The 144,179-nt window shown below is 34.7% G+C and overlaps 1 pseudogene; it reads left to right on the plus strand.

Moving 5' to 3' along the window:
• Window positions 1-2,133: 2,133 nt before the first annotated feature.
• On the plus strand, window positions 2,134-113,992 carry LOC102531450 (flavin reductase (NADPH)-like; annotated as a pseudogene).
• The last annotated feature ends 30,187 nt before the right edge of the window (window positions 113,993-144,179 follow it).

A 144,179-nucleotide genomic window follows, 5' to 3' on the forward strand; every position in this document is an offset into this window, starting at 1 on the left:
TTTTCTTATCCATTCATCCATCAATGAACAGTTAGGTTGTTTCCATGCCTTGGCTATTATAAATAATGCTGCAATGAATATGAGAGTGCAGGTACCTTTTAGTTTAGTAATTTTATTTCCTTTAGCTATGTAACCAGAAGTGGAATTGTTGAATCATCTGATGGTTCTATTTTTAATTTTTTGAAGAATCTTCATACTGTTTTACATATTGACTGCACCGTAACATCCCCACCAACAGTGCACAAGGATTCTCTTTTCTCCACATCCTCATCAACACTCTTCTCTTGGCCTTTTTGATGACAGCCATTGTAGCAGGTGTGAGTTAATATCTCATTGTGGTTTTGATTTGCATTTTCCAGATAAGTAGTGATGTTGAACACCTTTTCATGTATCTATTGGCTATATTTTTTCTTTCAACATGATCTTATTTGTTGTTAATTTCATATATTTTTATGTTTTTTTGTTTTGTTTTGTTCTGCTTTGTTGTTGTTGCTTTAATGGAGGTACTGGGGATTGAACCAGGACCTTGTGCATGCTAAGCATGCACTCTACCACTAAGCTCTACCCATCCTTCTGTAGTTCTTTGGATAAGAATTATATATTCATTTGTGGACATTGCACCAAATATTTTCATAAGAGAACAAATGGGTTAGATTCAACAAACCCATTTAACAGATTGAGAATTTCATGTTTTGGTAAGATATAATTGAAAAATCACACAATAGTGTTAGTGAAAGTGGAATGCAAAGCTTCAATAGGAACAACAAAAATAAAATATACTATTCATAGAGTTCACAGGAAAAAAATCACAAACTTAATGTCTGAAAATATCTTGTCATCAATTTGCCTACCATTAGTTAGTTATAAATAACTCAATGCTGAACATATTGTGTGCAAACATCCTAAGGGGACCCACAGTGTGTCCTCCTCTACTTTGAATAAGGATGGATTCAATCTCAGCAGAAGATTGGTATGAGAGAGTCTCCTCCCAGCCTTGAAGAAGCAAACAGCCATGTTGTGCACTGCCCTTGGTGAGGACCATGTGACAGGGACCAGATGACATGGGGATAGTCTTCAGTCTACAGCCAGTAAGAACACAGGACCCCTAAACTTACAAACAAGGGAATGGATTCTGCAAAACAATTTGAATAAACTTGAAAGTGGATTTTTCTCCAGTTTATCCTCCAGCTGAGCTCACAGGTCAGCCACCACTTTGACTGCAACCTTTTGAGAGCCTGAGCGGAGGACTCAGCTAGGCTATATCTAGACTCCTGACCTAGGACCTCAGTTAATAAAAAAATGTAAGTTTTTTAAGTCATTAAATTTGTGGTAATGTATTATGCAAAATAAAAAAAATACACTTGGCCACCAACAGCCTAGTCATTTTCATTACTAAAATCACTCTGTAGTCACAAATTTAACCACTCCATCCTGATAAATTTACCTCTTGTATTTCTAGACAGTTCCTTCTGGTATGCCATCACCTACATTTCTTTAATTATATTAGAATATACAAACCATTGTTTCTAGTCCCTCTTAATTAACACCAAGCATCTTTAGCTTCTCCCTTCCCTCTCTGTTCTTTTGGTTACACAGCTAATCTTTATCCTCCTGTACTTCCCTCAACTTCCTTAAGCCATTCTCAGTTCATCATCCAGGGCTATTAAAACTCTAATTTTGGATGAACTGCTTACAAATGAACTCTTCTTATATTATTTTCCAATTTTTAAATATCAACTCTATCCATACAGGAGAACCGACAAAAAAAAAAGCTTGGGGCTATTTTTCTCACTTCACAGTTACTATCATATTTCACATCCAATACATCAGCAAAACCTGTGGATTTTGAAATATATCCAGAGGCAGTAAAAATTACTCTAGATACCTGTAGTTTTAAGTCTCAGTAAACGTCTGCTACAACATCAAGTCTCAGTCTGCTTTCCTCATCAAGTTTACCTAGAAAGTAGACAACAAACCACCTCCCTTCTCATCCCACAGGACTCAGCGGAAGAAAGGCCCCCCATCGTCTTAGATATATAAGGAAAGATTTAGAGGCTGAGCAGTAAGAGTTAACATTAAAACAAGGCACCAAACTGATGCACTGAATTTTGCTCACTCTCCTTAGTTGGAAAGATGAAGAGACGTTACTATGACAAGGGGACAGCAATCCCCACCCCCCAGCTGGCAGACAGTATATCTGTGGCTAATGAGGATCCATGTGCAGAAGTCATTGAAAGCAGGAAGCAGGAAAGGTGAGAGCAAATGAGCCCCAGGTTTCTGAGTGCTGCCAGCAACCATCTGGTACACGGCAGAGGAGGCAGCACTGTCTCTGAAGCAAGAAACCAGAAGATAAAAACCTCCCTGATTGCTCCCCACAGGCTGGATTCCCCTGTCTTCCTAATTGCTCTGCACTCCCCTGGGGAGGAGGGTTAGCTTTCTCTGTCTGTGTTCCTGGAAGAGAAAACACATGCGTGCCTGGACACACACACACAAACGTATGCATGAGCACTCACACAGAAACACACACAGGCACGCAAATCCAACCTACGTGGTTTACGAATCAAAAGTGACTTCATCACCGTCAAATCAATGTTCCGTTGATGTGAAATGTACAACTGGCATTCATGTGTTTCACCTACTTGTAATTAAAGTGGTTACAAAGTGTCAAAGGAGATTCTCCCATTTAGGAACAGCTGTGCCTGGAGAGTGATTCTTTTTTGTCTGTTCCTGTGTGGTCCAAGAAAATAGGATCCCAGGAGGTGAAGGGAAAATCACCATCCTGATTAAGGAATTAAAGGCAGCAGGAGTGATGAAGGATGTACTATCTCAATACAACAGTCCTGCGTGGCCAGGGGAAAGGGTGGTGAGACCTGGAGACTTACAGTGGAATTGCATCAGTGTTGGTTCCCATAGCCCCAGCTCTTCCAGACAAAGTGGCTACAAATGATTCGCTGCCAAGACTGATGACACATGATGTGTTGCTGTAGACATGACCAATGCCCCCACTCCTTTTTTTTTCTGTTCCACTGACACTTAAGAACCAATATTAACCCACATTCATTTGAAAAGGCCACCAATGTACATCTGCTGTGCTCCCCTAGGGGTGCTTGGGCTTCCCTGGTGTTCGCCACTGCTGAGGGTTCACGACATTTCCCAAAGCCTGGACCACCGAGTCCAAAGCTTTTACTGCGCAGATCAGATTCGGCTGGTGGCCAAGTCAGAAGCCTTGGCCTCAGTTCTGAATAAGTATTATCACATCTCCAATAAAAGAGGTGCTTGGTAAACCCTGGCACAAATCAGGTTCCTGATCACCAAGTACAGGTTTCTGGGAATATGTGAAAATTCCTCTGTTACGTCCTTGGCCATCCAGTACCTAAAGGAAGACAAGCAGTGTGTAAATTCTCTGAGAACTGGAGGCACCGTACGTCTCAGTTAGGCCTTTTACTTGGCTCTTTATAGCTATTACCTGGAAAGCAGAGTTTTTTGCTTGGGGCCTGAATCAACCAGCTGCAGTGGAAATTGACCCTCTGGTCAGGGCTCACTCTTTACCTTTGGGGTCCCACAACCCTGGTGCCCCCTGAGATCTACCTGGTTGATTGAAGCTTATGGCAAAGGTAGGCCACCTCCTTCCAGAGGCATCCCTTGGGGTGCTGTGCACATGGCTTCCCTCATCCCTCACACAGCTACCAGGCACATCCCTTCTGTAAAGCAGCTACTGGCCTGCTTCTGGTCTCTCACTGAAACTGAACGTTTGACCCATGAAGACCTTGTGACTCTCGGGCCTGATAGTGCTATTTTGGGATGGGTCAACTCTGACTAAAGGTTGCAAAGTGAGAAAGGCCCAACTTGTCAAATGACAATGCGAGTATAAATAAGCTGGTCCCAGTGTCATCCCAGTTCTGCACCACGGAGTTGCAGCTATCTGTATGAAAGAAATCAGATGTCACATTCTACTGCGTGACACAAAGTTGCTGGCTCCATGTAGGCCTTGACTGACACAGGCTTTCCTAAATGCTTGGCCCTGATTCTGGTTTGGCCAAGTTAAAATTGATAGTGGCTGTTCTGATTCTACTATTGGTCAACTGCGGAGTCAGCTGTGTAAAACTAAATTCAGACATGGTTATTTTGCTCACTAGTCAGAAGGAAAGGGAATTCTCGTAGCTCTGGCCCTACCCTTGAGAATCTGTATCATATTTTTACTGACTCTTGGACTATTGCCAGTGGCCTGGCTGACTGGTCTGCCACATTAAACACTATGGGCTGGCAGATTAAAGACACCCTGCTTGAGGCTACAAACTGTTAAACAAAATTGGAGCTACTGAGTGCACAGCCTGGATCACTCATATAGGTGCCCAGGTTGTATATGGAATGTATCTGTATCTATATGGGATGGGATAAATCCCATCCTCTGCTGAGAGTGACTGAAATCATGCTGCTTATCAGGTCTGTGCTGATCAGGTCGTGACTGCTGACACTTGGGTGCACATTGGACTGAACACAGTAGTGCAAGTCATGCAGGGAAGGAGTGCATGTGCTGATACAGAAGCCACCATTGCATTAAGAATTGTGGCTGCTGTCAGAGGTTGGCCCATTTGCGTCACTATGAAGGAAATCACATTACGTGAAGTGTAGCCCCTTCCTTTTCCTGGAAAATTGACCACATCAGACTTTTCACCCCTTCCTGGGGCTACTAATGGTGTCTCATCACTTGTGACACTTTTTCAGGTTATCTATTGTATTTCTTTCTTATTGTTGTATAATAAATTATGACAACTTAAAAAGTATACCCACTGATTAGTTCAAAGTTCTGTAGGTTATAAGTCTGGTTTAACGTGACTGGATTTGCCACTGGGGGCATTCCAAGGCCAAAATCAAGGTGTTGACAGCTGAACTCTGGCTGACACCTCTGGGGGAAAATTCACTTCCAATCATATTCTTGATACAACCCTTCCTTGAGGTTGGGAGCCTGAGGTCCCTGTTTCCTGGTTGTCTGTGAGTGGGAGACCACTCAGCTCCAAGAAGTCACCCACATTCCTTGACTCATGGCCCCTTCCAACTTCAAGCCAGCAATAGCATGTAAAATCCATCTCACATTTTGAATCTGTCTTCCTCTTTTGCCACCAATCAAAGACTCTGCTTTTAAAAGGATCCTGTGATTAGGTCAGACCCACCTAGAAAATATATGTATTTTAAGTTGAATGGTGGTGAACATAACATAACCTTGGAATAAAACTCTACTGAAAGTTCTAGGAATTATGTAGAAGAGGGAGCATGTGGGAAATCTTGAAAGTCACTTTAGAATTCTGCCTAGCAGAGCTGTTACTAGCCCAGTCCAATCAGCTTACTTTTAAAGGATCATTATGACACTTGAAAATAATCTGTGTATGTGTTCATCTTTCTAGACCGTCTAGAGTCTAACAATAAGGTTATCTTACTGCAAACATTAAACTAATAATTGAGACATTTGATGGATATTCCATGTTTCCTACTGTTAGGTAGTTAGATAAGTGGGGGCACCAGGCAGATAGGTGGAGGAGAGTGAGGATGGACTGCCTCTAGAATAAAGGAACTTTAATTTTTCTAAATGTGTGCCAGCAAGAAACCAGTTAGAACCCAGCAGCTACAACAGCTCGGAAGTGAGAAGGACTTGACGGGGCAGGACCCAGAGTTCATTGTAATATAACTAACATCACAGTTTAGAGTCCCCCATGGATTTTTCTGTGTACACTATAGGTAAGGACATGCACAAAGGGACTAAACATGACTAGGCATTCCAAGGCAAGAGCCGTCGATTAATCAAAAGACCACCTCTAAGTGAGGGTATAAGGAAAAGGGCAAAACAAAGGTCGCCACATTTTTATTCCCTTGGATCAGCCCACCTCCCTTTCTTGGGGGTGTACTTTTCCTTTTCTAAATACATCTTGTGAAATATTTCACTACACAAGGCACCGCTTCCTGACTGTAAGCTTATCTTTTGGGTATGACAAGATCTGGCATCTTTTCCTTTTTAGAGATAACACTATCATCTTTAGGCATCAGGGATTTTTCATTTGAAATGATCTTTTAAAAATTAAATAAAATTTGCAATAATTGAAAATAAAATAGTAATTGTCAGGGGATGAGAGGAAGGGTTTAATGTGGGATTATTATATGATGGGTATAGAGTTTCAGAGATAATAAAAAGGTTCTGGAGATGGATGGTGCTGAAGGATGCATAACAATGAGTTAACAGCTTTAGTGAACGCACTTATGCCAGTAAACTGAATTGTGCACTTAAAAACGATTAAAATGATAAATTTTATGTCTTGTATAATTTACCACAATAAAAAAAAAATCAACTCAAAAAGATTTCTGATTCTGTTTCTCTCACCTTTTCCTGGGTTACACCTTACTAAAGCAGTTTGGTTAATAAATGTGGCTTTTCCCACAAACAGATCACCTCTTGGCCACCCCCTGGGTAATGATTGGTATGAAAAGGTAGGTCCTATGGGATAGTATAGATAATGACCACTTGGCTGGGTACAGAAATTGAAATTAACATATTTTGAATTTTATAATTAAATATCAGAAAGTATGCATATGCTTAGATGTGTATATTTCATACATTTCATTCAGCAATTAAAGTTAACTAGATTTTTCATCATCCTCAAAATAGGGACAAAAATTCATGGCATGTTGCTAATTAGAAATTATTTAGAGAAATTGCTTCTTGAAGCATTCCACCATATAATCATAAACAAATCATAAGTCTCATCTGAAAAAATATATACATGATGGAGGGTATTCATCAAAAGTGAATTTATATATTTCCCATCTAAATATTCTTTTAGAAAGAATATATGGTATTTGATGTAATTCACATGCAAGGGCCTAATAACTGAGGTTCTTACAGATTATTTTTTGTTCCTAATGAGAATAAGTGATTTTATACATCCTTCAGAAGATCAGCTTTGTGTAAGTCCTATATTTAAGACTGTTTTTCTACATTAATCTATTTTGAGATTTATTTATTTATTTATTAAATTCATACCAAAAGGAAATACAGTGTACAGTTTAGTTCATAACACTCAAACAGAAATTCCATTCTGCTAACCTGGATATTTACAATTCTAAAGCCACAAACTGAATTTTTTTTTTACAATTAAAGTATTTAGCCAAAATTTGCCCGTGAATTGCATTTAAATTAAATTCTACGCACGCTGCTTGAAATAACACAACACCTCCCCAGCACAGTTGACTTTGAAATTTTACTTTGTCCTTTGGACAAACACCTGAAAATAATTGAAAGAGGTTTTAAAAAAATAAGATAATTTTATCTTTTCAAGTAATTGAAAGCCTGTGGAATATGATTAAAATCTGATTTGTAAAAATGATTCAGTTACAATTCAGTTACAATACCCAGTACCAAGTGAAATAATGTCACCTATTGCCTTTAATAGGAAAGTAACATAATTCATTTTTGATATATTAGCACAGTGATATTCATAGAGAGAAAGAAAAAGTTACTACACAGAAAATTCCTGATCCATGGCAATATCTTTAACGGTTAAAAAAAATGGTAAAAATCGCTTTCACATAAGTGATGGCGTTGGTTATTCAAAAGTTCTGAAAGGACAGAGGGAAGCAATTGTCAACATAAATGGAGAAGCTGGGACTTAAAGAAGTTGAATGATTTGTCAGTGGCTACACAGCTTTATGATTCTGTATCTTCAAGTGAAACTCATGTAACAGTGTTATTTCCAACGTTGCATGTAGACGCATACAATAATAATTTTAGTGACTTTCAGGTCAAACTGAAAATGATTCATGGTTGGAATCCTACTTGAAGAAATGAGTTAAGCAACAGCTGAACTTCAGCTCGATATTTTGGACATCGATAAATGACCATCGGCAAATGAAGTTGCTTCCTCATGATCACCCTTATCTCCCTATCACTCTAATCTCCCCTAATCCTCAGGGCAAATAATTTTTCCCTCAAGAGCTAAAAGTGAGGAAAAAATCTATTAATTTTTTTTTTGTAGGAGAGATATTGGCTAGCCTAAAAGAGAGAAAAAAAAGGATTTTTCTGCTTCCGCAGTGTTTAAGATTAGAGGAGAATTTTTATTTTTATTCTGAAGAGGAAAAAAGAAGGATATTTTCCTCAGTGACTCAATGTATTAGTATGGAATAATTTTTCAGAAGATAAATGATTAGTATGAGAAATTACTTTTTAAATGCAATGAATAGACTAAGAATCCTGTCTTTCAGTTCCAAAAGAAGGATAATTGGATGTTATATCTTTGCTTGAAAATTTACAATGAACTGTCCATCAAAAATGTGTTTGCCCTAAAAGCAATGGTAGTGATAACATCCCATACTCTTCTCCATCCTTACTCTGTGAGTAACATGGTTTTCCAGCCTGTATCAAAACTTCTTACCTCCTTAAATCCTTTTATCACTACACTGTGTGTTAGACAGAACAGTTACCCCTCTCTAAAGATATTCATGCCCTAATTTCTAGAATTTGTGAAATTACATGGCAAAAAGGACTTTGCAATGTGATTAAGTTTAGGATTTTGAGATGGGGAGATTTTTCTGTATCATCTTGGTGGGTTCAAGGTAATCACACATGTCCTTATAAGATGGAAGAGGGAGGCAGGAAAGTCAGAGGGTAAGTCAGAGAAGATGTGATAACTGAAGCAGGAGCAGGAGTGATGTAACTGCTGGAAAGGGGCCAAGAGTCATGGACTATGGTCAACCTGTAGAGGCTAGAAAAGGCAAAGAAGTGAGTTCTCTCCCAGAGTCTCCAGAAGGGACAGCACCGTGTGGAAACCTTGATTTTAATTCACTAAGCATCAGCTCAGACTTCTGACATTCAGAGCTGTAAGGTAACGTCCATTTCGATACATTTAAAGATAAATTTCTGTTGTTTTAAGCCACTACATTTGTGGTAACTTGTTATGGCAGCAATAGAAAACTAATATATGCTGTATTTAAATATTTTAAAATATATAAATTAAATTTAAAACAGCAATAAACTCATTATATGTTAATATAAATAATACGTTTTTGTGAAAATTACGTTTCCACAAAATAATGAGAAGAGTGTCATTATCTCATGCTTTTGCAAAACTTTCAATATTTGGTTTAATAAAAACAGCTGGGTTTTTATATCTGCTTACATTTACTCTGTAGTGATACATAAGTTTGATTGGCCTACGGGAAGAAAATCCACCCTATATACATATTTAGCTGGAAATGGAAATGCATTTGAATCCTGTACCAGAAACATTCCCCTGGGCAGGAGATGCAAATATAGAAATGCAAGATATTTATTGAAGGAGATGTCTGTGAAAGGTAAAAAGTAAAGAGGGCAAGATTAGCCTAGGAGAATTTTCAGACTGTGATACTGGTCTGACAGCCAAGAAAGGAGAAGGGGGAGGAAGAAGGATCTTGGAGGAAGATCACAGAAGTCAGTGTAGATTTTAAGAACTTTGGCTAAACAAATGAGGAGCACCAGAGTAAAGACTGACAATTAGTGGTGGTCCACCTCAGATAGAAATGGTCCAACTCCAGTACCCATGATGCTCAGTCATAGACAGGGAGCAGCTGGCACAAAGCAATGCCTAAGTCTGTTTGTTGTGGTGGATGTCAGAGGTATAGCATCTGAAGGCTCCTCAATAAAGGTGTTTTCCTGAGGATAGATCGCAGTGACATACCTCTATGACTATCCCACTGTCCTTTCCAGATGATTGTGGATAATTCCATGCTAAAACTCAACAAGTGGTAGTTTGTTTGTTTGTTTCTTTCTTTCTTTCTTTCTTAGATTCCACATATGAGTGATCTTATATGGTATTTTTCTTTCTTTTTCTGGCTTACTTCACTTAGAATGACATTCTCCAGTGACATCCATGTTGCTGCAAATGGCATTATGTTGTCATTTTTATGGCTGAATAGTATTCCATTGTATAAATATACCACAAAAATGCTCAATAGCACTAATTATCAGAGAAATGCAAATCAAAACTACAATGAGGTATCACCTCACACCAGTCAAAATGGCCATCATTCAAAAGTCCACAAATGATAAATGCTGGACAGGCTATGGAGAAAAGGAAACCCTCCGACACTGCTGGTGGGAATTCAGTTTGGTGCAGCCACTGTGGAAAACAGTATGGAGATTCCTCAAAAGACTAGGAATAGACTAGACTTACCATGTGACCCAGTAATCCCACTCCTGGGCATATATTCAGAAGGAACCTACTTCAAAAAGACACCTGCACCCCAGTGTTTACAGCAGCACTATTTACAATAGCCAAGACATGGAAACAGCCTAAATGACCATCAACAGATGACTAGATAAAGTAGTAGTTTCTTAAAGTTTAGTTGTGATATAGTATCTGAAACTCTATTGATTTTTTGATACTCTGTTACATTAAAATCTATTGGTCTATTCTTTCACTTTGAATGGAAATTTCACTCATGCCAGATTTTGTAACATCACATGCCAATCATTTAGAAAATGTTGGTTCACTGAATTATGCATATCTTACAAAAGTTGACATATTTTATTATAATATATATTTTAGAAGACCATAAATGTTAGTATCTCCATCAATCTCTTCAGAAAATTCTCAGTATTGAGAAGCTGTCAAAGTCATAGAGGTGAATATAAGCTTTTTAAAGTTTCTACTTTTAGGAATTTCATTAGACAATAAACTAATTGTATCTGGACAAACAAATTAACTATAAATACATGATAAAAAATGATTGTCATTGACAATGAATGCCATTAGTTATACTTTTCCTTAAAGTGACAGGTTCACTTCTTTTTTTTTTTTTTGAAAACTGTCTGCCAGATGCTGAGATCTGAATAATCACAGTTTGTCTGTCAGTTTTTTTTCAAGCAAAAATAGTATTTCATGAAAACAAACAAACAAACAAAAAATAGTTGCAATTGCAATTCAAACTCTCCTACAGGTGTGTTTTCTAGAGAAAGTTATGATACTGGTATATTTGTGACAGTTGAATTACACAGACTTCTAATAGTGCACACAGAATATCAAAAAGATGCCACTGTGAGATCAGTGCTTAATAAAATGATGGTTTTTTTCTGCTGCTTTATCAGGTACAGGCTTAGATGAAAGTTTTGTTTTTGTATGTTTGGGTACCTCAAGTGTGTGGTAGTGAGAAATTCACTATGACTATGAGTATGATTTGGTGCCATATTTTTTTAATTGATGTACAATAAATTACAATGTCTTTCTCTGGTGCACAGCACAATATCCCAGTCATGCATATACATACATATATTCGTTTTCATTTTTTTCCATTTGTGGTATCTAAAAAGAAAAACACTATGAATTCATCTACAAAACAGAAACAGACTCACAGACTTAGTAAACTATCTTATGGTTACTGGGGAAAGGGGGTGGGAGGGGAGAAATTTGGTGCCATATTTTGAACCTCCCTAAGGCACATAGTGTTATCCATCACTGCTTCTGAGACAGGAAGGGGACAGGGCACAGCCATTCAAGGAATGATACAGCAATTAACATCAAAATGGTGGAAGATTCAACCCCCTGTAGGCCTTGAGGCTCATGATGGTGGGAGATTTGACTTCTAGTAGATCTTGAGCTTCATTATATGCCTATTGTAATATATTAACATGATTAATAACATGCCCACAGGTGCCATAACAGTCCCCAGGCTAGCCACAAAAGGTCAAAAAATGGGCAATAGCCAACTTCCTGGGAATCCCAGTCCCTTCCCTGGACTAGTTAGACTGGTCCTTCCACTTATTAGCATATGAAACCACTAAGCCCATAAAAGCTGGCAACACTGCACCTCGCAGCTGCCACCCTCTCTCTCTCCCTCTTCAGAGATGGTCTGCACTCTGTCTATGGAGTGTGTACCTACTTTTACTCTAATCTGAGCACCCAACCCCCACACCTCATGGCCTTTCTCTTGCCTTTTAATGTATCTCTCTAAATAAATCTACATTTACTCAATTGTGGCTGGCTCTTGAATTCTTTCCTGTGTGAAGCCAAGGACCCACCCTTGGCGGGGCACATCCAAGGGGTTCAAACGAACCCTGGGACACAGTCTTCCTTAAGTCCCACATCCATTTTTCCTACATCACTTTTACAACTTAAGTGAAAAATTTTAATATAGTTTACAAGAGCAAGTAACTTCTTCATACTTTTCTTGAACCTTGTGGTCACCCTGAAAAAGTCTCAGGGATCCCTAAAGGTTCTGTGGACTCTACTTTGAAAATTAATTTCCCATGACCCATATTTATCAAATTCAATGTTGAATTGGCACTGAACACACAACCTAGGGCTGGTTTCCACCTATATGATACAGTCCCCTCACTTTCCCTCTGAATCAGAGAGAAAGGATTTACCAGTCCCCTTTCCTTTCTTTTGGAACTCCCTTTATGACATAGTCTCCTGTCCTTGTAATTTATGAATTAGATTAAAATTCCACAGTAGCTGAATTGGCCAATTTTCCTCTTGATATGTAAAGTTAAATTACCTGAAGTTATAAAACCTTTTTCTCTAGCACAGCCTGACTTTAATGACCATTGTGTTCTGTATGCGTGGACATTTTATTTTTGATGTCCAAAGCTGAGCATTCATCTTCTTTTATCCTCTTAATTCCTTTCATAAGAATCTGACTTTCCCTAAAGCAAACGTTGTCTCTGTCAGAATGGGATGAGATTACATGATAGTAAACCCAAATCAATAAGCACAATAATATATTTATAAATAATAGAATCTTGATCACACAAGCAAATCCTATGCCAGAGCACAGCAGATCACAGGTAATTCTTGCCTTAGTCCTTAGATGATTCCTTATGCTAAAGAAGTAGAGGTTTTTCATTCCTGCTTTCAGAGAACAATTTCCATCTTACCCCTTTACATTTCCTGCCTTTCTTGACTCAAACTTTTTTGTAAAGTGTCCCACTTTTGATTTCTGTGACATTATTACATGTAGCAACTACTTCGATGTTAACCTTTCCTTCCCTGTTCACCTTGCTATAAAGATTTCTTTACCCTTCCCTCCTCTAGGACAGTGTTTTAAAGTGAGGTAAGGTATGGAATATTTTTTCAGAGTATTCTGATGATCATTTTCGAAATATATATTCCAAGTTTTCGTCTCTCTCACTAGTCTTTTTACTTACAGGAATGGACACCAAGATTCCTAAGTTTAGATATTAAAATATTATTAAAGTTTTTTTTTGACATTCTGTAGCTGTATTCTCAAAGAGAAACACTTAAAGCAGAGCCCATGTTGATTTTTCTTTCCAAAGGGAAATTGTCCAACCACTCAAGAAGCATTTATATTTTAGTTTTCAGGCAAGCCCATTAAGTGTGGTGCCTTTTCCTTTTTAAAACAGATATTTTATGCCATCATTTTATAGTAAAATCTAATGGACTCTCGAAATATGGCTCAACTATTTACCTATGCTACCCACTCAATTTCTGGAGAATTTCATCAAGAATAGTCTGAGTGAATAGTTTAAAAGTGAAACTTTTATTGATTTTTCATTGGCTTTTGACTCTGTGAGCAGAAACTGTTTACCACCTAATCTATACTAACTCAATATAAAATGCTGGCTAATCATGTATGCTTCAGTCCTGAATTTTAATAACACTTCAAGATTTGGGGATAAGAGAACAAGTGATCTTCAACACTGATCCTGAAAAGTCAAATGAAAATTTTAGCAGAGAAAAGGGAGAGTTGTCAGATTCCTACCAATCAATTTATCTTCTGTCCATATTATTTTAAATCAATTTGATTCCATAAGCAAGTCCTTAGATTCATGAGCTGCAAGTCCTCTCAACTAAAACTGAATACCAGCTACAGTGCTGGAGAAGGAATGATAGCATTGTTTACTATAATAGCACAAAATGCATTATCTTTAAAATTATACCTCAAAATGTAGTCAGATCTGATCATCTCATACAGGAAGGTTTTCATTTGTTTACTTTTTTAGTTATCATGACACTCATTTTAAATAAATACATTTTAGGATCAGTAGAATTGACTAAGAAATTCTTTCTCAAATTTTCATATCTAAATATTGCAATATTGAAAATCTACTGCAGTGAAGGTACAGTGCTTATGACACATAGCAAGAAAGAAGTCCAAATGAACAAAAATTATTTTAGTTCTAGGCTACCATGTAAACTTTGTAGATTATATGAGTGTTTTCACTTTTATTAATGTGAATCATGACTTTTTTCTTGAAGAAAAATACTGACTGTAGTTATGTTTATATGGAGATAAGGAGTTACTTTGGAGTTGGCATTTATATGAAGATAAGGAAGTTCATAACCTAGTCAAGATCCCTTGCGAGAAACCTTATATTTAAGGGGCAACCCTCATACATACTCACATGCATACAACTTTGCATTGTAAGGTTTCTAAGTTATAGTTACAATCATTGAATAACAAAGAATTCCAGAAGGTGAAACTCCTGTTAAAGAATTAGTCTTAAACTGTCTGCTAAGCAGTTACCCAAAAACTCCTGTGAGAAATAATATTTAAAGTACTTAATACCTTGTAGTAGCCTATAATGAAAAAGAATATGAAAAGGAATATATATATATATATGTATGCATAAATGAATCACTATGCTGTAAGCCAGAAATTAACACAACACTGTAAATCTACTATACTTCAAATAAAAAAAAAACCGTAGAAAGACTATGATGGGACAATGTAAATAATTAATAATAAAGAAAATAATGAAAAAATGGCTTAGAAAAAGGCGTGCAACCCATCCAGAAACAAGGCAGCTATGAATTTGACAACTATATTGTCATGTATTAACTTAAATCCTCTCAGAAATTAAGTCTTTTGGGTTGCATTTAAACATCGTTACTTTAATTTTTATGAAAAGACACGGTAAATTTACAATGTTACATGTGTTTTAAAAAAATGTTCTTGGCATTTATAATATTATTTTCCTAACCACCACATGAAAAGTCAGTGTCATAAGTTAACCAAAAAGACCCACAATAAATAAAAACAGAAACATAAAACAATCTTTGGCAGCCTCACATTTTTACTGTGTTTATTTATAACGCTGGGAATTATATAATAAGAATAATAGCAATAGCAAACAGTTAAGAACTATTAAATATATGCCAGGTTGCAATTTATATACTTTATATTTTTTACAACAATTCTGTGGGCTAGGAATTCTGACAAGAGAAAACAGATTTTCAGATGAAGAAATTGTTTAAACAAATGGAAATTCCACTTTTATCACTAGAAAGAGCTGTGCTATATTTAAATTTAACTATGGTGGCCATTGATGCTTTATTACCTGAATATTTTATAATAATCAAAATATTACTTTCGCTATATGATAGGCACTGTTCGTAGTTCTCTGTATATATTAACTTTTTAAATTCTCACTATAAGTGATGGGACTTTATAAATGAGCAAAGAGCTGCCCAACTTGTCCAAGTCCTGCAGATACCCACTTTTAAAGCTGGGATTCAATCCCAGGCCACCAGTCTTGTGTCTTTTTGCCCTTAATCATTAAAAATATTGCCTTTATTATTTGTATTTTACTTTTTCTTCATATGGTATTTTTATTCATACTTTCCAAGGTCAAATTCCTAATTCATTTACTATTTACCTTTTCCTGTACATACTGTCCTTGGAATCCACTTCATACCTAAATTGCATTATGACTATATTACATCTAGATTTATTACCTATAATAGATGGTTAAATAGATGGATAGATAAGTTATTCTGTAAATTTTATAATACAGTGCGATATTTTTAAACCCACATTATACTCTGCTTCTAATTCATATATGTTTTATATATCCTCTAAGAATATAAACTTTGCTTGGTTAGAGGACAAATTACTTTTGTTTTTGTGTAAAAGATAGTCCCTTATATTCACCTAATAACGGGGCAATTGGTAAATTTAGCATATATGTGTAATGACACTCTATTAGTTTTTTTTCTAATTTAAGAAGTAGATAAACAAGATTATGCTGTGTAGCACAGGGAAATATACACAAGATCTTATGGTAGCTCACAGAGAAAAAAATGTGACAATGAATATATATATATTCATGTATAACTGAAAATTTGTGCTCTACACTGGAATTTAACACAACATTGTAAAATGATTATAAATCAATAAAAAATGTTAAAAAAAAAAAGAAGTGCAAGGTTGCAATTATTAAGGAAACCACTCTGTCAAATAGCATACCTTTTGTGACTGACAGAGTTGATAAGATATTAGAATGTTGATGTAAAATTTGGGAGTAAATAGATATTATCCAAGTCTGTCACTTTTTCACATTACTACATTGATTACAGTTTGTGAAACAGTGGAAGTTTGGAAAGAAAAACAAAGAAAATACTTTTTCTAATTCTCTTTTTAAAGGATTCACTGGAAAAAGGAAGAAAAAATTGAAATCTGTCTAATAGTGCAGTCATTTATAAAATTAGAAGAATCTTGCTGGCAGATGTTAGAAGACTTAAAAGTAGTAGGTAATTATAGATAAAGGAATTTGCTGTTAAAGAGAGTTAGCTGCACCTCTGCCTGGCTAGGCAATTAGATTTCAGGCTTTGGTCAGTTTAATTCTCCATTAGACATTTTGATAATGAACAGCTCACTTAATCATTGTTCTTCTGCACCCATACAATTTATCTGACTTCAAACAATATTGACTACTGGGAGAAAATGCCTTTGCTAATGACTGCTTGATAAAAATGAGATCATAGAAGTGCAAGATGTTAGACCTTTGGTTGTACTCCATTCATAACACCTAGTTGTTGAAACAAGCATATCTGCTTTTAAATCTTACACTATAAATTTAAATTATATGGTCTAATAGTAAACAAACTTATGGTTACTAGAGAGAAAGGGGTGGGAAGGGATAAATCGGGAGTTCGAGATCTGCAAATACTAACCACCATATATAAAACAGATAAAAATTTCTTCTGTATAGCACAGGGAACTATATTTCAATATCTTGTAGTAACTGATAATGAAAAAGAGTATGAAAATGAATATATGTATGTATATATCAGACTGAAACATTATGCTGTACACCAGAAATTGACACATTGTAACTGACTATACTTCAATAAAAAATAAGTAAACAATAAAATAAAATAAAACAAAATAAAATACACAGGCTAGGTGACAGCATTGAACAGAAGTGAGGAGTATTGCTTGTTCTCTGAATTCAGGTCTCCATATCTTATTATCCCACCACTAGGGATTATCATTTAATTTCTCAAATTTGATATTTACCTAGATACATGTCAAGATCATATCAGACTTTCATACCTTAACAAGTAACCTTTATCCTTTAAAAAAAAAAGAACATGATTCTGAAAGAAAAGTAAAAAATGAGGGATTCGTGTAAAAACTTTGTTGATTGCTAATTATTTCCTTTCAATTTTAAAATCCATTACAGATAGGTCAGGTAACAGCTGTTTAAGTACCACAGACTAGGATTCTTCTAGCAGTGCTTTAAGAATACAGAAAGTCTCATGTTTCTGTGGACCTTGTATTAATGGTATTTTATGTTTATTGCTTGAAATATGAAAACTACAGCATCCCTTGAGAAGTAGGCTCAATTATACTCTTCTATACTAACTAAAAATGAAACGTGGGTAGGAATACAACTAACTGAAGTAGTAGTTTATGCTTATTATTATTAACCATTGAGCATGTTGTGAGTTAATTCTCACAGCTACTTATATGGATACATGGCTACTGGTCATGACCTCTTCCCTCTGATGGACTATTCCATTATCAGTCCTTGCACAATATCTTCCATATACTTTATTCAGAGGATTCATTACATTTACTTATTTTCAATTCATGTGTGACTCCCTACTGCCAGAAAATAAAGCCCCAAGAGAGAGACCATGAAAAAATAATCTAATGGATGGTGTGGCATGTGGAAGCTGCAAAAGTCATCAATTAAATGAATAAACTAATTAATAATGTAAATACATGAATGTATTATTATATAGTTCATAGTAACTTGTCACAAGGTTCTTGTGAGAATTAATTGCGTTGTGTAAAGTGATTACTGGATGACTTGACATATGGGAAAGATTCAGAAACAGTTGTGTGCTATTCAAAAACATTGAAACATTGTCTTTTTATCTTTAAAGAAAGTACAACATACTTTCACTCTAGGAATATACAAAATGAAGATGAATTTTTAGAGCACATACTGCAGGAAATAATAATTTCTGAATAATTCCACATATTAAACTTATGTGAGTTAATCAATAAGCTGAAATAAATGGAATAGAACCAGGTGATCAGCCAAGTATGGTAGACTGGGCTTATATATGGCCAATGGAGATAGACTAGAAGAATAAAAGTGATATAGTTTTAGAATATAAATTGAGTGTATTAAAGACCTTAAAGCAATGATCTCAATATATCACACATTTTAAAACACTACTTTTATATATATCAATTTTCAAAAAGAAAACACTTTTCACAATTTCCAATTTTCATAGAAATATGCTATAAAATGAGTGAATGGGCAGATACAAATGAACTAAAATTATCCAAATGAGAAAACACCAGCTATACACTAATTAGGAAAATTTGTGTTGTTAGTGTCTAAAAATATTGTTTTGTATAAGATGTGTTTTTCTAAATCTTGTTTTGAGTTCCATTGAAATATGACTTAAGATTCTGAAAAGGTGGGAAAAAATCTATGTGTTTTTACAAAATTCTTGCACTCTAACGATAGATGATGAGTCTTCTTACTCAGTGATAAACTAGTGGCGTGTAGACACCATGAGTGAACATGGTGAACAGTCCTACATAAATTACCCAGAGCAGAGGAAATTAGAAAATGCAGTGGAGGGGTCTGGGCCATTATGGGTGAACTAAGAAGAATGAAACAAAAAAGCATAGGGCAGAGGGTGGGGAGCTGGCAATACAAAAGGCAGTTGGTATTTACCAAACTTTATTTCCCAATATGTTTGTAATCTCTTTGACTTTGAGTCTCTGCCAAATGCTTAATTTGTGTTAATTTAAAATATCAAGGTGCATTTTTTTCTCAGGAAACATCTTTAAAATGCTTAGAGAACTGTCAGGAGTGTATGAACGTCGTGAGCTGAAGGCACACCAGATTTGGACCAGGGTAGACCCAGAAGGCCCAGCATACTGTCCCTGTTTAGCATCTGCTGTCTGCATCATCTTCAGAAATCAAACCACCTCTCTAATGCTTGATATTTGTCATTTGTGAAATAATGATATTCATCCCTTTATCACAGGATTATTTTGGGATTAAATAATATGATGTGTAGCTCAAGAAATGTTTGTTTCTAAAGAATCATGTTAATTACTGATGAATATGCTAAGTCCACTATATCATTTCTTTTTTTTAATACATCATTTCTTCTTCTATCATATAAAGAAGTCAGTTCTTAAGCTTAAGACAACATCCTTTAAAAAGTTTGTTTTATCAAAAAAGTACGTGTGTTTCTTGAAATACAGATCATCATGCTTATATTTGAATCAATATTTCCTTGAGAGGGTAAAATTAAACCCAGTTTGTATCTATCTCATCACAGATTTCAGAGTAGAGGAATTTGCATTAATCATATTTAAATGTTTTGAATTTAAATAAAGGCTTATGCAAAGTCATGAGCTCAAGATTGCTTAAAATAAAATTTGATGATATTAATGTTTACTTCCCAGATATTTTGTGACACTGCTCTTCCAAGAACTCATATACCTTAAAATTTATTCACGCATATTTTCAACTCTACAGTTTACTTGAAGTGGGGATGCTAAATTATGTTATTTCCGTCCTAAGTGTTGCTCTGTGAAATGAATATGGTGCATAATTATGGAAATGACACTGGTAATTAGCTCAGAGTAGCAGCAGAGCCTACATAAGTTAATTTTTAATATATGGTTCAATTCAAAGAATGTTTTTAATAACACTTCCATATTTATTTCCTTATTCATTGTATTATATTTAAGTGGACAAAATGTACTTTAGAATCATTTAGTGACAGGTATGACTAATTTACTAATACTGAGAACAGATAAGCAAAGTCAAGAAAGCTACCTGAACTACCTTGATCCGTCAACACCTTCTGAAATGTTTCACTTTTCAGAAAATATTCAAAACTACTTGTGTATAATTGGCTTTATTAAGTAGTACGTTTTTATTTGGTGATTAACTCAGCACAAATCAGATAAAATTGAGTGTGGGCAAATGATATCAAAATATCTTAATCTAATAATTTAATGGTATTCTCTGGGGCAATTGTATTCCCCTTTACAAGGTTGTAATGTGCTTTTGCTCTTTCCTATTTTTTTTTTTTAAATCCGGTCATAGCAGAATTTATTTGCTAATTAGAACCAGCACAGTCTAATTAGTTTTCTTTAATACTTCTTTGCTGGGCTAATCATTGCTCTAGGATTAACAGACACAATTATAATAGAAGAGTATACATTTTGTATTTAAAATGTTTATATTTAAACTACAGAGTATTGATATTCAGCAAGTAAATAATAGTGTTCAAGTACATTTCTTAGATATTTATTAGTAGATTTCTCTGTAAGGAATTGATGAAAGAACAAAAATTTAATACTAAAAACTACCTTATATAAAATTACAAGTGCAAAAATCAGCATAATAGTTTTCACAAATTGTTTTAAACCACTATATCATTGGCAAATATTTACCAGATTTCTTGGATTATAACTTCTTCAAAAATAAAGGCATTTAACTGGCTCAGGTTTTTTATTTTTTATGTGAGTTCTATAATTAGTAAAGGTCTAGAGATTGACTTGAAAAAGTCCATGAAATCCCTGGAAATTATTTCCAAAACTGTATTGCAAGGTCCACACTTGGATTTTTCAAGATTTCATAGCTTTTCTAAGATTCTTAGAGAGTTTTATGATCTATAAATGGAAAGAACAATGAAATCTATCAGGTTGTTTTTAAATCTGAATATTTGTAACTATATGAAATTTTGTTTTAGGTGCATAACATATTTCACCCTTCTATTTTTATTCTAGACTAGCAATGCATTCGAATGAAAGAAATTAGTGGATTCTTGATTTGAAATGACACCCAAAGAAACTATTCGCAGAAATTTTCCATGTTGTCTTCTTTATAGGATGAGAAATCAATGCCAGGTTTTCCATCCTGTGAGTGTCGTGGAAGATAATACTGGCAGCAGCCAATATTTCTTACGAAATTATTCATTCACTTGGTGACATTTTTATACCAGTTAATACCAGTAGCCATAAAAGTTACACCATAAGGAGTAAGAAACATTTGAGCAAAACCCAGAAACTTTCTCCCCTCTCCCTCAAAATGTGTCTTTTCTCCTTCATTAGGAGAGTAACACAGTATAGAGGAGACATATTTACTTCAGTGTGAAGATTTCCTACTATTGGGCATCAAGATAAATTGTTATCATGTTAATCACTGGCAATCATTAAGGTTTCACAAATTATTTCTTATATTCAACCAATATTTTTTGGTAGCCTTAAAGTCTCAGCAACCTTAAACATAGTTATTACAAAGTTTAGATTTTCACTACAATCAGATTTTATGTAACTTTTTATTATTTACCAAGTGGTGATTAGATGTCTTAATAATTATATTTATACAACTTTCTATACAGATACGTTTAAAAATAAGAAAAATATTCTTTAACCATGGGTGCCAAGAGAAGTAGCACATGTAGTCACTGCCTTTTGCTGCATACAGATCAAAAATTATTTAGGTAGATTATCTATACTTATAAAATTAAAGAGAAATAAATAGTTATAAGTATTATTATAAGTCACAAACAGTTTAAGGGATTACGGTAAAATTGGTTCATCCTAAAGAGGCAGTAGACACGCACACACACATGGGAGAATGCCTGTAAGATGGGAGTTACGCTGCCACAAGCAAAGGAAATAACTGGAAGTCAGAGAGAAGCCTCAAGCTGATATGTCCCTAGTTCTTTCAGTCGGAGCATGGCCCTACCAACACGTTGATACAGACGTCTGGCCTCCAGAACTGTGAAACAGAATATTTCTATTGCTCTAAACCTCTCAGCTTATGGGACTTTGTTACAGTAGCCCTTACAAACTAATACATTGGTCTACCTACCAAAGCTTATTTTTTTCTTATTCTAAAAAGAAAAATATTTCTCCTACGTTTGAAAGTGTTGTGTAATATATAGCAATATACAAATGGAAACCATCACTATAATGCCAATTATCTAAAATGAATATGATACGTTCGAATTATGACAAGTAGTCTTGACATTTTTGACAAACTTAAAAAAGAAAATATTGCAATCACATTTATCTTCATGGTTTCCAAATTTATAATTTAAAGCAGTTTAATGGAAGCCATAAATCACATGGTGTCATGTTCAGAAGAGAGGCTTATATAGTGAGAAAAAATAACGATAAAGAAGAAACAACATTTTATTCATGTTTGTAATTGAATCATAGTTGTGTTCCTGTGATTATTAGACTGTTCTCAGGTATAACATTTTATGTGAAACCACTACTTAAGGTGAGCTGCCACATTATTGTTTTGTTTTTATTTTTACTGTAATTGACCTTGTATTTTAAAAAAATTACAAGGAGCAATTTCCAGCATATCTTATTTTACAAAAGTACTGCCTATATCAAACATTTTATATCACTATTAATTCCATTGAAGAGCTGTCTTTTTTTTTTTAAGGTGCTAATTTCAGCTGATGGGATACATGCCCTTAAAATAGAAAGTTTCCATTATTTATTCAAATGCCAGCAAATACAAATCAGTACCAGATATATTATAAATGAATGACCATCCTACACACACATTCACGTCCATGTATTAAGCAAATGTCACTGACATCAGGGTTCTTTATTAAGCATAATTACTTAACATATACTTAACCTAATATATTTAACATACTGAGAATAACATAGCATATAGATTGAAATATCAATAAACAATGAATGATGTGCTTTATTTTCAGTCAGTCTGATACCATTCTTTACAATGTGGTTGGGTTTTTTTTGTGTGTGTGAATGAGATTGGAGATTATTATTTCTAACACAAACCTTGAAATTTTACTGATCAAGGAAAAGACTTGCAGCAGTAGAAAATTAAGTAGGTGCTAGGTTCCAAGACTCTTTAAGAAATATTAGATTAAAGTAAAGGGTAAGGTTTCTTTACCCTGATCAATGACATGATTGAAAAAAATGGCCATGGGATATTTCAGTTCCTCCAAAAAGGTAAGGATATGGGATTTAAGTCCCCTGTCTGGTTTGTGGCTTGTTCTGACCATTAGAATGAATTGCAAGGAACTTTAAGCAAGTTCTTAACCTAGGCTTCCCAGAGCTTTCAAATCTCTCTCTTGTTGCTTTTAAAACCCATTTACCATGTGCAGATGCTTTAACTGGTCTGCTGGGTAATAAGCATCACAAGGGTAATCGTCATTGTCACCGAGCCAACTTCCACACGTGAGTGAGGCCACATGGGACAATTCACCGCCCGCCAGCCAATCTGTCAACCATCAGCAGACACATGGGTGAGCCAGCTCAGATCATTTGAATTTGGCCTAGGACAGATTGACACAATAGTAGCAGGAGTGTGATCTAAGTAAATAGCCATTGTTTTAAGCCAATCAGATATGGGCTGGTTAATGCCAGGAAAAGTTAACTCAAATGGAAATTGGTTCCTGGAAGTGGGATGCTGCTGTTAAAAAAAAAAAAGTGGCATTGCATTTGGGAGAAGGTGGCAGCTCCCCATTCTCTAACCTACTAACACAATTACCTACTTCACAGCTCTTTCAGCCTCTGATAACCATTGGCTTGCTCACAGCCTTTGCTAACAGTTCCCACTATGCTTTTCCAGCTCCTGCCTGCCCATGCTACATAGTAGTGAAAATAGACATGACCGAACTCTCATGTGTGATAACTTGGAATCTAAGAAAGGCATCCAGTGAATATCTGGATCTGAATAAGGAAATCACTGGATCAAATGTTGCAAGTAGCTATTTGGTTTTATTAACTGTGAATGATACACAACCACAAGAGAGGGACTAGATAAAAAAAGAACCCTTTGTTTGCAAGCTCTCTTACCAGTAGGTTGTAAATAATTCCTAAGTATACTTTTTGTTGTTAGTTTAGACTATTAAGAATCAGTACTCAGAAAAAAGAAAAAGAAAAAGTAAGTATGGTCTGAGACAACTTTCTGCACTTTAGGGATAGTTTAAACAGGCAAGTTGTAGGACAGGGTCAGAAATTCAGGGTCAGCCTTCCTGGAAGTGGGTGACAGGAATACATGTAATTTTGCTACACCTCTGGTGATATTTTTGTGTGTTAAATTTGGAGAACTTTTGCCAAAGGAGCTTTTAGAGTGGTAAAACTGCAACTCCCCTATAGTACTGTATCATTTTCTTCTGGCTCTTTCTTTTTAGTCTCACTCTTTTCTTTTCCCTTTTTCACTTCCTCATATGTTTTCCTTAAACTTCAACTTCCCTAATTCCCTCAAGTGGACTTGGAGTCTGTTTACATCATCCATGTAACAAAATACATGGACTTTGGCTTCCATAACTAATGTGTCTCAACTTAGTCCTGTCAGTTCACTGTCCAAAGACAAAGCACACTTTCCACAATCGACAAAGAGCTTTGGGAGTCGCACTGGGACACTGAGACTTCTCTGTTTCTGCCCAGGCTTCCCTTCTCCTACTGAACCATATTCTTTGCCTTTATTAGAGCCTCATATGAGTAATCACTGTAGAATTACAGCTGTCATTGCAATTGTGTCTGGTGTGATTGCTGCAAACTTACATACAAAAAGTTTGCTATTATGTTCTGACCGTTATATTTGTGTGTGGAGCACATAACTTGTCTTTTTCAGTTTATAGCTCCTTGGATGAAAAGGGGCCACATCCAAAGAGCCTTAGCCACTGCCAGACTCATCATTCAAATGTAAGGCATTAAAGAACGTTGACAAGAGCCTCCTGTTAGAATAATCTGAATATATCCTGTCTTCTCCATGCACAGGAAGAAATAACTCTGCCTCTAAACCTGCTCAGAGGATAACTGCATCAGATAAAGGGAGCTGAACTCCAAACTGTATCTCATGTCTCATCAGGAGTATGATTACTGTGAATCACGCTTTTGTGTCTCTCCAAAGGCATTAAGTTATCTGTATTTTTTACAGATAAAATTTCAATATATTTGGCTTGTTTAATAGATGCATTCCTGAAATATTGGATTTAAATAAGCTTTTGAAGGCTGCTTCAAAATGCATTAAAATATGTCATATGATCCAGCAATTCCACTACTGAGTATTATCTGAAGAAAATAAAACACTAACTTAGAAAGATATATGCGCCCTCATGTTCATACCCCCCTATTTATAATAGCAAAGATATGGAAACAATGTAAGTGCCTATCTTCCATGGATCAATGCATAAAGAAACTGTGATATACATACACATGTAAATAGATATATATATATAGAGAGAGATATATATAGAAATATTACTTGTCCATAAAAAAGAACAAAATCTTGTCATTTGTGACAACATGGATGGACCTAGAAGGCATTATGCTGAGTAAAATAAGTCAGACAGAGAAAGACAAACCAAACCCTCTATGATCTCTCTTATATGTGGAATCTAAAAACAAAAACAAACTCATAGATACAGAAAACAGATTGGTGGTTGTCAAATTTGTGCGGTGGAAGAAATGTGTGAAGGGAGCCGAAAGGTGGGAAAAAAAAAGGATTGAAACATGATAAAGGGTCAAGAAGGAACATAACTGTGCAGAGTGAGGTTGGAAGAGTGTAGCTTCACAAGGGAAAGGCAAGCCTTAGCGAAGAGTTCAGCTTCTGTGAGTGTATGAAGTTAGATTACAAGCCCCAGGAGCATAGAAACATAAAATGAAATAATATATTTTAAAGGATTATTTATTAATCAATTTGTACCTATTGGCTGGACATATTGATCAATACCATTTGGAAGCTAGGGTTTTACTCTATTAAGAAAAATTCTGTCTTTTCCTTCCTGGGTAATAAGCCCAATTTAAAAAATATTTTTAGCTTAATTAGTACAAGGAGATTAATCAAGATGCTATTTTGGAATCAGAATCAGGAAACCCTACCTTGGCCAAACTATAGGTTTGACATGAAGAGGTTAATGGAGGGACTTCTGGCAAACTCAACGTGCTGAAGGAAAACTATTTCTAAGTGCCAGATAAGACTTCAGAAGTGCATGTCCACATAAACCTTTAATCCAATACTTTTCTGCCATTCGTCAGGGAGGAAGGACAAGAAGATGAGGTACCTGTGAATCACTGGACAATGAAAGGTGATATCTTAGAGAACAGAAAAGATATTTTTAAAAGGTTAAAAACCTGAAGCATCAAATGCAGGGCCTAGATCAAAATTAAGAATGATGTTACAAAGGCAAATTTGAAATCAAGAAATTAGGGATTATGAGGGTCCAGAGACAACCATGATCTGCAAAGAGAAAAGATAATGCAAGCGTCGAAGTGTATCTGCACCTTAGTATTAATAGCTAGGGGATTGGATTTATCTCTTGTCACCTACTCATTCAGCTTTGTGATGTCACTAATCTTCTCAATAACCTTATCATGATTTTGATTAAAAGGGAGCACGTTTAAATATAGAAGAGATAATGGAGGCCATATTGCCAATACTGCTATTAATAAGCATTTAGCCATTCATTGTAATGGCATCTGAAACCCAGTGGGAAAGTCGTTGGGGTCCAAATTAAAAAATGTCTCCGTAATATTACATCAGATGTACTTGCACTTACTAGAGTATCAGGGTTCTGTGTTCTGGCTTAAATGCCTATGAAGGCTTCTAATAATGTGCTTGATTGGTTCACTGAATATTAAAATCAACCTATGTTAGGCAAGGTTAAAATGCCAGAGCTTTGGGAGGTGGGACCAAAATGGCAGAGAAGAGAGATCCTGAGATCACCTCCTTCCAAGGACATATCAGAACTACAACTACAAATAGAATGACTCTCTCTGAGAACAGCCTGAAGACCAGCAGAACAGTTTTTCTACACTTAAGGATGTAAAAACAACAAACAAACAAACAAACAAAAAACACCTTGAGATGAGTAGGAAGAGTATAGACACGGTCTAGATAAAACCCATACCCCCAGTGCAGTGACTCACAAGCAAAAGGGAATATCACAAATGCAGATGCCCTTAGAGGTCTCACATGGGGCACTCCAGCCCTAAGGACCTGCATGTGAAAGATAAGCCCCCATAACATCTGGCTTTGAAAACCTGCAGTGCTTACTCCCTGGATAGCCAGTGGAATGTAGGACAATTTCACTTTTCAAAGACTCAAGCAAAAACTCACTCTGAGTCGCAGTGAAAAGGCCACAGTGCAATTTGAAAAGCACCTGCAGGGGTGTAGTATAGCTCAGTGGTATAGCACAAGCTTAGCATTGCATGAGGTCCTGAGTTCCATCCACAGTACCTCTGTTTACATACATACATACATACATACATACATACATACATACATACATACATAAATCTTTTAAAGCACTTGGGTCATAATGTGAATGAAATGTTTTGACTAATTTTAGGGCCAGTGACAAAAGGGCAGGGATCTGTTGAAAGCACTGTTGGGCACCATTTTAAAAAATTCTCCCTCTACTTAGCTGGCCCAACACTGGTGAGTTCTATTCTTGACATCTGTCATCTACCTTTCTAGCACTACTTGCCCTCGCCCAGCCAGGTACCCCTCCAAAGTGGCTCCCTCCTGGTATGAACACAAATAAATGGAAAGATGTATTGTGCTCAAGGATTGAAGGATTCATATTGTTAAAATGTTAATACAACCCAAAACAATGTACCAATTCAATGCAATTCCTACCAAAACACCAAAAGCATTTTTCACAGGACTGGAACAAACAATCTTCAAGTTTGTGTGGAACCACAAAAAGACCCTGAATAGCCAAAGCAATCTTGAGAAGAAGAACACAACTGGAGATATCACACTTCATGACTTCAGCCTATACTACAAAGCTATAGTAATCAAAACACTATGGTACTGGCAAAAAACAGACACATGGATTAGTGGAACAGGGGTATGGGAGATGGGTGAAATTGGTGAATAGGATTAAGAGGTACAAATTTTCAATTATAAAATAAATAAGTCATGGAACGTAGCATGCAGAATCAGTAATATTGTAATAACTTTGGTGAAATATGGTAACTAAATTTACTGTGGTGATTATTTTGTAATGTATATAAATGTTGAATCACTGTCTTGTATACCTGAGACCAGTATGGTATATCAATTATACATAATAAAAAAAACTAATATCTAAATAAATAAGAGAAATAAACTTGTATTTGAAAGAAAGATGTCAGAAATTTGCCTAATGCAGAAACATGACTATGAAGACTTCAAAAAATAGAAATGTTGAAGTAAATGTATTTATGACTCACTTTTTCATTCTTTCCATACTGGGAGGGGATAGAGACACTCTCTTAACCAAAGCATGAAAAATACATTAGTAAGGAAATCCATGATTTCTTACAAATCTCAGAAATAGCTGGCAATGTGAGATCCTAACATTAAAAAGGGCAATCTGATGTACATGTTAGTAACAGTGCGCAGAAGAACAGAATTCTGATGCAGCACTCAACTGCCAGAGACAAGGTAGCGATTACAATGAGCACATAGATAAAGTGTACTCAGATGGATTTTACCTTCAGGATATTTGGCAGCAGGGAATTTATCATGGCATCCCTAGGACTGAAGTAGAAAGTCTACCATAGGTCTTATTTGTACTGCAAAACTGGGGGAACAAAACCCTACTGACATCAGGAATGAAAGATATTGGATATATTAAAAGTATAATGTTGAAATCTTACAAATGACTCTATGTCAATTAATTTCAAACACTTTAAGGAATTTTCAGAAAAAAATTAGAAAGTTATTAAAATCAATTTTAGAATACTTTATAAATTTAGGGTATAGGAGGGATCCCTAAGCAAAGCTTTTCTTAGAAGGACTTCTAATAGCCTATAGACACATGAAACTATTTCAGCTTAGAAACAAAAAAATGCAAAGAAACAATAGCAGATATACCTTTTGTTATGTATATGTATTATATACACACACATGTGTATATATAAAAGTATTCTACATATAAATGTATATTCTCTATATAAATATATATGATTTATATATAAATGTATATACACATTCTATATTTAAAGGTATATACACATAAACACATTGCACATACAGACTCATAAGAAAGTTACATTGTAAATAGTCAGTGTAGAGTAGTTAGGGAAGATTTAAATAAATACATTGTTTTAGCACTAAGGCCTTCATAACTAACAAGGGTAAAACTAATTAACAACAAAACTATAACATAGAAGATGGTGCCTATATCTTGAAACTTTGAATACCTCTGCTCTTCCTAAAAATATCGTAATAATTGGACACACATTTTATTGTCATCTCATATGCTTACTCAATTGAATAATTTCCATTTTACAAGTAAAGTTTCAGGTGTTAACAGGTCCTTTTCTGTTTGAAAATGCTGATTTTAATTACTCGGACTTCAGTTATGATCCAGAAGAGAGGAGAGGGCTAGGATATTTAAATATAATTGAAGATCTCTTTCCTTCATTTATTCCTTCTCTTAAGTTTAAATTTTTGCTTGATCAGTTTCCCTTATGAAGAACAAAACTGGCTTTTCTATGGAATAATATGACTCATGAATCTAAGTTGCATTTCACTATGTATATACCTAAATTTGATTAAGTAGGCGTGCAAATTTTGGCTGAACAACCATCATAGAATTGAATGGCTGCACAGAAATGAATTATATTTAATTATTTAATAATCGCTCATGAATTACCCATGAGTGAAACTTGAACTGAAAGTCACAACATAAAATATATTACAAACATTCTGCAGTTTGAATTATGGCTATGCACACATAATGCATAAAGTCTGAAAACTGGTCTACCATACATCTTCTAAGCTAATATTTAGAGTTCAGTCAAAGATACACTACTTATGAGTATAAGCTGTAAATGAAAAATAAAACTTGTATCAGTGTTAAACTATTGTCTACTTTATATATGTAAAATATATTCTTACCTAAATATGTTCAAATTAACCCAAAACAAAATTACCTAACTTTTGAAAGTTATTCATAACATATACAACAGAGATAAATAAAATTTCTGTTTATCTCAATAAAATAAAAATATTGATTTAGAAATAAAATTATATGCCACTTTTTAGAGGAGCTAAACAGAACTTCAATTAAGTGTACTTTTACATCTTTCTGTCTGGAAAATTTAACGAGCACCATGTACAGGTTGCCATTATACTTCATAAAATGAGGAAGTAGAAGTTTGATTATATTAAGTTATAGAATTATCATTAGTTTTATACAGTTGGAGAACTATAGATCTCAGTGAGTTTATGGATATTAATAAGATAACAAAGAAATTATTAGTATAGGATAGCTTCACTTTATATTTTCAGATGTATTGAAATGGAATAATCATAAGACAAATATTGTAAATGTATTTTAGAAAATTATACTTATTTACAGAATTTATAGGTCTATTTAGAAAGTGGTACACACTGCTACTCAAAATTGGCATGGAAGGGTTCCTAAAAAGGAAGAACTATAAACATATTTTTATAAGAAATTTAATTATCAAAAAGGAAGCATTAGAGAGAAAAATGAAGTTGGGTTTCTTCTCTTTCTTTTATTTTTAACAACATTGAAATGTGTTCTCTTCAGGACATACATAATTTTTCCAAGTATATAAATTACCATGTTTTATTTATCATAATAGATACTTACAGGTGTAGCATAAAGAGAATTTCCCCTTTTAACTTTTTAACTTATTTTTGACTCATTAGGACACATTATCTTTTTAATATTTCAGAGTTCATACAGAAATGGAAAAAACAACTTGATATAATGAGTTGTTTTATTTTTTTAAAGCCTGTCAGCTACATTAAGAAGGACCCATTTTTGCCTGTGTCTCACATTCAGGAAATAATTTGGTTCCTGCTCCTTTCATCCAGCATTGGCCAGAGAACTCCTAAGATGTCTTAATATACAAAAAGGATTTTCATGTTTGAACTCGAGGAATCCTTAACCCTCAAAATATGTATTCTAAACTGGTAACCCCATTGAATACTAGAGGAATAACAATTATGTGTAACTATGGTACATTATAACATAGCCTAAGAATCAGCTTCTCCTTCCCAATTCCAGATGTAAGTATCCAACGGAAAACTCCACACCTGTGTTTGGAGGTAAGATAGGATCTTACTCAGAACAGGTAAATAACTTGAACTAATACTTTCTACCCAACCCCCATTCTTACTCAACAGCTCCCTCCCTCCACTCTTCTTTATATATGACAAGTCTATCTTTCTGTGTTGGGACCAACCAACTATAATCATTCTTGAATCTCCTACACTGCATTCATTCCACAAAATAATCCTGTTGACTTTCTTTTTGGTTTATTCCAAAACCAGTCACTACAGAGAACTTACATTACTTCCACCAGGTCCCCAAGTGCTTATTTCTTTATCTGATTCTTAAACTAGTTTTTAATAACTTGTACTTTTGTTTGTGGTTTGCCCTTATATCTGTTCTTCATACAATGGAACAATCTTACTAAAATATATGTCAGATCATGCCACAGCTCTACTCAAAATCTTCTAATAATTTTGAATCTCACTCAAAGTAAATTTTGAGGCTCTTGTCATGTCTTTAAGGAATTTCATGAGCTAGAATTCGCTATCTGCCCAGCCTCCCTTGCTCACTACATTTCAGACACTCTGGCTTCTTTGTTATCCTTCACATCGAAAAAGCATGCTTCATCTTGTTGGATATTTTCAATTGCTCTTCCCTCACCTAGAATGTGCTCTCTCTAGATATTCACATGCTCAATCCCACACTTCTTTCAGAATCTACTCAAATGTCACAGTATTTCAGAAGTCTGCACTGACGACCCTGTAGAAAAGAAAAATACCTTTATCACCATCCTCATTATCTTTGTCTAATGTTAAAAGCACTGATCGCTAATGTAACGTAATTATGAGTTTTCTTACCACTTGACTTCTTTTGTCTAGAATGTAAGCCTCAATAGATCATAGGTTTGTCACTAACAGTGTCTTGTCCATAACAGGATCTCAAATATTATTAGTTGAATAAAGTAAATTTGGAGATATAAAGATAAATGCTACATGCTCCATGTTGACAACACAGCAACATAAAATTTAGGACAGAATTTTCCTTCCACTACTCCCCAATTTGATTATTCTAATCAATGAGCCAATGAACAAAATATACTTACAGAAATAACTGCAATTCACTCAATAATTTAATATTTTTAAGGATGTGTTTTTTGCTATGTTCCATGGAATAAATGCCGAGTAAGTAGACATTGCATTAGGCAAATACAATCTAAAGATATATTTCTTAGATAATTTCTATTCATTTATAAATGTTAGATAATTCAGAGTAGAGTGCTTCTATTCAGGAAAGCAATTATAATTTACCCTTAGGGTAAATTTATAAGAAAAGAAAACAATTTTTAAAGTACTTTAAATATTTCATCACTTCAAATGGAATAGAGTGGCTCAAATACAATTATGTATCTGTGTTCCTTCAATAAATTCCATCATAAAGAAGACAAAGTTAGGTATGAATCTACAATGATAAAACAAATCAGTAAGAAGAACAGAGATCAGAAAAAAGAAACAGAAAAGAAAATGAGTAATAACTGTCTTAATAAAATGGCATAAACAGAAAGCTAATGTTTGTATGGAAATGGTATGCCCAGACCACACAGAGCACTTATAGCAACAAAGACAACAATTTTCAAAAAAACAAGTATGTGCACAGCTGAAATTCAAACAGCAAAATGACCACTCTTCTCTGAAAATACTGAACCAGTTAACTAAATGTGAGGACATCAGGCATATTTGTTGGCTAATGTATTAAACAAAAAGGGAAGAATCAAGTGAAATTCTACACTATTGATCATGAAATCCCAGTACCATATCACAGCTCAAGTGTCAGATGCTGCCACCAAGCTTATTCATCTATTGGCAGATCACAATTAAGGTTTCGTCTTTGTGGAAAACCAACCAACTCAAGGGAAAAGACTTGCAGTTATTCTCAGTGAATAATCTGCCAATGAAAGAATTGAATTAACTCAGTCCATAGCAATGTCCACTGGTGGTTTACCACCTCGAATTACCAGCAGTTCTCGGTTATAGTACATAACTCTAAAATATAAGACTATCAAAAATCATCTGATACTTGAATAAAGCCTTCATAATAAAAGACAAAAGTCAAACAAACCAATGGACAAAATAATCTAGAAGAAAATGAATCAAAGTCAGGGGCAGAAGATGTCTGAAAACAAAGAGGGGAAAAAACAAAATCAATGAATGTACTAGAAGACGTGAAGTAAGATATTAAGTGCAATAAATAATAGCAAGAAGCTTATAACAACTTGCACTCATAAAACAAGAACTAGCTCTTGCAAACTGAAGCAATTAAAATAAGTTTTAATAGAATGTCCCAGAAAATAGAAAAACAATTAAGATTATAGAAAAGAGGCAGAAAGAGAGAGTGAGTGTGAAAGGGAGAGGCAGGTGGAAAGAGAACAGAAGAGGAAATGTGAGAATTATGGAGGATTCCAGGGTGTCTAGCAAAGTAAATTTCCATGAGACAATAGAAAGATACATATAATTTGGGCTGTTTTTATTTTTCTAACATAGGTGTGATACTTATTTTTTATTTTATTTGTAATTTATTAAAAAAACTTTACATTATTTTAAGGTTAGTTTTATGTACAGTTAGTACAAAATATTGGCTACATTCCCCGTGTTATACAATACATCTTTGACCTATCTTACACATGATAGTTTGTATCTCCGACTCCCCCACCCTTATATTTCCCCTCCATCCCTCCCCACTGGTAACCACTAGTTTGTTCTCTATATCTGTGAGACTGCTTCTTGTTTGTTATATTCACTAGTTTGTTGTATTTTTTAGATTATGCATATTGTGATATCATACAATATTGAAATTTCTCTGTGGTGTTTTTATTTATCAGCATGGGGTAAAGGAGTAGGGAATAAAACATCAGAACCTCTTTGAGGGGTCCAAGTGATCTAATGGGTTCCAAGGCAAAATATTTATAGAGGAAAAATATTTACACCCTGCTTAGATGCTTTGGTCAGTTTCCTGCAATATGACCTACTTTTAATAACATATTTAAATTGTCACAAGCCTGCTAAAGAAAGCAAAGAATTACTTTTTTACTGAGAAATAACAATTTGCTAATTTAATTTACTAAATTTATTTTACTAAGTAAAAATTTACTAAGAAATAAAGTTTGACTTGGCAATTTAAAAACAGCAATGTAAAAATGACAAACCTTCCTCCCCTCCCCACCAAAAAGGGCTGAAAGTGTAAAGTACATACTTATAACTTCTGTTATAATTTTAAGATACATATATATAATCTATAATAAATTCAACTTAAACATTTTAAAATGTAAACATGACAACTAGACACTTCAAAATGCTTCTGTTTTAAGTTTTCTGTCATTCTGTTGTCCCCATTTTATGAATTTTACTATTGGCTTGTTTTTTCTGATCTAAAGTAATACAATTAAATACAATTTAAAAATTAAAACTCTTCTATATCTTCATTGTTTTAAAAATTCTCTCTGAATAATGTGTTACACTTGTTAGAACACGGGGAGTCTCTTATTACAGTGTTTTCCCTCCTTTTCACCTTGTTTCTGCATAAGTTACAATCAGGAAAATTCTCTTTCAGTGTTTAATTAATGGTAAGTCTGTAATTAGTCAAAATCTCACAAGGAGTTTTGCTTTGGCGGAGACCGCTGTCTCCATAATTATGCAGTTTGTGCTTTACTCAGAAGCGCTTCATGCATGCATCCTAAAAGAGTGAAATCAAGCCCTCTTCCCTTCACCAGGTGCTCTTCATTGGCTTGGAGGTGTACATCCATCCCGGGAACATTTTCTGACTTTTCTGACTAAAGGAAATGCATTCAGAGAAGGTATTTTTTAACCTATAGCAAAGCAACTTAGACATTTCCAAAATAGCTTCTTTAAAATCTTTGAAATTATTTTGATCATTAAACAATACTGATTTTAGTGACTGTTGATAAATATCTCTATACTTATGCAATTATCAATCATTTATACAATTAATAGGTATTTGAGGTTGTATTGCTTCTATTCTGAATGATAATTACAAAAGCCAAGAAGAGACATAGATAACATAAAAGAGAATAGAAAGTTAGTGAGATGAAAAATTAATACTCATTGAGCAACTTTACTTGAGTATTTTAAGTATTTTATTGAATGCAGTGGAAGGAAGGAAATTTACACTTTGACAGTTAACGTTAGAAATTCATTCAAGAATATACTAAAAGGTGTAAAATATACAATTAAGCTGATTTGAAAGAACAATCGACTATCAACATGTCTAAAGTGAATAATCAGAGAACATTAGGGCAAACTGAATCTTAAACCCTTCTCTAGAGGGATTAGAAGACCCACTTCCTGTAACTTCATCCCTTTCCATATTTAGCACTTGCAGAAAATATCTAGCATTACGTGTTCACATCAAGTTTTCTATAAAGAGAAGCGGAAATATCAAGGAGTCGTTATGTAAAATAAATGAAGTGGATCTCAGATAATTTTTTAAAGAATTTTAAAAGTGTTTTATAATAAATTAGAGATAAGTAATAAAGAATAAATTTTAGCCATGGCAGCTTATAAATATGTTAAGGAAATCAACATACCGTTATAACCAGATTTACTGATTATCTTTTCCTATATATACTTAAATATAGTTAGTAATAAGTTATATTTGAAAACTTATAATAGACTTTCCATCAGTATTTAAAGATACTAATTGTTACCTATAAATATAAATATAGAATTTGAGACAATATTTTATTTTCAAACTTAGAGTGAATTGATTCTAAAACTTAGGTTTTATTAGGAAACTGTATCTATTATGAGAGTATCTGACAATTATGATAATTTATTGTTTGCCTTGACAGCTGAAGTCCCAATGCTATATCCAGATATAGATATATCTGAAACTAGATGATTCATATGTATATTTCTTTAATTCTCTATGTACTCCAAGATCATTATCAAGAACTCCATTTGTTATTGTACAAATTCAAATCCTGGCTTTGCATTCTTTATGGATAACAGAATTATAAGTAATAAAATTATCTACCAAGAGTGTTCTCATTTGGCATGCTCAGTACTTTATAGAGATTATATCTAAATCTCAAAACAACCATCAAAGATAATAATTATTCTGTCTACTTAAAATAAGAAAGTTAAATCTTGGATAGTTTATGTAACTTCCTAGATGTTAGTCATCTGATAATTGAAAAAGCCAGGATGTTAACACAAGATGTTAACTATTGATTTGGGGCTTTATCTTCACTAAATATATACTTTAATATATACTTGTGTTACAATGACATGGTAATTGTTACATGTCCCATGTGTTAAGTTAGCATAGGGTGCATAAAATTCTTGATTTTTTTTAGGTATGTGGCATATTTTCCAAATACGATTATGAATTATTGAATTATGTATTTGTACCTCTTTCATCCTTTATATGAAGCCAAATATCATTTCTTTTAAATGCTTAATTATTATCACAAAAGTAACTATATAACTATTAACAACTGTCTTCCGTGGACTGTATATTTATTGATACATTTAATTTTCAAAACACTCTTGGAGAGTAAGTGCTGTTGTTATCACTCATAGTTTATAGATGATGAAACACAAGGATGGAGATGCCAACTAAAGAATGTCACTGAAACTCACAGCTCTCAAGCTGTGCATTATTTGTCAGCAATTTTGGCACCCACAAAGGGGCTCAAGGCAGACTTCTCCCCTTCACCTGAACTCTGTGAGGGTCCAGACCCTTGGCACCAGCAAGGGCCCCTTGCACCCATCCTCTTTTCCACTGGCTCCAGATGAACTGGAGTGAGTCTCTCCTGATTCTCAGACCTCCTGATTATGGGTTGATGTTACTGAGTTTTATTTGGTGGTGGATAACAGGTACCTGATGGAGACATGCTGAATGACAAGGGGGAAAGACACCTCCCCAACCCCAGCTCAAACATATTGGGAAAATCCAGTTGAAAGACACTGAGATTTGCTCAGTTGAAAGATAGTAAGTGGTCTGGATTGAGTGATTAGGTAGGAGGCTGGCCTAATGTCTTTCCTCAACTAGGCTAAATGAAGAGTCTCAGAAAGTCACCCTCCAACTAGAACCCCAGCCAGATTTATGTATGTATGGAAACTGTACTTACAATTAAAAGAAATCTTGCTCTGAAGATGGCCAAGATGAGGCTCTTTTGACATTCCAAAACTGGCTTTTGTGCACACAGTTGGAGAAAGTAGCTTAGGAAAATATCTTTTTAGATTTCTGACCCTAAGAAAATAAGTCCTTCTCCAAAGAGCTCACACTTCTCAGCCTGTGTCTTCAGATGTAAATGTTCTACCAGGGCTCTCAGGAAATCTTGTTTTACTTTTATCTTCATATTCAATTCCTGAGATTGGGGGAAAAAAAAGAGGCGTTATTCCCACTGTTATTTATAACTAGTGAATTTTCTATTGTAATATATGATTTCTGACTGAGTATTAAAAATGGATCTATGAAATCTCTCCTTGTGTCTGTCTATACATCTCTGTGCATATTATAGATATAATATGTCTCTAACTCCAGACAGTGTATCAAGTTAATTTGTAAATGAGCTGTATTTAATTGGCATAAAGAAAACTAAGCACTTATATAAATTCTCAGAAATATGAAAGAAACTAACCCTAATGAATTTCAGGTTCATGTGATCTGGAAAATATTAAGTATTAAATTAATATGTTACATTAAAGTTAGTTTGTTGTTTAATTAATACAGACATGCCATTAAACTCACCAACATTTAGTATAACACTTTTATTGTATCTTGGTTTACTAGAAGTCAATTAAGTTTTTATTATTTCTGTTACAAATATTTTTCAGCAAAAAAATGACATGGTATGTTGAAATTTTATAGGTAAATTAAATGTGGTAAGAGTTCTTAGGTTAACTCTTTAGAAATAATTATATTCAGAAATATCCACTTAAAATTGTTTCCTCAGATATTTAGAACTTTAGAGTTCTGCTAAATTAAATTAAATTAAATAATGGAAGGTCACTGAATAGTGAGATCATTCCTCAGTAAAATAAGATCCTGGGACATTAATTACTGAATATAGGCTTTATTTCATAGAGCAATTAAAGATATTTAGGACTACTAATTAATATGTTTTGTGTCAGACTGAGACTCTTTCTCTAAGAAAGCACACGTTTTCAGAAATTATAAATAATATTTATAATCTTGCCTATATGCAAAAAGCTGGTATATAATTACTTACTTCTTGGTTTTTACTAGAAATTAAGTTTTTTAAGAGTTGAGAATTCTAGATTAAAATATGTAATTAAAACTACTAGGGCAAACACCTTTGTACGCAAGGAAAAATCTGAAGGTAAAAATGGAAGTTACAGAAGGTTGTGGAAAAGAAACTCTGTATGTGAATGGGATTAGCTAAGAATAGGAAAAATCTAATTCAGTACATGAAATTTAACATTAAAGATAAAATGGCACAAACCTTTTCTTAGAATATTAATCTGCTTTGATAATAGATTGTAAATTTTCCTTACCTTTTAACTAATCTGTTATAACTTTCTGTGTTTGTCTCTGAAATCTATTATTGTCACTTGGTTAGATGAATAAGATTGTTTCACATTGACCTATGATCCTATTTGACCAAGTGTTTTAAGACCTTTTGATATTTTTGACAAAATTCCTAAAGATGAAATTCTAAATGGATTTCTTTGACCTCAGGCTAACTTTGAGGTTTTCCAGAGGGCCTGTGGAACACCTCAAGAGATTTGTTTCCTCTCCTTATCAAAAAGAGATACTAAATCAATTAGGCTTACTTGGTATTCTAAATTACATGGGAAGCATTGTCAAATGAGTGATAAACCTTCTTAGGTTCTAGTGTATGGAAAAACTTTATAAATATAGATATTCTAGAAATTGTATAGAATTTTTAAAACTGTGTTCTGGTATAATGTTATCAGTCATAATTCTAGTTATTATCTTAAAATGCTGTATGTCATAGTAGTAACCAAGTTTACTTGTCAATTGTATTGTGATCAAATCTTTAACCATGCCTTTAAATATTTGATCATTTATAATAATTATTTTTGAACTTTGATGTTTTGCCAAAAAAATCTCTTAAGGTGTCCTAAGACTCACTTCCCAAATGGCTTCTTATTATTATGTTACATTATTACAAAGTTTAATAGAATTATTAAAAGGGCACTCTAAGTTTTGTTTCTGTAGCTTATCACAGTAATCTATCTTTGAATGAACATCAGGTGTCCCATGACCCACAACCTGGAGATTATGCATACTGGAAAAGACATCATTTAAAGAATTGTCTCCAACTTAGATGAAAAAGCCCTTATCAATTACTATTAAATACCTCATGCACAGGAAAACTGAAGGGAATTGACACTTGCATGTGTATTTTCCACTTAGAAGGATTCCTGGAACCCCACTGGTCTATAGAGAAGACTGCTGACCTCAAACTCACCTTAAAATGATGCTCAAACAATAGAGAAACAGTACCCACAACAGAATGAGAAGACGAGATCAGTAGACAGGTATCACAAAATGCCAGACCTAACTTGTATGATAATACATGTTTTCTTAACTTCTTAAACTTTTGCATGTGTTCAAATCATTTTTTCCCTATCATAAGCACAATCTTATGCAAAGTTTTACAATTAATCCAATAATTGGGCTTATGATCAGTTACCTACATCCAGTACTTTTGGCTTACGTTGGTGGATTCTGCCTCTCCAAGGCTCTAATTGTATGGCCCTTAGGAAATTTGTTTTAGAAGAAAGAAGTTATATTTCTGTTGAGGCAACTATTACTATTACTAGATGGGAGTCCCCTTACTTGGGCAAATAATCCTACTTGTTCTGACCATGGCCATAAATATACATTGTTCTTTAAGGTTACTCAAGCTCAGTCAGTACAGTGAGCTGAATCCGTGTCAAATACCATAATTCCCACTTATTAGGAGGAACCCTCATGCAATTATGGGAGAGATACATAAGGTTAACACCGGGCTATAGTCATTTAAGTTTAAGAGCCCCCTTATGTTGGGAACCATTGAACCATACTAAGGATAATCAGTTTAATAACACTAGGAAATTGGGCTGGGTGTCTTCAGAAAAATGTCAACATATAACTACCTTTAAGATAGTGATTCATGTGAGACTGACTGGATCAGATGACCTGGGGATATACTGGGCAACAATGAATGGAAGTTTTTGGCATAAATTCTTACTTATGACCCTATTAACGGTACTACTATATCACTAGGAAAATAGTATTCTGATTATTTTTCAAGAATGTGGTTTCTTGCATAACCAAATGTGTGACTGAGCCCCCAATAATGATGAAGTGACTTGAAATGATTGACCAAATACATAGTTCTGTATGAGATCAATGATTGTCATACTAGAACTCTAGATACTGAAAGAAGCAACAAGAAGGAATATTTTCCTGGATCATAACAGACTAGTAAGACACGTGGTCCAGTGACACCTGGCTACATCTAATAGGGCCAGGTCTTCTAATAGCACATTGAATGACTTATCAATAAAATCCTGGCCTGACCTACGAAGGAGGATTCCTAGCACCATAGGAGAAAATGGTCATGAAATGCCTTCTGAACCTTTGTTGAATTTATAACCATGAGGGGACACAGCCAACCAAAGAATGTCACTTGCCATCTGGCTCTACAAGGATCAAACCACTGCAGTTGTTGACCTTCAACACATGTTGAAAGGAATTCAGGGTGGAGATCAGGAATAATGCGTTCTGTGCTCTGGGAAAACTGTACGTCCCCTTATCCAAAATTACATATACACTGACTTCCCCTCTACCTCTTCAGAGTAGTTTTACAGAGCTGTCTGATAGGCTGTCTCCTGGCCTATGGTCCGAATAAGTTCCTAAATAAAACTGAAATTCACAACTCTCACGTTGTACATTTTAATGTCAGTTGACAGAGCTTGAATAAATTACCCAAGGTCATATACTTTGCAAGTAATAGGGTTGGGATTTAAATGCAGCTATTCTTGATACACACAGAAGAAAATACTTTTATGAAAGTGTTGCCGGGAAAGGGGGAATAAAAGTTATCTCAGTTCTTAGTCACCCTCAAAAAATAAATTCTTAATGAGAGACAAAAATCATGACATAAACAAGATTTATTAGTGAAGTAAAAAGGTAGTAAAATATAGTACACCCCCAAGAATTGGGAGCCAGCCAATCCAAGAGAGGAACAATGGCACCTCTCCTTTGTTTTTCCTGTTCCTATATCCTGACTTAGGGGGCGTTTTTGTGATTGAGTGATTGATTCACGACTCAGGTTCTATGAGTGCTCAGGCTGACTGATACAGCTCATGAGGCTTGTGCTCAGTCATGTCCACCTCTTTTACACATGTATTTACCCATGATGCACCTAGAGAAGCCTATGGGAGGGGGCTCAAACTGTAATGTTAATTACATTGTAATGAGCACTGGGTCAAGTTAAGCCAGGTCCTTCTGTCTATTGTGCAGCCACAGCTTTTAATCCTAGCTGGCTTCTTTCCTGGCCTTCATTTAGAAAAAGTAAAAGTTTTTGGAGCCCCTTATCCTGAGTGCAGGTGTACTGTTATTTTCTGGGTTGCTCCTTTCCCTTTCCTTTCCCCCTGCCCAGTACTCATTTCTATCTAACTGCCTAAGAAAGTAGTTAGTAACAGAACTAACATTGTGCATGAGTTTCTTTTATAGGAATATTTTAAATAAATACACTTTAGACATATGTTATATTCTTGGCCATAAACTCAAGAAAACAATGTCATACCCTCTCTAGTGTCCTCCATACTTATTAAATATATTTCTGCTTTAATATGTAAAGGAGATGGCTGAAATAGTGAATGAGTATAGGTCATGAAAATAGTCCTACAGGAAATAAAATAGACATTAGAAAATATAAAACAAACAAAAAAATATTTTAGTGTTAAGATCAATGGCACATAATGTAAAGAGTTGAAACTAAAGAAAAAAAAGAAAATTTAGATTAAATAGTCATTAAATATGTAAGATAAATGACAATTTCAAAAACTGTGGAACAGTGGAATGTCTTGAAGTACATAGCATGGTAAAAAACGTTTCAGTGGCAACTTTTTGGATTTAGTACAACTTTGGAAAATAAAAGTGGGCATGGTAAATAAATTACCTGAGTTACTAGAATTTAAACCAATGTGGGAAAAAAAAAGTTAGATCTTTGTGATAGCCAAATAATGGGGGTTAATATTTAAAATTCAAAGAGTGAAATTTATTAGCACTTGTAGGTTGTATTAACACAGAACTAAATGATGGCTAATTATAAAAATGCCTAAGTAATCTTTTTTCTTTGACGATGAATAGACTTGTACAGATGAGGCTGTGTGTTCTGCTGTAAATAAGCACACGCTGTCTGCAAAGCATTTCACCTGCTAATGTAGCATTAAGGATAAAAACCAAGGGCAGTTTATATTTTCAGGTTCTTGCTTCCTCTGTAGAAAGACAAAAGGGACCAGGCAGAGTTGCACATGTGGACAAATATAATTGAAAGACGGGTGTTTTAGGAAGTGCTACATATTCAGTGGGAGAGAGCAGGGGGCATGCTTTATACTTATTAGAGCAATTGGAGTAAAATTACTCATTTTAGAACTATTTTGAAACCTTACTTTGAGAATCATTTTGAGAACCATTGAGACGTTATTTGCAAGAGAAAGAAGAAATCACATGGTAAGAAAACATAAGAAAAGGAATGTAGGTGTTAAGTACCTATATTTTCTAAGCACTTCACAAGAAGTACTTCATTTGTATTCATTTAATCTGTCTTTACTTCATCTACACAAAACCCCCTAGATATCACTATTCTTTTTCTATATTTGTGGATAGTACAATTAGGAGCACTTTAAGATCAGACTGCCAGTATCATACTGTCAGGGTTTGACGTGATATAAAATAAGTTAAAAAAAAATCCTTTTCACTACAACACTCATATGGCATCAATCTTTACTAGTGTTCTGAAGTTTGAGAAAACAACATGAAAACTTGTATAGGATATTATCAATGTAACAGAGATGAATTTTAGAGGTCTAGAAGCTTTTTTTGGTCCTTATCTTCATGAAAAGCAAACTATAATTCTGTACTCAGAATGATAGGTTAGATGTGTTTGTGAAAGTAATAGGGAGATTTTGACAGTAATATTTGGGACTGATTATTGGGCGATAAGAAAGAAACTGCTAAAATATTCTGGGCCAGTGGTTCTCAATTTAGCACATATCGTAAGCATCTGGGGCTTAAGAATTTGCATTGTCTAACTAGCACCTGGGTGAACTGATATTGCTAGGCTAACGGCCTCACTTTAAGAACCACAGCTCCAGGTAACAGACACCTGCATCCAGAGAGACACAGGATGATAATACTCATCTGGACTTCCTACTGACTTGGAACTCGTTAGACAAAGGAATAGGATGTGGGTGATACTATCTTATCATTGATTATAACACAGTTAATTATATTAAAATTCTAACATTTTAATTCTGAAGTTAAGAATCTAATTTCCCATAAAGGATCTGAATTAATATATAAAAACTGCTTTAAATTCCTGAAAATATTAAGAAGAAAATAAATATACTACCCATCAGCAGAAAGAAATGTACTGTGTTTAAAACTGCATGTCACTGTTATGTAAAATGCCCTCATTCCTTCAGTGAAGGATAAAAATGGCATGCATAATTTAAAAAATAACTTAGTGGCTTGATTTTGAATATGCATTTTTATATTATTTGAATACATTCAGTACTTCTAAATAAAATGCATTTTCTCAATTGATTTTGTTGGATTATGTACAAAAATGCATTCAGTTACTTTGAAATATAGCTATACATTTTACTTCTGTATCTCATTAGACAGCTCTCTTAAATTTATACATTATAGGAAGAAATATGGGGCAGATGAGAGAAAGTTTTCCTTTATTTGTTTTGTTACATTTTCTATTTATTCAATAAAGAATGGATATGATTAATTATAGATTATTTAACAAAGTATCTTTAACAAATTAAAGCAATTCACTTTATCTATTGAGCATGATATAATACTTTCTTCAAAATTAGATCCTTTAAGTAATTTTAAGCAGCAAAATAACAGCATTTACTGTTTCACGTAAAATCAAGTGATATAATCTAATATAATCAAATGCTATCAAAACAGAAATTTCTTTAATTTTGAGAATGTTGAATGAATATTTAAAAGTGCATATTTCTAAAGAAATGATTGAACCTAAAACAGGCACATAACTGTAATTTTATATTGAGTTAAAAAATAGGAATATCTTTGCAATTATTGAGTTAAATGAAAAGGAATATTTTATTGTATTGAACCACAGTAAGTCTGTGTTTAAATACTTCTCTAAATAAAGTATTTCTAATGTATTAAATAGTTCACACTGTGGGAAAACAGGATGGGATTTAAAGAAGTAAATGTTGCTTTCTAATATGATTTTCTGAATAAATGGTTTAATCCTTAGAACGATGTTAGGACTGGGGATTTCCAGATGGAAAATACAATTCTGAATGTCAAGTTCATGGTATTCAAGCTCTTCTGCTTTAAATGTCAGGGCTGTTTGCCTGTATCAAGCACTGGACTGATAAAAGCAGTCAGGGAAATAGAAAAACAGAAATGGAATCAAATATGACATATGAAAGAGCAGAGCAGAGTACTGTGAAAACTCATGTCCTTCATTGAAAAAGAAACAGTACTTGAATTACATTTCTGAAAAGGGGTTAGGTTGTTTTTAAATTTTGTAATCATCATCATAAAATTATAAAATTGTAAAAAGAAAATTGACCTTTGCACAATCTGATTTAAGAGAACAAAATCGAATGATTTTTTTTCATTGTGTGATCAAAAGTTAAAAATAGAAGGAAGTGTACCCTCCCTTTTTGTAGGAAGTATACACACAAATAGTTTTTCTTTTTCACTAACAATGATTTTTCTTACTTGCCTTTTCTCCTCCTTTGAACATAAGAAATACTAACGCTTATTTTATCAAACCTTTATGCGATGAGAACTTGTTTGACATACTGATGATTGTCAACATATTTTTTTCCAGTGGAAAAAGAACAGAGAATGTTTATCCATTATATACCATCACTTCCAGTGGGATATAAATCTAAAATGATATAAATGCAACCTCTCAGTTCAAGAATTTTTATACACAATGTTTAGGTGTTTATGTTTTAGGTGTTGAATCACACAGTTGATTTTTAACATGTTTTGTTTTGGTTGCTGACAATATAACATGTGAAAACATACTGAAGTAAAAAAAAAAAAGAATGTGGTATAATATACTCTATGGACACATGGGATAAAAATCAGAAATAGGAACACTTTCATTTTTTTTAGAAGAGCATAAAATTTCAGCCATACTTCTCTATCCTTGCTATATCCCCTTATATAGAAAAAATGTATTCTTATCCTTGTTTTATATATAATGCCCTTGTATTGCACTTTGGTTTTATAGGGAAAATTATGCTTAATTAAAAAAAATCTCATTATAGTAGCTAGATAATAAAATTTGCTTAGTATAACTAATCTATTAATAATAATAATAAATCTCTTAAAATATTGCAAATTAAGTAAAAATTCCCTGGCTATTATAAGGTAAATAAAGGAAAGTTCAACTTGAATCTAGTATATCTTCAAGTTAGACAAGTTTCTTATTGCAAGGATAATTAGGTTTATTTATTTTTTAATTTTTTTAATGGAGGTAGTGAGGACTGAACTGGGGACCCAGTGCCTACCAAGCATGACATCTACTGCTGAGCTATACTTGCCCCTCCTTATCCTTTTTGATTGTTTTCTGTGGAAGGGATTAACGTATGTTCTTATGAGATGATTAAACAAATAGAAGTTCACCCCAAACTTTATTTCTTTAACTTTAATTATCTATATGGAAGTTGAGGGTTTAGTAAACTTACACTCTCTTGACCTTTTATCTCTCTTTCCTTCAAGTACGTGGTAGTATTATGAAATCTCCTATTGCTTACCTTTGAGTAATGTATTTAAAGCTTATTTAGTTTTCTCTGCTCTACAATTCCCTCCACTCAATAACAATAACTAGTTACTCCCCACAATGCAAATTTTTGGAGCTTCTTTGCTGTATGCTATTCTCATGCCAAGAACTCTTTCACACAACTTCCACTCACCTGGATTTTTGAACACTCATTTCTGTGTCTTCAACTCTGCAACCCCTTAAGATCTCTTGGAGTGAGAATGTGCTCCCTGACAGAAATCAGAGCATTTATAGGGCTTTCTTCATTTGTTTTCCCTTCCTCAGGGTTCATATTACTGTGCTTCAAACGTAATGACTGAAACTGTTGTTTCATATTTTGTCCAAATTCTCTTCTTTTAAGATGAAGGGTTACATCTAGTAATATGATGTTACTTCATCATGGTCAGACAAAAGTCTACATTGTTTTTTCAAAGTTTGGCACATAATTACATATAATTATAATGTATAACCAGGGTTAAGAATCACTCTATAAAGTAGAGTGCACTTTCTTTCAAAGTAGAGAAACTGTACTTAAAATAAGATACATATTAATTTTCTGTCTATTCCTTCAAATTCTAGCCAGTTTCATCTTACCTCAAAAGATAAAGGGTATTTTTAATTTTTTAAGCTAACCTTTTATTTCATTTATCTTTTCAGTTTCTTGCTTTTTGAAGTTCAGCTTTCACATCAGTAGTATTGACATTAACTAAGAGCACATTAAAAATCTAGATGTGCAGCCTCTCTCCCAGATCTGCTGAGTTGAGTCCTAATATTTACAAGATCTTTAGGTGAGTACCTTATAACCTGAGAAATCCTAAATAATATACACACTAAAAAATTGATGAAAAACAAATGAAGTTGATATATGAAGACTCAAGAAAGCTAATGAGACTTTTAAAAGACCATCTTAAGGGTGAATTATCTTATTTCCAGTTGTGTGCATCATGTATATGCAACTTCTTTTATATGACACACTTCTACATTATCTTCAAGAAAAATCTCCCACTAAAGTGGGAAAGTGGTGCTCAAAGTAAATGTCATATTGTGGAAAGTGAATTCTAGCTCTTGTATTTTATTTGTAATCCAGTTTCAGTGTATAGGTCAACAGCAACATGCTATCTTTTTCTTATATTAGTTTATTCTGTCATTTAGTTCCATTTAGTGTCTTGTTGTGTTAGAATTGTTAGAGTACACATAAACCAGTTCAAGGAAAGAATGGTCATTCTTTGGAAATAATTGACAGAACAATAAACCTTTTACTACTCTACTTTGCAGAAAGTCAAGACACATCAATAGTTGTGTCACTACTTCTGCAGTTCTAAAATTTATATGGAATGCTGTAAATGGATAGGTGGCTTATCACATTTCTTGAGAGAAAAGTAAAATACTTTTGAAAGATGAATATAAATATATTATTTATCAGTAAGGTAAATTTAGCAGTATTTGTTTTTCTGCTTAGTCTTTCCTTCAACTTAACAAATTAATAAGTGAGCATGTTATAAATATCTTCTGGGAGCCAGGCAATGTGCTGGGGGCTGCATAGAAAGATAAATAAGATGCCATTACTTTATCAAAAAGCTAAAAATTCAGGATCACATAAGGTATAAACACGAAAAAATTCAATGGGAAGTAAGGTAAGTGTCATTAAAGAATACATGTGGATGTAAGAGAGAGAAAGAGAGAGAGAGGGAGATAACATCATTAGCTTTGAAATCAAATGAAAATTCATGGAGAAAAGATAAAATGTGGTCAGTGCTAGTGATATCTGGTTGGAATTCCTGGTGGATAGTATCACATTAGGAAAATTCTGATGGAAGGAGACAGAAGTCGTTTACCTGGTTGATTATATAGGAAATTGGAGGAAAGAAATACTTAAAATGATAATTTGGGTGTGGCCAAGTATGGGAAGGGAGAATTTGTATGCAATGTGTTAGGCAGTCAATTTCACTTGTCAGATACCTTACTCTCAGTATCTCAGTATCATTTGTTGATGAGGTTTTCCTAAGTTTAATACTTAGTACTGACATGCTAAGGAGGGTGGCTTCTTCCAACAAGCTTTACAAAATGCTTTGTGCATCCAGTGTGAACCTAAGATTTACTCTCTCAGTATAGGGTGTTCAAAGACAGAACACTGGTTTTCCATCTGATAATATGCATGGTCAAGTGGTGTATCCTTTCTCAATGAGCTATATACTCTTCCTCACTGGGCAAAGAGAGTTGCTATGAACCTATCTCCATAATTGAAGTCTGGCCAAAAAACAAAACAAAAATTTTTGAATAAAAATATCGTTTTGCTCATACTGGACCCCTCAGATACTATAATGTTACATGTGTTATGCTTTACATTTCCAAATCCCTCTTTGAATTCTCAGTGCAGCAGGGCAGTGCCTGTTCCTGCTTAATCAGGTAGATTCTATATGGAGGGAAATGTAATTTAAGTTAGAGTGCTAAGATGGCACTGGGGATAAAAGTATTAGGCCCTAGTGATACAGAAATATTCATATTCTCAGAAAGCTCAACATAGAGGAAATACCATTTTCTCATGAGAAGAGGGTAGAAAAGGTACTCTATCCACAGCAAATTATAGCCTCCCCATGGTTAGTAGCTCTTGCCTTATTTCTGAATAACAAATTGTCCTGCATTGCATGCCTCTCCTCCAAATTTGTGGCTCTGCATTTTAATTTTGCTAAAATATAATTCCAAATAAGGAACAATACAAATAACACACCACAAAGTTACCAAGACAAATTCTTCTTAATAAACAGTAAAATTTTCATTTAATCCCCCATTGTGCTCTTGGCTTCACTTATTGCTTAGTCCAAAAACCCAACTTTATCTTGACATTTACTATCTGACTATTCCCTCTACCTATCCAAATAATCATTGCTGTTTAGACAAAGGCAACATCATACCCTGATGTGATGAACAGTGGTAGCAATTCTACTCCATTTCACCACGAGGGCAGAAAAGTTAGAGCAAAAGAACATTCTTTATCCACAGAATATCCCCATAAAGAAATTGAAGCCACAGACCATTGGAAAAAATGGGAAGTATTGGTTAAAAATTCAGATAGTTTGTTTGGCATCTGTAGGCTAGAATGGAAAGAAAAACAAGAAGAAAATATGTATGTATGGAAAGTATTTTCTTTACTGCAACAAGTATTTTCTGAGCACTTATTATATATAGACACTGGAAGGCACCCTTAAATCTAAAAGTTACCCTTGCCAACAAGTAGCTCAGGATTTAGCTGTTGAGAGAAGAAAAGGAAATAATTCATGAATAACCAATGAGGGACCAAATCAGGAAAAGAGAAAGGTATCAAGTAATAGTAAAATCTGACGGGAATCACAAGGAGGGAAGAAGGTTCTGGAATAATGCAAACTGATTCTTCCATAAATACATTTGAGGGCTCCTGCTAAATTGTCAACATTCTTTCCAGCAGCCTTGCAACCATAAAAATTATACAAGTGCAGCTCTGATTCTTAACATAAAAAGGAAAACTGCATTCATCCATGCAGGAAGAATATTTCAGAGAAGTAAAAAGAAGCTTCAAGTGGAGGCTAATAAGGGTATTTGAAACGTTCATAGGACATTGTTTTATCAGTTTTTAATTTTTCACTTTATTTCATTTGTCTCTAAATCAAGATAGTTTCCAATGTAAATTATTGGCCTGTTGTGAAGATCAAAATTAAAAATATAGTACAAGGTGCAAAGTGATGTCCAGATAGTATTAAAGTCATTCCTCTTTGCTGCTGAAACTATAAAGCCCTTAAAAATAAATTTAAACTAGAAAACTTAGAGTAGATTACTAATTCCATATGGAGTAAAATAGCTATGACATAATTTTGGTGCACCAGTTCATGAAATTGGGTCTTTTGATAATTTGATTGATGTAATTTTGTTCTCCATAGATTTATGATTTATAGCAAACTGACTTTAAAAATTATGAGATGCAACTGATTGATGTAATTAGACCATGAAAGTGAATGAAATCTTCTGACATATTAGGCAGTAACTCATTTAAATGAGGTGCCTAATTTGTTAGCTTCCAGAGTCAGATCAATTTTAGATAAGTAATTTATATCACTGAATTATATTCCAATTCATGAGGACAAAAATATTAAACACTGTACGGACTGTTGAGGGACTGCCAAAAAAGCATGATTTTAGTGCTGAGAAGGTTAAGTGTATAAATGTTTAATGACTTAAACCAACAAGCAAAGATTTTTAAATGCAATAAAAATAAATGATATAGTTGAAAGCAGTGACAATTGCTAATTTATGAACTATTAAAGCTTACCAGCTGGGCTAGGTACTGCCAGGTATGGTCTTCTAATGAAGGAAGTCTTTTGCAAGCCAGTAATATAGTTGTAATTTACCTCTAATAATGTATTCTAATAGAATTTGTACGAAGAATTTGAAATGCCATTTTCATTGGTAATGAAAGGAGTGCTGGTTTATAACTGAACTGCAGGGATCTATTTATACTCACTTAACTACTCACTGAGGCTTGAGTATGTATATGGATGGTATTTATGCAAAAATAAAAATATACTGGGTGAGAATGACTTGTCACTTAGTCAAGACACTGTTTCAAGGTGCACACAGTATAGTGCATGTTCCTCTCATTGTTCATCAAGAGAGAAGCTGGAATCCAATTTGGAATACTGCACCTTTTTCAGTTGGAATAAAGGTATTTGCAGCCTATGAAGTAAAGTAGCAATTGCAAATAGCTGCAAACTAGACCACTGGAGAGTAAGAGAAAACAAAGTAATAGTCTGAGTCTATGCCAAGAACTGCTAATCATACAATTTATCTCTTTAACCCACACAGACAGGGGTGAAGAGTCATTGTCATCTTTTGTTTGGAACAATAAACATTTACAAACGTGTAAATGTGCTACCATTTGAGATGTCTAAATTTCACATTTTTAATGTGTTTTACCATATTATTAGAAAGTGTATATCTTTTGTGAGTGATATATGAATTAAATGAATATTCTTTTAAACTAATTTAATATGTTTATGTGTCCATATCCATGTGTATTATTTTCTCATATTATCTGGAACCAACTGAACATTCAGTTTATATCCCAACTCTCATTCCTTTCTTTTGGACAGGATTTTCATCTATTTTAATATGCACTGTTATTTTCTAAACGTCAAACCCTTTTGTTCATGAGCAGGAAACAGTACAGCTTACAAAAAAGAGGCAACTTTTACCCAACAGCTGAATGAATCACCCAGGGCCAAGTCCAGAATACTTGCTTCCTAAGAAAATTATACTTAAGGGCATTTTATTTTTATATCTTTTAGCTAAAGTCAGATATTAGAGATTTCAAAGAATCACAGTAATCCAGAGAAAATGTTATAGGGTAGGTATATGAGAATACTGAATTTTTTTAAATAATTTTTTTCATTGAAGTATAGTTGATTTACAGTGTTGTGTTAGTTTATGGTATGCAGCATAGTGATTCAGTTATACACATATATATATTCTTTTTCATGTTCTTTTTCATTATAGGTTATTACTAAACATTGAATAGTTCCCTATGCTATGCAGTAGGACCTTGTTGTTTGCCTAATTTATATATAGTAATTTGCATCTCCTAATCACAAACTCCTGGTTTATCCCTCCCTCACCATTTCCCCTTTGGTAATCATAAGTTTGTTTCACCATAAGTGAGTTTGTTTCCGTTTTGTAAATAAGTTCATTTGTATCATTTTTTAGATTCAACATATAAGTGATATCATACAGTATTTGTCTTTCTTTCTCTGACTTTCCTCACTTCATATGATAATCTCATTCATGCTGCTGCAAATGGCATTATTCCATTCTGTTTTATGGCTGAGTAATATTCCACTCTGTGTATGTGTGTGTATATATATATATATATGTGTGTGTGTGTGTGTGTGTATATATATATTACATCTTCTTTATCCAATCATCTGTCTGTGGACATTCAGATTGCTTTCATGTCTTGCCTACTATAAATACTGTTGCTGCAAACATTGGGGTACCATAGGTAAATCAATGAAGTTAGAACATTCCCTCACATCATACACAAAAGTAAACTCAAAATGGCTTAAAAACTTAAACATAAGACAGGACACCATAAATCTCCTAGAAGAGAACATAGGCAAAACATTCTCATATAAATTGTAGCAATGTTTTCCTAGGTCAGTCTCCCAAGGCAGTAAAAATAAAAGCAAAAATAAACAAATGGGACCTAATCAAACTTACAAGCTCTTGCACAGCAAAGGAAACCATAAACAAATAAGACAACCTATGGATTGGCAGAAAATATCTGCAAATGATGCAACTGACAAGGGCTTAATTTCCAGAATATATAAACAGCTCATACAAGTCGATAACAACAACAACAAAACAATTCAAAAATGGGCAGCAATTCTCCGGTGAAGACATACAAATGGCCAATAGGCACATGAAAAAATGCTCAATATTGCTGTTATAAGGGAAATGCAAATCAAAACTGCAATGAGGTATTACTTCACACCAGTCAAATTGGCCATCATTCAAAAGTTCACAAACAATAAACCCCGGACGCACTATGGAGGAAAGAGAACCCTCCTACACTGTTGATGGAAATGTAGTTTGGTGCAGCCACAATGCAGAACAGTATGGAGATTCCTTAAAAAAAATTAAAAATAGACTTACCATATAATCCACATGATCCTGGGCATACACCATATGATATACCATATGGTATATTCCCAAAAGTGAGTAGCAGTCCCACTCTTAGTCATATATCCAGAGAAAACTCCAATTTGAAAAGAAAGTTTTATTGTTTTGTCTTCTTTTGTTTTAGATTTCAGAAAGTGGGGTGATAGGAAGAGTGAGATTGAAGTTTTAAAAAATCAGAAAACAATAGTTGTGTATGTTTTTAACAGGTACCATGAAAAGTCAGTTTAGCTGTCAGACTTATGCCAACATTGGTGCCAATAAGTGCTAAGATGATTTCTGACTCTGAAGTTTGTCTTTAGAGATATTTTGCTTTCTCTCTGTTGTATGTTTATTGAGTCGCACAGACACTCCATAAAACCGGGACATATCCACACAAAGAGGGGTCAAGGATTTTTGAAAGAAGTAAACGACAGAATTGTACTAGGTATCAGTTTTATAATAAAAAGTTATACCCATGTCAAACTGAGTTTTAAGGTCCTATGATTTAAACTCCTTTATGTGCAAATCATCATTTAAGTGGTTATAAAAACATAATATATATCTACGTCCACATCTCTCTATCCACCCTCCTTGGAGATCAAATACCTACTACTTTAGTTATCTCAATATCGTCCTAAGCCTTTGAAATATTCTGGCTTGCAACTACTAAATCTGATATTTCTAATTTTAGAAGTGACTGTTTCACAGTAAATTCCAAAAAGGAAATAAATTCCTGAATAGTACTCATTATTTATAGGAAATATCAGCTCCAATAATAGGATTATGTTGAAAACAAATTCTAATTTTACATAGTAACAGGCCACTAAATACAGAGCTGCAAAATGTGTATTTATGGGGATCATGATCTGTCAAGCACGAGATGACCTTGAAGACTTTTATCAGACTCCAACTGTCACCAGTCACCATACTGAGTCCTTCACATACGTTCTACATTTAATGTTTACAATCACATGAGGCTCCCCACTTTATAGAAGAAAACTGACACTCAGATTAACTAATTTACTTAAGGGCATCTGTCTAAAAGTGATAGAGCCAGTAATCTCACCAAGTCTGTGTAAATGCAAAACCTGTGCTCTTTTCACTCTCTTATAGTTTAGTGGTTTTATACTTTATTTCTGCAAATCCTATATAAATTTCTAACTGAAAACTAAAGCTCTAGAGGAGTGGATTTAACTGTACTGTAGTCAAAATGCTTTGAGACAAACATTCTGCCAAGATGAATTCTTTGAGACCTCATTTTCTTTCTTGATTTGGTCCACATATACCATTTCTCCTGATTAAAATACTCTACATCCCTTTACATCTAACTGAAGGTCTACCCCAGTTTGAACTTTTGATAAAGCCAATTCTTATATGAAAAATACAATCTTCCTTCACTGGGCTCTTTGCCCATAATTTATTATAGCGTCATGACACTGTGTTGATAATTATACATTTATAAGTGTGTTTTCTAAGGATCCTGAAAAGTAGGAACCCAACCTTGTTTGTCATTGTGTCCTTAACATTCAGTCGGTACCAAACAGAAGGATGAGTGAAAAAAGTGGATGAATCCCAAACCTAATGAACCAAGCTAAGGGAACTGTGAAGGGCAAGGGGTCCTTTCACAGTGGCTGTGCCTGAAGGGTTTAGGATGCAAAATCTTCAACTCTGGATTGTCCCACTAACAACTGCTATGAGCTGAAACCCAAACTAGCAAAAACATCCAACCGAAATGCTAGGAAAGTACGTGCAAGAAATAAAATCTGTCTATGGAATCTCATAGCCTCATCTTCAGGTACCACATTCTCTATCCAACTATGCTCCATCCTGCCCAAGTGGCCATTTTGTGATGTCCACATATTTACCACATCGAAACAACTTCTCCAGAAATGATCCAGTCAGTTCTCTTAATGGAGAAAATAAATGACTGATAGGCCCTTTTACTGCTATTTCCTTAAAGGGGTATTTAGATTTCACTAGGAAAGAAAGAAAAACATAAAAATAGGAAGAAACTTCTGTGGAGTTTCAGGCCTCAGAAAATTGAGTAAGAAGCTACAGACGGTGGCAAAGTAACGCTTCCAGTTCCCATCAAGTCACTCCAACTTTAAGAGTCAATTATACTTTTTGTTTAATGAGTCTTCCTTTTTTTTTTTTTTAATGTCCCTTCCCTCGTGTCAGGGTGTTCATGTCCACAGAAGAATTTAATCTATTTTCAGAAAACTATCTGATTAAAATTGCTTTAGATCAGTGGTCTTCAACTCTTGCTACACACATCAGAATCATGTGAGAACTTCTATCTCTCTCTCTCTCTCAACTGTCTATCATCTATCTATTTATTTCTTCACCAGAAAACCTTAATATTTCCCTCAGCTCAGTTAAATTTTAGACAGGCTTCTTCCTGAGTATAGGTCCTGATCTCACTTTGCTTAGAGCACTTTTAGGAAATGTATAATTGTAAATTCTTTCCGTGTCCCTTTGACATGCAAATCCCTTTAAAAGCCTCTTGACAGTTTTACAACTCAGGAGTGCCTTTCTCAAGGACCTGAAATGTAGTCATCAAGGAGGATGGTGTCCCTATGTCCCTGTATCAGAGGGAGGGTAGGAGTCTAAGTTTTGTGGGTGCCTTGCTCCAAGTTACAAAACTATCTTCTGTACGAATATATGAGAGAGTTTACTTTTTCTCTGGACAAGGTCAATGAGCAAACACAAGTGGCCTACAAATCTCCCCACTTTAGCTCTTAAAAATTCTCTTGACTTTCATTTCAGTGGGGTTGAATGCAATCTCTTTCCCCTCGTACAGTAGCTTTGAATAATGTTTTCCCTAACTGCTTAAATTTAGTGCAACTTAGCTTTTGACACAATTCATTTCTCTCCAGCTGCTCGGATCTTCTCAAATCTTGAATTCCACAGGTTTGGACTTGCTTATTTACCTGTTTTAAAAATCTCTACAGTTGATTCTGATATGTAACTTGGTTGGCCAACCATGCATTTATGTATTAACATAAATTCAAATCTGCTGGGTCAAGATATACTTGCCAGTCATGTTTTCTGAATATGGGATGAATGTAAGTGAGCCCTGATACGTATGAAATGCAGAAGTAGCAGCAAATAATTCTAAGTGATTATTGGGTGGAGACAAGTTAACATAACAACAATGGTGTCAAATACTATATGAAACAAGTATGTAATACTTTTTCTGACTTATTTTAGTCACCCACAAATCCCCCCAAAATAAACTAGATATGACAATTATATATGTCACATATTTCAAAGATTTTTCTGGAAAAAATAAAAAGGCAATGTGTAGTGGAAAGACTTGGCTCAGGCAGTTTGAGCCCAGCCACTACTTTGTCACCAGGCTATAAAGGCTTTGTGAAGACCAAATGACTAAAATGCTATTGAAAACTGTCAACTCTAAAGCCCTCTAGAAACATAGGTGTTGCTGGTGATGAATGATTGAAAGGATAACTAAATAATTTGATATTTTTGAAAAAGAAAATGTGCCCTATGCTTTAACTGTTGCTCATGTGTAAAAATACCAGCAAATAAGTGTAAGTGTACCAGGTCTGCCATTATGACCAATTAGCTAATTAGTAGGGTTTCTAATAGTATAAGTAAAGCCATTGAATGACACTTAATCAATGGAGAATTCTTTAGTACAATAAATGTCTTTGAACTTCTGTATAAGTCAGTTATAATCCAGGGGACTAACTACTGACAACTATTATGATATTAATATTGAAAATTTCAGTTAAAATTCATTAAAAGTGATCCTGTATTATGTGTCTGTGTACAATAAAACATCATAATGTAACACTGCAAAACACAATGAAACTGGTCGATAAGAATTAGTGTATCAATGGTTTAGCAGACAGAGAGAACAAAGTCAGAATACTGCTGTTTGTTACATAGTAGAGAACCATTACCTGCTAACAGATTTGTTTCTGCCATTATGACAAATTAAAGGAGATCACTACAAGCACAAAAGCATTAACATTCTGGCGTGGAGGTTTAGATGTAATTTGGTACATTGCCAAGCAGATTAATGTCTTGTTTGCCAAGTTTTGTATGTTATTCTGCCAATTGTGCCTCTTCTAATATAAAGAAGTTCTTGACATGGGGAAGAAAAATAAACCCAAATCAGAACAATTGTTAAGAAAATATAAGTGCTCATGTGAGTCTTGTGAATATCACTTAAAATTTGTTTCTTGCTATCTTCAATAATTTTATAAATACATATTAAACAATAAAAAGCCTGAATTGAAAACAAATTCTAGGCTCTAGATGATGTAAATCTTATTAAAAGGAATTAACTGCAAAACTTGTAGATATAATACCTCTTGAATTTAATTATATTTATTATGGTTAATTATTTCTATTTACAGCCAAACTTTTAAGAGGATAACATGAAATGGAAGGCTTATTACAGTGGCAAATCTGTAGCAATAAGGTGATTATGAGGAGAAGGATAGATTATTAAAGAAATTTGGCACTAGGAGTTTCAAAAAAATTCTTTTTCAGGCCAAGTGTGTAGCTGTTGCTTGGCATTTAAACTAATGACCCAAGTTGACTGGCTTTGAATCTGATTCAATAATATCTGGTCAGCATTCTCCTCTCCTGCCAATACAAGAAACAAAGCAATTCTCTAAAGAAGGAATAAAAAATGAACAAGTCATTTCCTCGGTCAAATACCGCATTATTGTCAGGTCTCCATGGTCAAAGTAAAGCAGACAGTTGATACAAAGCTCTGAAGGACAAAACAGATTTTCTAACAGCTCATGCCAGTGATGCAAGTGACAGTTCAATAGTAAAAGACATTGGGCTTCACAAACAGAATACATTTTTGCTATATACATAGTTACAGTAATAGTCGACCTCCTTCAAATGAACTAGGGTAGTACATCTTTCTACTTAACTGTAATAAGAAACGTTACTGGATGCAAAACTACTCTTTGTGTGAAAACATGGCAGAAGGAATATTATTTGATTTAGAAATATTCAGCATGTGAATACCACCAAGGAAACACACCTTGGGTATGTTACCCCAAGTCTGAACAATTCAAAGATCAATTTTATAACCCTTTAAGCTTCATATAACCTTTACAAAATTGCTACCTAGTACTCTTTCATTAGGGAACATCCTTGGAATTGGCATGGACAAGTGCAGGTCAAAATAAAATGTCTACATTGCATAGAAATGCTTAGAAATGAGAAATTTATTAAAAATTTTCGGTAGCTGGGAAAGCTTTGGGGGCCTCAGTTTCTTTATAAATAAAATAACATATATATAATATATTATTATATATATATATATAACATATATTATTATATATATATAATAGGCTCTGAATCCATGTCTAGGCCTAAATTTCCTCTAACACTTCACCATGTACCAGTTGTAGGCTCAGAATAAGTTTTTTTTTTAATTTTTGTTTTCCATTTTCATTCATATAGAGATAAAAAGTTGCAGAACAGAGGATGACATTTGTCTTGTAGGAGATTTGTAGGAATATCAGGACTTGACCTATGTGGATAGTTGCAAGAACAAAAGATTCCAACACCAAGAAGTTTGCAACCACCAACTACACCCTCTCCCCCTTTTAGTATTAAAGAAGCCTGAATTCTGACTTGGGTACATTTGAAATAGAATGTGTGTATGAGCCTGTGTGTTGAGCTGTAGATGCAACTGGAGACTTAACACTGTATTCTCTAAGTCAATGAATCTCTAATTTTTTAAAAAGAACTTTTAACAATCCCTTTAAAAATTAACTTATGTTTACTCCTTATTTAAAAAATTTTCCTTTATTATCCACTAGCTATCTAACTGTATACTATATTAAAATGATAAATTATGATTATCATGATCATTCATGTGTTCTAGATACAAAAACTCAGCATGAAAGACTAAATAAATACTTTCCTGTGGGCTTTTTTCATCTGTCTCCCAACAACCAAGCATAAACCAAAAGTAGACTTATCTAAAACAAAGTAACTAAATGGGGATTATATATATTCTTGGTTCTCTGTAAGTGCTTCTGAGTTAGTGATATTTTACAACGAATAAAAGCTCATCCACTAAGCCAACTTATGTAAGTATTATTATACCTGTAATATCACAAATGAGATATGCATTTTGTGATATGCTTTCTAGGTGGTGCATCTACTTCTCGTGGTTGCAGTAGTAACAAATCTAGGCAGACAAAAATAACCTGGATCTATTTTTAACGTCCTCTAGCAAATATGCTTTTAAAATGGATATGTAAGAAAAAATTACCCCTCATGAAACACCTTTCAGTTGCTGACAACCTACAGCCATTTTGCTCATTATATCTTAAGTCAAAGCTCTTCAAGACAACTCAAAGCATAGCAAAAAAAAAAAAAAAAAAAAGTCAGCAAGTTCTTAATCACTGAAAATATTCCATCTGTGAGAGCCTGGCCTGGACTGTAAGGATACAGTGTCAAGGTGCTGCTGAGACTGTAGTTGGGATTGTTTGGGAATGAAGAGAGAATCGAAGCTCCTGAGAAGATAAAATCTTTCCTTCTTATTGGCTTTCTCAAGGATCTTCTTGTTTTACTCCACTCCTCAAAGCAGACTATGGAAACTGGGCCTTTTGTAGTTCAATTATAACATTATTTTTCAGAAACAGGAACAGATTCTTGTTATCCTGGTTTCCAAGAAGAGAAAAGACATCCCAACTGTGATGATTCCTGGTAAGTGATGATAGTTAAAACCTCCATGTCCACAGGGTCTGCATAGGGAGATATAGATTTATACATAGATATATCTTCAAGCAGAGCTCACTCTCTTGGCAAGGATTTTAGGAAGAAATTTCAATAAAATTCTGAGGACATTGCATTATAGGAATAGCAAGCGAATCTAAATTTTAGTAGATTCTAATGCCAGTTAGATGCTGATAGAAAAGCTGTCCTCAAAAATATATCTTCCAACCCTTCTTTGTGCTCAGTAGATTCTTTTGATACTGAATGCAAAACCTCTCACAGTTCAGGCTATGAGATAACAAAATTAACTAAACATACTTTTTTTTAACTGACTTCTTAATTTAGGAAAATCTCTGGGCATTGATTATGTTAGCCTAAATATTAGGCTATTCTGATATTCAGGCTTTCTGTGAATAGAGACAGATATATATACATATATTTATGTTGAATCTGTAAGCATTTAGTTAGTCTTGCCTTAATGCATTGATCGGGAATTCCCATGTGATATTGAATCCATGAAATGAGGAAGGATAATGTTATCTTCTTCTTTGTCTTATTGAGAAAATGTTCTATCCTTACCATCAGAATAGTTGTTTTTCATTTGTTCCATCTGTTTTTTAGATATTTTATTTTATTTTTATGTCTTTTGGTAGCTTGAGCATTTTTATGATGCAATTGTATCTGTGCTATAGACTTATAATTTATACTCTTCAAAAGGATGCTTTTAATAATTTCCCTAAGGTTTAGAATATATTTTTTATTTAATCAGTGTCTTATCTTAAAATAATATTATACCCCTTGATACATAGTATAAACATCTTATAACGCTATATTCCCAATTCTTACCTCCTATGTGTTGTGCTAACTTTGTCTTATATTTTTCACTTCTACAAATGTTATGAACTGGCAGTAAATTGCTAATGATTTGGCTTTAGACATCTATCTTTAAGAGTGATTTAAACTAAACATTTTTTTATCTTTATTTATTTCACTTTCAGTGCCCTTCATGTCTTCATGTGGATCCAAGATTCTGTCTTGGTTTTATCCTGTCTTTTCATGAAAAACTTTTTTTTAAACATTCTTGTGCAGACACTTGCTAGTGACTCATTTTCTCAAATACTGTTCTTCCAGGGTAGTCTTAATTTCGCCTTCATTTTTGAAAAGATTTTTCCTAGAAATTCTCAATTGACAGTTCTGTTTTTCGCTTTTGTTTTTCCTTTTATCACTTTCAAGACATCATGCTAGGGTTTCACGGCTCCCATGATTTTTGATGAGAGGTCTACTTGTCATTATTTTCTTTGTTTGTCTATTTTTAATGTGTATTTTTCCCCAGTAGGCCTTCAGGATTCTCTGTTGGTCTTTTGTTTAGAGCAGATTGAATATGATATACCTAAGTGTGTTTTGTAGTTGCTGATGATAATCCTAGGTATTCTTAAGCCTATCTGATTTGTGAGTATTCTCTGTCCTTATTTCTGTAAAATTCCTAACCATTATATTTCAAATTTTTCCATCTCATTCTCTGGGATTCTAGGATTTCAACTACATGGATGTTAGGCTGTTTGATATTGTTCCACACTTACTAGGTGGTTGTTATTTTGGTTTTTATTTACTTTCTTTTTTCCTCATTCTGTTTCAACTTGGTAACTATCTATTGACTTCTTTAAACTTGACTGATCCTTTCTTAGGCTGGGTCAAACCAAGTAAGGAGTCACTGATGGCCTTCTTCTCCTCTGTTATTATGGTTTTTATTTTTGTGTTTCTGTTAGGTTCACTCCCGTAGCTTTTCTCTCTCTGCCAAAGTTGTCCCTCTGATCTTTCATGCTGCCCATCTTTTCCATTTGAGTCTTTAACATATTAGTCATTCCCTGTTAGTTCCAGAGTCTGTTTTGCATATGAGTAGTTGTGCTGATTATTTCATCTCTTGAAAGTGGATTTTCTTGCCTTTTAATATGTTTTGTCACTTATTTTTAAAACTGGACATCAGGTGTAGGAAAGAAGAGATTACGGTAAATAAATTTTGGGCTTAAAATGGGGGAATATCATTCCTCCATCAAGGCTTTTAGTGTGAGGGTTGGAGTTAGTCTAGTAAAGTATGTGGCTAGATTTTAGGTTTGCTGCTAGAATGGTCATCTTCAATGCAACATAGTTTAATGCCGTTTACCAGAAATTTACCAGAAACTTAGGGTATGGGTATACTTGCCAGAGAGTTTTTCTCAATCATTTCCATCTTCAGCTTTAGGTCTTTGCTTTGTTCTGCGCATTTGGGAGATTTGTCCATGCTCTTGTAACTCTAATGGTAGTATTGTACTCTTGTTAGAGCAGGTAGAGATATAAATATGAACAGAGAAAGGGGGCCTGGGCCAAAAACAATAAACCATACATCATGTAAACAACAGGGGTCCTTGGGCAGACAGAGAAGAGTAGGAACCTTGAGACTGATTAAAAACATATTCTGGGGTGACTAGTGTCCTGGAGGCAAGCAAAGAAAGGTGGGAAAAGGCAGGAATCCCCAGTGTCCAAAAGTAACTTTTGGCTCATTATGCCCTCATTACCATAAAATTATCCTTGCAGATTATAAGTACCCATCATGCACAGGTGCTGTCACACTTCCAATCCAGACTAAATAAGGACAAAACTCTCTCTTTCCCTTGGGAAGAGGAGCTGGGATGAAAATCAGGGAATAAGGCCCCAAACCATTCCCTTCCCAACGAATATTCCGCCCATTCATTTTTATACTTCTCTTGCTAAAGAAACAGCATAGTGGCTTATCTGGGCCTGCCTGCTGTCTCCTTGAGAGTTTACTATATCTATATTATCTATATTATTATTCATGACTTAATAAAACCCCACTTTACTTTCTTAACCTGTGTCTTGTCTCTGAATTTTTTCTACCATAAGATAAGAACGTAATCACTGAAAACACTCTTACCTGTGCTTTGGTGCTTGTTAGCTTAGAAGGAAGAGTGATTCTCTGTTGTTATAATTAAACCTCAGACTGAGGCAATGCACTATGATCCTTCTTAGCGGTCTTGAACCTTCCTGAGCTAAAGTTCGGGGCCCAGCAGGTATTCCTGATCCTCCCTCAGGGCTAAAAGTTTCTTTCATTTGTTTTTCTCAGTGACAGTGTGTTTTCACCACACTCCTAAGAGCAACAAGATAAGCTTTCTTTACTCTATCGATTAAGGATTTTGTTCCCTAGATACATGTCAAAAACTGAAAAATCTGAAATTATACCCTACTCAAAGCTAACAAGTTGCATTGCCTCACTTTCTGGGATGCTGACAGAAACTGTGAGTCCAGGGTCAAAGTCAAAAGACAACTTTATTCACAGCAGAGTAAACAGCATGAACTTCATGTCCACATTAATTCCCTTTGTTCCCTTTCCCCCAAGTTTCATGGGCAGCGTGGTGTTGGGGTAGGTGTCTTATGAAACCCCAAACCTAGGAAGCAATAGTTATTCATAACCAGCAGCAAGCAAAGCTTCCTAACCTTTATCTCAGTAGAAACTTTATCTTTGTTAAATGAACAGCAAACACATACACCTTCTGCTCATGATAGAGACACTATCTCTGTCTTCCAAGGCTGTTTGCTACACAGTCATTATTGAAAAAATAGTCCAGAAAAAAATGCTACCTGTGCCTTTACTTGCAAGATGTGTGAAAACAGAGAGGCTCGTGGAAAACACTTCCCCAGCAATGAAGACATGAAACAGAATGGTGTGGGCAAAACTGACTTTCTCTTCTCTGGCATCTCCTGTTCCCTTACCCCAAGAATCATGAAGAGAACTTCTGCAGGTATCTTGCCAAGGGAAATTTGTGTTCACAAAAGCCTGCAAAAAAGTACAGGCATCCTTTATATTTACAGCCTCCAGTCACTAGCCTACAATCTGCTTTCATCAATGTGTTAGCTATTCTTCTGAATTTTTCTTCTTGGTCTGTGTCTGATCATTTCAGTCCAAAGGAAGCAAATATTTACATCCAGTATCCCCCTTCAAGTGACTGTTTTTTTCCCTAGATTTCATGTTTGTTGGTTGCTCTGCAACCTTTGTTTCTTGATAAGCTCAAGAAAATTTGTGAACCTGCAGGTTTTATGGCTGTTTTGTCCAAATCATGCTAAAACAAGATTTTATTAGCTGCATCAAACAAAATAGATAACTAGGGTCCCATGGAAAAAAATCAAAATTTATTATACTTGTCATATGTGTTTCACCCATATAATGAATATAAAATCAAATAGTGTATCAATCATAGTTACGTAGAGTCACCAAGAGAGGCAGCATTATAATGTGAAGAGGAGTGCAGAGGGTCCTCAAAAAACTCAGCAAATTTCGTTTCTGGATATATATCTAGAAAAATTGAAAACACTAATTCAAAAAGATACATGCACCCAAGTGTTCATAGCAGCACTATTTGCAATAGTCAATAAATAGAAGCAAACCAAGTATCCTTCAACAGATGAATGAATAAATTGATGATAAATATTTATATGTATGTATACATATATACATATATATTATATATATAATGGAATATTGCTCACCATTAAAAAGAATGGAATTCTGCCATTTGCAGCAATGTGGATAGACCTAGACCTGTTATGTTTAGTGAAATAAATAAGACAGAGTAAGACAAATACTGTATTATACCACTTATATGGATATATACAGCAAAACAAAATGGACTCACAGGTATAGAAAACAAACTAGTGGCTACCAGTAGGCAGAGGAAAAGGGGAGGAGCAAGTTAGGGATATGGGATTAAGGGATACAAACTACTATATATAAAGTAGATAAGCAAGAAGCACAGGGAATTATTGCCATTATCTTATAATAACTTTCAGTGAAGTGTAATCTGTAAAAAATACTGCATCAATATGCTGTACACCTCAAACTAATTTAATATTGTAGATAAACTGTAGTTCAATTTTTAAAAATGGCCATTTTGTTTTTTGGGTTTTTTTTTTTTTTTAGATTTCACATATGAGCAATCTCGTATGGTATTTTTCTTTCTCTTTCTGGCTTACTTCACTCAGAATGACATTCTCCAGGAACATCCATGTTGCTGCAAATGGTGTTATGTTGTCAGTTTTTATGGCTGAATAGTATTCCATTGCATAAATATACCACCTCTTCTTTATCCAGTCGTCTATTGATGGACATTTAGGCTGTTTCCATGTCTTGGCTATTGTAAATAGTACTGCTATGAACATTGGGATGCAGGTGTCTTTTTGAAGTAGGGCTCCTTCTGGATATATGCCCAGGAGTGGGATTACTGGGTCATATGGTAAGTCTATTCCTAGGCTTTTGAGGAATCTCCATACTGTTTTCCACAGTGGCTGCACCAAACTGCATTCCCACCAGCAGTAAAGGAGGGTTCCCTTTTCTCCACAGCCTCTCCAGCATTTGTCATTTGTGGACTTTTGTATCATGGTCATCTGGCTGGTGTGAGGTGATACTTCATTGTAGTTTTGATTTGCATTTCTCTGATAATTAGTGATACTGAGCATTTTTTCATGTGCCTTTTGATCATTTGTATGTCTTCCCTGGAGAATTTCTTGTTTAGGTCTTCTGCCCATTTTTGGTTTGGGTTGTTTGTTCTTTTCTTATTATGTCATGTGAGCTGCTTATATATTCTGGAGATCAAGCCTTTGTCGGTTTCATCATTTGCAAAACTTTTCTCCCATTCCGTAGGTTGTCTTTTTGTTTTACTTGTGGTTTCCTTTGCTGTGCAGAAGCCTGTAAGTTTCATTAGGTCCCATTTGTTTATTCTTGCTTTTATTTTTATTGCTTGTGTAGACTGCCCTAGGAGAACTTTTTTGAGATGTACATCAGATAATGTTTTGCCTATATTTTCTTCTAGGAGGTTGATTGTATTTTGTCTTACATTTAAGTCTTTGATCCATTTTGAGTTTATTTTTGTGCACGGTGTAAGGGAGTGTTCTAGCTTCATTGATTTACATGCTGCTGTCCAGTTTTCCGAACACTATTTGCTGAAGAGACTGTCTTTATCCCATTGTATATTCTTGCCTCCTTTGTTGAAGATTAGTTGGCCAAAAGTTTGTGGATTAATTTCTGGGCTCTGGGCTCTCTATTCTGTTCCATTGGTCTATATGTCTGTTTTTGTACCAATACCATGCTGTCTTAATTACTGTAGCTCTATAGTATTGTGTGAAGTCTTGGAGAGGTATTCCTCCAGCCTCTTTCTTTCTCTTCAGTAATACTTTGGCAATTCTAGGTCTTTTGTGGTTCCATATACATTTTATTATGATTTGTTCTAGTTCTCTGAACTATGTCCTGGGTAAGTTGATATGGATTGCATTAAATGTGTAGATTTCCTTGGGTCGTTTGACCATTTTAATAATATTGATTCTTCCAATCCAGAAGCATGGAATATCTTTCCATTTTTTTAAGGCTTTTTGATTTCCTTCTCAATGGTTTACAGTTTTCTATGTATATTTCTTTCATCTCCTTGGTTAGATTTATTCCTATGTATTTTATTACTTTGGGTGCTATTTTAAAGGGGATTGTTTCTTTATTTTCTTTTTCTGTTAATTCATCATTAATGTAAACAAATGCAACTGATTTTTGACCTGCTACCTCGCTGAATTCTTTGATTAGTTCTAGTAGTTTATGTGTGAACCTTTTAGGGTTTTCTATATATAGTATCATGTCATTGGCATATAGTGATGACACTAAAAACTGCTATATATTTTAATATCCAATTATTGCTATTTTTCAGGAGCTTCTAAAATCTATCATCATACCTAGACATTATCCAACTGCTAACACTTCACTTTTTTTAATTGTTTAGTAGTCCGTCAGTAATAGTTGATTGGAACTCAGACTGCATTTTCTCATATGAACAGTGTATACTATGAAATTAAATGAACAAAAGTCTATTAATTCAGAGTTTTTTTCTCATCTAGTTAGTTGACTACCTCACATGCTGAAGATTTATACAGCTTTTTCCCTTCTCCATCTTCACTGCAGAGATTTCACAAAACCTCATTGTTTTCACAGTGAAAGAAAGCAGTGTTTGGGAGTCCAGCCAAAGGAATCAGACAAAACACAGGGCAGCATTTTGGTCCTCTGCCCACCAGGGACTGCTTGAGAAGTCTTAATTTTGCTTATAACAGTCCACGCTCAAGGTAGAAGGGGAACTGGAGAAAACCTGGGTAGAGGTGCTTTAAAATATATGTCAAATGTAGAATCGTCTTGTCGCATGGTCATGGACAAATAATTTAATGATTCATTGTATAACAAAGTGAAGTGGAAATGTACAGAGTAGAAAATGAATCCACATTAGCTTGTACTATTTGAATAGTAATAATTTTAAATACAGAAAATATGCTTACATAGAAATACTGTTTAAAAATATATCCACAGCCAAAGATGCAGATTCAGACCTATTGTTTTTGTTACACTTCTTTTCATCCTAGAAATGATTTTTTTTTATTTGCAGTAATCTATTTCCTAGACTTTTACAAGTAAAGTACTTTACAGGTCTTTGAATTGATTATCACATTTTTAAGAATGTGTCCAGTTGAAGTAGCAATTTAAAAGTATCTATTTTCCATTTCCTTAACTTTGATGGTAGCTATTTCCTATCTTAGAAATATACTTTTTAAATGCTTTATTTATTTTCTTTGTGAGTAGTTTGTAACATCTACTTTGAGGAACAAAGGAAAGGGAGCTTGTGATTTTCAGGGGATGATAAGGCACCATCATCACCAAAGAGGGCTTTGAGAAAAGAGGACCAGATTAAGATTTGCTAGACTTTTGTCACAGACTTGAAAGTCCTACAGACTTACATGAGGGACAAAGGTTATTCAGAGCAGCTGCACTCTTTTGCCACCAATGTTCATTGATCTGGAACATTTAAGAGCAGAAATTTAAAAATCAATATTGTTCTTCCCAACATTATAATGCTGTGTCTCTTTGTAACTATAAATAACTACGATAGATATACTGTTATATTTCATATTCCTTTATATGGGTATAAGATACATACAACAAAGATAATAAGTATTGATTTTTTTGTGGGACTTTAGGTAACTGTTTTGCTTGATATGAGTGATGAAAATCTTGTTTTAGTATAATTTGGACCATTCTAGGCATTTTAACTAACAATAAGTTATACTATCAATAACATCATTAGTACTGTTTTAATCAAGATTGATTTATTTCAAGAAATATTATTTGAATAGCTAACCAGATGCTCTGCTGGCCTGAACTGCAGATTCTAAGGCCATTTAGGTGAATCTGCATATGAGGTGTTCCTGGTGAGCATATAAACCAATAATAAAAGTACATTTTTTCCTGGTGCAAAGGAGGCACTTAATGATTTGTTTAATTCAGGTATGTATGTTTTGATAAAATAGATAGAAAATGCTATGGGGTTTAAGAGTTGAAATTCAACAACTTTTTTATGAAAAAGGAGTATTTGAGGTAAACTTTGAAAAATTAAGCAAAAGATGAGAGTCTAAACCAGGGTGTGGATAATGAGCATGGAAAATAAAAAAGGTGGATTAAAGTGGCAAGAGAAGTGATTAGACTTGAAGTGATCAAGGAAGCTGGAAACCAGGGTCATAGAAGACCTTCTAATGTGTATGATGAGTCCTCCAAAAATAGCGGTCAGGAACACGGTGAAGGCTAAAATCTTGAAAATAGAAACTGTACCTTATTCAATTCTTATTATTAGAATCTGGCAGTGTGACTAACACACTAATAATTCAAAAACTCTGGAAGGACAAATAGAAGGAAGGAAGGACAGAAGGAAGGAAACAAACTGTAGTTCCTTGTGACATTAAGCATTGGTTTGGCATAGAAAACACTAATGTTTCCTCTTGACAGGAATACTTGATGATAGAAATGACCTACATTGAGGAATGTGCAAAGAGACAGACATCAGAGTAATCAAGTTTCAGTTATTGAAATGAAGTAAAATAATGTACAGTGATAAAGTCTGAAGCATGGAGTGGTTAACTCTGTCTCTTTTCCAATTGAGCATTCATTCAGCAAAACTATCAGCTCCACCTGTCATAGCCTGGCAGTTTGATTTGAACCTGTGCTCAGCAAATTTTTAGGTCAGTCTTATTTTTGATGAGCAAAACAAATATTTAAACATTATAATACCCTAATTGACCCTAAATTGACATTACTGACTCAGCTAAAAATTCAACTTTTTGAAATAGAATATTAGGGAAGGTCCCATATAAGTTAGGGCAATGATTTAATTCCTTCATCATGTGCCTGTGAATTCTTTCCCAAATCCCAGGATGGCTTTATTATCAATTCACAGGTGCTACACCATTTGTTCTAAGAAGAATATTTGTAAGGTAAAGAAAATGCTTTGACATTTGGGTACTTTGACATTTACCATTGATATTAATGATGCTATAAAATTGCCATGCAGAATGCCATTTACCCATGGAGTGATGCTTATTAATTACAAATATTATGTAATCTGTTTTAGATGTAAAAGGTTATGTGTTCTTTTTATTTCACATTCTGATTAAATACAAATCTGCACAGAAGCAGAACCATTATAAACTCAAATGTGAACTTTAAATAGGATTTTAACCTCAGGGATTTGCATGTCAGAAAGAATTTAAAGCCATTGAGAGAATCAGGAATGAGATACTTTTTCTATAAGCAACAGCATTGCTTTTGTAAATCTTCTATCTCCCCATATATATTAAGGAAAAAATAAAGGTGAAAATATTCAGATTATGGACATATGGAGTTTTACGTGAATATGTGATTTAATTAAATGCAAATAGAAAAACAAAACTTTCTTATGGTGTAAGAATATGAATATTAAATGAGCCCCCTTTAAAGGAAACTAATTTGACGTGATGTATTTCAATAGAGACTGACAAAGGGGCTTCTGGTGCAAAAACGATTCTAGCTAGAATTGGATAGACCCTGAACATTTGGAAAATACTGCTCTATAGTACTTTACAGTTATGCAGTAAAAACTATTTTCTTATGTTCAGTTTCCTTTAATGTTCTATTTTTCTGCTTGCTATGAATTAGCATCCAAGATATATTTGTACTCAATGATTTGCTCACCTACAATAACATCTGTATTTACTTTGGGTTAGTAGTCCTCACTAATAACCCATGATAAGAGTTTCATTCATAGTGTTGAAAAAACAGCATCCTTCTATATATACTGTAAACCTGGGCTTGATTTTTGGAAGCACACAATGATTATATTTAAAAGTCTATATTTATTTTCCTATGTAGCAGCCAATATTTTTTTTATCTCCCTCCTGTTTTCTGTAAAATGGAGAGTAAAATGTGATTTGAAAGTTAATTTTGTTTTAGATCTTTCTGCTTCTGATATTATTAAAAACATAAAACTGCTTTGTTTTTATTTCTAATAAATATGACTTAATCTGAAATATTCTACATGCATAGAGTTGTAGAACAGTGGTCTGTAAAAGAAATTTAGAAATCATCCAGATATGATTATGTTTTAAGTAAAAGGAAAATGAAGCCCAAAAATGTTCATTGAAATTTTAAAGAAAATCTTTAATATTCACAATAACCAATGGGTTGACTGAAGAAGAATGACATGTGACCTATCTTTGGCATTATTTTTTATACTGATGAATTAAACATATACTATAGTGTTATTTACTAGTTTGATTTGATTTCTTTATCACCTATCAATATTGTTGGATTCCTTCTGTTTTTGTTAAAAGCAAAACATATATATGTAACTGCACAAATTACCTTATTTCACCAAGCAGAGGGAAAACTAGAATCAAAAGAATTTTTTCAAAAGTTAGGGCCACTCTCTTGAGCAACTGATAAAAAGTTTGAATTTTATTGAGAAAAAATGAGAAACTATTGAAATATTTTAAACAGAAAAGTGATATAATGTGAATTACATTTTTAAATGCTCACCAGGGCTATTGTGTAGAAGGTAAACTGTAGAAGTCCCTGGGGGTAGCAAGGATGCAGCTGGGAGGCTGTTGTAACACAGTGATGATGGTATTAGTAGTAGGGTGTTTAAGGGGGAGGGTATAGCTCAGTGGTAGAGCACATGTTTAGCATGCACGAGGTCCTGGGATCAATCCCTAGTAGGTCCGTTAAATAAAATAATAATCATAATAAATAAATAAACCTAATTACTCCCTCCCCCCCCAAAAAAATAGTGGGATGTTGACAGTATCAACAGAATAAACTTGTGTTTTGAAATGAACTGATAACTCTGCAGATAAATTACCCAGGCATTGTGATTCAGATATTTATAAACTAATTCTACGTTTTCCAAGGTTTCAAGTTAAAGAAGCCCATTAAGAAAAAATTCAACTAGAATGCTCCAAGAGACCAAAGTTTACCACTCTGACAGAAAAATAAAAAAGCAGGAACAATGTTTGATTGAATCTTCCAGACTTTAGACAACATTTATTGAATGATGTCCAAATGCGAATATCTCTTATTTAATATTTGATTTGTTTGTTTTGCTGTATTTGATTTTATCAGAGACCTATTAATGTAATTAAACATGGAAACTAGCCTGGAGTGGATAGACTAGAACAATCAGTCTTATTTTTAAAACAAATTTTATTGCATGATTTTTTTCTTTGGATTATTCATGTATGTAGAAATGGAAGAAGATGAACATAACAATTAATGAGCAACTAGTACATTACAAGGGATTTGTTATATATCAAACATGCTATCACAGTTCTCACAATAACCCCATGTCTCTTTGAGGATATCTCCATATTAAGATAAGAAAACTATGGATGGAATTCAGAGATTTAAGTAACTTGCTTTTAGTTTTCTCTGATAACAAATAGTAGAATCTATAGTCAAAGCCAGGTTAGCTTCCACTGGGAAGCCTCTTTTGAGTAATCTTAACTAATTAAACAAATTAACTTTCCAGCCATGGAAGCATTCTGCTGATACAGATAACCAGAAAAATATCATTTGATATTGTGTTCTTCATTAATTTTATACTCTTAGAAAGAACAAGTAACTAAATCGTTTGATTAAAAACAGCCATAATTATTGAATAAGACAATTCTTTTATATTGCATCTTAACCTCTATTCATGCAGCTTATAATATTAATTTATCCTTTCTTAGTTTATCCTATTCTGGATGATGTGTCAAGCTGAATGATTTCACCAAGCTGTTGATAACATTATGTGCCACCTTACACTTGGGAATGTACAATTGTCTACAATTTAATTATTGAGTTATCACACATTTTCCATGCACATGTTCATAACTTGAATCTATTGCCAATCATTTATTTTTCATTCTGAGATAGAAAAATTCTATTTCTACCATATGCCACTGAAATTATTTTTTCTTTTTGTTGGCCTTAGGATTACAGGAAGTTGTTTTTCTTGTTTGCCATTGTTTGCAAACACATTTGGAAGCAAGGCCATTTGTCATTTGTATAAGACATAAGAAAAGCCTTACTGGTTTGATAGCTCTCATCCTAGGAAACAATCATTCAAAATGATGGAGGGAAGCTAAAATTCACTTAAGCTTAGTTTCCTTGTTCCTAAATGATGTTCATTCAAATTTTTATTAAAGGCTTATATAACATTCAATTTAAGCCACATTAATCCACTGTGACAAGTTCTAGCCAAATGTTCCCCAAAATATAGCTTAATTTTTATCGGAGACAGCTTTCACCCTGTATTATAATTGTTGTAGGATGTTTTGATATCATGCAAATCATAACATCTCAAGTTTCAGCAATCTGACTTAAGAAGGTAATACACAAAACTGGAGTAGTTTTTAAGCAATCTGACTTCAGGAGCATATGCATAAATTAGACCAGGGTTTTTAACATTTGTCATCAATAAATTACTGCTTAATGATATATATTGCTTCAGGGTGACAAGAACTGTAAAGAACTGTTCTTCCTTTCTCTGTCTGCCTCCTTCTAGATACAAGTGAGATCATTAGCCCCTAAGCCCTTGATACAGAGACTAATGAAGCCACTGAATCATTTAATTTATAGCTTTTTCAGACAGTGCATGATCTCATCTAATCGTATCTGTTACATTCACTACTCTACTCAGGGTTTCTCTAGTTAGTCCTTTAATAAACTGTATCTGACTTGAAATTGACCTTATGAATTTAGCTGTTATATATTGTGGGTTCTGTCCTAAGAAAACTTGAGAATTTGGTGAGAAAGTGGGACTACACTGCTTCAGGTTAAATACCACAGTTCTTATCTTGCAGTAAAATAAAAGTTTCTTACCTAAAAGACAAATGGTCATCTCAAGATAAGATTAATATTAAATGAAAGTACTAGTATTTCTAATGGACTTTTAGAATTGTAGTTTATCAGAAATAAGTTAAACACAGCAGGCTATATTTGAGGGTGAAAACCACCAATGAAGGAATCTTTTCACTGTTTTAAAACTTGATGAGGAAGCTGTGGTCTGACTGGTTCCAATGTAATCTTATATTTGCCATATTAACCTCACAAGGATATTTATTGCCAGCTGTACTTGTCTCATGATAGTATATATGAGGAATATAACCCACTAAACTGAAAGCAGAAATAACTATTTAAAATTGATAATTGAGGGACTGAGACCAAGATGGTGGAGTAGAAGGACACTCGCAGCTCACCCTCTCCCACAAATGCACCAAGACCCACATCCATGGACCCACTCAGCCAACCAGAGCACCTGTCAAACCCCAACAGAACATCACTCTCTTCAAAAGACAAAGATGCCATGAATCTGGTAGGAGAAAAGGGAAAAAGAAAGAAGAAAAGGCAAAACAGTGTGGGACTGGTCCTGCGGGGAGGGAGCAGCAAAGGAGGACTGGTGCTCATTCTCTGGGTCTCCCCTCTCCAACTGAGAGGCCAGCAGGATGGAGGGGGAGCCTCCAAGGCTTGGATCTCTACAGAGCAGCCCTTGACTGACAGAACTAAGTTAAACAGGCACAGAGGGTCCCCGAGACACCCAGCCCGAGATGCGGACCAGCAGCTGGGGGCAGGGCCAGGCTGCACAAGCCAGTTGGGAATCAGGGGCGGCTGCACTGAGGTAGCCCCAGGGGACTTCAGGGGGCTGCACACCATGGCTGTGGGTGCACAGGGCAGAAAAACCTGGGCCCTCCATAAAACAACATGGTTGATGTGCCCTGGGGGGAAGGGTGCATACCCCTATCTCTGAAAACCCGCAGAAAGTTTTCGGGGGAAGAGAGGTGGGCTCAGGCACAGCCACCATATCCTCCGGCGCTTAGCTCCCAGGTGGGGGTGGGGGCTAAACCTGCATCCGCACTGAAAGGCTTAGCAGCCTCAAAGGCCAGACGGAGACTTGTCTACAGCCTGAGGCAGATAGGATCCATCCATCCTGTTCCCTCAGAGAACTTGCTCCACCAAGACAAACAAGGAGCTGGGTTTTGGCCCGGAGCAGGGACAAGGCTGTTCACCGGTCTTCCCCAAGCTCACCTGTGAAGCACCGACCCAAGGCAGAGCATGCAGCAGCACAGAGCACCAGAGCAACTAGCGCAGGGAGAGGGAGGGCAGACCCAAGCATTTTGGGCAAGAATGTAGTCCTTGACAGCGGTGCTGTGGGGGGTGCGACCCGCCCTCCTACCTGGCCAGTCTAAAACATCTGACTGCGGCATCGGGAGGAGCAGTGACCTGCCCGCCCACAGCAGAGGAGAGCTGCACCTGACCCAGTGTTGGGAGGAGGCGTGATCTGCTTGCCAACAGGTGCTGGGAGCAGCACAGAAGAGGGCGCCAATGGAGGGCCACTGGAAACAGCAAGCTGAGCTTCCAAAACTGGGCAAAGACAGAAAGATTTCACATTAAAAGCAAACAGACCCCAGGAGAACACCGACGCCCCCCACCCTTTTTTTTTTTAAATCGGTTTTTACCTGTTATATTTTCTATTATCTTCTTAATTTTTAATTCTTAATTCATTTTTATTTCTCTTGGGTTTTGATGTCCTATTATTGATTAAACACAGGTTTCAAATACATCTTTTCATCTTTTCCCCCTTTTTTAAAGGTTTTAAAAGGAAGTCTCAACATGATTGCTATTCTGCTTCAATTTGCTCTTCTATTATTCATTATACACTGTTTTCAAGCCTTTTTTTCTTCCTTCTTTTAAAATTCTTTCTCTCACTCTCTTATTTTTTCTTTTTTTCCTAAGTCTTATTCCTACATAGGCATTAGATAGATAAACTCCTTAAGGACCACAATAGATAACTGACACTCCATAAACCACAGTGCCAGAGAGGTATGAGCAAGATGAAGAAGCAGAGAAATCTTTCCCAATTAAAAGAACAAGAGAAATCCCCTGAAAGATCAATGAAATAGATATCAATAGCCTACTAGATCAAGATTTCAAAAAAGGAGTGATCAAAGTGCTGAAGGAATTAAGAGATAGTGTTTAGAGATATAAAATATGTCAAAAATGAAATTGAAGCTATAAAGAAGAGCCAAGTAGAATGGGTAAACTGATTGACTGAGATGAGGAATGATCTAAAAGCTGTGCAAACCTGACTAGATAAGGCAGAGGAACAAATTAGTGACCTAGAAGACAGGACAATAGAAAGCACCCAATCAGAAGAGCTACAAAAGAAACAAATAAAAAATAATGAAAATAGCATAACGGACCTATGGGATAATACAAAGTGTGTCAATCTTCGCATAAGAGGGGTCCCAGAAGGGGAAGAAAGATCAAAGGGGATTGAAAAGATTTTTGAAGAAATCATGACTGAAAACTTCCCAAACTTACAGAAGGAATCAGATATCCAAGTACAGGAAGCTCAGAGGGTCCCAAAAAGGAAGAACCCAAACAGACACACACCAAGACATATCAAAATCAAGATGGCCAGAGTCAAGGATAAAGAAATGATTCTAAAGGCAGCAAGAGAAAAGCAAAGAGTAAGTTGCAAGGGAACCCCCATAAGGCTCTCAGCTGATTTCTCTACACAAACACTACAGGCCAGAAGGGACTGACAAGATATATTCAAAGTCCTGAATGAAAAAAAGATGCAGCCTAGGATACTTTATCCAGCAAGGCTATCCTTTAGGATAGAAGGAGAGATAAAGACTTTCACAGAAAACAAAAAGCTGCAGGAGTTTAGCAACACTAAACCCATGCTAAAAGAAATATTGAAAGGACTGTTCTAAATAGAAAAGCAGCAGGATGCTACAGAAATAAGAAGCACACAAATGGAAAGATGATAACTCATGAATTACAAATAAAATAAACACGAAATTATAAAAGAAGACATACAAATCACTGAGAGTGGGAGAGGGAGGCAGGGAAATAAAGAATATTTTTTTCTTTCTTTTTTAATTTTTTTTTCTCAGTAGGATGGGTTTGAGATCATGTTACTATCAGTTTAATAAAAACACTTATAGTAATGGGCTAATAAATTTACGAAAAAGGGTAACCACAAGCCAAAAACTTACACGGGAGTCACAAAAATTAAATAAAATCGATGATAATACAAAGGCAAATTACCAAGCCACAAAAGGAAGAAGAAAGGAACAAAGAGGAAATAACAAATCAACTGCAAAGAGAAGTTCAAAATAGCAATAAACACATATCTATCATTAATTACTGTAAATGTTAATGGACTAAATGCTCCAGTCAAAAGACATACGGTGGCAGACTGGATAATAAAGCAAGAACCTTCAATATGCTGCATACAAGAGACCCACTTTAGGGAGAAGGACACATATAGATTGAGAGTGAAAGGATGGAAAAGGATATTCCATGCAAATGGAAAAGCCAAAAAAGCAGGTGTTGCAATACTGATTACAGACAAAATAGACTTTAAAACAAAGGCCACAAAGAAACACAAAGAAGGACATCTTATAATGATTAAAGGAATGATACAAGATGAGGATATTACACTCGTTAATATATATGCACCCAATATAGGAGCTCCTAAGTACAGAAAACAATTACTAACAGAGACAAAGGGGGATATTGATGGGAATACAATCATAGTTGGAGATTTTAACACGACATTAACATCACTAGACAGATCTTCCAACAGAAAATAAATAAGGGAACAGAGAAATTAAATAATACAATAGAAAAATTAGATTTGGTGGATATTTTCAGAGCATTACACCCCCCAAAAAGTAGGTATTCATTCTTTTGAAGTGCACATGGAACATTTTCTAAGATTGATCATGTACTTGGGCACAAAAGAAACCTCAACAATTTTAAGATAGAAATTATCTCAAGCATCTTTACTGACCACAATGCCATGAAATTAGAAATCAACAACAGAGAAACAAAGGAGAAAAAAAGGAAAGCATGGAGATTAAACAATATGTTATTGAAAAAACAATGGGTCAATGAGGAAATCAAAGCTGAAATTAAAAAATACCTTGAGACAAATGATAATGAAAGCACAACCACTCAAAATCTATGGGACACAGCAAAGGCGGTGCTAAGAGGGAGGTTTACAGTGATACAGGCCTTCGTCAAAATAGACGAACAATCCCAAATAAACAATTTAACCCACCAGCTAAATGAATTAGAAAAAGAAGAACAAAAAGCCCCAAAAGGCAGTAGAAGGAAGGAAATTATAAAGATGAGGGAGGAAATAAATACAATAGAGATTAACAAGACTATAGGGAAAAATCAACCTAACCAAAAGCTGGTTTTTTGAAAAAGTAAATAAAATCGACAAACTTCTGGCCAAACTCACAAAGAAAAAAAGAGAGAGCACAAATTAGCAAAATAAGACAGGAAAATTGAGAAATTACAACAAATAAAATAGAAATAGAGAATATCATATGAGAATATTATGAAAAACTATATGGAATCAAACTGGATAACCATGAATAGATGGACAAGTTTCTGGAAACATACTGTCCACTAAGACTGAATCAAGAGGACACTGATGACTTGAACATTCTGATCACTAGAAAGGAAATAGAAATAGCAATTAAAAACCTCCATACAAATAAAAGTCCAGGACCGGATGGCTTCACTGGGGAATTCTACCAAACATACAAAGAAGAACTCATACCAGTCCTTCTCAAACTCTTCCAGACGATTGAAAAGGAGGGAATACTCCCAAACTCATTCTATGAAGCCACCATCACCCTGAAACCAAAACCATGCAAAGACACTACAAAAAAAGAGAATTATAGGCCAATATCACTGATGAACATAGATGCAAAAATCCTCACCAAAATATTAGCAAATAGAATCCAACAACACATAAAAAAAGATTACACATCATGACCAAGTGGGGTTCTTCTCACGGACACAAAAGTGGTTTAACATATGCAAATCAATCAATGTAATACATCACAACAACAAGAGAAAGGACAAAAACCACATGATCATCTCAATCGATGCAGGAAAAGCATTTGATAAAATTCAACACCCATTTATGATAAAAATTCTGACCAAAGTGGGTATAGAGGGAACATATCTCAACATAATAAAAGCTATACATGACAAACCAACAGCCAGCATAGTACTCAATGGTGAAAAACTCAAAAGCTTCCCACTAAAATCTGGGACAAGACAAGGCTGCTCACTATCACCACTCCTATTCAACATAGTCCTGGAAGTCCTAGCCATAGCAATCAGGCAAGAGAGAAAAATAAAAGGGATCCAAATTGGAAAAGAAGAGGTGGAAGCATAACTATATGCCGATGACATGTTACTATATATAGAAAACCCTAAAAGGTCCACACAAAAGCTACTAGAGCTGATTGAAGAATTCAGCAAGGTAGTAGGTTACAAGATTAACATTCAAAAATCAGTTGCATTTCTTTACACTAACAATGAATCAACAGAAAAAGAAAGTAAAGAAACAACCCCCTTTAAAATAGCACCCAAAGTAATAAAATATCTGGGAATAAATCTAACCAAAGAGGTGAAAGAATTATACACCAAAAACTATAAACCATTGATGAAGGAAATTAAAGAAGACTTTAAAAAATGGAAAGGTATCCCATGCTCCTGGATTGGAAGAGTCAATATTGTTAAAATGGTCACACTGCCCAAGGCAATCTACAGATTTAATGCATTCCCTATCAAATGACCCAGGACATATTTCACAGAACTAGAACAAATCATAATAAAATTTATATGGAACCACAAAAGACCTATAAATGCCAAAGCATTACTGAAGAGAAAGAAAGAGGCTGGAGGAATACGTCTCCAAGACTTCACACAATACTATAGAGCTACAGTAATTAAGACAGCATGGTATTGGCACAAAAACAGACATATAGACCAATGGAACAGAATAGAGAGCCCAGAGCCCAGAAATGAATCCACAAACTTTTGGTCAACTAATCTTTGACAAAGGAGGCAAAATATACAATGGAATAAAGACAGTCTCTTCAGCAAAAGGTGTTGGAAAACTGGACAGCAGCATGCAAAACCATGAAGCTAGAACACTCCCTTACACCATACACCAAAATAAACTCAAGATGGATCAAAGACTTGAACATAAGACAAGCTACTTGATCAAAGACTTAAGCATAAGATAAGCTACAATAAACCTCCTAGAGGAAAACATAGGGAAAACATTATCTAACATACATCTCAAAAATTGTGTCCTAGAAGAAATAAAAGCAAGAATAAACAAATGGGACCTAATGAAACTTACAAGCTTCTACACAGCAAAGGAAACCAGAAGCAAAACAAGAAGAAAACCTGTGGAATGGGAGAAAATTTTTGCAAGTGAAACTGACAAAGGCTTGATCTCAAGAATATATAAGCAGCTCATATGACTCAATAAGAAAAAAATAAACAACCCAATCCAAAAATGGGCAGAAGACCTAAAGAAGAAATTCTCCAAGGAAGACATACAAATGATCAAAAGGCACATGAAAAAATGCTCAATATCACTAGTCATCAGAGAAATGCAAATCAAAACTACAATGAGGTATCACCTCTCACCAGTCAGAATGGCCATCATTCAAAAGTCCACAAATGACAAATGCTGGAGAGGCTGTGGAGAAAGGCAAACACGCCTACACTGCTGGTGGGAATGCAGTTTGGTGCAGCCACTATGGAAAACAGTATGGAGATTCCTCAAAAGACTAGGAATAGACTTAACTTATGACCCAGGAATCCCACTCCTGGGCATATATACAGAAGGAAACCTGCTTCAGGATGACACCAGCACCTCAATATTCATAGCAGCGCTATTTACAATCGCCAAAACATGGAAACAGCCTAAATGTCCATCAACAGGTGACTGGATAAAGATGGTGTGGTATATTTATGCAATGGTATACTACTCAGCCATAAAAACCTACAACATAATGCCATTTGAGCAACATGGATGCTCCTGGAGAATGTCATTCTAAGTGAAGTAAGCCAGAAAGAGAAAGAAAAATACCATAGGAGATTGCTCTTATGTGGAATCTAAAAAACAAAAACAAAAACTAAAACAACAACAACATAAACATGTAAATACAAAACAGAAATAGACTCATAGACATAGAATACAAAATTGTGGTTTGCCAAGGGGCGGAGGGTGGGAAGGGATAGACGGGATTTCAAAATTGTACAATAGATAAACAAGATTATACCGTATAGCACAGGGAAATATACACAAAATCTTATGGTAGCTCCCAGAGGAAAAAAATGTGACAATGAATATATATATATTCATGTATAACTGAAAAATTGTGCTAAACAATGGAATTTGACACAACATTGTAAAATGATTATAAATCAATAAAAATGTTTAAAAAATTTTATAGACAGCTCAACCAATGTTTGTCATAGATTTCTTGACTTGTCCAATTTAATAGTTCTACACAGAAATACAAATGAACATATACCAATGAAATTAATGGGGAATGTAAATGTAAATATTTTACCTTCTGAATTTATATTACTCTGGGATTTAGAATGCTTTCTAATATTTAGCTTTTTTATCTGCAATATATGAGTAAAGCTAACCAGCCAGCCATGACTGCTATAAAGACAATATAAGGCAATGATATGAAAGAAATTTACTAACAGTAAAGTAATATTCAATCAGTTAGTCAAAAGCAACATTTTTGACTGACTGTGGGCTAGTTGCTATGCTAGGAATTTCTGGACATACATTGATAAATTAACAAACAATTCTTGCCAACTGGGGCTAATGGTATACTAATGGAGACATATATAAACCAAAAATTTGTAATTACAACTTATGTTAAATTAGACGAAAGAAACAGATCCCATATATTGAATGGTTATTTTATGCCTCTCTTGAGAAAAATGACACAAAGATTGATACCTGGTAAAGGAGAAAGAGATAAACATATTGATATTCTAGGCAAAATGAACCACATGCACAAGATTCCCAGATGTAAAAAGAGGTTGGTGTGTATGAGATCTTAATAAAGGGACCAAATTAAGAAAGGCAGAGGTGGAGTAAAATGAAATTAGTTACATAGGTGGAACTCTATTTCACCAAAAGGACCTACAGTTAATGTTAATGATTTCAGAATTATCTTTAGGAGAATGTAAAGCCATGGAGATTGTGTGTTGTTGACTATTTTTAAGAGCAGTTTTAGATTCATAGCAAGAATGAGGGGAAGGTACAGAGATTTCCAGTATACATCCTTCCCTGACACATGCACAGCCTCCCCCGTTATCAACGTTCCCCAGCAGAGTGGTACTTTGCTGAACTCACATTGACACATCATACTCACTCAGAGACTACTGTTTATGTTACTGTTCACTCTTGATGTTGTACATTCCAAGGTTTGGATGAACTTATAATGATATGTATACATTGTTATGGTATCATACAGAGTATTTTCACTGCCTTAAAATCCTTTGTGCTTTTTCTATTCAGCTCTCCACTCTCTCAGATATCAGAAACCACTGCCTTTTTGCTGTCTCTATAGTTTTGCCTTTTCCAGAATGTTGTACAGTTGGAATCACATAATATGTAACCTTTTTAGATGGCTTCTTTCACTTAGCAATATGCATTTGAGTTACTGCTATGTCTTTTCACAGCTTGATTACTCTTTTTTCAGTACTGAATAATATTCTGTTGCCTAGGTGTACCACAGTTTATCTGTTCACTTACTGAAAGACATCTTCGTTGCTTCCAAGTTTTGGCAATTATGAATAAAGCTGCTATTAACATTCATGTGCAACTTTTGTGTGGATATAAGTTTCAACTCCTTTGGGTAATTACCACAAAGAATGATTGCTGAGTCATATGCTAAGAGTACGTTTAATTTTATAAGAAACAACCAAACTCTCTTCTAAAATGGCTGAAACATTTGCATTCTCACCAGCAATGAATGAGTTTCTGTTGCTCCACATCATTACTAGCATTTGGTTTTGTCAGTTTTCCAGGTTTTGGCCATTCTAATTGATATGTAGTGATCTTGTTGTTTTGATTTGCATTTCCCTGATGGCATATGACATGGAGCATCTTTTCACTTGCTTGTAGCCATCTGTATATCTTCTTTGATGAGGTGTATGTCAAGGTCCATTTATGATTCAGGCTGCTTTTTTATTGTGGGGTTTTAAGAGTTCTTTGTATATTTAGTATAACAGTTCTTTATCAAATATATCTTTTGCAAATATTTTTCCCAGTCTGTGGTTTTTCTTCTCATTCTCTTGGCATTGTCTCTTGCAGAGAAGAAAGTTTCAATTTTAATGAAGTGTAGTTTATCAGTTATGTGTTTCATGGCTCATGCCTTTTGTATTGTATCTGAAAAGTCATAGTCAGACCCAAGGGCATCTAGGTTTCCCTGTGTGATATCTTCCAGGAATTTTACCATAGAGATGTTTTAATTTGGAGTCCCATTATCAGATTTATGTTTATAAAGATCATATTGGCTACTGTGCAAGAATGCTTTGAGAACTACAAATGCGAATTCAAGGATACAAACAAGGACTTATTCCAACTACCCAGGCCAGAATTGATGACTTACACTAGGGTGATGACATTGGAGGCAAGGTTGTGTGTATTTACTATAAATGTAATAAGATGAGAGAAGTGGAAGTTTGTAATAATAAAATGAATGCCGATGACTAAGAAGAGTGGATCATTAACATTGACTTTTATTTTATTGACCTGGTTAATTCCACAGGTTATGAAAAGTTGTAGAGGAATAAACATAACTAAAAGTAAAAAAGGAAATCATGATATAGTGTATCACATTTCAGCTGATATTTTTGGACCTAAATGTGACTTAAATTTTCCAAAGCAAGTTTTATGTTTGGTGTCTTGTTTGGAAACAGTTTCTTATATATTGAGCACTGCTGCTGAATTACATTATGGATTTTCTTGGTACCTAAATTTATCAATGTGAAATCTTGCTGTACTCCAAATGTCACCTGGAAAAGAGAACTATGGAAGAGAGACCATAGTTGGAGCTTTGTGGAAGGGAAGTCAATGACTTGCCTCATGACATCTTTGAATTTTTACATATTTAAAAAACAAAAGCAGTGCTCAGAAAAATATATATAAATATTATATATGTGATATATCATATATATCATATTATATAAATAAAACATATATATATGATATGAGTAGAAAACAAAGCATTCAGAAATAATAAATAACCTGCCATATCTATAAAAATCACTAGCTACTCTAATTAAGAAAAAGAGAAATTAGAAATATATAAATATGGAATGAGGAGAAATATATATGATATACACATATAAGCACAAGAGGAATAAACCAGACCTATTTTGAGCAAACTGATGGTTTCTTTTTCTTCATGGTACCCATCATGTAACAAAATTTATCATTTTTTTTGTATTAGTACAATTTTCCTTGCACAACCACCTCCCAGGCTACATTTTAAGCTTCAGTTAACAAGGCCTCTAAGTACCTCATTCACTGTTATAACCTCTGCAACAAATCTAGTATCTGTTATACAATAGTTCTAACTTAAAATTTGTTGTATGAATCAAGTAACTAAATGTTAATGTATTGTTAGCTACTGAGTTATCAATCTGATTATAACATATGTAAGCACGTTCCTTGATACACACACACAGATTCAAAACACACACAAACATACTGTTTTATCTTTAATAACATACTTATTGATTGAGGAGTGAAATGATATTGTACCAGAGAATACAGAAAAACAATAGCATGCAGAAACATAGTACTAATGATTAATATGAAATTTGAAAGTAAAGGGTGTTAGAATAAAGCAAGAGCTCTCTCTTTTAATTCTCCACTGAAGAAAAAAAGCTGTTTCTCTAATATTTTAAAATAAAGGGGAAAGACTAATTATGATTAATTTATATTTTCTAGGAGTTTTAAGTGCCTGAAAAGTAATATATGGCAAAAAAAGTTAGTGTAAATTTTATCATGTTAGTCTGGTGCTCTTTCTCACATCCCACAAAAAACTCCTAAGTTATTTCAAGAAAGTCTGTTAATTAAATAATTTCTAAATGATAGTATCCAATTGAAGTAAACTTAAAACATGTGTGAAGAGTTTTATTGTAATTTTGAAATCATATATTTTGGTCTTCCATAAGATTTTTAAAAATTTTACTGAATTCATGCATTTTTTAAGGTTATATACCATCACTATATGAGGAAATATTATCTACACGGAGATAAACATATTACATTAGCAAGACAGTTTTAGTCACATGATTTTTATTGAAATAATTACCTCCTATGATAACTGACTTTTGTTTTAGACTTGTTGGCCTAAAACAAATAGACTGTCAGATATTTCTCTAGCAAAGATGGATTTTTTCAGGATCATCAGAGAATTGCAATTTGGGGTCTGCCACCATATCAAGCCACATGCAAACCCCCAGCTAAAATGGGGAGAACTATTTCCTAGAGGGGAAAAGGAAGTTGGGAGGGCTATAAGCAGAGTCCACAGCTTTTCATTGGCTGAGTTGTTACTGTCTCTCATTGGCTGAGTTTTTGCAAGGAAAGAAAAGGAAGTTGTTTGTCCTGTTGCTTTCTGCTATCTTCGTAGGTATTGAGAGGGCTCACTTCTGGTCTCCCAACTCTATGTAAGTGAGGTTTCTGTTAATTAACTTTTTACAAATTTCCAGAAATGAACAAGACTGATGGAGAAAGGCCTCCCAGCCCCAATGACATGGTGTGCTGGAAAGGGCACTGGCTTTACTGTTATAGGAACTTGGCTCTTTTAAAAACCAGCTTTATGAGACATCATCTAAAATATTATGAAGATTTGCAGGTTTATTGTGAAGTCAGTACACTTTCCCATGCGAGTGAAAGTGGCTAGCAAAACAAATAAAATACGTCTCCATGTTAATTTTCCTCCCTCTCCTCCTTTTTTATTTCTGTCCTTTTCTTTAAGTAACAGAATCATACTTATTAATAAGAAAATATCATTTTAGGTGCTTTTTCAGAGACTTACCATCAGACTGGTGTTCACCTTGTCCAGTTATAATGATGGCAATATTAGTGTTATTTAGAAAAGTTTGAAATTGATAGCATTATCACATAGACACAATACTCAGGTTTACCAGCCAGTGCCCAAAACAATAAAATCACATTTTTATTCATTCTGTGGGATTTAGACACTTGCTTACAGAATCCATGGTTATTTCTAAGACTCTCCCATGGTTAGGTTCATGGATCCTCAATGTGGATTTTTCAGTTTTCTGCTCCAAGCCCATCAGAAAATCACAATGTTACTTTCTTTTTTTGTTCTTACTGATTAATGATATAACTTGTTTATTGACTGAGAAATAATTCTAAGGAGAACATTTTTGGACAGTAATGTGATTATTAATAATACATATGGCAACATTTTGCAGCAGAATTCTGTGTCATTATTTTATTTGCTATGCTGACATATAAGGAAAGCTTTTGTGAAATTCTCAAAGCCCTTATCTCCCTGATTTCATGTAATGGTAAGTGACAGGATCCAATTAAACATATTTTTCTGATATTAAAGTGCTTGTTAAAACAAACAAGCAAACAAAAAGCCAAAACAAAATAAAATTAAAAAAACTAAAATTTCGAATTACATCAGAGGGTGTGAAAGGCTTCTCTACACTTCAGGGCACCAAGCCTTAGAAACTCGTTTCCAATGTGATTCAGAGAGTAAAGTGTGCTCAGAGAAGCACTACTAATTTATTCTAGAATGAAGAAAAAAGTTATAAAGTCAGTTATAGACAAAGGCAGACAGAAATACCCTCTTACGGAGAGGTGTTGGTAACTAATTTAAACCGTCAGTAAATACATGGACTCAAGATATGAGAAAGTGAACTCCAATGGCAAGATAGGAGAATAAATTCATGAGGCATACTCAAAAAGGTCAAAATTTGTAAAATATCAAGGTCTTTTGCATTTTGCATGCATATTTATGCTCACCTTGAAAAAATAAGCAAAGTCTTTTGGATTAGAAATAGGTTTGGACTGAGAATGGGTAAGAATAGCTGTGTTTATCATATTTTTTTATTTAGATGTATTCTTATATTTAAAACTTTTAAAAAGCCTTTTTATTTTGAAATTCCTCTGGCAGTGTTTTGTTTCTGCATAAAGGATTTTTGGAAAACAATTAGAAAATGCCTTGCTATGGAGTATTTCATTCACTTTTGTTGACTTTGGCAAGATTTAAAAATATAAGTACTTAGATTTATATTTATCCCAGAATGTATTACCAAGAGCTGTCAGTGTACATTGAAGTCTTTTAGCACGAAATACCTGCTAAAATAATGCCCAGACTTTATGCGTAGTCACACACAATATTGCTTGCAGTTTCAAAAATCCAAGCGCTTATCTTTAAAAGCCTGGCATCTGATTTTCTTTTAAATAATTCCTTAAAATTTCAGTTTCATTGTGTAAGCTATCATTTCTGCAATATTCATGGCTGCAGATCCTGAATTACAATTATCTGCTGATCCTGAATAAACCCATTTTTCTTGGAGATAAATCTGGAGGTCCATTTATTTAAAGTCAACATTACATGACATAGACATGATTGATTAAATCATATTGATTCAACCTCCAGCACCTCTCACCTCCTAGGAGGAGAAGGAGGGCGAGGAGGAAGAGGGGTGAGGAGGAGGGATGGTGGGAGTGAAAGGTCCAGTCCTCCAATCACATGGTTGGTACCCCTGTCAACTATCACCCATCTTTAGGTTAGGTCCAAAAGTCACCCTATTAACATAACAAAAACATTTTTAAGCTTTTACTACTTCGAAATTCCAAACATTTTATTAGGAATTCCATGCCAGAAAAGGGGACAAAAAACAAATATATATTTCTTATTGTAAATCACAATATCACATCCCTTAATGTACAGTCACAGTCAGGGAAAAAAATAAGTGCTCCTTTAACTGATCAGTCCAGCAATCATGCTTATTAGTTTGAAGGTCCTATACTGTCTTACAACATATTTGTTTTATGTATTTGTGCATAGTTCTATGTCTTTGTTTCTTCAATTTAGAATGTTCCCTTTATCACCTTCCAATCCAAACCTCCATGCTGGTCTGATGTAAAGAGACTTGGTGATAAAACTTGTAAGAAATGTGTAAGATCTCTATTTTTTATAAAAGTAAAATTCTGCTGAACAATATTCAAGAAATGTTAAATAAATTTGAAAAATTACACAAATGTTATTGCAGAAGACTCTATGTTTTAAATATGATATTAACTCTTAAGTACAAATTGTATGTTAAACAAAAAAAGGGTAAAAGGAAATATTTTGTATGTGGTAAACATATACATATTATTTCATTTGGAAAACAGAGTCAAAATATCCTTAACTAATAAAGAATAATGGTTGAAGGCAGGGATGGAGTTTTCTTATTAATAGAACTAAGACTAGACAGATGTATCAATAAAACAGAATAAAAGTCTATTCCAAACATAGGTAGAAATGTAGTAAGCACAGAGTTGTCATTTTTAATCAGTGAGGAAAATATGACAATTTCATAAGTGTGATTGAGACAACTGGATTATCATTAATGGGAAATGTTAATGTGAATTGCTACTTCATATATTTTACCAAAAAATAATCCCAGATTTATCAAATATTGAGATCTGGTAAATAAAGCAACAAAAGTACTAAAATAAAGCATAGATCAACTTTTGTCATAACGTTTTAAGGAAAGCATTTTCATTTATAATATGGAAAATAGAAAAGTAAATAATGATATATTTAACACACAACATTTTAAACACCTGTACAAAAAACTTAAACAGTGTTGAAAATAAAAGGGATAAAATATATTTGCAATGCAATTTCTACAGGAAAAATTTAATCTCTAATAAACTAAAAACTACAATAAATGAAATACACTGAAAGTCTCTTATCACACTGAAAAATGTTCAAAGTGATTAATCCTGAGGAGATTCAGGTTAACATAACAGATTTTTCTTCATTGACTATAGGATTTATTACAATTATAGAGATTACTTAGATTATATATATATATATATATATATATATATATATATATATATATGCGTATATGTATAATTATAAATATAGAGATTTGATCAAGATACAGAGAATGAACATTGTGCAATGATCTTGTAAATCAGTTCTAGTGCTCTACTGGATAGTTGTCAATATGTTATCAGTAAATTCAAACCCTTGATTCAGCAAATCTGCTTATGTTAGAAATGGTGAAGAAAAAAATATTATCATAAGGATAGTGACTCTTCTGTTTCCCACAAAAGTGAAAGTTTGGAAACAACTTTACATCATCAGAAAACTGGTTTAAAAAAATGAGTTATATGTACAATGGAATATGATGCAGCTACTAAAAATAAGATTGTGTACATGTAACTATTCAAATTAAAGTTACTTTTGAAAAATGCTACTGAGAGAAAAGGGCAGAAGAGAGAGCTTCATTATAAGAACAGTTCATTTACACACTATTCCACGTACATGTCACTGCAGTTTAACCTAAGCACAGAATTAGCTGACATACTGTCAGTGGTTATTTCTCTGTAGTAGAATTTTGCTGATTTTTGCTGTCTGCACTTGGCATCACAACTCCGTATCCCAGGACTATTTATGTAACTATTTTGTGCTTCAGATTTCTCATCTCTCACATTAAAATAATAATAAAACTTAGCTCATAGGATTGTTTTGAAAATTCAATAACAGAATCAATTTCAAAACCTGGTGCTGTAGCAAAGATTAAGACATGCAACCAAGCACTTAATTTACCCTCAATCAATATTAGCTCTGATACTTGACTTTTTTACACTGGGTGTATGTAATTTTCTAATATATAATTTTCTAATAATCAGAAAGCTATTTTATAAAAGTAAAATAAAATTGATTTAAAAATCTGAATAAACACAACAGAGACTCTGCTTAAAAATAATTAATTTTATGGAGCCTTTTCTGACCTCTTGGAGTATTTCCCTAACTCTGAACAAAGAATGAATCTCTTCTGTCTGAGATGGGGTATGGTAAACTGAACTTAGTAATTCTGACACATCCCTTATAAATCAAGCACTCTCATAAGCATTAACTGCTTTCTCTTATTTAATCTTCAAAGTAACTCTAAAAAGTGGGAGATACTGTTATTTTATAGATGAAGAATCACTTATATGCATATACATAGCTTCTAAGATTTTGAACCAGATCCTTTTGACTTCTGGGGCCAATTTTCCAAATTTTAGCACTTGAAAACATACTGGTCACACAGTGGGTTTTAAATATATGTTAAATATATGTTTAATGAATAACTAAATTGATTAACTATAAAAATTCCACCATAAAATCGAAGGGAGACTAGTCATGTAAGTATTTCTACCTTATTCCCCTAGATTCAGCTATGCCTGTCTTTTTGGCTTCTCTCTTTTGTGTGAACTTGACTACCATTAACTTATTAAAAGTGTCCAGAATGACATTATATGACATATTCTCTGTAGAGTCAAAGTAAGAAGAGTCTACAAAGAGCAATCAGAATGAAAAGGGTGAACTTTTCAAATCTGGTCCCCCACATAGCAAAACACACAGAATACATTGACTGTTTAGAGAGTTCAGGCCATCCAGAGGATACACTTGGGGAAGTAAAGACAAGGATTTATAGGTTAGGCTCACATTTAGGTCTGGAATCTGGAAAAAAAGTATAACTGAGTTGCTGCAGGTTTAACACATTCCTCAGCCACATAACAACCATATTCTACGTAACCATCTTTCAAACTATCTCATACTGTTCTTTACCTGTGCATATATTTCTATTTTTTCCCTCCTTTTGTTTTTCACATTTTTTACTTCCAATCACAGCCATTCTAGGTCCATGGACATTATATCTTTTCTAAGAAAGAAGAACAAAAATGAAGTAATTAGGATCATCTATTTGAGTAAGTTTCATTATTTTATGAGTTTTTCCCAAGTCCTCTTACTCAGGATTTAATTCTGGACTGTGTAATAGCACAGCAGATGTGGCAGGCTAATATTTAGATGAAATCAACCAGAGCCCATTTTTCTTAAAATTTCCTATTCTTTTCACACATTCTTCAAGAAGCTAATAGGCTTTATATTCATTATCTTAGGCAAGAAATGTGTTCATTCAGAAAAATGGTAGGAAGGAAGGAAGGAAGGAGGATAGGAAGGAAAGAAAGAAGGGAGGGAGGGAGAGAGGGAGGAAGGACAGGGAAAAATGAAGAGGGGAAAGGAAAGAGATGAACGGACAGGAATAATGAATGGGAGGAAGGCAGGAAATTAGAAATGAGTTTGGTGGATCTTTTAGGAGATTATGATAGACATTTAGTATCAGGAGAGATGAAAAGATTAGCACAACAAGATTAATGGGCTACATAAGATTTTTTAGTCCAGTTTCTTGGGCAAATTCTGTAAAAAGCAGCAAGCTACTCCATCTTCCCAAAAGAGAAATCTTTATATTCTTCATTTAGGCATAAGGTACAGTAGATTTCATTATCTTAGAATGACATTAAAGGAGCTGAGAGATCACTATACCCCAAAGCTATGTCCAAGAAGCAGCAAGGAAAGAACAGGAACTGGAAGAAGCCATGAGATACAAATGAAGGATCTCAAGGCTTTATTTTTGTGAACCAATGGCTTGAACTACAGGTACATTACTCCCCTCCCCATCCCTCTAGCCACTACCTTAACATAAGATAGGCTCAAAATAGATATGAAGTGATTTTTCTGACAATTAAAAGATGTTGTATATGTTGCAAAGTTGAGAATCTTGCCCACTTAACTTGGAAAAAAAAAAGAGATTTAGTGAGCTTAATAGACTCAGAAACAATCTCCATGTGCTGAGAAGTGCAGGACAGTGAATTGCTTTAGCTAATGATAACTTAGAGCCATGCAGGTGGGCTGGCCTTGGCTAGCAGAATCCTTCTTTAATAAAGGAGCTACTGCAAGTCAAAGAACTACTTGCAGATTAATCACATCTAGAGAGCTAACATAGTTTTAATAGTGAAAGAGCTCCAAAGTGGCCCAAGAAAAAAATAAAAACACATTTTTAATCATGAAAATTAAGAGTCACATTTTAGGATTATGTATTTGTTTTTATACTCAGTTTCATTAATCTCTGAAATGCTGTATGTCATACACAGATACCTTCAAATAACTAAATACATGGTTTACTTTAGGGAATTCATTGTGCTTTGAGTGCTCTGATTTTTTTTAACAATTTTTATTGATTTATAATCATTTTACAATGTTGTATGAAATTCCAGTGTGGAGCACAATTTTTCAGTTATACATGAACATATATATATATATATATATATATTCATTGTCACATTTTTTTCTCTGTGAGCTACCATAAGATCTTGTATATATTTCCCTGTGCTATACTGTATAATTTTGTTTATCTATTCTACAATTTTGAAATCCCAGTCTATCCCTTCCCATCCTCCGCCCATAAGGCATCCACAAGTTTGAATGGTCTGATTTTGACTAACTCTTAGAAATATCCTGGTGAAATCACCCAAATGTACATCTTAGATTCCAAACATTCTCTTTGTGGGGAAGTAGATCCTTAGTTTTTGTTTTGTTTTGTCTTTTTCAATTAAGAAGACAATCTGTCTTTGTAAAATGAAATCTATTTTTCCTTTTAAGGAACAAAATAATTCTCAAATTTCAAACTGTTGAAACTTTCTGCTGCAATTCCTGAACTAAATAACAATTTAGGAAAAGAATATTGTCATAGTTAACACATGAGAGAAATAATGTAAAAATTTGTTTCTTTAGAAAAATGAAATTTGTTTATGTGCTTGATGTCTTTCAGTTGTTTAAAAAGAAAAAACACTTTTTGAAAGGTACTTAATTCAATGGAAAGTATAAAATTCTGAAGATTTTTTTCAGTTTTATTGAGGTATAATTGACAAATAAAATTGTGAGATATTTGAAGTTCACAACAAGGTGATTTGATATATGGACACATTGTGAAAGTAAATCTTCCAGATTGATGTCAGTAAACAGTATGCTATACTCCCTTATGTTACATATAGTTTTCATATGTTACAATCACAAACTGAGATACATCTTTTTTTTTACATTTTTTATTGATTCATAATCATTTTACAGTGTTGTGTCAAATTCCAGTGTTCAGCACAATTTTTCACTCATTCATGGACATATACACACTCATTGTCACATTTTTTTCTCTGTGATTTATCATAACATTTTGTGTATATTTCCCTGTGCTATACAGTGTAATCTTGTTTATCTATTCTACAATTTTGAAATCCCAGTCTATTCCTTCCCACCCTCTACCCCTCCCCCCCGGTAACCACAAGTCTGTATTCTCTGTCCATGAGTCTATTTCTGTCCTGTATTTATGCTTTGTTTTTGTTTGTTTTTGTTTTTTAGATTCCACATATGAGTGATCTCATATGGTATTTTTCTTTCTCTTTCTGGCTTACTTCACTTAGAATGACATTCTCTAGGATCATCCATGTTGCTGCAAATGACATTATGTTGTCGGTTTTTATGGCTGAGTAGTATTCCATTGTATAAATATACCACTACTTCTTTATCCAGTCACCTGTTGATGGACATTTAGGTTGTTTCCATGTTTTGGCTATTGTAAATAGTGCTGCTATGAACATTGGGGTGCAGGTGTCATCCTGAAGTAGATTTCCTTCTGGGTACAAGCCCAGGAGTGGGATTCCTGGGTCATATGGTAAGTCTATTCCTAGTCTTTGAGGAATCGCCACACTGTTTTCCATAGTGGCTGCACCAAACTGCATTCCCACCAGCAGTGTAAGAGGGTTCCCCTTTCTCCACAGCCTCTCCAGCATTTGTCATTTTTGGATTTTTGAATGACGGCCATTCTGACTGGTGAGAGGTGACACCTCATTGTAGTTTTGATTTGCATTTCTCTGATAATTAGTGATATTGAACATTTTTTCATGTGATTTTGATCATTTGTATGTCTTCCTTGGAGAGTTGCTTGTTTAGGTCTTCTGCCCATTTTTGGATTGGGTTGTTTATTTTTTTATTATTGAGTCGTATGAGCTGCTTATATATTTTGGAGATCAAGCCTTTGTCGGTTTCACTTGCAAAAATTTTTTCCCATTCTGTAGGTTTTCTTCTTGTTTTATTTCTGGTTTCCTTTGCTCTGCAGAAGCTTGTAAGTTTCATTAGGTCCCATTTGTTTATTCTTGCTTTTATTTCTTCTAGGAGAAAATTTTTGAAATGTATGTCAGATAATGTTTTGCCTATGTTTTCCTCTAGGAGGTATATTGTATCTTGTCTTATGTTTAAGTCTTTAATCCATTTTGAGTTGATTTTTGTATATGGTGTAAGGGTGTGTTCTAGCTTCATTGTTTTACATGCTGCTGTCCAGGTTTCCCAACACCCATTTGCTGAAGAGACTGTCTTTATTCCATTGTATATTCTTGCCTCCTTTGTCGAAGATGAGTTGACCAAAAGTTTGTGGGTTCATTTCTGGGCTCTCTATTCTGTTCCATTGGTCTATATGTCTGTTTTGGTACCAATACCATGCTGTCTTGATGACTGTAGCTCTATAGTATTGTCTGAAGTCTGGGAGAGTTATTCCTCCAGCCTCTTTCTTTCTCTTCAGTAATGCTTTAGCAATTCTAGGTCTTTGATGGTTCCATATAAATTTTATTATGATTTGTTCTAGTTCTGTGAAATATGTCCTGGGTAATTGGATAGGGATTGCATGAAATCTGTAGATTGCCTTGGGCAGTGTGACCATTTTAACAATATTGATTCTTCCAATCCAAGAGCATGGGCTATCTTTCCATTTTTTAAAGTCTTCTTTAATTTCCTTCATCAATGGTTTATAGTTTTCTGTGTATAATTCTTTTGCCTCCTTGGTTAGATTTATTCCCAGATATTTTATTCCTTTGGGTGCTATTTTAAAGGGGATTGTTTCTTTACTTTCTTTTTCTGTTGATTTATCGTTAGTGTAAAGAAAGGCAACTGATTTTTGAACATTAATTTTGTAACCTGCTACCTTGCTGAATTCTTCAATCAGCTCTAGTAGCTTTTGTGTGGACTTTTTAGGGTTTTCTATATATAGTAACATGTCATCAGCATATAATGACACTTTTACCTCTTCTTTTCCAATTTGGATCCCTTTTATTTCTTTCTCTTGCCTGATTGCTGTGGCTAGGACTTCCAGGACTATATTGAATAGGAGTGGTGATAGTGGGCATCCTTGTCTTGTCCCAGATTTTAGTGGGAAGCTTTTGAGTTTTTCACCGTTGAGAACTATGCTGACTGTAGGTTTGTCATATATAGCTTTTATTATGTTGAGATATGTTCCCTCTGTAACCACTTTGGCGAGATTTTTTATCATAAATGGGTGTTGAATTTTATCAAATGCTTTTTCTGCATCGATTGAGATGATCATGTGGTTTTTGTCCTTTCTCTTGTTGATGTGATGTATTACATTGATTGATTTGCGTATGTTGAACCACCCTCGTGTCCCTGGGATGAACCCCACTTGGCACTTGGTCATGATGTATAATCTTTTTTATGTGTTGTTGGATTCTATTTGCTAAAATTTTGGTGAGGATTTTGGCGTCTATGTTCATCAGTGTTATTGGCCTATAATTCTCTTTTTTTGTAGTGTCTTTGCCTGGTTTTGGTATCAGGGTGATGGTGGCTTCATAGAATGAGTTTGGGAGTATTCCCTCTTTTCAAGCATCTGTAAGAGTTTGAGAAGGACTGGTATGAGTTCTTCTTTGTATGTTTGGTAGAATTCCCCGGTGAAGCCATCCGGTCCTGGACTTTTATTTGTAGGGAGGTTTTTAATTGCTATTTCTATTTCCTTTCTAGTGATTGGATTGTTCAAGTGTTCAGTTTCTTCTTGATTCAGTTTTGGTGGACAGTATGTTTCCAGAAACTTGTCCATCTCCTCTAGGTCATCCAGTTTGGTTCCATATCGTTTTTCATAATATTCTCGTATGATATTCTTTATTTCTATTTTGTTTGTTGTAATTTCTCCATTTTCCTTTCTTATTTTGCTAATTTGTGCTCTCTCTTTTTTCTTCTTTGTGAGTTTGGCCAGAGGTTTGTCGATTTTATTTACTTTTTCAAAAAACCAGCTTTTGGTTTGGTTGATTTTTTCTATGGTCTTGTTAATCTCTATTGTATTTAATTCCTCACTGATCTTTATTATTTCCTTCCTTCTGCTGCTTTTTGGGGCTTTTTGTTCTTCTTTTTCTAATTGATTCAGGTGGTGGGTTAACTTGTTTATTTGAGATTGTTCTTCTTTTTTGAGGAAGGCCTGTATCGCTATCAACTTCCCTCTTAGCACTGCCTTTGCTGTGTCCCATAGGTTTTGAGTGGTTGTGCTTTCATTATCATTTGTCTCAAGGTATTTTTTAATTTCAGCTTTGATTTCCTCATTGATCCATTGTTTTTTCAATAACATATTGTTTAATCTCCATGCTTTTCTTTTTTTCTCCTTTGTTTCTCTGTTGTTGATTTCCAGTTTCATGGCATTGTGGTCCATAACGATGCTTGAGATAATTTCTATCTTCTTAAATTTGTTGAGGTTTCTTTTGTGTCCAGGTACATGATCGATCCTGGAAAATGTTCCATGTGCACTTGAAAAGAATGTATATTCTAATTTTGGGGGGTGTAAAGCTCTGAAAATATCCACCAAATCTAGTTTTTCTATTGTAGTATTTAACTTCTCTGTTGCCTTGTTTATTTTCTGTCTGGAAGATCTGTCTAGTGATGTTAATGCAGTGTTAAAATCTCCAACTATGATTGTATTCCCATCAATATCCCCCTTTATCTCTGTTAGTAATTCTTGTATGTACTTAGGTGCTCCTATATTGGGTGCATATATATTAACGAGTGTAATACCTTCATCTTGTATCACTCCTTTAATCATTATCAAATGTCCTTCTTTATCTTTCTTTATGGCCTTTGTTTTAAAGTCTATTTTGTCTGAAATCAGTACTGCAACACCTGCTTTTTTGGCTTTTCCATTTGTATGGAATATCCTTTTCCATCCTTTCACTCTCAATCTATATGTGTCCTTCTCCCTAAAGTGGGTCTCTTGTATGCAGCATATTGAATGTTCTTGCTTTATTATCCAGTCTGCCACTCTATGTCTTTTGCTTGGAGCACTTAGTCCATTAACATTTACAGTAATTAATGATAGATGTGTGTTTATTGCCATTTTGAACTTATCTTTGCAGTTGAATTGGTATATCCTCTTTTTTCCTTTCTTCTTCCTTTTGTGGTTTGGTAATTTTCCTTTGTATTATCATGGATTTTATTTAATTTTTGTGACTCCCTTGTAAATTTTTGACTTGTGGTTACCCTTTTTTGTAAATCTATTAACCTATACCCATTTTTAATAAACTGATAATAACATGATCTCAAACCCATCCTACTGTTAAAAAATTTAAAAAAAGAAAGAAAAAAATTCTATATTTCCCTGCCTCCCTCTCCCACTCTCAGTGATTTGTATGTCTTCTTTTATAATTTCGTGTTTTCTTTATTTGTAATTCATGAGTTATCACCTTTCCAGTTGTACGTTTCTCATTTCTGTAGCATCCTGCTGCTTTTCTATTTAGAATAGCCCTTTCAATATTTCTTTTAGCATGGGTTTAGTGTTGCTAAACTCCTGCAGCTTTTTTTTTGTCTGTGAAACTCTTTATTTTTCCTTCTAATCTAAAGGATAGCCTTGCTGGATAAAGTATCCTAGGCTGCATCTTTTTTTCATTCAGGACTTTGAATATATCTTGTCAGTCCCTTCTGGCCTGTAGTGTTTGTGTAGAGAAATCAGCTGAGAGCCTTATGGGGGTTCCCTTGTAGTTCACTCTTTGCTTTTCTCTTGCTGCCTTTAGAATCATTTCTTTATCCTTGACTCTGACCATCTTGATTATGATATGTCTTGGTGTGGGTCTATTTGGGTTCTTCCTGTTTGGGACCCTCTGAGCTTCCTGTACTTGGATATCTGATTTCTTCTGTAAGTTTGGGAAGTTTTCAGTCATGATTTCTTCAAAAACCTTTTCAATCCCCTTTGATCCTTCTTCCCCTTCTGGGACCCCTATTATGCTAAGATTGGGACGCTTTATATTATCCCATAGGTCCCTTATGCTATTATCATTATTTTTTATTTGCTTATCTTGTAGTTCTTCTGAATGGGTGCTTTCTGTTGCCCTGTCTTCTAGATCACTAATTCGTTCCTCTGCATTAACTAGTCGGCTTTGCACAACTGTTAGATCATTCCTCATCTCTGTCAATGAGTTTTCCCATTTTGCTTGGCTCTTCTTTATAGCTTCAATTTCATTTTTGACATATTTTATTTCTCTAAGCATTATCTCTTTTAATTCCTTCAGCAATTTGATCACTCCTTTTTTGAAATCTTGATCTAGTAGGCTATCGATGTCTATTTCATTGAGCTTTCTTTCAGGGGATTCCTCTTGTTCTTTTAATTGGGAAAGGTTTCTCTGCTTCTTCATCTTGCTCATACCTCTCTGGCACTGTGGTTTATGAAGTATCAGTTGTCTATTTTGGATCTTAAGGAATTTATCTATCTAATGCCTATTTAGGAATAGAACTTAGGAAAAAAAAAGAAAAAAAGAGAAAAGAATAAGAGAGAGAGAGAAAGATTTTTAAAAGAAGGGAGAAAGAGGGTTTGAAAACAATGTTAATGAATAATAGAAGAGCGGGTTGAAGCAGAGTATTAATCGGGTGGAGACGTCCTTTTAAAACCTTTAAAAAAAAAAAGGGGGGGTTGGGGAGATGAATATATGTGTTTGAAGCCTGTGTCTAATCAATAACAGGACATCAAAACCCAAGAGAAATAGAAATGAATTAAGAAGTAAAAATTAAGAGAGTAATTGAAAATAGAACAGGTAAAAACAGATTAAAAAAAAACAAAACAAAAACAAAAATCAAAAAAACAAAAAAAGAAAACAAAACAAACAAAAAAAAAGTGGTTGTCGGTGTTCTCCTGGAGTGTGTGTGCTTTTAATGTGATGTCCTTCTGCCTTCGTCCTGTTTTGGAAGCTCAGCTTGTTTTCATAGGCCCTCCGTTGGTGCCCTCTTCTGTGCTACTCCCAGCACCTGTCGGCAAGCAGATCGCGCCTCCTTCTAACACGGGGTCAGATGCAGCTCTCCTCTGCTGCGGGCGGGCGGGTCACTGCCCCTCCGGATGCCGCAATCAGATGTTGCAGACTGGCCAGGCAGGAGGGCGGGTCATGCCCCCTCCCAGCACCTCGGTCAGGGGTTGTGTTCCTGCCCGATAGTCGGGGGGGCCGCTCTCCCCCTGCCTGCGCTGCCGGTAGCTCCACTGCTCTGTGTGGCTGCGCGCTCTGCGCCGGTGCTCCGCCCCTTTCGGCACTCCGCCCTGGTCGCGCTCCGCGGGTGGGCTCAGGGAAGACCGAGGGGCAGCCTCGTCCCTGCTCCGAGCCAAGACCCAGCTGCTTGTTTGTCTTTGTGGAGCAAGTTCTCTGGGAGATACATCTTAAGGTCAATGGCATCTTCTAATTGTTTTTGTCTAAGGCAGCAGTCATGAATTAGCTGTCAATGATTGCACACATTCTCAAAAGTGCTAGCACCAAGACTTACAAAGTAAATATCAGTGGCTTTGAGTAAAGTTGATGAAATTGAATCTCTGATTACAAGCAGCTAAGGCCCAACCATTTCCTGGCTTCCTTGGTCACTGAGGGGAGCTGTTGTATTGGCTGCCGTGTGCATCAGCCAGCCAGTGAATGGTAGATCCTTCAACTAGAATTTGGTTTTAAAAGCCACTATAAAGTATCTGTTCCACCAACTCACATATACAGTAATATCAACAGCACATATCTTTCCTTTGGGCCAGAATCAACTCTCATAAGTCTCCAAAAATATGTATGAAATGATAACTTTACTTATATAGGTCTCTACTTCATGCTAGCTGGGAATGAATGTATTTTATTTTCTCTGAGAGGAAAAAAGCTCATAAATTAGTTCATGGTTAGTAGGATGTATCTTTTGATATATTCACAGATAGCATTTATTATTATATTTCATGTTTAGACTATAATTTTATTTTAATGTGTTTTAATAAAATTGCTGTTGCAAGATATTTTTCTGTGGACAAGGCCTAATATGAAGGCTTGTGTAATGTGATATTCAATTTCTAGTGTATTTATTTCTGAGTCCCTTGGGGCTTCTAATTTCATTTCCTAAGACATAATTTTTTTCATCATATATGGATGTTTTATTTGATGCAGGAAAGTGCATTTTTACTATAGCTACTGTTTTCCCATTGGTGATCTTAGTCTAGTATTATGGAGCATTTGGTTGTTTTTGTCCCTCTGAGGAAATAAAGGAAGTACTCCATCTCTCAAGAAAACTCATAAATCTAATTCCTTTTAAAGTCAGCTCATCCTATAAATCTTTTCTAGTCTACAGCAATCCCCTACATTTTTCTTTCAGATTGATAACTACATACCCTCAACATAAGTGCAAAAAGAAATTGCATTGTGTACTTACAAAGGAAGTAAGTGTTTTTGAGATATTTAGTTCCGAAATTTATATTCACCTCATATTGTTCAATGAAATAAATGCCATGAGAAGTGGCATTTCTATCATTTCAAGCACACTCAGAGTGCTCTTATAAAGTCAAAATGGCTAAAGGAAGTGCTTTGTCCTCTTTGATTTTGCTAGAAGGATAATGCTTTAAACTGTTTTCTACCATCCTCATACTTAGGTTACATAACAGTTAAATAGATTGTAAAGGATACGAGTTGTAACAATCTCTATCAAGTCAAGCTTGTCACAAAGTAAACCCACACTTGGGGTTGGCTTGGGGTGGCTGTGACTCAGATGGACTCGTGATCCCAGGATAGTGACCTCAGCTCAACTCCTGTAGACACTTTCAATGGTAGTGTGCTGAAGGAATTTTTTTTTTTGCCTTTAGGCTTGTGAATCTGGATTTTTATTATAATAAAATGTAAAGAGATTATTGGGTCAGGAGGACCCTGATGGCTATCATCATTGTGTGAGGAAGGCTCTATAGATTATATGAAAGCATGGATAGTCACTTCTGGGATTCAAAGTTATTTGCAGTCACATGTGAAACATACTTTTTTTACTACTAGTGTTTTAAAAGATATCTGAAACCTATCCAAGAAGTAGGAGAGATTCTCAAAGATGTCTAAGAGAAGTTTGTATCAACGTCTATTTGAAACTAGTAAGAGAAGAATTCCCAGAACAAATAACTTACTCTCAGGTAAGACCCTGCAGCGTGATTTTTTGCCTTTAAAACTGAAATGGAAATCTTCGCTGAGCCTCCTGTTGATTTTCTTTCACTGAAACCTAAGAGGTAGAGACTATAATGCTTTTTACAATGTTAACCTGAAAATACATAATATTGCTTAAACCTTCCATTAATGTATTCTTGTATTATTGAATGAATGAATGAATGTGTGTGTATAATGCAATTAATCCAAATCTTTGGATCTTTTCTCCTCTATATTACATCCTATATAGTCTACTAAAATTATATTTATATGTCTATTTAAAATAAATTCCAAGATGTCTCTTAAATATAGGAACGGGTATGTCCGTTTTTGTATCATTAGCACTCGTTCATTGTGAATGTCAGACACTTCAAAAATGTTAATCAGAACTAATAAATTATATCCTATTATATTCTGTTTTGAAAAATTAAACTTTCAATAAAATGTCTGTTTTGTATTCTTTTTGCATGTAAAGTTTTAGGACAGAAAGCAGTTGAGTGATAATCAAATATTAAACAGTTTGAATAAAGATAGAAGTTTTAGAGGGTTACTGGAAAATTAGTTTGATATCTTCAATGCAGAACTGACTTCAGTGAAATTTTTAATTCCTTACAAAGAGAATTGAGGTGAATTTCAAACCTTAATGTGAGTTCAAGGCTTCCAGGTGGCCTCTGACTTTTTGTAAGGCACTTCCCGGAGCAAGAGTTTTTATCAAACCTATGTACTCTAGATAATAAAATTTCTATACAAAAATTTTTGCTAGATAATCTGACAACTAATATTTTAATTGATTTGTAGAATTTTTAAAAGTACATAAAGAAATAATCAATTAGGAATATCAAGAATATTTGAAGAACATGATTGCTGTGTAATGGGACAATTAGCCAGCAACAAGTAATGGCCAAAGGCCCTCTGAGTTTCTATGCTTTGTAAACTCCAAGGACCTGACTTTCACTGTCCATTGTTTTTTAACATTTTTTTATTGAGTTATAGTCATTTTACAGTGCTGTGTCAAATTCCAGTGTAGAGCACAATTTTTCAGTTATACATGAACATACATATATTCATTGTCACATTTTTTTTTTGCTGTGTGCTACCACAAGTTCTTGTATATATTTCCCTGTGCTATACAGTATAATCTTGTTTATCTATTCTACATATGCCTGTCAGTATCTACAAATTTTGAACCCCAAATCTGTCCCTTCCCACTCCACTCCCCCTTTGCAACCACAAGTTTGTATTCTATGTCTATGAGTATGTTTCTGTTTTGTATTTATGTTCATTTTTTGTTTTTTGATTCCACATATGAGCAATCTCATATGGTATTTTTTCTTTCTCTTTCTGGATTACTTCACTTAGAATGACATTCTCCAGGGACACCCATGTTGCTGCAAATGGCGTTATGTTGCCAGTTTTTATGGCTGAATAGCATTCCATTGTGTAAATATACCATCTCTTCTTTATCCAGTCATCTGTTGATGGACATATAGGCTGTTTCCATGTCTTGGCTATTGTAAATAGTGCTGCTATGAACATTGGGGGGCAAGTGTCTTTTTGAAGTAGGGTTCCTTCTGGATATATGCCCAGGAGAGGGATTCCTGGGTCATGTGGTAAGTCTATTCCTAGTCTTTTGAGGAACCTTCATATTGTTTTCCGCAGTGGCTGCACCAAACTGCATTCCCACCAGCAGTGTAGGAGGGTTCCCTTTTCACCACAGCCTCTCCAGCATTTGTCATTTGTGGATTTTTGAATGATGGCCATTCTGACTGGTATGAGGTGATACCTCATCATAGTTTTGATTTGCGTTTCTCTGATAATTAGTGATATTGAGCATTTTTTCATGTGCCTATTGGTTATTTGTATATCTTCCTTGGAGAATTGCTTGTTTAGGTCTTCTGCCCATTTTTGGATTGGGTTGTTTGCTTTTTTCTTATTAAGTCATATGAGCTGCTTATATATTCTGGAGATCAAGCCTTTGTTGGTTTCATCGTTTGCAAACATTTTCTCCCATTTTTTGTTTGGCTTATGGTTTCCTTTGCTGTGCAGAAGCTTGTAAGTTTAATTAGGTCCTATTTGTTTATTCTTGCTTTTATTTCTATTGCTTGGGTATACTGTCCTAGGAGAACATTTTTGAGATATATGTCAGATAATGTTTTGCATATATTTTCTTCTAGGAGGTTTATTGTATCTTGTCTTATGTTCAAGACTTTGATCCATTTTGAGTTTATTTTTGTGTATGGTATAAGCAAGTGTTCAAGCTTCATTGATTTCCATGCTGCTGTCCAGTTTTCCCAGCATCATTTGCTGAAGAGACTGTCTTGATTCCATTGTGTATTCTTGCCTCCTTTGTCAAAGATTAGTTGACCAAAAGTTTGTGGGTTCATTTATGGGCTCTCTATTTTGTTCCATTGGTCCATATGTCTGTTTTTGTACCAATACCATGCTGTCTTGATGATAGTAGCCCTATATTATTGCCTGAAGCCTTGGAGAGTTATTCCTCCAGCCTCTTTCATTTTCTTCAGTAATGCTTCGGCAATTCTAGGTTTTTTATGGTTCTAAGTAAGTTTTATTATGATTTGTTCTAGTTCTGTGAAATATGCCCTAAGTAATTTGATAAGAATTGCATTAAATCTGTAGACTGCCTTGAGCAGTGTGACCATCTTAACAATATTGATTCTCCCAATCCAGGAGCATGGGGTATCATTCCCTTTTTTTAAGTCTTCTTTAATTTCTTTCATCAGTGGTTTATAATTATTGGTGTATCATTCTTTCATCTCCTTGGTTAGATTTATTCCTAGGTATTTTATTACTTTGGGTGCTATTTTAAAGGGGACAGTTTCTTTGCTTTCTTTTCCTGTTGATTCATCATCAGTGTAAAGAAATGCAACTGATTTTTGTATGTTAATCTTGTAAGCTACTACTTTGCTGAATTCTTCGATCAGCTCTAGTAGTTTTTGTGTGGATCTTTTAGGGTTTTCTACATATAGTATCATGTCATCTGTTTATATTGTCACTTTTACCTCTTCTTTTGCAACTTGGATCCCTTTTATTTCTCTCTCTTGCCTGATTGCTGTGGCTAGGACATTCAAGACTATGCTGAATAGGAGTAGTGATAGTGGGCAGCCTTGTCTTGTCCCGGATTTTATGGGAAGCGTTTGAGTTTTTCACCATTGAGTACTACGCTGGCTGTAGGTTTATCATATATAGCTTTCATTATGTTGAGATATGTTCCTTCTCTAACCACTTAGTGAGAGTTTTTATCATAAATGGGTGTTGAATTTTAACAAATGCTTTTTCTGCATCTATTGAGATTATCATGTGGTTTTAGCAAGTATAACAAATATGTTGTGGTTGTCATATAATCTCACTATCAGAATCCATTGGGAAAAAAATATTTCCTTTTTCAGGAAAATCCAATGCTCTATTTCTTTTCTTTGGTTGATTATTCCCCTTTGAAAATTATTACCTAAACAATTATTATTCTTGATATAATATATTTTATACTTATTTTACTTTATGCATCAAAACTAAAAGGTCTTAATCTATAATTTGTAAAGATGATGAGATATATTCATCTGCACAGCACAGTCCATTTCTGTGTCAACTAACATACACTTTTGACATAATATAGAAAAATGGGTATGATTTGGCAATATAAAAGTTGATAATTAGAGAAATACTAGGGACTCGATATTCTGTTTATAAATTTAAAAAGTAAACATGTAATAAATAGATCTTATCTCAATGGTTATTGGGTATGACTTCTCTGGGAAGTTTAAAGTTATATTCTTCAAGTATTTTAGGAAGGGAAAGTCAGAAAGACCATGGTTCATTGTCCTTCAAAGGATGTGTATATTTTGTAATTTATTACTTTTTCTTTCTTCATCCCCACTTGTCACCCATGCAAGCAAAATTCTAACAAAATATCAGTTTGTATGTAAATATTTTTAAGTATTTCCACAAGAATGAGACCAGTCTTCTTTGCTTCCCTGATAGACACCTTGAATGTCATAAGGCAAATGGACAGCCACTTGGCCTTGTGAATAAAAAGAGTGTGCCATGTTCTCTTTATAGTTGAATATGAGGCCTGGGAACTGAACACAGAGTATCCTTGACTGCAATATCATTAAGATGAACTGAGGACTGGAGCATAAACCAGTAAAAATCCACATGCAAAACTTTCCAGATGTTGCTGGCAGGTTTTCCATATCATAGGGGTGGCTTGGGAAACTCTTGCATTGTTTTTTCTGATTGACTTTTCCATTAACTAACCATGTGATTAAACTTGCAGATATAGCTAAATGAGTCTCTTCCCTTCCTGGTGAAGTGAATGTTTTCATAACTAATTCCATAACTCAAAGAAGAAAATATAGTCCCAAATTCCTTAGCCCTATTTAAGTCAATAGAACATTTGCAAGAGACAAACAAGGTGGAGAGTGTTGGTGTATAGAAACATGTGATGACCTGCTATAATCTGTGTATTTGTACACCAACAGCAATGCTGTAACTATCACAGCAAACTGAACATCAAATCACAATCCATTTGGGGATTGATTTTCCATTGTCTATAATGAATTTGTTTAGGGAAAGCAATTTTTCTTCTATCAATATTTGACTTAATGTTATGTACACTTAGCTTCAGAGTGTACTTGAAAGGCATAGACATAATAAACACAAAGTAACAATAAAGTTCTATATGCAAGTAGGACAAATGGTAAATGTAACAAGCTCAGCTTTTCCCTTTCTTTACTCCTGTCTGGTTGGATTATGCACCTTTGAAATGTCAAACATCTAGGCTTCAAATTGCCTACTTGTCTTCAGCTAAACAAAAGTTTGTGCAAATATAGCTATATATCTTAGAAGAAAGATACCTTTAGACACTCAGCCAAAGAAGTCCAAGGCCTAACTAGTAACAGTACAATCATTATCATCATCATCAATAACTTAATTTGTTTTTAAATTATGTCAGTTGACAGAATGCATATTGGGGAAATCTACCTTTGGTCATAACTGAAAGAGAAAGACTGAAAAGTATTAGGAAATTTTCAACTTAAGGGTATCTTCTCTCCACCAAATCTCTTCTTAGATCTTGTCAAAATGACCTTCTCAACCAACTTTATCACAGATTACACAAGGATATATTAAAGATAATTACCTAAATGTTTATATGCATCGACAATGAACAAATGATACTTGTTCTTAGATGTAATTGTATGGATGCTTCAAAAAAGTAGTTAAATATAATGTATCCTCTTCACAATTATTTTTGGAAGAATTTTAAATATATATTCCCTCCTTATAATTATTGTAATTTTTATTTATTTTTTATAGTTATTGCAGTTCTAAAGTCATTCAGTTTTGGGTGTAGTACTGCTTCTATGATGGTTGCATTGGCAATTATTATGGCTTTTTAATTATTATGGTGTTTTAGTAACTATAATTATTCAAGAATGAGAATAATTATCATTATTAGTTTTATAATTAATGCACAATTGATCACATAATCCAACAAATCAAATGTTTTTAATTACTGAAGTAACGTTTTCAAACTTTTAATTAATCAAATTCTCTTCAGTATTTTAAATTAAAAACATGAGCCTAAAATTTCATTCTCCTAAATGTTCAAAAAACTTAAGTAACACAATGAGCACACAAATGAGCACCGTAATAGTTAAAATAATCTCTCTAAAGCTGGCACATTCAAACATGGATTTAATTAAATTCTTCCATTCAAGATTAGCTATTTACTTACTCAACAAAGGTGAGAAAATTTATGTCCACTCTGTTGAGATTTTAATATTATCACAGATTTGTAACAAGGATATGGCTCTAAGTGTGACTTGTTAAAATGACTTGACCATAATCAGTAATTATAGAAGTCACTCTACAAGGGATGCGCTTTGCCAGCTACACCAATGGAATAAATGTACCCCATGTTTCACATCTAGGGTCCCTTACCCTCAAAGTTGAATTTTTTTTAATCTAGTGTATTATGTGCACTTTGGGCATTCTTAAGTTTTGTTTCCAGTCAATTGTACCTTTATGCTGATCACAACTCTTCAATGCAAGTTTTTGTGACAGTCTCTTTTTGTAACTTTTTATAAGTAACCCTTTTTACAACTCTTACTATTTATTATTGAGTTGGTTGTATCCAAAATCATCTAACTTGGATTGAGACTCTTTTACATAGTCTTTAACAGAAATCTTCCTATTGTTACACTTTCTTATTTAACTAATTCAAAAATTTATTCTATAAATATGCTATTAAGAGTTTCCAAAGGCTACTTTAACTTTTTAAAAAACATGTTTGGGCTATTCTATGAGGTTACCCTTTGTTTTTCCAATTTTATTATTTCAGTTAGCTCCAATTCCCAGTGGTAGATATCTTCACTCACAAAGAAAATTTTCTTAGGTTCAAATTCTATCATTCAGAAACACAGAATTTTTAACATTGGATATAAATCCTTTCACAAATTTTATTTTATAGATGAGAAGGTGGACTAAGGGGTTTAATGATATGCTTCAACCTATATAACTAGTTAGCAACTGAACCAGGAACAAAGGTCAACTCTTTTAACTCATATGAGATAAGTTTTTGAGGTTCTAGTCCAAGACAGCAACATGGGAAGCTCCTGAACTCATCTCCCCCCACAAAACACTGAGTGAACAGCTATATATGGAGAAATTCCCTCTGAAAGAAATTCAGAAACTAGCTGAGTGACTCCTGCATGTCAAGCAAATGAGAAAATACCCAGGCTTTCAGGTAAAAGGCTGAAACACATTCTCATCATCATAAATCTCACCCAGCACAGCAGTATATAATCAGAAGGGAACTCACAACTCTCGTTTTCTTCCTAAAGGGTAGAGTTTGAAACCAACTTCTGGTTCCTCAACTTTTGAGATTTCCATCTTAGAAACAGGCCCCCCAAACATCTAGCAGTTCAAAGAGGGAACTTCATAGTGATACAGCCCTACCTCAAAAAACAAGAAAAATCTCAAATAAACAGCTTAACTTTACACCTAAAGGTTTTGAACAAAACCCAAAGTTGGTAGAAAGAAGAAAATAATAATATTAGAGTAAAAACAAATGGACTAGATACGTTTTAAAAAAGAAAAGATCAATGAAACTAAGAGCTTGATTTTTGAAAGAATAAATAAAACAAAATTGTTAGCCAAACAAATGAAGAAGAGAGGGCCCCAATAAATAAAGCTCAAAAAGAGAGAGGTCTCCAATAATTGAAATTAGAAATGAAAGAGAAGTTACAATGATATCACAGAAATACAAATAATCATATGAGAGTACTATAGGCAATCATACATCAAGAAAATTGGACAACCAAGAAGAAACGGATAAATTCCTAGAAAGATAACATTTTCTAAGACTGAATCAAGAGGAAATAGAAAATATAAATGAAACAATTACCACTAATAAAATTGAATCAGTAATGAAAACAAAACAAAACAAACAAACAAACAAAAAAACAAAGGCACAAGACCAGATGTCTTCACAGGTAAATTCTACTAAACATTCAAAGAAGAGTTAATACCGATCTTTTCAAGCTATTCCAAAAAATTGAAGAGGTAAGAACATTTCCAAACTCTTTCTATGAGGCCAGAATTGCCCTAATACTAAAACCAAGTAAAGACATTGACAAAAAAAAAAAAAAATACAGAGCACTATCCCTGATGAACATAGATGAAAAATCCTAAGCAAAATATTAGGAAACAAAATTCAACAACATATTAATAGGATCATACACCATGATTAAGTGGGATGTATTTCATGCATGCAAGGATGGTTCAATACCCACAAATCAATTAACACAATATACCACATTAACAAAACAAAGGAAAATTTTGCATGACCATCTCAATAGACGCAGAAAAGTCATTTGACAAAATTCAACATCTATTCATGATAGAAACTCTCTGTAAAGTGTTTATAAGGGGAACATACCTCAACATAATAAAGATCCTTTATGACAAACCCATAGCTAACATTAAACTCAATGGTAAAAAGCTGAAAGCTTTTCCTCTCAGATCAAAACTTAGGATCTTGGGATGCAACAAGGTTATCTACTTTTCCCACTTTTGTTCGATAAAGTATTGGAAATCCTAACCACAGAAATTAGGTAACAAAAATAAATAAAGAGCATTCAAATTGCAAAGGAAGAAGTAAAACTATTTGCATATGAATTGATACTACACATAAAAGACATGAAAGACTCTACCCAAAACTATTACAACTAATAAATAAATTCAGTAAAGTTGCAGGATACAAAATTAATATATGAAAGTCTGTTGTATTTATATACACTAAAAATAATTTGCCAGAAATAGAAATTGAGAAAACAACTTCATTTACAATCACATACAAATGAATAAAATACATTTTGGAATAAATTTAACCAAGGAGGTGAAAACTAATACTCTGAAAACTATTACACATTGATGAAAGAAATGGGATAATACACAAATAAGTGGAAATATACAAGTGCTTATAGATTGGAAAATAAACATTGTTAAAAATGTCCATACTACCCAAAGAGATCCACATATTCAATTCAATCCTTATCAAAATCCCAATGGCATTTTTTTTTACAGAACTAGAACAGATAATCCTACTATTGTTTGGAACCAAAAAAGACCCAGAACAACCATTGCTATCTTTAGAAAGAACTAAGCAGGAATTATCACACTGACTTCAAATATACTACAAAGCTATAATAATCAAAACAGTGTGGCCCTGGCAAAAAAATTGACACATATATCAATGGAACAAAACAGAAAGCCCAGAAATAAGCCCAGGCACATTTGATCAATTAATCTACACCAAAGGAGGTGTGAATACACAATAGAAGAAAGACCGTTTCTTCAACAATTGATTTGGGGAAAACTGGACAGCTAAATGTAAAAGAATGAAAAGAGAATATTTTTTTCACACCATATGCAAAAATTAACTCAGAATGAATCAAAGACTTAAATATAAGACCTGAAATCATTAAATTTCTAGGAGAAAATGTAGGCAATATGCTCTTTGATGTCAGTCTTAGCAATCTGTTTTTGGATCTTTGTCTTCAGGCATGGAAACAAAAGGAAAATTAAAGAAATAGGATGAAATCAAAATTAAAAGCTTTTGCACAGTGATGAAAACCATCAACAAAATTAACAGGCAATCTACAAAATGGGAGAAGCTATTTGCAAAGAATATGTCTCATAAGGGTTTAATATTCAAATACATAAAGAATTCATACAACTCAATATCAAAAAAGCAAACCTGATTAAATAATTGGCCAGGACGTGAATAAGAATTTTTTTATAAAGAAGACATACAGATGGCCAACGGGCACATGAAGAAATGCTCATTATCACAAATCATCAGGGAAATGCAAATCAAAAGCACAATGAGATCACTTCACAGCTGTCAGAATGGCTATTATAAAAACAACAAATAACAAATGTTGGCAAGGTTGCATAGAAAAGGGAAACTTCATGCACTATTGGTGGAAATGTAAATTGGTACAGACACTGTGAAAAGCAGTATGGAATAGCAATCAAGATGGCATAGTAGAAGTTTGCTGAATTTACCTCCCTAACCAACACTTCAAAATATATCTATACATCGAGCAACTTTTGCCAAAATCATCCTTGAGAACTGCAGAAAATCTCTTCAACAACCAAGACTGTAAAAAAGATTGATAGGGAGTTGGGTATGAGGAGAAGTGATCGGGTTGGGACCCACACCTTAGCAGGGTCATCGAAGAGGAGGTGGGTATTACAGGCTTGCAGTTCCTTCATTGGGGAGTGAGAGGTTCTATTCACATATTGGGGTCTGACACTGGGAAGATGAGTCCCCTTAGCTGGTTTAAAAACCAGAGGGACTTACATGAGGACTGTAAGAAACCAAGACTCCACTTGTGAAGAGCATGCATATATGCTTGCCTACTCCTAAGAACAGAGAGAGCAGACTGAAAACTGACTAGGGCTTTGGCTGATTTCTCACAACTGCCCTAGTACACACCCTAGTCCATACTGGGAGCCCACTCTAGCCATTCTCACTCCTGGTACTGCTCTCCAATAAGGTAGAAGTGCCATTGCCAAGGAGTATGCATACACTTGTAATGAAACCAGCTCAGACGCAATCCTCAGGGCTTCTGATCCAACAACTTGGGCCCTCCCAACACCCTCAATAGAGTGATGAGTACCATAAAGCACTGGAGAATTCCTGGCTCACATGTGTCTCTGACTCTAGCCCCTCCACCTCCAGCCTTGCCTCCCCAGTGTGGTAGCTGCTAGTACATCCTAGGCAAAGATATGACCCATGTTCACTTCAGATCCAACTCTCCCACCAAAGCCATTAGGCCCCTGCAGACTGTATAGGGATGCTGTCACACAAGGATATCTCTTCAAGACTGAGATAGGTAACTGTTCACCTAATTTCATAGATATGGAGATTTTTGAACAAAATGAGAAGATAGTGGAATATGTTTTAAATGAAAGAACAAGAAAAAAACCTATAAAAGGAAAACCTAATAAAACTGAGATAAATACTTTAGCAGATAATATTCAGAGCAGTAGTAATATGAATTATAACTGAACTTGGGAAAAGAATAGATGAACACAGTGAGAATTTTTACTAAGAACTAGGAAATATAAAAAAGAACCACTCCAAGCTGAAGAATATAATAATTGAAATGAAAAATACATTAAATGGAATTAACAGCAGACTAGGTGGTACAGAAGAATGCGTAAGTGATACGGAAGATGGAATCATGAAAGTCACCCAATCAGAACAACAAAAAGAAAAAACAAATTAAAAAATGAGAATAGTTTAAGGGACGACTGGGACAACATCAAGCATACAAACATTTGCATTATAAGCATCCCAGAGAAGAAAGAAAAAAAGGTGTACAAAATATATTCTATAAAATTATGACTGAAAACTTCCTCCTGCTTAAAAAAGATTCCCAGATGCAGAAAGCACAATGAGTTGTAAACAAAATGAACCTAAATCAACCCACACCAACATGTATCATAATTAAAATGGCAAAAGTTAAAAATAGAGAGAAATTTAAAGGTAGCAAGAGAAATACATAGAGTAACATACAAAAGAACCCCATATGGCTGTCAGCTAATTTTTTTGCAGAAACCTTTCAGGCCAGAAGGGAGTGGCATAATATATTTAAAGAGCTGAAAGAGAATATCTTACAATCTAGGATACACTACACAGCAATTTTATCACTCAAAATTGAAGGACAGAGAAGGATTTCTGAGGCAAGGAAAAACTAAAGTAGTTTACCAATACTAAAATAACCTCATGAGAAGCAATAAAGGGTATTCTTTAACTGGAAAAGAAAAGGCTACAATAAGAAGTAAGAATTTATAGGAAAATTACACAAATGAAATTATTTGCAAAATAGAAACAGACTCACAGACATAGAAAACAAATTTATGGTTACCAAAGGGGAAAGGGGAGGAGGGATAAATTAGGAGTTTGGGATTAGCCAATACAAACTACTATATACAGAACAGATAAACAACAAGGTGCTACTATATAGCACAGGGAACTATATTCAATAGCTTTTAATAATCTCTAATGAAAAATAATATGATAAAGAATATCTATATGTATAACTGAATCACTATGGTGTACATCAGAAAACAGCACAACATTGTAAATCAACTGTACCTCAATGAAAAAAAAATTATAGGAAAGAAAATATCCCACTAGTAAAGGCGAATCTATAGCAAAGGTTATGGACCTACCACTTAAATAAATTAAAAGACAAAAATTGTAAAATCAACTGTAACTACAATAAACAGTTAAGGGATAGACATTAAAATGTAAAATATGACATCAAAAACACAAAACTTGGGTGGGGGATAAAAATGTATATCTTTTAGAATGTGTTTGAACTTAAATGACTATATCAGTTTAAAACAAGTACATATAATCATAGATCAATATATATATATAAACCCCATGATATCCACAAATTGAAACCTACAACAGATACACAAAAAATTGAGAGCAAAGCACATAAGCATAGCATTAAATAAAATCATCAAACCACAAGAGAAGAGACTAAAAAAAGAAAAGAACAGAGAAGAACTACAAAAACAACTGGAAAACAAATAACAAAATGTCAATAAGTGTATACCTATCAATATGTACTTTAAATGTCAATGAACTAAATGCTCTAATCAAAATACATAGGGCGGCTGGTTGGATTAAAACCCAACAACAGCACCCGTGCATATGCTGCCTACAAAGACTCACTTCAGACCTAAAGACACAGGGACTGAAAGTGAGGGGTTGGAAAAAGATAATCCATGCAAATGAAAATGAAAAGGAAGCTGGGATAGCAATACTCATGACAAAGTAGACTTTAAAACAAAGTCTGTAGCAAAGAACAAAGAAGGGCATTATACAGTGACAAAATGATCAATACAAGAAGCAGAAAACAGCATGGAGTTTCCCCCTAAAATGCAAAATAATGCTATCATATTATTCAGCAATTCTACTCCTGAGTATTCATCCCAAGAAAACAAAAACACTAATTCAAAAAGATGTATGCTCCCCAATATCATTCATTGCAGCCTTATTTACAAAAGCCAAGAAATGAAAACAACCTAATTGTCCATGACAGATGAATGGATAAAAGACTTGAAGTATATATGCAATGGAATATTATTCAGCTATAAAGGGACATGAAATCTTGCCATTTTGGACAACATGGGTGGATCTAGAGAGCATTATATTAAATGAATTAAGTCAGACAGAAAAGACAAATACTGCATGCTTTCACTTACACTTGGAATTTAAAAAACAGAACAAATGAACACATATAACAAAACAGAAACAGGTTCACAGATACAAGGATCCCAGAGAGGATGGGAGCGGGGGAACAGGTGAAATAGGTGAAGGGGATTAAGAGGCACTAACTACCCAGCAGCCAGTCGGTTCCCGCATGTCCTGCGACTCTGCAGCCTTGAGCCCCAATGACCCGCAGCATGGCCGTCAAGAACCGGCAAGACCAGGCTCACCACCCTGGCGCAGGTCCGGCAAGCAGGTTATGAGGTGACAGTGCTGGTGCAAGACACCTCCAGGCTGCCCTCAAGAGGGGCCACAGCCGGACCACGTGGCAGTGGGCGACGATCAGCAGGCAGCAATTGTGGACCAGACCGTGGCAGGGCAGGATCTCGTCATCGTGTTGCTGGGCCCCAGCAATGTCCTGTACAGGTAATGTCCGAGGGTGCCCGGAACATTGTGGCCGCCATGAAGGCCCATGGCATGGACAAGGTCGTGGCCTGAGCCTCGGCCTTCCTACTGTGGGACCTTTCCAAGGTGCCCCCAAGACTGTGAGATGTGAACGATGACCACATTCGGATGCACAAAATCCTGCAGGAGTCAGGCAAGAAGTACGTGGTCACGATGCCGCCACACCTAGGAGACCGGCCACTGACTGGGGCCTGTTCAGTGACCCTGAATGGACGAGGGCCCTCAAGGTTCATCTCCAAACACAACCAGGGCCACCTTATGCTGTGCAGCCTTGCCACCAAGGTGTTCAACAGGGCACAGCCCCTACCCACACAAAACAGCAGAACTAGGGCTCCGCCCCGTCCAGGAGGACAGCGTCCTGGGAAACAAAAAATAAAGGAAGGGAGCAGTCAATCTTGAGCCAAGAGCTCCAAAAAAAAAAAAAAAATACAAAAATAAAAAACCAAAAAACCTTCTTATTACCTTATAACTTATTATTAACTTATTACTACTAGTTATAAAATAAATTATTAAGTCACAGAGATATAAAGTTCAGCACAGGGAATATGGTCAATAATAGTGTAATAACTTTGCATGCTGCGTAATCTGTAAAAATATCTGATCACTATGTATACTTGAAACTAATATAATAAGTTAATTATACTTCAAAAAATTGTTACCTAGTGTATAAGTCCATTCATAGGAATGGAATCTAGAAAAGGCAAATTTACAGGAACAGTTGTTGCTTGATACTGTAAATTTGGGAGAGGGGATAATAGTGGAAGGGTAACATGAGGGGATTTGTGGAACAGTTCTGTATTGTATTCAGTCCACTGTGGAGAGATGACTGTATGCATTCAACATAATCCTTAGAATTTGACATTTTAAAGGGTAATTTTTCCTGCATGCCAAAAAACACCCCCCACCCCAAAACCAGATAGGAAGTTTAGGTAACCCAAGATGGAATGCAGAATGTTGACTGTTTTGACTCACACACAATGGAAAAACATAAGGAGAATGAAAATCAAATACAAGTTGTTGCCTTGAATTGGATAAAATTATAAAAAAAAAACTGGGAAAATCTAAGTAAAGTCTATAGCTTAGTTATTAGTAGTGTATTGATGTTAATTCCTTAGTTTTAACATTTGCATCATGGTTATGAAATATGTTAACATTAGGGGAGCATATAGGAACTCTTTGTACTATCTTTATAACACTTCTGTAAGTAAAATTATTTCAAAATAAAACCTTAAAAATAATCTACTTTTTGAGATGGAGTTTGATTCTAGAAGTTTTTCTAAAATGAAATTATATAAATGACTTTTCAACAAACATTTGTTTTGATACAGCTGTCTGTATTTCCATAAATGCATTGTGGAAATATCCCAAAAATTTTGGGAAAGGATTTTTTCCCACTAATACTTTCCATGAATTAAGAAACAAAAATTATAAAGATAATTTGAGGCATTTTCTTAATGTTTAAAATATTTTCAGACAAGTTAATAAGCATATATGTCATATAACATAATGCATGCAACTCTTATCACAGCATTAACTACATGAGTTTTGCAATAATCACATTCACTCCTCCTCAGGTGTAGTTCCTTGACGTGAATTTGTTTTGTGAAAAGTAATCTTGTTGGTTCAAATGACTTGTGCTAATTCATAGGTTGAATATTTCGTCTTGAAAAGTGAAGTTTTTTTACAAGTGAGAGTGCTTCTGTGCAAAAGCCAATAAGTTTTATGATGAAAGAGAAGTTGTGTGTAAGAACTATTTATCTCTTCACTAAGCTGAAGATCCTGGTCTTAACGTGATTTAAAAGTATAGCAGTGCTATTAATTACTTATCTTAAATTCATGTGTGATGCTGTGGAAGATGCTTTCTCTATATACCAATATGGGTTATTTTCCATCACTTTTTAAAAATTGTTTTAAAAAAATTTTGGAAGGGATAGGTAATTAGGTCTATTTAATTGTTTTAAAAAAATTTTGGGAGGGATAGGTAATTAGGTCTATTTATTTATTTTTAGAGGAGGTACTAGGGATTGAACCCTGGACCTCATGCATATACTCTACCATTTGAGCTATAACCTCCCCATCTAACCTTTGAATTTTAAAATCCTATTTTTCCAGCCCTGGTTCCAGGTGGTTCAACAAAAAGAAAGAGAGAAATAGATCACAATGTAAAATCTTTTTCAAAATGATGGATTTTCATTAATAATAACCATAATGATCACTAATAATAATTTTAAGAAACATTAAATTGCTAGGCAGTGTTCTAACCTACACACATTATCTCAGTCCTACCTCATAACAGCCATGTCAGGTAGGTTCTATAATTATTTAATTCTACAGATTGGAAATTTGAAGTATAAGATAGTAAATAATTTGGCAAAGGGTAAATGGATAAAAGAGGCAGAACTTGGGTTCAGAACCAGAGATCCATGTTATGGGGGCATTATATATTATATATCAATATAATAAAATGAGAATGTCATTTTCTGTGCACATCATTACTTTTCCTTCTTAATAATTCACCAATTTATTACTTCTAGTAGTTGACATTTCTTTAGTGTAAAAGGCAGGGATTATAGTAGAATATGTGGGATCATGGATCCCTGGTTCTGTATAATTATAAATATAACCACAGAAAGTATAAAAATAATAAGTGTATTTATTATAATTTACAAATAACAATTAACATGGCATAATAAAATATCTAAAAATGCATGCTCACCAACTGTGTTGTTATTTTATATATCACCAGAGGTTTGCATGCTACCTTTGTGAACTACATTTTTAGATACTGGGAAACAATAGAAGTATTTGATTAAGATGTGATAGGATTAATGTTTTGTTTTGTGAAAAATGAGTTGATGGTGTTTCACAGGAGAATTGAAAGAGGGAAAGAGTAGGAAAGGACTGAACCAATAGGTAGGCTAATGAAAGATTCCAACATTGATTGACAGAACCTTGAATTAGAGAGGAAGCAAGTAGAATGAAAAGGTTGAATGAAGGCACAAGATATGGCTAAGATAGGATGCACATAATTTTGGACTGAAATATGATCAGAGAGGGTGGTGAAATGATGGTGCCCAGAATGGTCTTGAAATTGCAAGCCTAGAATAAGGAAAGGATGTTATCTCTGATAAATGCAGAGTCTCTTTGTGAGACCCAGGGGTGTATGATGAAACATTTGATGATTGGCTGAGATGGTACACATCAGAAAGAAAGCTGGTAATAACACAAGCCTGGAATAGTGATTTGATAGCTGTTCACTTGGAGGTAGATCTGTACTCCAAAAAGTATTCTGATACTTGTGAAAAAAAGGTGAGACAGAATTATTCCAGATTATTGCAATAGGATTAGGGGAGAGAGATTGCTTCTGAATACAGCAAAGACGGTTGGAAATTTACAGCCATTGAGTAGAGTGAGTGGGTCAGTGGATAGAAAATTACTAAGAAGAGCTTGATTATGTATAAAGGACAGAGGGTTTCTTGCGAGAGGCAGGCCTTGACTTAGATATGAAGGGTAGGGGATTCTTCTTAAACTTACTTAGCAGTATTCTTTGCTAGGATTTGCCTCAGCAGGTTAAAGGCAGAGAGGCAGGCCAAGGTTGCCAAGAAAGTTCAAAGGAACCTAACAAAGTTTGGTAAGACTTGATTCAGTTTTAACAAACAAAAGCAGGTGTTACATTTAGGAACTGACTTGTGCACAACTCAGTGCCAGGTATAATTGGAATACAATTTCCAAATCTATAATTGGTATAATTGAGTCGCTAGGAAATTTTCTATCTTACATTTACTCTTTCCTTCTCATTTCCTTCTGACATGTTTAATTGTAGACATATTTTCTGTTTTGTATTCTGTTTTCTCTGCCAGAATTTTTGTGGTTCCTACCCTCATCCTTATCCTTCGAGTGAGCCCCTCCTTTTTCTTTGAGATGCAAGTCACATAGCAGCTTTTCTGTGACAATTGTCTTGTTTCTTTATATAAGACATTACCACCTCTACAATTGCCTAGGACATTGTTACAGCCCAATTTAACATTATTATTGATTGATTTTCCTAGATATCTTATTACTATGAATTTTTCAAGGTCTAACTCAAGAACATACTTCCTTTGGCATTCCACCATAAATAAAGGTGACGGAGTTTGGATCGAATCAGTTACTCACTGAGTTTTTGTTGAATAAATAATATTGAAGAGCAAGATATGAAACAAAGGATGTGGGCATCCTACTTGCCTTAGTAACTGTCACCTTAGGATAAAGGACATTTTGACCATCTAGGTTTTCCAGAGAAGTATACAACTTTCTTGAAACATCAAGCTGCTGCATAAATAAAGTTTGGATAACTGAGGCAATGGGGACTTTGAACAGGTAACCATTAAACAATGAATTCCAATTATCCACAGGTCACTAAATTTCATTTGCAGATGCTCTATTATTCAAATCATGCATTAGGCTGTATCTCTTTTCCCACAGATAGGTCATACTTTGCATAATGTATTCAGAATTGACAACTCAAGTAATAAGACGTTTGGAGAAAGCTTATAACTTATGGATATATATATATATATGCATAAACTGCTTATGGTACAAAAGGCATTGGGATGCTTGAAATTTAAATTTTAGATTTAGAATAATTTATTTTTATGGTTCAATATTTACTAACAAGTTTTGATTTATTGCAGAAGAGGAGATTCATCCAAAAATGACCAAGATCTATTCAGATACGACTGTAGAGGAAGTAATGGTGATTCAGTCTTCCCTGGCTTTAGAATCTCAATATCAGGTTCACGTAGGTATGTCTGGCTTACTACATCTCATATTACCTGGAAATTTTACTATCTGAAGATTTTAAAAAGCTTATTAGAGATGATTTGAAAATTAATTACCCAGTATGGATTAAATATATTTAGTTTCATTAAATTGTATGTAGGTACACAAATTATACATTATGCATTTGTAGCAATAACATTATTATCTGACAATCTTTTTGCATTATAGTCAAACCCTTAACTGAGAGTGACTCCTTTTTCCCTTCCCAACAAAATTGCTTCTCACTGACCACTGTACACTATTGAATCTCATGAAATCATTGCTTAATACTACTCCTTCGGAGAATGTATATTCCTAAGTACAAAGGTTTTGCATGTTTTGGACACTTCTGTATCTCCAGCTTGCAGAATATTGCTCTACCAATGCTAGCTTCTTCATAAATATTGCATCAATAAATATTTATTAAACAATTTATCTTACATTTTTCATTGTCAATCACTGAGTTTAAATTGGCTGTTTCTGTGCACCAGTGTTGATAAAAATAATTATAGAGAATTCTCACTACTCTCAAATTATTCCATAGGATGTATGTAAAATAATATATCATAAACCTATTGTTCAACTTCTCTTCATTATTTCCAATGAACATACTGCTGTAAATTCAGGAATTTTCTTAGGTAATGTTCAAGTGGGATCAAGCTTTATCACACCATTGCAGAACGCTTCCCCTGGAGTCTTCTTCCAAGGGAGAGATTTAAGTATTACCCAGCTTTGTCTGGGAGATCTCTTACTCTTCAAAAGTCTTTTTATTAGAGTGTTTTCCTCTGCCTACTATCGAAATTCACGTCCATGTGTTTTTGCTACTATAGAACAGTTAAGAACAGTGAATCCCTGGCTTGCTGGGGCTTTGACACTGAACTGGGTCAGACTTTTGACTTTTTTTGAGCATAATCTCCCACCTCTTCAGAATGCCCTTGTCTTAGTACAGAGCTCTCAACATGTCTTTCTGCAAACGTTTCTCAGTCTTGGCCACGTTTGTGAGGGTGATTCGCTGAATGGCCAGTGTTTTGTTTAGCTTTTTCTCCCAGGGTTGGAGAATCTCCTTTAAGCCAGTGATATTTTTTCCGTCCTTCTCTCCAAAAATGAAATGTTTCAATTTGAATTCTAAACCTCGGTCCTCTTGACTTAGGATAGCATTAGCAGTTTTTGTTTTGCAACATTGCAAACAAACATGGCCCCATGACAATGAGACAACCTCCAATCTTCCCCTGATTTTGGTGGGAAACAGCAGCTCATCAAAGTAAGAGGAGAAGAATCCAGGCATCCAGAGAAGGCATAAATGAGCCAACACTTCATGAGAAAGTGATCTTCTCTGAGAATAGGACAGAATGCTAGCTTGTAAGGTGCAGTGTTTACAAGATGGATGGAGATGACTCTATTTGCAAATAGCTCTGCTACTTTTGTTGTGTATGAGGGGAGGTATGTGGAGTGGGGGGATTTCTACCTGATATCAGGAAGTGACATAAGACCGTAGATACCATAACTAGAAACCTTGAGTAAAGTTCCCGGCACTCTAGCTTGGCAGGATGTAAATGGCCCCTTTCCCTCAAATCACCTTCAAACATCTAAATAGTGACTGATATGAACTGAAACTGTAGAGTTCTTTCCAAAATTTAGAGATTGCTTAGTCTTCCTGGAACTAGTGAGATCCCAATAAAAGGAAAAATGTCACTAGTACCCCATCTGTTTTACGAATGTCTGCAATTGCATTATCTGCTGCTTTCCCTGACAATTTCCAAATTTGAAGTTGGATTTGTTTAACTTAGAAAAATGTGGCATTCTTGCTGAATATCATGGGGCACGTTCATATTTGTCACACTTTTGCAGGAAGAGAGGCCTTGAGTCACTTGTAAATTGTTGTCTTCCACTCTTGGTTATCTTATGAAATAGGCTCTGCCTATTTTTTAGGCATTTGAAATCATCTTTGTTTTGTGTGTTCACACACAGTCATAAATTTACCTATATGCACATTCACTCTTTGCCAACCCATATCCTGACCTGGGTCCTGATTACACGTTAGCATCACTCAATTCTTAACATGTTGGTACACTAATCTTTAAGACAAAAATCTGTTCTAGTATTATAATGATATTTTATTGTAATATATTATGTTAATTTGATTATGAATTGTAATTTAACCACTATTAAATCTTGGATTGTGGTAGAGGAGAATTTGAGAGTGTTACTTCTGCACCTCTCAGCCTCACTGAGCCATAACTCTTAGCCCTCTAGCATCCAATGGGCAATTCATTGAGGCAACTCAGACAATGCCCTTTTATTTGTTTGAAGAAAGAAAGCACGAAGCAATGGAAAGAAATTAGCCATGCTGGAAAGGACAGGGATGGTGTACACATACAGAATTTCATCAGATATCAAGGGAAGAAATTAGAATACCATCTGAAACACAATAGGTATTCAAAAAAAATCCCCCTTTTTTTTTTTGGCTATTTAATGGAACTGAGAAGCCTGAGTTATGACAAAAGATAGGAGCAGCATTACAAGGCACTTGTTGTATGAGGAGCCATGATTTGTGAAGTGAGTCAAAGATAGCTGCATAGATCCACTGACTCAAAACTTGGGATGTGTGTGAGCGTGTGTGTGTGCATGCTGGAACAGACTGGACACATCAATATCTTTAGCTTTACCAGGAACAATAAAAGAGTCAGAATAAAATATTGGAAAAAATGTTTGAAGGAATTAGGACAGGAAAATAACATTAATGGAAAACAGCTGAAACTCAAATAGTCTGGAGTTTCCTTTGTAATGTGCCAATGTTAGATTCTTACCTTTGACCCACATAGTGTAGTAATATAAGACAATAACATTGGAGGAAAAATGTAACTGTATTAAAATTATATAGGAACATTCTGTACTATCTTTGTAAATTTTCTATAAATATAATTGTTCACAAAATTTAAAAAAATATGTTTTAAAATAAAATGTACACATGTATAAAGATAAAGAGCAGAGGGTAAGATCAGCCAAGATGGTGGAGAAGAAGGACACTTGTAGCTTACCCTCACCCACAAAAACACCAAAACTCACATCAATGGACCCACCCAGCAAACCAGAGCACGTGCTGAACTTGTCCTCTTCAAAAGACAAAGACGCCCTCTTCAAAAGACAAAGACGCCACGAATCTGGTAGGAGAAAAGGAAAAAAGAAATATAAAAAAGCAAAACAGTGTGGGATCCATCCCATGGGGGGGAGTGCAAAAGGAGGACTAGTGCTCATTCGCTGAATCTCCCCCTCTCCAACAGAGAGGTCAACAGGATGAAGGGGGAACCTCCCAGGCTCAGATCTGTATGGAGCAGCCCTTTAGTGACAGAATTAAGTTAAACAGGCACAAGGATCTCCAAAACCCTCAGCCTTAGAGACAAAGTGGCAGGTGGGGAACGGGACAGGCTGCCCTGGCAGGGTGGAGGACTGGGGCAGCTGCAGTGAGGCACCCCCAGGGGGCTGCAGGGGGCTGCACACCATGGATGAGTGGGTGCACAGGGCAAAACAACCTGGGGCCTCCATAAAACAACATGGCTGATGTGCCTTGAAGGGAAGGCTGCCATACCTTCTATCTCTGAAAACCATCTGAAGGTTTTTAGGAGAAGAGAGGTGGGGCTAGGCCACAGCCACCATATCCTCCAGTGCTTAGTACACAAGTGGGGGCTGGGTCAAAACCTGAGTCCTTACCTAAGGTCTTAGCAGCCTCAAAGGCCAGGCAGAGACTTGTTTACAGCCCCAGGCAGATAAGATATTCTGCCCTGATAACTCTGAGAACTCACACCTCCAGGACAAAGAAGGAGCTGAGTTTTGGCACTGAGTGAAGGTGGGGGTATTCCAACTTCTTCCTTGAGCCCACCTGTGGAGCACGGACCCAGGAGCAGGCAGCTGCACAGAGCAGGGAAGCAACCCACACCAAGAGAAAGTGGGTGGCCACCCGCCTTCCTGGCAGGAGCGCAGCACCTGACTGCGGTGCTGGGAGGGGGCGCAATTCTGCCAGCCAACCTCACCCGAGTGCAGCATCTGACCTCAGCTTTGGGAGGGGAGTGACCTGCCTGTCCACCGTGTAAGAGCACAACAACTGACCACATTATTGGGAGAAGTCATGATCTGCTTGACTACAGGCACTGGGAGCAGCACAGAACAGGGGTACCAACAGAGAGACTCTGGAAACAGCAAGCTGAGTTTGCATAGCAGGGTGAGGACAGAAAGACTTCTGGATAAAATCACTAAGATCATACAGTCTCCATGAGAACAAATACACTTTTTTGTCTTATTTCTTTTTTTTAATCTGTTCTATTTTCTATTACCTTTTAAAATTTTACTTTTTAAACAATTGTATATGTCTCCAGCTTCCATCACTTTTAAATTTTTCTTTTAAAATATTTTTATTATCATTTTTAAAATCAACCTCATTTCTCTTGGTTTTGATCACCTGTTATTGATTATACACAGGTTTCAAGTGTTTTTTGTTGTTGTTCTTTTCTCCTTTTTTTTTTAAGGTTTTTTAAAAGATGTCTGAACTTGATTGTTATTTTGCTTCAACTTGTTCTTCTGATATTGATCATACATGATTTTCAAAACATTATTTTCTCCTTCTTTTAAACTTGTCTTTTTTTAAAGATTTATTCCTGCATAGGCTTTAGATAGATAAATAAATAAATTCTTTAGGACCACAAAAGATAACTGATACTCCATAAGCCACAGTGCCAGAGAGATATGAGCAAGATGAAGAAATAAAGGAACCATTCCCAATTAAAAGAACAAGAGAAATCCCCTGAAAGAACAATCAATGAAATAGACATTGATGGCCTACTAGATAAAGATTTCAAAAAAGGAGTGATCAAAGTACTGAAGGAACTAAAAGAGAGAGTGTTTAGAGATATAAAATATGTCAAACATGAAATTGAAGCTATAAAGTGGAGCCAAGAAAAAATGGAAAACTCATTTGCTGAGATAAAAGCTGGTCTAAAAGGTATACAAAGCAGACTAGATAATGCAGAGGAATCAATAAGTGACCTAGAAGACAGGCCAACAAAAAGCAACCAATCAGAACATCTGAGAGAAAAATAAATAAAAACCAATGAAAACAATATAAGGGACCTATGGGATAATATAAAGTGTGCCAATCTATGCATAATAGGGGTTCCAGAAGGGGAAGAAAGAGCAAAAGGGATGGAAAAGGTATTTGAAGAAAACATGATTGAAAAGTTCACAAACCTAAAGAAAGAATCAGATAACCAAATACAGGAAGTTCAGAGGGTCCCAAACAGGAAGAACCCAAACAGACCCACACCAAGATACATCATAATCAAGATGGTCAAAGTCAAGGATAAAGAAATGATCCTAAAGGCAGCAAGAGAAAAGCAAAGAGTAAGTTACAGGGAACCCCCATAAGGCTCTCAGCTGATTTCTCTACACAAACACTACAGGCCAGAAGGGAGTGGCAAGATATATTTAAAGTCCTGAATGAAAAAAAAGATGCAGCCTAGGATACTTTATCCAGCAAGGCTATCCTTTAGAATAGAAGGAGAGATAAAGAACTTCACAGACAAGCAAAAACTAGAAGAGTTTAGCAACACTAAACCCATGTTAAAAGAAATATTGAAAGGGCTATTCTAAATAGAAAAGCAGAAAGATGCTACAGAAATAAGAAACTCACAACTGGAAAGGTGATAACTCATGCATTACAAATAAAGAAAACACGAAATTATAAAAGAAGACATACAAATCACTGAGAGTGGGAGAGGGAGGCAGGGAAATATAGAATTTTTTTTTCTTTTCTAAGTTTTTTTTAACAGTAGGATGGGTTTGAGATCATGTTACTATCAGTTTAATAAAAACAGTTATAGTAATGGGTTAATAGATTTACAAAAAAGGGAAACCACAAGCCAAAAATTTACAAGGAAGTCACAAAAATTAAATAAAATCCATGATAATACAAAGGAAAATTACCAAACCACAAAAGGAAGAAGAAAGGAACAAAGAGGATATAACAGTTCAACTGCAAAGATAAGTTCAAAATGGCAATAAACACATATCTATCATTAATTACTGTAAATGTTAATGGACTAAATGCTCCAAGCAAAAGACATAGAGTGGCAGACTGGATAATAAAGCAAGAACCTTCAATATACTGCATACAAGAGACCCACTTTAGGGAGAAGGACACATATAGATTGAGAGTGAAAGGATGGAAAAAGATATTCCATGCAAATGGAAAAGCCAAAAAAGCAGGCATTGCAATACTGATTACAGACAAAATAGACTTTAAAACAAAGGCCATAAAGAAAGATACAGAAGGACATTTTATAATGATTAAAGGAGTGATACAAGATGAAGATATTACACTCGTTAATATATATGCACCCAATATAGGAGCACCTAAGTACATACAAGAATTACTAACAGAGATAAAGGGGGATATTGATGGGAATACAATCATAGTTGGAGGTTTTAACAATGCATTAACATCACTAGACAGATCTTCCAGACAGAAAATAAACAAGGCAACAGAGAAGTTAAATACTACAATAGAAAAACTAGATTTGGTGGATATTTTCAGAGCTTTACACCCCCAAAAATAGGATATACATTCTTTTCAAGTGCACATGGAATATTTTCCAGGATCAATCACGTACTTGGGCACAAAAGAAACCTCAAAAATTTTAAGAAGATAGAAATTATCTCAAGCATCTTCACTGACCACAATGCCATGAAACTGGAAATCAACAACAGAGAAACAAAGGAGAAAAAAAGGAAAGCATGGAGATTAAACAATATGTTATTGAACAAACAATGGATCAATGAGGAAATCAAAGCTGAAATTAAAAAAATACCTTGAGACAAATGATAATGAAAGCACAACCACTCAAAACCTATGGGACACAGCAAAGGCAGTGCTAAGAGGGAAGTTTATAGAGATAAAGGCCTTCTTCAAAAAAGAACAATCTCAAATAAACAAGTTAACCCACCACCTGAATGAATTAGAAAAAGAAGAACAAAAAGCCCCAAAAAGCAGCAGAAGGAAGGAAATAATAAAGATCAGAGAGGAATTAAATACAATAGAGATTAACAAGACCATAGAAAAAATCAACAAACTAAAAGCGGTTTTTTTGAAAAAGTAAATAAAATCGACAAACCTCTGGCCAAACTCACAAAGAAGAAAAAAGAGAGAGCAAAAATTAGCAAAATAAGAAAGGAAAATGGAGAAATTACAACAAACAAAATAGAAATACAGAATATCATACGAGAATATTATGAAAAACGATATGGAAACAAACTGGATGACCTAGAGGAGATGGACAAGTTTCTGGAAACATACTGTCCACCAAAACTGAATCAAGAAGAAACTGGACACTTGAACAATCCAATCACTAGAAAGGAAATAGAAATAGCAATTAAAACCTCCCTACAAATAAAAGTCCAGGACCGGATGGCTTCACCGGGGAATTCTACCAAACATACAACGAAGAAAACATACCAGTCCTTCTCAAACTCTTACAGATGATTGAAAAGGAGGGAATACTCCCAAACTCATTCTATGAAGCCACCATCACCCTGATACAAAAACCAGGCAAAGACACTACAAAAAAAGAGAATTATAGGCCAATATCACTGATGAACATAGACACCAAAATCCTCACCAAAATTTTAGCAAATAAAATCCAACAACACATAAAAAAGATTATACATCATGACCAAGTGGGGTTCATCCCAGGGACACAAGGCTGGTTCAACATATGCAAATCAATCAATGTAATACATCACATCAACAAGAGAAAGGACAAAAACCACATGATCATCTCAATCGATGCAGAAAAAGCATTTGATAAAATTCAACACCCATTTATGATAAAAACTCTCGCCAAAGTGGGTATAGAGGGAACATATCTCAACATAATAAAAGCTATATATGACAAACCTACAGTCAGCATAGTACTCAATGGTGAAAAACTCAAAAGCTTCCCACTAAAATCTGGGACAAGACAAGAATGCCCACTATCACCACTCCTATTCAATATAGTCCTGGAAGTCCTAGTCACAGCAATCAGGCAAGAGAAAGAAATAAAAGGGATCCAAATTGGAAAAGAAGAGGTAAAAGTGTCATTATATGCTGATGACATGTTACTATATATAGAAACCCTAAAAGGTCCACACAAAAGTTACTAGAGCTGATTGAAGAATTCAGCAAGGTAGCAGGTTACAAAATTAACATTCAAAAATCAGTTGCATTTCTTTACACTAACCATAAATCAACAGAAAAAGAAAGTAAAGAAACAACCCACTTTAAAATAACACCCAAAGTAATAAAATACCTGTGAATAAATGTAACCAAAGTGGTGAAAGAATTACACACAGAAAACTATAAACCATTGATGAAGGAAATTAAAGAAGACTTTAAAAAATGGAAAGATATTCCATGCTCTTGGATTGGAAGAATCAATATTGTTAAAATGGTCACACTGCCCAAGGCAATCTACAGATTTCATGCAATCCCTATCCAATTACCCAGGACATATTTCACAGAACTAGAACAAATCATAATAAAATTTATATGGAACTATCAAAGACCTAGAATTGCCAAAGCATTACTGAAGAGAAAGAAAGAGGCTGGAGGAATAACTCTCCCAGACTTCAGACAATACTATAGAGCTACAGTCATCAAGACAGCATGGTATTGGTACCAAAACAGACATATAGACCAATGGAACAGAATAGAGAGCCCAGAAATGAACCCACAAACTTTTGGTCAACTCATCTTTGACAAAGGAGGCAAGAATATACAATGGAATAAAGACAGTCTCTTCAGCAAATGGTGTTGGGAAAACTGGACAGCAGCATGTAAAACAATGAAGCTAGAACACTCCCTTACACCATATACAAAAATCAACTCAAAATGGATTAAAGACTTTAACATAAGACAAGATACAATAAACCTCCTAGAGGAAAACATAGGCAAAACATTATCTGACATACATCTCAAAAATTGTCTCCTAGAAGAAATAAAAGCAAAAATAAACAAATGGGACCTAATGAAACTTACAAGCTTCTACAGAGCAAAGGAAACAAGAAGTAAAACAAGAAGGAAACCTACGGAATGGGAGAAAAGTTTTGCAAGTGAAACAAAGGCTTGATCTCCAGAATATGTAAGCAGCTCATATGACTCAATAAGAAAAAAATAAACAACCCAATCCAAAAATGGGCAGAAGACCTAAACAAGCAATTCTCCAAGGAAGACATACAAATGATCAAAAGGCACATGAAAAAAATGCTCAGTATCACTAATTATCAGAGAAATGCAAATCAAAACTACAATGAAGTATCACCTCACACCAGTCAGAATGGCCGTCATTCAAAAATCCACAAATGACAAATGCTGGAGAGGCTGTGGAGAAAGGGGAACCCTCCTACACTGCTGGTGGGAATGCAGTTTGGTGCAGCCACTATGGAAAACAGTGTGGAGATTCCTCAAAAGACTAGGAATAGACTTACCATATGACCCAGGAATCCCACTCCTGGGCTTGAATCCAGAAGGAAATCTACTTCAGGATGACACCTGCACCCCAATGTTCATAGCAGCACTATTTACAATAGGCAAAACATGGAAACAGCCTAAATGTCCATCAACAGGTGACTGGATAAAGAAGATATGGTATATTTATACAATGGATTTCTACTCAGCCATAAAAACCGACAACATAATGCCATTTGCAGCAACATGGGTGTCCCTGGAGAATGTTATTCTAAGTGAAGTAAGCCAGAAAGAGAAAGAAAAATACCATATGAGATCGCTCATATGTGGAATCTATAAAACAAAAACAAACAAACAAACAAAAACAAAGCATAAATACAGGACAGAAATAGACTCATGGACAGAGAATACAGACTTGTGGTTACCAGGGGGGTGGAGGGTGGGAAGGGATAGACTGAAATTTCAAAATTGTAGAATAGATAAACAAGATTACACTGTATAGCACAGGGAAATATACACAAAATGTTATGATAACTCACAGAGAAAAAAATGTGACAATGAGTGTGTATATGTCCATGAATGACTGAAAAATTGTGCTGAATGTTGGAATTTGACACAACATTGTAAAATGATTATAAATAAAAAAAAGTTAAAAAAAAAACAAGGTGTGAAGCAATTGGAACCCTTTTACACTGGTGGTCAGAATGTACAATGGTACAGTGTTGTGGAAAACAATATTGCAGTCTGACAAAGAATTAAAAATAGAATTATCATATGATCCAGCAATCTCACCTCTGGGTATAAACCCAAAAGAATTAAAAGCAAAGTCTCAAAGATATATTTGTACACCCACATTCTTAGTAACACTATTCACAATAGCTAAAACATGGAAGCAACCCAAGTGTCCACTGATGGATGAATGGATAAGCAAAATGTTGTATATACCAAACAGTTAAATGGTATTCAGCCTTAAAGATGAAGAAAACTCTGACATATGTTACCACATGGATGAACCTTGAGAACATTATGCTAAGTGAACTAATCTAGTCACAAAAGGACAAATGCTGTATGATTCCACTTATATGAGGTACCAGAGTAGCCAAAAACATATAAATAGAAAGTAGAATGGTGAGTGTGAGGAGGTGTGGGGAGGAGGGAAATGGGGGTTTATTGTTTAAAAAGTATAGAATTTCAAGATGAAAAGAGTTATGGAGGTGGATGATGGTGATGGTTGTAGAATATTTGCATGTATTTAATAACACTGAACTTGTACACTTACACTTTGAGATGGTAAATACTGTTGTGTTTGTTTTATCCCAATAAAAATTTTTAAAAATCATTCACTCCTAGTAGGTCTGAGACCCTAGGATTAGTTGACTAATATGGTAGAGTTAAAAATCTATCTTCCAATCCCTGGCTCACATGTAGTACTTATACCAATAAAAGTGAATTCCTCACCTGCCAAAAAAAAAAAACAAAAAAACCAATGGGTCAATGATGAAATCAAAGTTGAAATTAAAAAGTATCTTGAGACAAATGAAGATGAAAACATAACCACACAAAATTTACCAGATGCAGCAAAGGAGTGCTAAGGGGAAACTTTGTAGTGATACAGGCCTTCCTCAGAAAAGAAGAACAATCTCAAATAAACAATCTAAATAAATAGCTAAAATAATTAGAAAAAAAAAAGAGAAAAAAAAAAACAAAAGTCAGAAGAAGGAAGGAAATAATAAAGATCAGGGAGGAAATAAATAAAACAGACATTTTTAAAAAATAGAAAAAATCAATCAAACCAAAAGCTGTTTTTTTTAAAGAGTAATTAAAATAGACAAACCTCAGGCCAAACTTACAAAGAAAAAAAAAAGAGCACAAATAAGCAAAATAAGAAAGGAAAATGGAGAAACTACAACAAATAGAATAAAAATACAGAATATCATCAGAGAATATTATGAAAAACTATATGGAACCAAAATGGATAACCTAGAGGAGATGGACAAGTTTCTGGAAACATACTGTTCACCAATATTGAACCAAGAAGAAACTGAACACTTGAACAATCCGATCACTAGAAATGAAATCAAATTGGCAATAAAAATCCTCCCTACAAATAAAAGTCCTGTACCAGACGGCTTCACCGGGAAATTCTACCAAACATACAAAGAAGAACTCATACCAGTCCTTCTCAAACTCTTACAGAAGATTGAAAAGGAGGGAATACTCCCAAACTCATTCTATGAAGCCATCATCACCCTGATACCAAAACCAGGCAAAGACACTACCAAAAAAGAGAATTACAGACCATTATCACTGATGAAAATAGATGCAAAAATTCTCACCAAAATATTAACAAATAGAATCCAACAGCACATAAAAAAGATTAAACATCATGATCAAGTTGGGTTCATCCCAGGGACACGAGGGTGGTTCAACATACGCAAATCAATCAATGTAATACATCACATCAACAAGAGAAACGACAAAAACCACATGATCATCTCAATCGATGCAGGAAAAGCATTTGATAAAATTCAACACCCATTTATGATAAAAAACTCTCGCCAAAGTGGGTATAGAGGGAACATATCTCAACATAATAAAAGCTGTATATGACAAACCTACAGCCAGCATAGTACTCAATGGTGTAAAACTCAAAAGTTTCCCACTAAAATCTAGGACAAGACTTGGCTGCCCACCATCACCACTCCTATTCAACAGTCTTGGAAGTCCTAGCCACAGCTATCAGGCAAGAGACAGAAATAAAAGGGATCAAAATTGCAAAAGAAGAGGTAAAAATGTCACTATATGTAGATGACATGGTAGTATATATAGAAAACCCTAAAAGGTCAACACAAAAACTACTAGAACTAATCAGATAATTCAGCAAGATGGCAAGTTACAAGATTAATGTACAAAAATCAGTTGCATTTCTTTACGCTAATGATGAATCAACAGGAAAAGAAAGTAAAGAAGCAATCCCCTTTAAAATAGCATCAAAAGTAATAAAATACTTAGGAATAAATCTAACCAAGGAGGTGAAAGAATTATACACAGAAAACTATAATCCACTGATGAAGGAAATTAAAGAAGACTTAAAAAAAGGGAAAGATATCCCATGCTCCTGGATAGGAAGAATCAATTTTGTTAAAATGGTCACACTGCCCAAGGCAATCTACAGATTTAATGCAATCTGTATCAACTTACCCAGGACATATTTCACAGAACTAGAACAAATCATAATAAAATGTATATAGAACCATAAAAAACCTAGAATTGCCAAAGCATTACTGAAGAAAAAGAAAGAGGCTGGAGGAATACCTCTCCAAGACTTCAAACAGTACTATAGAGCTACAGTCATCAAAATACCATGGTGTTTGCACAAAAACAGACATATGGACCAATGGAACAGAATAGAGAGCCCATAAATTAACCCACAAACTTTTGATCAACTAATCTTCAACAAAGGAGGCAAGAATACACAATGGAATAAAAGTCTCTTCAGCAAATGGTGTTGGGAAAACTAGACAGCAGCATGGAAATCAATGAAGCTAGAACACTCCCTTACACCGTGCACAAAATTAAACTCAAAATGGATCAAAGACTTAAACATAAGACAAGATACAATAAACCTCCTAGAAGAAAATATAGGCAAAAACATTATCTCACATATATCTGAAAAATGTTCTCCTAGGACAGTCTACTCAAGCAATAGAAATAAAAGCAAGAATAAACAAATGGGATCTAATGAAACTTACAAGCTTCTGCACAGCAAAGGAAACCATAAGCCAAAATAACAACCCTCGGAATGGGAGAACATTTTTGAAAATGATGAAATCAACAAAGGCTTGATCTCCAGAATATATAAGCAGCTCATATGACTTAATAAGAAAAAAAAAAAAACCCCAATCCAAAAATGGGAAGAAGACCTAAACAAGCAATTCTCCAAGGAAGACATACAAATGACCAATAGGCACATGAAAAGATGCTCAATAGCACTAATTATCAGAGAAATGCAAATCAAAACTACAATGAGGTATAACTTCACATCAGTCAGAACGGCCATCATTCAAAAGTCCACAAATGACAAATGCTGGAGAGGCTGTGGAGTAAAGGGAATTCTCCTACACTGCTGGTGGGAATACAGTTTCGTGCAGCTGCTGTTGAAAACAGTATAGAGATTTTTCAAAAGACTGGGAATAAACTTACCATATGACCCAGGAATCCCACTCCTGGGCATATATCCAGAAGGAACCCTACTTCAAAAAGACACCTGCACCCCAATGTTCATAGAAGCACAATTTACAATAGCCAAAACATGGAAACAGCCTAAATGTCCATCAACAGATGACTGGATAAAGAAGAGGTGGTATATTTACATAATGGAATACTATACAGCCATAAAAATTACAACATAATGGCATTTGCAGCAACTTGGACGTTACTGGAGAGTGTCATTCTAAGTGAAGTAATCCAGAAAAAGAAAAATATCATTTGAAATCACTCATATGTGGAATCTAAAAAAAAAACATAAATACAAAACAGAAACAGACTCATAGACATAGAATACAAACTTGTGGTTGCCAGGGTGGAGGGAGATGGGAAGGGTCAGATTAGGGGTTTGAAATTTGTAGATACTGACAGGCATTATGTAGAACAGATAAACAAGATTATACTGTATAGCACAGGAAAATATATACAAGATCTGGTGTTACCTCACAGTGAAAAATAATGTGACAATGAATATATGTATGTTTATGTATAATGAAAAATTGTGCTCTACACTGGGAATTGACACATTGTAAACTAACTATAACTCAATTTGAAAAAATCATATTATTAAAGTTAAACAAAAAACAAAACAAAACAGAGCAGATGGTAAAAATGTTTTTAAAATAAGGTAGGAAAAGACCTGAGAGATTCCTAAATATTATAAGAATATCTGATAAGAAAGCAGCAGGGAACAGGTGCCATACCCAGTCCTTTTTGTGATGTGTCTTCAGTTTCTGTGAAACCCAAGACTTGCAAGGTCTTGTTGAGTAAAGTAATGATGATGGAGTGTAGAAAGCAAGAGGGAAAGAGAGAATAGTGAGTGGGCTGACAGAGCTTTCTTACAGAGCCATGCCACATGTGCACTCTTCATGAGAGATGGAAACACTGGGAGTAACTGTCAAGGTTCAAAGCTATATAGACATAATCTCTGCTGGCCAGACCTATGTTCTAAAGCCCCATGAAGACATATGAGAAGTTGAATCTGTGCTACAGTTGGGTTTGTGTCCTCACTTGAGTGAATGAGTGTCCTTTGCTCTAGGGAAACCAATTCTAAAGCAAAGTGGACCATCTCAGTCTCCAAGACATAGAAGATGAGCTGGACCAGCTGCCTTTGCTCACCTATGTTGACATATTAAGATGTAAGTTAGCCCATTCAAATTTTCATCAGTAGAGAACTGGTTAAATAAAATATGATATATCCATACAATGAATTCTATACAACAGCTTACTAAAAGTAGGGATTCAGGTTAATATTCAGGGGAATATTCACAACATATTACTAAACAAAAAATGCAGATTATAAAATACTGTATTTTATATATAACAAACAAGAACATATATAACATAAAGAAAAAATCATATATGTGTACAAAACACTTGGAAAGATGTACTCTGAAAAGTTCATAACACTTATCTCCAGATAAATGGGTGATTTTTAACTGTCTTCTTTAAACTTGTAGTATTGCATACATTTTTAGAAACCTTATTTCAGTAATCAGAGAGAGTCAACTTATTTCCATTTTAAAACAAAGTAGTAGCTTTTCTTTCAATTTGGTGTTTTTTAAGTCATTGCAGATTCAGAGCTCATGCAATCTGGCAATACTCCTGGTGATGAGCTGTGTGAGATTTTTCTCTCTGGGTGATCCATGTCACATGCAGAATTACTGTCCTCTGATGCCCAGAGAGCTTTGTCTGCCTTGCTGCAGGGAGTTGTGAAAAATGGGAAGCAGCTGAAAATGATGGAAAAGAAGATGTGTGCTCATGTTAACAGAGGAGTTTTCTTATGTGCATAGGTCCTCTTAGGAAAAGCCCAAGACTACAGAGCCAGACTCTGAACATTTCATTTTTCTATAGGACAAGTAAGGTGTGAGCCACCCAACCAGTTAGCTACATGTACAGATATACTGATTTATAAGGGAAAATAAGCACTTCCAGGACCATGAGAAGCTGCCGCTGCTCCAAGGCTGTCCCATCAAGAATACAGATCAGTGCTATGGTTTGATGATTTATTCTGGTACTTTTCCCTGGAGCTGCAGCCAGACCCCCAGCATGTGGGATTCTGAAACTCAAAGCCAAGCTGTGGGCACAGGATGCATTTCTGCATGGGGTATCTGTGTAGACAAAGATTTTTCAAAAACCACTAAACATACAGGAATAAATTATAAATTGGACTACATTCAACTTAATTAATCTTCTTCATTCAAATGCCTCAGTAAGAGAATAAAAAGCCAAGTCATATAATGGGACCAATTATTTATAATATGTATATCTAACAAATGACCAGTATCAATAAAGAATGTCTAAATATCAACAATTAGAGCGAAAAAAAAGATGGCTCAAGACTTAAATGTACATTTTGCAAAAGAAGGAAATCAAATTTGTGAGAAATTTATAAAAATTGCTTCATCACCATCGCTCAGCAGAGAAATGCAAATTAAAGCCACAATGAAGAATTACCCCACACCCACAAGAATAGCTACAGATTCTAAAGTCAGTATTATTGTTTTAGACAATCATGTGAAGTGACTATAACTATCATAGAATTCTTTTGTTTTCCAACTTTATTGAAGTATGATTGACAAATTAAGATTACATGTATTCAAGGCATCCAACATGATGTTTCTGTATATGTATACATTGTGAAATTATTACCACAATCAAGCTACATAACATATCCATCACCTCACATTACCATTGTGTGTAAGTGTGTATGTGTGTGTAGTGAGAACACTTGAGATCTATTCTCTTAAAAATTTCAAGTATACAATACATTAACTATAGTCACCGAAGTCTCCCGAACTTATTCATCTTGTAGCTGAAAGTTGGTGCACTTTGACCAACACCTTCCCATTTCTTCTGCCCCCAGCCCTGATAATCATCTTTCTGTTCTCTATTACTTTGTTAGATTTTGACTTTTTAAGACTTTGGCTTCTTTAGACCCCACATAAATTGAGATTGTGCAGTATTTGTTTTACTGTGTCTGGCTTACTTCACTTAGCATGTCTTCCAGGTTCACCCATGTTGGGACAAATGGCAGGGTTTCTTCTTTTCATAAGGCTGAAAAATATTCCATTGTGTGTGTGTGTTTGTGTGTGTGTGTGTGTGTGTGTGTATTTACACACATCACATTTTCTTTATCCATTCATCCATTGATAGACGCTTAGGTTGCTTCCATGTTTTGATTATTGTAAATAATTCTACAATGAACATAAAGGTACAGATATCTCTTCCAGATAGTGATTTTTCTTTGTCTGGATATATACTCGAAAGTGGAATTGCTGAATCATATAGTAGCCATTTTTTAAAAAATTTTTCGAGGAAACTCTACACTGTTTTCCATGATGGTTGTACTAATTTACATTCCTACCTTTTCTTCATATCCTTGCCAACATTTGTTATCTTTTGACTTTTTGTGAATAGCCATCCTAACAGATGGGAGATGACATCTCATGTGATTTTGATCTGCATCTGATAGATCTGATGAGAGTATATACACTGATATAACTTTTGGGGAAAACGATTTGGCAGTGTCTATCTATCTGGCTTTAAATAGTCTATGGTCCAGAAATCATTCCTAGCAGAAATGAATATGTATATTCACCAGCAGACGTATGAAAATATTCTTAGAAGCAATCCACATGTTTATTAACACTAGGACGGGTTGATAAATCAGCATATGAACACATATACACAAACATAAATGGCCAGCCATTGTAGCTCTTTCAGTGATATATAGAAAGGAGGAAATAGATAATGTTCAATGAATACTAAATATCAATGAAAACGAAGAAGATGTATGCTTCATTCAAAAAGGAAATGAGTATCAGAAACAACATGTTAAGTTCAAAAAGTCAGACATACTAAATTAAAAAAAATTTATGCTGATAAAAGTTACCCTAGTATTTAAATTTGTGGTGTAGTGACTGGATGGAACGAAAGAAGGTCTCTGAAGGGGTTGGAAAGATTCTAGATGTTGATCTGGCTGCTGGTTAAAGAGGTCTGTTTAATTGGTGAAATTTTGAGCCCTGCACTCATCATACATATACTTCTCTGTAACAGTGATATATTTCAGTAAAAGGCTTATTTTAAAATAAACCCTTCACAGTTGTTTAAACTATAGAATTCCAGGCTTGGTTTATTCAACTGCATGATCCTGATCATGAGTGGTACTATAAAGTGTTCTAGAGATAATTTGACCAAATCCCACTATAAATGGAGAAAAATAAAGCCCTGAAAGATTAAGTTATCAGTACAGACTGAAGCAGAAAACCTGCCTCAGAACTAAACTTAAATCCATGCCTCTTGTTTCTGAGCTTGTTCCACGTCAATGGATGTGTAGTCAACAAATTTTTATTATGTACCTATGATGTGACAGACACTTTGATACATGTTGGGCATAACAGCATTAACAAAATAAAACATCATCAACAAAAGAGAATTCCAGTCTCTTGTTGAGCATATATTCTAGTTGACATGTCAAAATACATTTAAAAATTAAGTCCAAGAGCCCAACGTGATGTGATCATGGAACTGATCACGAGTTGTCTGTCAAAATCTCTTTCCTCCTTGTTTCTTGGTAACATAACTATTTTTTACCCGGATTATGGACAAAGTAACATTCATGTTCTTAGTTTACCTAGCAGGGAGAGGTAGCCATATGAGTACCTAAAAATTGATGGGGTTTAAGGATAAGTTGAGTGTGTTCTTTCTGGAAGATTTTCCTTTCATCCCTTCCTTTGTCCCCTCTCTTTCCTCCTGGCCTGGACCAAAGTCATGAGGGCTAGAGCTGGATCATTAATTTTACATAAAGCCATACCTAAGAATGGAGAATAAGAGGACGAAACCAATTCTCTGATACCATAGCTCAACACATAAGACCTGGATAACATACTTTCTGGTATGTTTTACTTAAAGGAATGTGAAATAAATTCTGTCTTACATAAGACCCCATTACTTTGGATTTTCACTCACTGACTGTAAAAGTATTCTAACACAACAATTTAGTGAGATATTGTGCCATTTTTAAGGCATCCAAGGACATCCAGAGAACCAGGTGGCCACTGAAAGTTCTATTTCCTACTGCATAACTCAAAATGCACTTTGAGCTACTAGTCAGCCCGTATATACAATGCGTTCATGTAGGTCAAGGCAAAGTTCAGTTCAAGGAAACAGAGCGATGAGGACATGCATCCCCCATGACCCAGTCCTGACAAAGGACTGATGCTGCCTTCCTCCATGATATACAGCCCAGTGCTTCACCAATGCAGATAGTCTGAATCAATCACAGGAGAGAAAGTTTCAGTTTTCCTCCATTCATCCTAGTAATTTCTCTTCCCAAACCTAATACTGGTAAGTGTAATCTGATTCCACCTGAAATATTTCAAGTCACAAGTTATTCCATAATGAATATAACAAGACATAATCAGTTTAGATGGTTAGGCTTAACCCAATTTAAAACTATGTTTTATAAAAGAAACACAGAAAAATGATAGTGAGTATTTCACATTATGTCATCTAGATTTCTTGCTCTGAGTTTTAAAATTGAACAGTGAAAGAACATGAGAAAGAAATCTCCTGCAAACCAGCTCTCATCTATTTTGAACTAATTTCAGACTTAAGAAAAAGAAGAACATTTATTCTGGGCTAAGAAATTCAGATTTGTAATTAACTCTGGTTTGTTTTCTGTCACTGGTGAGAAATCCGCATTGACTATGTGTCCAAGAACTGGTTATATGTTTTTCTCAAAGAACTAATTTGTAAAGATGTTTTAAGCTTTCCTTTTCAAGAATGCCATGGTTAATGATTCACTTCTTATTTGCTTTTTCCCTTGTATTTTAATTATATTAAATAATTGGAACCAAGGATCAAAATGCAAATTTAGAGAGAACATTAGAAATACCCAGCAAAGATAGCTTATTTTCTGATTGTAAGAAAACATTTATAATACTATGTGAAGAGATAATCCCTATTTATTTCTCACTAAAGAAGAAAAAAAGCAGATTTACTGAGTGTAAAAGCTAATTAAGGTAAAATTGTGTTATAGACAGTCACAGCCTTGGTCAGTTAAGGGAGAGTTATCATGAGCACAGAGATAAATTTCTGCCATAGAAATGATTTCTTCTGATTAGCCTCCAGGAACTGCTGGCCCCTAAATAAGGGCTAATGGCTAAAACCCAGTACCTCCAGGGCTGTTGGAAATGTAACTTTGAAAAGAGATGCAGGTTTAAACTCAGTTTCCTGATCTGTAAAATGATGGAGTAGGTCAAGATGATTGTAAGGTTTCTTTTGAGAGTATGTTAATATATTTGTTTAAGACAATAATCTTGAGGTGGGGAAATATATATAATGAAGTTTTCATCTAACTGATAAGAAATCTTGACTGTTTTTCTTTAGTAGCATATTACTGCTTAGTTCATTTAAATAATACATAACAGAGAAGTCCAATTAAAGATGGTAAGTTAACCATGCTTTACTTCATTTCTCTCCAGCAAAAAAAGGATTAAGAGAACCAGCTACATCCGTAAAGAAGCAATGAAATAACCTCAGTTCCCAAAACAACAGGAAAGGGAAAAGAGAAACAACTTCATATTCAATAAAACAGAAATAGCCCCAAATCCTGAGGAACAACACAACTGTTGCAGTACAGTGAAATTTAAATTCCTCGCCCCCACACACACAGAGATTTAAAAGCCTACATGTAATTCCACAGTCCTTGATCAGAAAACTCTGTCTAATATCAAGTCCCATGCTCCTCCAAGATCTACAAAAACAACTTACTTTAATCAGGGTGATTGGATATGAGAGTGTGAGCAGGCTATACAGAGGAGGAGATCACGCTGGTAGACACAGGTCTACTCCATTAAATTTCAGGAAAGGTCAACTGAAGGAGATGTGATGAAGAATCACGGGCTTCATTGCGGAAGATGAGAATGCAGGCTCAGACTTTACATAAAATTTTGTTGTTTCCTGAGATAAGTATTGCAGGAAAGAGTTAGCAGAGTGATTAGCAGCCAAAGCAAGGTAACCACCAGGCACTGTTTCCACATCAAAATCACAGACTTTATTTAAACACCAGGGTACAACTTAAAATGGCTCTGAGACTCACCTTTATTGACAAGGGAGGTGGGAGTTTGTGACAGTCAGTGAGAGAGCGGAGACTTCAAGCTGGACATGAGACAAGGAGAAGGCAAATCTTGTACCAGAGACTACCAATCTTCAAGATAAACTCTATGAAAGGGATCTTGATAACACATATATAAAAGATTCATAATATTTGCCCAGTAAGAAAATTATTTATTTATTTATTTATTTATTTATTTATTTATTTATTTATTTATTTATTCCCATTAAACGTACTCAAACATGACTGGAGAAACTTGTGACTCAAGCAGATGGGAATTTATCAAACTTCTGCCCAATGGCACAACCTTGACAGCCTCAAAAGGAGGGAGGGTGTTTATCCGATTTTAGACCTCTCATAGAGTGAATGCTGCAAGTAAGAGAACTCATTGGGATTGTAACATAGTTACTTTTGCTCTATGAGCATAGTAAGCCAAGGAACTTTAAGAAGTCCTGATGGACAAGCCATTTATTGGAACAGTTTGATGACCAAGCTGGGTTTTCATAAATAAGCGGTTTTAGTTATTTGACCATCTTGTCTTCCTCAAAAAGCACTTCCACGAGCAAGCAGCTAAATTACTTGTTTTCTTGCTCTTGGTTTTATTTAACAGTGTCAGAACATTTTGCTAAGTTATAACTTCACAGAGTTATGTTATTTTGGATAGATTGATTTTTTTCCCCCTAAGGCAGCAGCCTACAGACATTCTCAGAGGTGAAACAGTAAAGGAGTGAGGTAAGAAAGTAATTGCAAGATTTCATCATATGTAGACTGTAATTAGGATTTTGCTGTGAGCCACAGACCCAGAAATGTCAACAACTAAGGGGAAAAGGCTCCAAGTGCAAAGGATTTGGTGAAGGGGTGTTTATAAAAACAAAATCAAATATAAATATCTTGTCCCACCTCATAGTAATACTTCCTCCCTCATATTAATATTAAACAAATATTCTCCCCATGTAAAAATTAGTAAGGATAGAAAAAAAATAGACACAAATCTATTCACAGACACAGGAAGAAAAATATCAAGAAAAAAATTAAAGAAAAAAATAAGAGGAATTTTCAAAGGAAAACAGTTTGTACAATTTCTAAGACAATTGAGTTGGAAAATTTTAAAAAGTAAAATGTCAAAGAAAAAGTCATTAGATACTCAAATAAAATAATTGCATGAGCAATAAAATTAAAACAAACAGCAATTTAGACATGAAAGCCATATTAGACACAGCAGAAAAATTGAATAAATGTGATTGAATGCAGGTAAAAAAAAGTAAAACATTAAAATAAGAACAGACCAAAGTTATATAAAACACTATGAGACTGATATATAAATACTGAACATTCCTAATAAAATATAAGAAGCACATTTCTGGAAAGTTTCTTTAAAGAAGAGGAGGAGGGGCTACTCCATTCTCATACCTGCTCCTCATTTCTTTCCAAAATGTAGAAAGATGGGCTGAGCCTAAGCATGGGTTATAGACCCCAAGGCAACACATTAAGGATAGTATGTAGTTTAAAAAAAATTAAGGACACTTGGCATATTATGATTAGGGAGCCACTTTTCTAGCCCTGGATTTCCTACTCCAGCTCTCCTGGAAAGAGGAATCCTAAAAGCCACTATGGCAGGAGTTTGGTGAAATGCAGCAGAACTTAATCTTAAATTGTAAATACTTTACTGATGTTTATTTCAAAAATCTTTCTATTCACATTAATTTAGAAAATGTTCTTTCTCTGATAATAAGGAAATAGGAATTATAATGCATAAATTTAATTCATTCTTATGCATCTCATATATTAAAATTCTTACATATTTTAAATATTTTTAAAATGAAGAAAGACCCTTTAAAAATAAAAGTTGAGAAATACTTGGCATCATGTTGTAGTAATTTATTGATTAAAACTTTCCCATATCCTCTGTGTTGCATGTTCAGGCAGATGGAACTCAGATGTAATTTTCTCAGGTTGACAGTCTTTCGGTTCAGAACCAAGGTCAAGAGAAACATAAAGATAGCTGGGCTTCCAAAATAAATCTGTGGTTCTGTTGTAAAATTGGTGGGATAAGAGAGAAGCCAGGGGTGTCTAGAAAAGTTTATGACAAAGAACTTAGCATTTCCTAACAACTTCCAGATACAATAGTTTCATTGAAATCTTTGTTACTCAACCCTCATCTTAGGATTTCTCTTTCTGTTTCTTTATTATGCAGGATATATTCTTCTATAGAAGATCCAGAACCACTATTAAAGTATTTTATCAGCAAAGCTAGTGTCTCCTTATTGAAATATATCTTCTAAACTTTTAAGGTAATAATTTTTGTCACAAGGGTAATCAGTGATGTACTAAATTAAATAGCAAAGAAAGTTATGAGAACTCATTCCATGTGTTATATAATCTTTTTCCTTACAAAATTGTAAAAGATATAGGATGCTCTAAGGAAAGGTCTTATAAATTCTTCCTAAGATTAAGAATGATTCAAATTTTCCATTTATATATGGGAAACCTACAAAAACTTTCAAATGCCAAGTTCCCAGAAAGACTGCTTACTAGCAGTTGTCATTGTCAAACTTATCTACGTGCCACGGATCTTATAAATATATATATGTATATACAAAATATATATATATATATACATTTTTCTTTCCCTTAAATTTATTGCTTTTTATAAATTATTCCTTTAAAAATTTTGGGTAGCAAGAGACATAGTATCTCTTAGCACACCCCTACTTTTACAGCTTTAAAAATATTCTATTTGAAATTATTTTGCTATTCACTATAGAAAAACAGATGGGGTAAAAAAAAATAAGCTTAGGTAAGTTATAAAAGTTTGTGTGCTCTTATATTATTTAAAACATTCCTTAGGGTTTTATCCTTGACTTCCTTGACTGATGGTGATTGCAGTGTTCATTGACTTCCCTTTCTGTATTTTTATTTATGGAATCACCATGTTCTGTGAAGTGCAAACTACACAGAGAGGCTCTGGAGGAAGAGATGCTGTAGAGGTAGAAAGAGGCAAAGAAGCAGCAAGGCAACAGGCATGTCCGTGAAGACGCCGTCTTGGGTCGGAGGTGAAGCCTCCAGTCTGGGTTGCCTCCAATCCGTGTTGACTAGAGAAGAACCGCCCAACCAAGACATTTCCAAACTCCTACTCCACAAACCCAAGAGGAAAAATAACATTTTTATCTTAAGCCGCTAGGTTTGGGGAGAGATTTTACAGAGAAATAGAAAATGAGAACAAGATGGTTATTTAATCTCTTGACACATGTTTCCTCTACTGTAATATGTAGGTTGATAACAACATCTATTTCATAAGGTTATTGTATTCATGAAATAAGATTTATAATACACACACATGGGGGAGAGGGGAATAAAAATCTGGGAGGTTTTTAAGGAGCTATTATATATGCCAACTCTAACTGGGTGATAAAATTGTTGCTACCATATTAAACATCCCATTGAAAAGACCAATTTCCTCAGGGGCATGATAATGGATGAAATTATAATACAAACCTATCCACATAGGCATCCTACTGTAATTAACTTCGGAATTTGATGCATTTCCAGACTAGTGAGCAGAGTTATGTGTGGTAAGTAATGACTCTTGAGTTTATTTATTTTTTAACACTTAAAGAATGAAAAGTTGAATCCAACTTGGTTTTACAAAAAGTTAAATTTTTCAGAATCATCTTAATATCTGTAATTTATAAAATGTCTTAGTTTTTTTTAGTTGTATTAATTTTTTTTAATTGTTTTGTTTTTGTCAGGGTTAAAGACCTCTTGAGAAATCTTCCTAATTTGCTTGCTATTTCAAGTCACTCATTCCTAATAACATGAGGGCATTAGAGACATAAACAAGAATTTCATACAAATCAACTACCTGACTAAGGAATTAAATAGCCGGTGGGACGCACAAGACTAAATATAAGCAAAGCAAAGTAAGAAAATAACTTGTTCTGATTGGTGAGAAAGAAGTCATTTTAAAAATATTAATAACAGAAATATATTTTATTAGTGCTTTTTTCACTTTGTGGAAATAGTAGTAGTAAATTATGTAATCTACTCAAGTTTCTTCTAAAGCATTTAAATATCTTAATTCAATTGTATTTTTTTTTTCATTTGGCATATAGAAAAAGAAGACTAGCTCTTTAAATGGCAGGATTGGTAGGATCAGAGCAGCAAACTAAGGTCCCTTTGTGTGAACGAATCTATGCATAGTTAAGAGACTATACATGGAAATGGGGGGAAATTACACAAAATGCTTAAAAAGAAATGGCTTATATTATTGTAATATCAAAAACAGACTGGAGTGAAGAACAAATCTTCAGATGGCTATGTTGATGGCTTAATGGTCAACGTGATTGGATACAGAATAGTTAATAATTCCAAAAGTTTCCAGTTATTCTACCTACATATTTATTTATTTGAGTAAGTTGTTCAATAATGATATGATATCTCAATACGCTTAGAGTAGGCTGTTAAACTGAGGACACCATATTGGTAATATTATGTGCAATACCAAGGCTTTGAATGCAGTGATGGACATTTCCTTCAACAACTGAGCATACTCATTCTTCACAGCCTCTGCAAATCAGGTATCCTATGTGCAGAACGTTCTTTGCTCAGATAAATATATGACTTAAACCATAACTTCATTTTTTGCTTTCAGTTCCATTTATCCAGATAAATTAAGGTATATAGTGGTCAAAATGAACCCATAGATTTTACTGCTTCAGTATAGTAATGATACTTGGTATGTCTCACCATTTTTTATTCACAGTACTTATCACTTAGTCCCATGTAATTACAATAGGAATGGAAGTATGGGGGAGCAATGGATTGATTGATTAGCATTACTGTTTCTTATGCAGTTTTCTTGTTTGCTGATCAAATGTGCCATGG

This window comes from Vicugna pacos, chromosome 14, assembly GCF_048564905.1.
Source record: "Vicugna pacos chromosome 14, VicPac4, whole genome shotgun sequence".
NCBI lineage: Eukaryota > Metazoa > Chordata > Mammalia > Artiodactyla > Camelidae > Vicugna > Vicugna pacos.